The sequence below is a fragment of the Acanthochromis polyacanthus genome, chromosome 14 (assembly GCF_021347895.1).
Source record: "Acanthochromis polyacanthus isolate Apoly-LR-REF ecotype Palm Island chromosome 14, KAUST_Apoly_ChrSc, whole genome shotgun sequence".
Taxonomy (NCBI): domain Eukaryota; kingdom Metazoa; phylum Chordata; class Actinopteri; family Pomacentridae; genus Acanthochromis; species Acanthochromis polyacanthus.
Genome location: NC_067126.1, coordinates 20,398,737 through 20,520,757, shown reverse-complemented (window position 1 = coordinate 20,520,757; position 122,021 = coordinate 20,398,737). Strand labels below are relative to the sequence as shown.

The 122,021-nt window shown below is 39.7% G+C and overlaps 1 protein-coding gene across 2 annotated transcripts; it reads left to right on the top strand.

Annotated features, from left to right (window-relative positions):
• Window positions 1-17,558: 17,558 nt before the first annotated feature.
• pcbp3 (poly(rC) binding protein 3) lies at window positions 17,559-108,992 on the top strand. 2 transcript variants are annotated; one of them, XM_051958619.1, is made up of 17 exons: window positions 17,559-17,887; window positions 56,106-56,167; window positions 56,806-56,872; window positions 57,887-57,992; window positions 58,351-58,472; window positions 79,524-79,680; window positions 86,814-86,837; window positions 86,941-86,972; window positions 87,237-87,351; window positions 88,053-88,184; window positions 90,406-90,534; window positions 93,046-93,120; window positions 95,809-95,850; window positions 96,836-96,911; window positions 99,147-99,199; window positions 99,758-99,927; window positions 105,575-108,992. In XM_051958619.1, exons 6-17 carry the CDS (start codon window positions 79,606-79,608, stop codon window positions 105,609-105,611), a joined length of 960 nt encoding a protein of 319 aa, XP_051814579.1. In that variant the 5' UTR covers window positions 17,559-17,887; window positions 56,106-56,167; window positions 56,806-56,872; window positions 57,887-57,992; window positions 58,351-58,472; window positions 79,524-79,605; the 3' UTR covers window positions 105,612-108,992. The 2 variants fall into 2 exon arrangements, with proteins under 2 accessions (XP_051814579.1, XP_022047534.2); XM_022191842.2 differs by having other exon boundaries at window positions 87,235-87,351; window positions 100,887-108,992.
• The last annotated feature ends 13,029 nt before the right edge of the window (window positions 108,993-122,021 follow it).

The window sequence follows — 122,021 nt, the reverse complement described above, 5'->3', positions numbered from 1 at the left end:
GCCACCTGCCGCAGGTGCTGAGTCGCGGTGCTGCGTCACGCCGTCCGCTCCGAGTGAGACGAAGCACCCCTAGCAGACAATGTGGGAACTGCAGTTTGACCAAACAAAGGCAGTCATAATTTTTTGAATATTTTTTGATATTGTAGATGCATTCCCCGGGCCGGGTCGGACCCCCTGGCGGTCTGGTACCGGTCCGCAGATTTTTCTAATATACTTGTTCTCCTTTACACTAAAACGCCGGAAAAACTTATTGTTACTTCTCGGTAATTATGCTACATGTTTACTGGTCCAGTAGCCTAGCCGCGCTAGACAACCCACGGCAACGAATTTAATTCTCTGCCAGGGTGGGTCTAGTTACCCTCCATAAGGCTCGAGGCTGGATTCTCCTAAAACTGGCCGGACCAATCACCATGAAGTGTAGAGTCAGAAGGCGGGCATAACTAAGTGACGACAGAGGCGCGACGATTCTGACAGAAACAACCGGAAACAACTAGCTTAGCCGTGCTAGACAACCTACGGCAACGAATTTAATTCTCTGCCAGGGTCGACAACAAAAACGACAACAGTCGTTGAGCTCCATTAGCACCGACTCTGAATAATCTTTCTGTTAACATGTCTGTAATATACTTGAGCTTCACCCATTGACTGTATAAATAAGGCTTCACCGAACTACCGCATCCTCTAATTTCCGGCGCTCTAGGAGCCTATTCGTTGCTTTGATTGGTTGTATACCTACCCAATTGCTGCAGAGTGATTTGATAGACAACCTTTTAGCCCGCCTCCCTCCCTGTCGAGCGTGTCTAGACCCTTGTGCCGTCAGAAACATGGGTGTAGCGTGGCTAGGCTACTGGTCCGGCCCCTTTGAGATCAAATTAGGCTGTATGCGGCCCCTGGACCAAAATGAGTTTGACACCCCTGATTTACACCTTACAATTTCCAGCTTACAGAGTGTCTACGAAGGAAGAAAAATTTAGTCATCTTGAACTGAACGATATAGTATTTTACTTTATCAAAATGATAAAAGTCAGATAAACAAAGACAAAAAAAACAACAAAAAAGACAAAATATTACAAAAAAGGACTCAATGGCAAAAATGAGACAAAAACCATATTGTTAAAGAAATTGCATGAAATTTTTAGTTTTACAAATTTACTATTTGCAATTAATTTCTTCTATGTAATTTTTACACATTGAGGGCCGGATTGGAACCTCTGGAGGGCCGGTTTTGGCCCACGGGCCACATGTTTAACAGCCCTGATCTACAGTGTGGGGGTGTTTAAGACTGAGACCAGCACTACAAACTGGAAACAACTGATCATACTGCTGCAAAAGCTCTTGAGGTGAAAGTACAGAACTTTATCCAGACTGCAGCAACAGAAGCAACGTCCTGTCTGCTGTTTGTCTCCGGTAGGGATGTAAGTAATTAATCAGAAATAACAATTAACAGATTGAAAATGTATTAACTGACAAGGTAGAAGACGAGCGACATGCATGTGAGAACATTTATTGTACATTCTCTGTAACACCTGTTTGTGACACCAGGCTTTTACCGTTTAATGAGATGGAGGGGTGTTTGCTGAATGCCTGTAATAACTGTCTAAAATGACCACACACCTCTTCTTTTATGGTTACCGCAAGAACAGATACTTCAGTATATGATTCCAAAAGCATGCCAGGGCATGCTGTCATATGTACCTAACCTGCAGCACAGAACAGCAGCAGGATCCATATGAGTTCATCTAAAGCAGAACAGTTGCACACATTTTCTCACTTGGCGCCAACAGCACGAACTTTGTCATTTACTTAAAATGAATTATCACCGACATGGAGACAACATCGATCAGCCTCTACCAGTAAATGACACTGGGTACTTTTTTTCCACCTCAGACAGGTGAGCTGTCACACACAGTCACAGTTTGTCAGCTGCTGTTAAATCGTTGGGTACACAGCCCTTGACTGAGCTTCATCACAGCTGTCGGGACATTTCTATTCTGTCAGTAAAATTCAGAGCTGTTAACTAAAGCACAAAAATATTTTTGGCAGATTTTTCTATTTCTCAGTCACACAGCAGGATATTTGCAATCGCGACATTATTGTGTAAATGGATAATGACAGAAATCACTAAATGATGACTAAAATATGACAACAAGTAGCTTCATTACAGTGATAACATATTTTAGGACTCCATAAATTAATGAAAAGAATAGAAAATTTTCAGCGACATGGTCGGCAGGTTTGCCTGATTGTCAGTTATTTATATTAAGTATTATTTAGAGCTTTCCTGGACTTGATCTGCGAGGTTTCACATCACAGCCTCTTTTGTGCTGGCCTATTTAAAGTGGAACACAAATTATTATTATATTTATTATAAAATTAAATTACTATTAGCAATTAAAAATTCTATCTATCAACGATCACCATCTTATATTCTAAGTGTATATGACATAATAGCTAAATTTGTATGATAATAAAGTAATACGGTTCGTGTATATTTTGGCAATTGGATTTTCCGTTCAGAAATGGGTATTGAAAAACAAAGAACGAGTGGTTATTTGATTTTAAAATACAATTCCTGTTCATGATCAAAACGGGATAGGCTATACGAAATTTTAAAAATGGTTTGATTTTCATTTTATATTTAGACAAAAAGGGAAAAAAAGTCAATTTTTTTCATTTTCTGAAACCGGAAGTGGTCTTTGGCAAGTGTGGAGCCAAACAACAAGATTCTCAGAGAGCCAGAGAGCAGTGATTGGTCACACCATAGATATATAGAGAAGACAGAGCGCTAGGTTTCTAGTCTTCCATATGGATCTATGGTCATCATGTCTGGTCTGGCTGCTGTTGACCTTGTTTTTGGAGTAAAACATGGTAAGAAGATAAATACTTCTAAGCAGTAGCGTTGTTTTCTTGTACGTTAAGTCAGCGATTTGTGAAGAGTTGTGTTTTGTCGCTTTTGTGCAGTTGGTCCGGACGCGTTAGCTAAGCAGGCTAATTAGCAACCTTCTCAACCTCTCTCTGCCGTGTATTTTAGCTTTTAAGTTATTTTACTTTCAGGTTACCTGACACCAGTTAGGCTGCACTGAAGTTTAACATTCAGCTGGTTTGAATTAAACCGTGCTTAACTTAACATTGCACAACATTACCTCTCTGAATCTCCATGATTTCATTAAATTCCTTCTCCCTTCCACTGCTCAAATTCAATCCAGTATATAAAGTGACATTAATAGTGAATAAACTAACAACCAGCCATTGTATTTATTTATTATTGCATGTATTTGTAGTAAAACATGACTTGAAACTTCCTACTTTTGGATCTAGAACTGCACAAGCCGTTTATTTTCAGTCACCTGACGAGTTAAACTTCCCTTTTTATGTGAGGTTTAAGCAGAAAGTCTGAGTTAACAAAGAAAGTTGTTTATAATTTGCGATACCTGTTATCTCTGATTGAGGCTTTAGTTTTTGTTGAGCCGATTTACACGTAGAACCTTTGTTCAAGAAGATTTCTCAGTAGCTCAGAGGACAGGCTGCTTTTTACACAACCTTGTAAGAGAATGTCTGTCAAAGCTTTCAGCAGAATTTAGAAACAACACTTCTTACAAAGATGTTTTGAGGCTGTGAGGTTGAACGTTTGAGAGTATATCAGTGTGTTTGTTTGTGGTCTTTCTGTTTCTAGGTGGAAGCTGAATTAGTGAGGATGACTGCTGCTCCTGCCATCTCTAAGCTCCTCACACATCTTTACCAGCACGAGGAAAATCACTCCTGTAGAATGCAGGTATCCATCCATCCTCCATACACCGCTTTATCCTCACGAGGGTCGCGGGGGGTGCTGGAGCCTATCCCAGCTGACTTGGGCGAAGGCAGGGGACACCCTGGACAGGTCGCCGGTCTGTCGCAGGGCTACATATAGAGACAAACAATCACACTCGCATCCACACCTACGGGCAATTTAGAGTACTCAATTAACCTCAGCATATTTTTGGACTGTGGGAGGAAGCCGGAGTGCCCGGAGAAAACCCACGCATGCTCAGGGAGAACGTACAAACTCCATGCAGAATGATCCCAGGCCCACCCCGGGATTCGAACCAGGGATCTTCTTGCTGCAAGGCAAAAGTGCTAACCACTATTCCACTGAGCAGCCCGAATGCAGGTATGTTTGTCATTATTATAAAAAGATCATCTCGGAGTAGTTGCCATGTGACCTGCCAGAAACCCATTATACAGAGTCAACCAAAATAATGTTGACACACATTAGGAAAAGAAAAACTTGCATAAATATTTCAATACCAAATTTATTTCGACATCATGAGATTACTAGAAGTTATCTTTGGCCTCGACATTACAAGAGGTGCTCAAAGTGGAGGCCGCTGGCTTCCAGACATTTCTGTTCTATTGTAGACGTCATCTGTTGATGCTCCATTCATGAGGGTAATGCCATCTGTTGGGAAAACATCGTACAACAGGACACAGAGTTATCGTGATTTGATCAAACTTTTAAAGAGGTATCTATATGTATAGAAGTACTTATACAAATGAAATATTTATAAAAGGTTTTCTTTTCCTGATGTGTGTGTACATTATTTTGGCTGACTCTGACTCTGTGAACTTAATGAGAACTAAACTGTCATTTTAATTGTTGCTCTGAAAGCTTTTTTAGTGAAAACTGGCTGATTTTCTGCTTTGAAACAAACTGCTGTTGAGGTCTGTGTTTTTAGGTTTAACCCCACAGTTTCTGAATGAACTGATAGTTTTGTTTGTTTTCTCTGATCAATGTGGGTGTTATAATTGATGGTAGTATTTACTGATCATATAATCAGCATGACAATATAATATGGAATAAATTTCCTATCATAATTCAAGAGCATTTAAAATTGATTTGAGGGCAGCATTTATCGATTTCATTCTCAGATTTCGTGATATTGTCTCTCAGAACTCTGCTCTCGCGCTCAAATTTGCTCTGCGCGTGCTCAAACTGTGTCCTCGCACTTGGTTACGATCGGTCAGGGGCCAAAAGTATAATCTGTTTTTCTGACCAAACCAACAAATGAAAAAGGGAAAAACGGCTCAAGTTTTGTTTTTTTGTTTTCAACCAAAAACGAAAAAACGTTTTCTTTTCTTTCTCAATTCAAAACCAAAAACGAAACCAACACAAGCAAATTATGGCCGAATTTCGTTTTTTGGATTTCAATTTTCCGTTTTTTCGTTTCAGGTCTCAAAACGAAAAAACGGAAGCACATGACCTCTGACCGTCACGGGTCAAATGGACTCCTTACCAAAATAAAAGCCTTACTGATAAATGGGTAATAAAAGATAAATTACGTTAAATAGCGTTTTTATTTTTGCACAGTATTTATTATATAAACTACTAGGCTTGTGATAATGTTAGAAAATAATAATAATAATAATTATTATTATTATTAACAACAATACTACTACTACTATAATAATAATAATAATAATAATAATAACAATAATAATAATAATAATTACAGGTCTGCTGCATGGCCTGGATACATCTAATGGACGGACGCGAGATCGTTAAGTGTTCACCTTTGCGATAAGTGTGACATCAACCGGCACTCCGGTTGATGCTATGTCTGTTGATCATAAAATACGGGTCATTTTAACTTTGTGACATGTCAGCTGCATGGCGTTTGATGATGAGAAACTCGGTCGTCCAGGGGCCTGTTTCACAAGCAGGTTCAAGAAACTCTGAGTTTCATCCTCAACTCTGAGTTGATCTACTCTGAGATAGAAAACTCTGAGTTTTCGGTTTCACAACGGCTAATTTGAGTTGGTTTAATCAACTCGGAGTAGTTTCACTCGGAGTTAAGCGCGTGCACCGCAACTCTGAAAAGACAGCATCAATGGAACCCCGATTCGACGAGTCACCATGGAAACGGGGAAGCGAAAGGCTGCATTTTTGAACTGGAAGTTTTTAACGCCCTCATATGGCGAGTTTGAACACGTTTTTAGAAAGAAGTGCAACACCGCTGCAGCTGCAAAAGAGAGAGAGACGGCGTGGAGAACACTGCTGCCCGGATCAATGCGTAAGTTTAAATGTAGTCCTTTGTAATCGTAATAATATTACAGGGAATAACAGTCTGAATGGTAGCCTAGTAAGTTATTTCATTTAGGTGAAATCTCGCGGGAGAGAAGCGCACGGGGCAGCAGCTTAAGATGAAATATAAAAACATTGTTCAAACAGGTCAGACCTCGGCATTATCTCATGGAGGTACTTCATGTTGATCATGTTTTACATTGTAAAGTAGCCTAAATATTAAGTGTGTATTAACTGTTTGACTGTGCAGTTGTTTTATCCACACATAGCCTAAATGTCTGCATCCATATCATGTCCTGTTAAAAATAATTAAGCCTATTTAAACTAACACAGACTTCTGCTCAGCCAACAGAAAGAAAGCAGATGCCTGTAAAACGGTGGTATAAAAGGTCATGGATGCATATATATATATATATATATATATATATATATATATATATATATATATATATAAATATACAGTGCCTTGTGAAAGTATTCGGCCCCTTTGAACTTTTTTCTCAAAAAGCAAAATATTAAAATATTTCGGTACCATGATTTTCAAGAAAAACACATGGTAAAATATGGAGATGATAAAGGCACCTTTACAAAATGGCTGACAGGTAGGAAAAATCAGATCTCTGAGCTATACAGTGCCTTGTGAAAGTATTCGGCCCCCTTGAACTTTTCAACCTTTCGCCACATTTCAGGCTTCAAACATAAAGATATAAAATTTTAATTTTTTGTCAAGAATCAACAACAAGTGGGACACAATCGTGAAGTGGATCGAAATTTATTGGATATTTTATACTCTTTTAACAAATAAAAAACTGAAAAGTGGGGTGTGCAATATTATTCGGCCCCTTTACTTTCAGTGCAGCAAACTCACTCCAGAAGTTCAGTGAGGATCTCTGAATGATCCAATGTTGTCCTAAATGACTGATGATGATAAATAGAATCCACCTGTGTGTAATCAAGCCTCCGTATAAATGCACCTGCTCTGTGATAGTCTCAGGGTTCTGTTTAAAGTGCAGAGAGCATCATGAAGACCAAGGAACACACCAGGCAGGTCCGAGATACTGTTGTGGAGAAGTTTAAAGCCGGATTTGGATACAAAAAGATTTCCCAAGCTTTAAACATCTCAAGGAGCACTGTGCAAGCAATCATATTGAAATGGAAGGAGTATCAGACCACTGCAAATCTACCAAGACCCGGCCGTCCCTCTAAACTTTCACCTCCAACAAGGAGAAGACTGATCAGAGATGCAGCCAAGAGGCCCATGATCACTCTGGATGAACTGCAGAGATCTACAGCTGAGGTGGGAGAGTCTGTCCATAGGACAACAATTAGTCGTACACTGCACAAATCTGGCCTTTATGGAAGAGTGGCAAGAAGAAAGCCATTTCTCAAAGATATCCATAAAAAGTCTCCTTTGAAGTTTGCCACAAACCACCTGGGAGACACACCAGACGTGGAAGAAGGTGCTCTGGTCAGATGAAACCAAAATCCCACTTTTTGGCCACAATGCAAAACGATATGTTTGGCGTAAAAGCAACACAGCTCATCACCCTGAACACACACGAATACTTTCACAAGGCACTGTATGTGTATATGTTTATGTGATCACATGATGAGATGAGCCGATAAGTGCTGATGTGGGCCGAAGGCGGAGGGAAGACAGTAACGCGGCATATTCTTTCCGCCCGGTAACATCCAACGGGGGGGGGGGGGTTGTGAATATTCGGATACCAAATTAATATCCGGATAGTGCCGTAGCGAACGAATATCCGGATATTCGGGATATTTGGGTACAGCCCTACTAAATGTATGACATTACAGTAACACAACACACTTCAGCTGTTTACATGAAACTCAACACAAACATCGTTAGCCTACTGCTACGTTAGCTTTAATCAGGCCATGACTGAGCAGCTAGCTCGGTTAGCAGCGCTAACATTAAAGCTAATATTTACTGGATGCTAACTCTCTTCTCTGGTCAACACACACAGATATAAACTTCACCAACATCTGGAGTGCACAGCAGACATTACATCTGACACTACAGCTGCATATAAAATGCATTAAAAGCGGCACCGATCAGAAAATAAACACTTACCAAACTATCAGAGTCATTTTAGTGTCTGCTGGTAGAATCAGCCGAAGGCAGAAAACTGGTTAAAACAAGCCAACAGGCTGAAAAACTGTCTGTGGAAAATGTTCTGCTGCTCCACCGATTAATAAACTAACAGTGATTGTATCAGAGTTAATCCAAACGTGAAGAGCAGAGTCCAGACTGCCTCCTCCAGATGACCTGTTAATCATTCCATACATGTCTATTAGGTTCTCAGTCATCCAGGTCATCTTAAAGTGAAGGGTTTAGTTCAGGCAACTAGCCTTATTCTTGTGATCTTGAAGACGTTTCGCCTGTCATCCGAGCGGCTTCTTCAGTTCTAAAAGTAGTTTGGAGAGTCCCGGGTATTTAACCACTAGAGTTGATGGTGGGGCTAAGGCTGATGGTATCTACTATAAGCAAGGTGATAAAAGACTAAAGAAAATCTTTAGACTAAATTCTTTAGTCTTTACAACTATAACTTTACTCTTTTAAATTTTAACGCTCTATAAAAATTCAATATTGATTTATTTTAAGATCGGTCACCTGATCTCTCATTTTGATCATAAAAACTAAGGAAAAAATATTACATGCAGTCTATGCATCGTACTCTGATTGGCTCCACACTTGCTGATGACCACTTCCGGTCTAAGAATATGGAAAAAACTGACCTTTTTCGTTTCTGTCTGTGACTGATTTTATTCTTTTGTTATTCTGAATATAAAATGAAAATCAAAGCACTTTTAAAGACAGTAGCATTGCTTGTAAAAACACCACCTGATCAAACACGCCCTTACATTACTACAGGTGTCACTAAGTTTGATTGTAGATCTTCTTCACAGACCTGTATTAACAATCATTTTAATGTTCTCGGTACTCAGTCTGTCCAGCTTATTATTCGCCATTTATCATAAGAGGAATTTTCAAAAACATGAAACATTATTTACAACAAGGTTCTTACAGTCTCCACATTATTATTGTCTGTTTTTTTTTCATTTTGTGTATTAGTGTATAGTAAATAAGCCAGTACTTGAATACATAGGACTTTAATACAGGGTAAAAACTTTGGTGTCAGTTTCATTCAAGTTTCACATTTTAAAAAACTCACGCAGAAGTTGGGATTAAATACTCAGAGCCTGAAGGCATCATCTTTAGTGGCATGTCATTTAAGAATCAAGGCCTAAATTTATCCATTCGCCTACCAAATAATAAAATGCGGGATACCTTATAAATAATCAGTAAATACAGTCGCTTCCCACTCAGTTTCATCAAATCTGTCTCTTAAGCATCTCAGCCTTGCGAGAGCTACGCGGCTTATACTAATGGACTGGGGTGGGGGGCTCAGCGTAGCAGCAGTGTCCCTGATTGAAAGAAAATTAAACTAACATCGTAAGTCCTGACCAATTCCTCAATGCCCTTGATGGCATAAATCTTCAGGAAAAAAAAACAGAACTCACTGAGTGGCATATTATCTATTTAAGTCTTCTTGACTGAGTGAGGTTGGAGTGGGTGGGGGGTGGGGGTAGTGGTGGTTGGGATGTGATAACCCACAGCTGCAAAGAGCTATCACACTAACTGCCTGGGGATAGCTATATTTAGTGGGTGCTAAGTAATAACTAAGTACAGTGAAATGATCCAGCGACGGTAATGATACAACAAGGTGACAACCAGATATTGGGGGACTTAATTACATTCAGGGCGGAAGCGAGCAGCCACAGTTGTCAGATCTCTGGGCTCTGTTTATTCATCGGTGGTGACTCACAGCCACTTTAACCCAAATCTAACAATATCTTACCAGTGTTGTTACACAGACGCTGTGCTTTGCAATCTTCTAATGTTTTGTATCTGAGGGAAGAGGTGCCTTACTTTAGTGTGACACCAACATTAGCTCGTATGCTGGAAAATAAGTGAGTATAGAAAAATTACTCACCATAAATGATTTGTAAATGGATTCAAGTGTGGCTTTTATTGTGTAAATTTGAATGCATTCTGCCTCCGACTAGATCAACTTATTTCTCATTAAATTAAAGGGTAATAAGGAGTCCTAAAGCAACATTTGTGTAGTGTCTGAAGTACTTACGGCCTTATGCGAGGCTTTCACATTTCACTGACATTTAGATAGGTAATGAGTAACACTCTCCCTGTCTTTAAATCCCCTTGTGAATCTTCTGGCATTTAAGTCTATTTTTTTCTCTCCTGTCTTTAAATATTTGATGAGGAGGATGTTATCGAGAGTGGATATTCCTGGCATTGTGAAGATATGCTTTGACCACTTCATCATACCTGCGCTCTCTTTCGCATTGACCCAGGTATGTTGCTCTGATGCCTTTTGTCACTTTTACATTTCAAAAGTAACTGGGAGGTCTGATTCGCCATCAAAAGTAAAGCCCATCAAACAGTCTTCAGGGCCAGGGTGTTTTCCTACAGAAGTGAAAAGGCTTACCATGCTGCCCAATCCTGACTTTTTATTACTGCTTTTTTCCTGAGTTCATGCTATTTAATTAATGCAATCTGTGCCTGTGCATTTGGTTTAATGCATTTTTTATGCTTCTTTTTTCCTCCTCTGGATGAAAATGTCACTCAGTGGCAATAAGGAAACATAATTCTTCAGCTCTTGCCAAAACTCTGAACAAAAATGCAGCAGCTTGTTAGTAATATGATAATGATAATAATAGCTAAAGTCTTTGTTTTTGTTCAGGAAATGCTAAGTGTTTCTCAGCCATTTCATACTAAACTTCGAATTAACCACTACAATCAAATCTGTTTATAGTCACCACGCTTCCATTTTCACATTTTCCTGCTGACAAGACCTCTGTGATCATTTAGAATTCACCCAGGTCAGATCTGCAGTGCTGTGTTCACAGTTACCACACCAACCTTACACAGCTCACTACCCGTGGTCATCAGTGCAGCTGGTTACATATTCGATGTGACATCTCCTTCCATCTTCTAATGAATTTTTTATGTCTCTTCCTCTCTCACTCACACACAGATGGGCCTTGTATCAACCCTGCTCTGTAAAACTGTGCTACTGTAAATGGCACTGTTGCTTTTGGAATCTGTGACCCTTCAGCTCTGTTCATGTTGTAAATGGCTATGCTATAGGTTCCATACTGACTGGATCTGTCCACACACACTGTCAAGAGCTTTAGGGCTGCATTCATAAGCCTATTTACAATCACTAGCAAATGGAAGAATGCATGAAAAAAGTGTCAACAGAATAAATACCCATGAAATTATTTCTGTGATAAGCAATAATACATGTATGTCCAATCTAAGATAGCACTCCACAAGCAACAATCCAAGTATGAATCATTTTCGCAACTGACAATAATAATCAGGTTTCCCCTATCTGGTGACATCTGTGTCAGACGAAGACAAACTTACTGATTTTACTGTATGTAAACTTGGCAGTTTGATGCCACACTTGCTGTGCATATCCGACCAAGTTATAATGCACCAAGGCATCGACAGCCGCATTGATTTCCAGTACTCCTCCAAACCATCATTCAACAGGGAGTGACGTGAAGATCTGCAGGCCCCAGACATTTTACAGTTTCACCTAAATGGATCACCTTATCTGCAGTTTACTCTAAATTCATTACAGAGCTTCTGATGATTTAAAAAAAAGCATAAAACTTATAACTTAAATATGCTGCTATTATCAATATCGCTACTGAAAATTTGGCAACAACAAAAACAGAGACATTGTATTAGATTAAAACTAATGACAGAATTTTAACACTGACTTCCACAGGTTAGATTACTAGATTCTGTGCTGCTGCACCTAATTGAAAAAGTCAGGCACACCAGTGTAGTCAATGAAAAAAAAATTAGTCTGGAGCCCTGATATTGATTCTAAAGATAGAGGTAAAGTTCTGTGTGTGAATGGTGGTTAACGGTTGAAAAATAAGGCCTCAGGTCATTTTAGAATAATAGTAGTACTCACTAGTACTTTGGATAGGCAAATAAAAGATAGAGCTGTCAGGCCACGGTAACAGCAGACATGTTGGGCGGAGATCAGCAACTTCTTTTCAGGAGAAGAACCTCACATGGTGGTAGAAATGTGGTTTAAGGATACCTCACTCAATCTTCAGGCACTGTATCCAAAAAAAAAAAAATTGATCAAATACATCAAAAAAGCAGACAACTTCCATGTACATATTTTAGATAACAGATATATAGTAAACTCAACAGCTTTATATGACAAGCTATTTTAATTTCATAGCCTGACCAACCTTTATGGGTAGATATAAATAATAGATACAAATAATTTTATAACAAAAGAAAAATTGTTAGTTTTAGTGCTTCACTTAATCAGGGTTTTATCCATCATTCGCTATATTAAATACTTTTAAAACCTTTTAAAATGTTAAATATGATCTAATAATGCATTCTTCATGAATAATTAAAAAATATCACTGGGGACAATAAGGCCTGACAAAAAGCAGATGTTGGCAAATGTTTTGCTAGCAGTTAGGTAGCTGGCTTTCACTGCAGCATCGCTGACCTCACGGCTCCGGGTGAAAACAAACTGCCGTTTCCTCAAACCCGCCAACAATTCATTTATGTTCTGTCTTCTCAGTTGTCCTTGCAAGCTGTTGTATTTTTCGCCATGCCGAGTCTCATAGTGGCGCCGAAGATTAAATTCCTTGCTTGGATACACACCAAGCACACAGGTTTGTCATTCACCTCAGTGAACGAATAGGAAGTGGTCTATTTGTCTTGGAAGATCCTACACTCGATGTCCACTTTTTTCTTTGTTGACAAAGACGTCTTGCTGATGAGCGTGTCAGGGCCATCAGAAAAGCAGGTGAAACTCCAATAGACAAAACGCCACCTACAGACCCGGATCCCGTATTGCTGCCACCTGCCGCGAGCGCCGAGTCACGGTGCTGGGTCACGCCGTCTGCTCCGAATAAGACGGAGCGCCCCTAGCAGACAATGTGGGAGCCGCAGTTTGATCAAACAAGGCAGTAGTAATGTAGGTCATAATTTTTTGAATATTTTTTGATATTGTAGATGTATTCCCCGGGCTGGGCCGGACCCCCTGGCGGTCCGGTACCGGTCCGCGGACCGTACGTGTGACCCCTCCGCACACAGTATACATTACAAGTAATCTTCTCAACCTGTGTACTTTAGGTGTAAGTGAATGGGAAACATTAAAGCACCGACACGAGTGTGATTTTGTTTGTCTGTTTGTTAGCCCTGTGGCATGCTGCCAGTCTGTCCAGGGTGTGCTCTAACCTCTTGTTCAATGCATGCTGGGATAGGCTCTTGCCTCCCAGAGCAGCAGTTTAGAAAATGGAAGGATCATTTTCTTTGGGGACCATTTCCTTTCCCTGTTAAATCAGGTTATTGTTAAAGCTTGTGAACATCAGGAAGAAAACCCTCCCTTTCATAGCAGTATATCAAAATCCTGCACTCCCCACAGCTGGCGGCCCCTGAGAATTCCCTCCATCCCTCTGAAAATCTACCTTTCAGCAATTCCCCGAACTGTGTTTGCTGACAAAAAGAACAACTGCTTCTATTTTTGCGCTATTTTTGATGCAACATTATAACTGGTGTTTCCTTCACTTCTCTGTGCAGAATGAAGAGCAGAACGGTGATGTGCCTTTCCTTCCTCGATCTGACAGTTCACCATTGATCACTGATTATGCTGGGTGCTTGCCAGAGCCATCGATTGAGAGAGAGGAAATAAAAAAAGACTGTGGAAGTGAAGCATGCTTCTTAGTGCACATATGAGCAAAGGTGCTGATGAAATTTCACACTCGGTTCTTAATAGAGGTGCGACGGGACATGCATTCATCCAAAACCGTTAGGTACAATATGAAATTTCCTCAGTTTGGTACACCATATGAGACACTTACTTTGAGAAATGGTCTTTTAATCTACATGCTCGCATTCACAGAGCAGAAATTCCTGAATTTAAGGTTCCCAAAAATGTTTTAGCAGTTCCAGTTGGTCGGCTCCAGCAAGTACAAAGAAGGGTTTGTCATGTAGCATCCCTACCACAGCTGTCAGAATCCCAAACTTAAAAATGGAGTCAGCGATTCCAGAGGAAGACTGATGATATTTAACTAACTAACATAGTCAGTATGTACTGTACCAGATTTACCATTTCATTCCCTCGCTTTCAAATCGACCTGTACACATACTCGAACATGCACAGGACACAGTGGAAGAGTGCTGAATGGATCAGTCCAAGCCACTTTGTTTGTTTCCTATTTACAGAATCAGGGTTGTGCATGAACACAGGATTTTTTTTTAGCAGACCAGGAGGAAATATTTCACTAATAACCATCTGATCTACTTCAAACTTGGCAGGTATGTTGTTGCTGGAGATCGAAGGAAGCGCAGTGTCGAGCTTGAAGTTTGGACGAGCAGTTCTTAAGAAACTTGAAAAGATGAGCATTAAACAATAGCTGCTGACTAAGGTAGAGCTGTGGCAACTCCGTGACATCAAGAACAAGAAAAGCACTCAGAAAGAGCAGTACAAGGCTGAAAATATTGAACGTTCAGGCAAATATAAACAAGGCTGATCAGTCGTCATATAATTTCCGGCAGATAAAATCTTTTAAAAAATTTGTGGTTCGCAGCAGTCGATTTGTAGGAGGAATCATGTGATCATCAGCCGGCAGCTGACGTAGTGTCCACTTGTAGTCATAGTTACAGTGATGCCGTGCCACTATCTTGCAATGATATAGAAATCTTTAACAAATCCATCACTTGGTCCTTGTGTCATTTCTGTTCTCCCAGAAAATTTCATCCAACTCTGTTTGTCCATATTTAGTAATGTTGCTAACAAACAGACAAACAGATATACTAATGGCGATCATGACATAACTCTGCCACGGGCCTTGGCAGACTGATAATGAAAACAACCCATTTCAAAAATGAGTGCCTGATCAAAGCATAGACTCTTCATAGAACAATCTGCAGCAAAAACAACTCTTACACGATCATATAAAGTGTGGAAGCATTTTAGACAGAAAGCAACGTGGTGTTGTGTAAGGACTGTAGACTGGAAATGGCTGATCACAACAAGACATCTGTGCCTTATTACTTGAAGTAAAAGCATCCTCGAGCATTTTGTCTAGACATCAACTACAGACAGTTTACTTGTTGTTCCCAGCCAAGCTTGTTTAAAGACTAGGATTAGGGATACAACTTTTGTACCATTAACAACAAGAATTAACAAGAATTCGAAGAACAGATAAAGTGAACACCAGGTAACACAAGAAAGTAAACAAAATTTCAACACGAAGCTGTAACATTGTTAATCTCTTCACTGCATTTTAAGATTAGAAAAATTCTTATACCTGACCTACATGATGGAGTGACTTGTTTGTAGAGTCCATAAATACTGTCAAACCAACTTCAACGATCCAGGAAATCTGTCAGTATTTACTGTCACCTCCAAAATGCATTTACACTTAGAGCAGAATGTCACTGAAACACTAATCACGGTCCTACTTCTCCTGAATGTTAACAACATTAACAGCTACAACATGAGCCTCAGGTAGGCAGCTGAACAGGACAGGTAACACCTTTGCACGTTTTAACTTGTTAAGCACTTTGTGCTACTTTATGTATGAAAAGTGCTATAGAAATAAACTTTGATTGATTGATTTCATGGAGTTCATCAACACGACTGCCAAAGTTAGCAATAGAAGTGTGGGGAAGTGCACTAGTACAAAAGAACCGAACACATACCCTTACAGGTATTCAGCAAACACACCTGTAACTCTCAAGAAGTAACACAAAGCTCCACCTGGTGGTCCACTCAGGTACTACAGCAAGTCTACAATATTTATTTTTGCAGTGAAACAACATGTCTTGTCTTCAGCCTTATCAGTTAACATACTTTTATTCAGTTCAGAGAATAACACATTTGATTACCATGTTATACGTTATGTTGCAATTTTTTGTTTTCCATTTACTTTAATAGCTATGTATGAGTAAGAAAATGGGTAAAGCTAACATGACAGACTGTTGTTCCAGCCTGAAAATCATTTCAGTTATTTTCTTGCCCCGCACCGATCCCAAATACATTTGCTTGTGACTAGCTTAACTGCTGAATCCATGTTCTTAACATTTTAAGTGTCAAGACAAGTACTTCAGTAAAAATAGTGATTTGATCTTATCAGGCATGTGACAAATGTGGTCTAATATTATTAATATCATTCTAAAATAAAAAATAGAGAATGATAATTTGATGATTGTATGAAAAACTGAAACATTCATGACACAAATTTTTGATATTTATAAAGTAATTCAAATTATAATGGTCATTCCATTAACTGTCAATCTGAAAAAAAGAACAATCATCAGTTTAATCAATAAAAATGTTGTTAAGTGCAGCCCTAGACTACATAATACTCAGGGCCATTTAGCCATGTGGAAACACTTAGAATATGTTAAATAATTTACAGCAGCATCACCCTTACATGTCAATCAGCAGTACAAGACAGGCAGCCTCTCCCTGTGGGTTTGGGGCACACCAAAGCAATAGCTGATGCTATGCAAACACATTTCTACTGTAAAAAATGTTGGATTTCGAAACATGGTATACATACATATCTAGTATATAAACAAGCATGAGCAGCGCTTGTGAGCAGGAATTATCAAGTGTACCAGTAGTTGCACTAACCACCAGTGAATGGACTTTTAGAGCTATAGAGCTAATAACCAGCTCTATATCATTCTCAGTCAGAGCCACACGCTGATGACCTACTGACATTTGTATAGTTTATTATCAATATGTCAGCATTTGAGTAGCTTGTTTGGATCAAACGATAATGGTGACGAAGACATTTTGTGTGCATATTTTTTTACAGTTAAGTAATAAATAAAAAAAATACCTTAATATCAAAACATCTCCCGCTTATTGAGAGCTCACTGTAGAAGAATGCTGGATGTGAAGGTACGATAGAAAGCCCAAGAAAAGTGATTATATGAGTGTGTGAGAGAATGTGCATGCAAATACATGGCTGCATATATCTAATGTGTTCCTGCCATAATGCATGCCTTGCTTTTTTGACTTTGCATGAGTAATTCTCAAACTCCAGCTGACTGAAACCTGTCTGGCAGCAGTGCTCTTGTGCCTGGTTGAGTGGCCCAAAATCTAATCACTCTAATGTCTGTAGCAGCCCTAAATCACACTCACTGGCAGGAGTGTAATGCTTGGTCTGTCCTTCAGAAGGGAAGCTTTTCATGACTCCTTCCATATTGTAATTATTCCAACTGGATATGAGCTATTGCACTTATTGGCTGGGGTAAGGCACCGGCTGCGTCCGCGTTCATTGGCTGGCTGGACACCTCTCTGCCACCTCTCATTGGCTGCCCGGAGGATAGTGGGAGGGGAGCTCAGCCCGTCCTCCCCCTGTGGCAGAGCGTGTTAATGTAAAGACTCTTTCTCTGTCTATTATCTGAGTGACTCGGGGTTTTGGTGTCTGCCTCCGAGCGTGTGTCAGAGTGCGCGCGTGTGTGTGTATGTCGGAGGAGGAAAAGAGATAAAGAGAGAGAGAAAGGGAGGGAGAGGCAAGCGGCGTTTATTCTCCCCCCTTTAGCCTCCCCGTCTCCCTGCTCCCTGTCACTCCATCCTTCCTCCCCTCTCCTGGACCACCCTCCAGCCCCGCTTCGAGCCGAACCGAGACCCCCTACCACCCAGACCACCCCGGGACCCTTTGACTCTCCTCACTTCTCCGCCCCAACCACCAACCACAACCTCTGAGCAGGTAAGAATCTGCTTTTCTCAGCCTGCACTGAGGCGAAAAAAGTACTTGCTGCACTCTCCTCTCCTCTCCTTCTTCTCCACTCACTTAAAATGCCTCTAAAACTGCTGCTCTTTTGCTTTTCTTTCCTCTCACATGTCTCTGCTGTTTGCTCTTTCCCATGTGCATATTTCAAGTTTTCCCCGCAGCTCTTCTGTCCCTCTCAGAAAAGTGACAGAGTTGGTAGAGATGCTATCAGTGAGGTCACTGTGTTTTTGTTCCTCCTCTGATATTCCACCTTGATACAAACTTCCTCCTCCCTCTCAACCCCACAATCTCTGCATCTCCTCTGTTCTGGTCTTTTGCAATCTCATACCCTCCAGCTTTCAGCGCATGCAAATTCAGTGGCAAGACTTTGATTTTCAAGTCTGCACCCGAGCAGAAATTGGCCAGGACAGCATGTTGTATTTTGGTTATGGAAAATGCATCTCTAATTGATTTCTGAAAGAAAGTGTTTACCTTAGTTGGTGATATTTATAGGTGCTGACGTGCCCAGTGCACATGCTTTCGCTAGGCCACTTCCCTAATGCCGGGACAAAACACAGAACTGCCCACTGGCTCCAGAACACATGACATTGCACAAAGTGTAATGACTTTACAAGGCAGTGGCTTGCTTGATTGAATCAAGCAATCTTTCCAGCAGGAGAACTCCAATATTAACATGGCCCATAAAGCATTCCTGGCAACAGCCGAGAGGAGAAAAACTGCTTAGTTCTTCAGTCGCACATCCTGTACTTCACCAGGAAGGGGAAGTGTAGTGTGTATCTGTGTATCTGTGTATGTGTGTGTGTGTATTCCTTGTTATGTGTGTACTTGTGACGGAGACAGAGATACTGCTAAAGTGCTTTAGACATCAATACTGCCAGCCTAGAGATTTTAAAGCCACTCTATCATTTCTGAAAACCGGACCTTACAACAATGCCAACAACTGAGGAAATGCCTCTCCTGGTGTGGTGTGTTTTTTGTTTTGAGGGTGTGTTTGAGGAGTTTGACGATTGTAGACTGTTAAAATATATTTAAAGTGAAAAGTTAGTTTACGCTCATGCATTATTATTTCATTATAGTTACATTTGTAGTCAACCAAAACCACTAAATCTGCAAATTTATAGGTTTTAATTTTACTGTATTTCAATTGCAGCTGCAACTAAAGATTATTTCATTAGTAGTGGGCCTGCTGAATATGTATGCAGTTAATTGTTTTGAGTATAATTCTCTTGATTCTTGGAGGAGAAGGTTACGTGTTTAATCGCATTGTTTTGTTTGACCAACATTCCAAAACCCACCCAAAGAGATTCAGTTTACACTCATGTGTGACTGAGAAAAGCTTGAAATCCTCATATCTGAGACATGAGGAACACACAATGTAATTTGAATCTTTTTACTCCGTTGAAAGATTTTCATAATGCAATCATATTTAGTCTGCCTGTGACTTTTAACTGAGGAAAAAACACTGCCTCCTCCAGCAAACAGTTTGACCTTTCTTTCTGTGATAATCATTTTCTAATTTAGACAAAAAGAGCATCTGTGACAAAGCCTTTTGGGAATGTCGATCGTCCCAGTAGGCCGATCTCAGGGGAGAGCGGCATCGTTAGTGTTCAACAACAGAACGAAAACACTGTAATCCTTGACACTTCAAGTCTAACTGTGAGCATCACTTTGATTTTGCAGATTTACGATGTTTGTGGCCATCAGCATGTCAATGTTGAGAGTATTTATGATGCTGCTGACTGCATTCTCATATTCATTCCTTCAGGTGTCGCACTGTTAGTTTATTAGGAAGTGTAAATTAAAATGGAGAAACACGTGGGCGTTTGTCTGCACCATCCCACAACAGACGCTTAGTTGGCTGTAGGCCAAATGCTAAAACAAGTCACAACTGCTCTTCTTCTTTATATTAATGCAAACACATTGATTTTTATTCATTCAGTAACATGTGACAAAGCAGCAGAAGTAATCAGGTTCATGCCCACTAGCAGCTGTAATTTTCTAATGGTACAGCTGTACTTGAATCTTTAGCTAAAATTGATCTTTTTATTTAAATTATCAAAGATAAGAGTCCACATTTTGACAATGATTCTCAGTATTCTTCATACGCCTCAGTGTAGATGGTACACCTAAGAGGACAACACATTTAAGAAATAAAATGGCCTTGTTCTTCCTCATAGCTGTCACTTCTTACAATAGACACAGCTCTCACATCGGCCCGGCAGTTCCTGTGCGGCTATATTTAATGCACTTACTGCACCCTTTCAGTGTAAGCTCTCATAAGAATGCATACGGAAAATCCCTTGTAGAATGAGATATTTATGAGCCTCTGTGATGTGTTTGCACACCCCTGCTTGTGCACTTGCATGGCTTCATAAGCCACGACTTTAAGCCTAAGTTGAGCTGCATGTAGTTAATGCAGACAATGAGTTTGGCTCACCATGTCAGAGCAGTTTTACACTTTGACGTCACACACTGCCACAGATGTCAATTGAGGGCACGAGGTGTTGTGAAGGTTTGGGAATTGATCTGAGCCAATCACAAAAATGAGGTGTTGAAAGGGCAGCAAGTGAAATGTGAATAGACAGGCTTTGGTTTGTCAAACAGTGTCATTGAGAAAAGATGGATGTAAACTGAGGAGAGCGTTTGACTGGCATGCTGCTCATAATCATTTAAGTGAATCCTGAGTAATTATATAAAAATAAATCTACCACTGTAAAACTTCTTAAAAATGTGTTTTCGGTGCTCTTTCGTTTTCACTAATTTTCCATGTCTAATAGCTGCACTATAAAAAGATGGATCTCATGCATCCAGTGCATTCAGTAAGCCCTTCTTCCTACGATGTAAAGCCAATGCTCTGCAAGCAGCTGGCCCTTTGTGCCTTGGCCCTTTCGAGCCGTTCCGGATCTCCCGCTGGCCTGGCTCAGGGCACAGAGTGTGCCGGGAGTTGCCTGGGTAGGGACTGGCTCAATGTGAAAAAGGGCTGTGACACTGACTGGCTGCTGTCTTGGTAGCCGTAGCACAGTGATGGAGGGCAAATGAACACAGACAAAAGAGGTGCTGAGGAATTACTGTCTTTAGTCAGTTGGGTTCTTATTTTTGAGTTAATAAATAGAAGCTTAACTGTAGACTGGAGTTATCATTAGAAAAACAAGTGCTGGATTAAAGCTTCATGCTTTTTGTTAATGTAAACAGTTAAAACCAAAATTAAAAAAACACGTAAATATAAATTGTTTTGTTTTTATATTATATAATAATAAGGCAAAACTTGCAAATGACTACATTTTTTGTACTAAAACAACATTTAAAGTGGAATAAAATTTAGTTTTTTTTCTACATCCATTACTGGACCTTTTGATAAATATTTTTAGTTTTTAATCATGTATTTATCATTTCCAAAGCCTGCCTTTTTGGAGTAATTTCTCAAAGAAATTCTGATAACTCATAACTACTTACACTGTAGCTGCTGTGAGGTGCTCACATTTATCTATTCTTTTTTTTTTTTAGCCCTTTTAGTTCTTTCAGTAAGAAAGCTATTATAAGAGAAGGCAACTATTTTTTTTTGTTTGCACAGCTTAAGACACTTAAAAAAATTGACGTAAGAATCTGTACCATTCCTTAAAGTGCATGTTTAGATTGGTACAGAGATAATATGATCAGTCTGACTTGTATACCATACTGTTTTGTCGTGCGAAGTGTGATGACCTGATTAATTATATAGACCGCCTGACTCGAGGCACAGCACATAAGGACCATTTAGTTTATAACAAAAAAAAATTAAAATATGCTTCACTAGCTGCAGTAATGGCAGGATGAAGAACCCCTGTGGTGGACCCTGAGGTTTTAAAATGATAGACGTCCTCACTCATCCACCGATGACAAACACATGCTCAGACAGAATCACACGCTGCCAGTCTGTAACGAACCTTCAGTGTCGTCACAAACGTTCAAGGCCAGCTCCTGCCTGGTGACTGAAAACTGCATTAATGCATCTCTCAGTCACTTCAAACACCCATTCACAAAATGAGCGTGACAGAAGCTTATTATCACATGACTTCATTGAAGAAAATTATTTAATCCTGAAGTGCATTCAACACGCTGTTACTTGTTACATTATTGCAGCAAAGGGTAAGCTACAGCAGTTTGTGTCCTTTATTTTTCTAGTTTTGGAAAGCTGTATCATCAGATCTTAAGTCTAAAAACCACTTCCCTGGCCATCTTTGCTAATGTGGCTAGTTCTCTCAGTCCACTTAACTTTGTCGTGACTTACTAGCCCTCTGTTTGGTATCACTGAAGCTGTTGGTAATTTCCTGCTTTCGCTGGCATTGATGTCCATTCTCTTACAGCTGGTCTGTCTGAAATAGAGTAGGCCAGTTGGATGTGCTGTTGATGATTACTCCCAAATCAAGAAAACAATCACAGCTCTGAGGGTTCAGTGCTGAAAGAGTACAGTTTATAACTTGGGTGTTTTCATTGGTATGCATAAGTCCCCAGCAATTAGAATTCATCCTCTAATTAAATGTGGGGTCTGACCGCAGAGAAAGACTGTTGATATTTAGCTAGTTACATATTTTATGTGCCACATTTACTGTCCCTCTTCCTCCCACTGTGCCCTTTCTCCAGCTCCCATCCCCCTCCTTCTCTCTCTGTCCTGTGCATGGAATACATGGAGTTTATGGATCGGCCCGAGCCACTTTGTTTTCATCTACAGAGCCAGGGTTATGTAGGACCATCAGGTGTTTTTTTCAATACACTCAGAACAGACAGATAGCAAACCATCAGAAGATATTCAAAGAGTTTGACAACAAGTGTATTGGATTAGAATCGCTGACTCTACATTCAAAATCAATTTTTTGCTTTTTGTTTGCATATATAGAGTATGACTGCATGCCATAGAGCAAGTTAGGCATGTTAAGTCAAATATGAAAGCCTGTGCATAGCACTGCCTAACATGGCCTACTGCAGAACCATGTTTTTGCATGCATATTATAGTACATCCGAGATGAACAGTACATAAAGCTGTTGCCTCTGTGATAACGATCAGTATTTTTTCATTTTTTAGAATTCTGTCTGGTGGAATTCTGACATAAAATCAGCATGAGGCTTAAACTGGCCAACGCTTAAAAAAATAATTTGACCCGAGTTCAACAAAATCGTCTGATGGCACTTTTATAACAAGCCAACAACATTTGTTTTTCTGCAGTTTCTTTTTTTTTTATTGTGTATTATACATATTTACAGTGAGTTTTATCTTTACATCATATACAGACAGTTCATTCTGATATTTTCAGACTTTTGCTACAATATAACATTGAAATAAAGAACGAGAGAAAAAAATAAAATAAACAAAACTAAGAGAATTCTGACAATTACATGACATTCAAAAAGGCATTTAACAGAGGCATCTCTTTAACAAAACAGTTCTTCGTAAATATTCCATACTTCTATTGATTTTTTGTTAGGTATTTCAATGACTGAAAGTAATGATTTATTTCAGCGAGTAATGATCTGGATAATGGTTTGGAATTTGAGAATTTTGTTTTGTGGATGTAATACTTCCCAAAAAGAATAAATATATTCACGATTTTCTCTATTTTCCTGTTTGTATGATTATACACTGTTATAATATGATCTATGTTTATCTTGACTGTGGTTGAAAATTTCTGACTAAGATGGGATTCTACATGTTTTTCTGCAGTTTCTAGGTGTGACAAAAGGTTGCAATGACATAGCAGTTTTTGTGTTTTCTTTTAATATGTCATGTTCTGCATAATATAATAATAAATGTCAGATTTTATTAGAAAATATAAAAAGGAGGCCGCATAGCTGGGTCACATAAAGATCAAGTCCAAGCCGTATTTGGCATCACTTGTCTCTAATGATTATCTACAAACTTAAACATACCACAACCAATGGATACATTGATCTTCTACGCGCTGTTTGCGTCGTCACAACTGGATTTACTGGAGCAGTTTAACACCTCTGCCAAAGAAACATATTCTTGTTTACAGTAATTCAAATCATAAAATGACTATCAGGCAATGCATTTCACAGTTACAGTAAGCTAGGCCAGTGTAGTGAATTCTGAAACAAACACAGAGCAGCGTTTTTGATTTCTGGACAGTAGTGGCTCCATGTTGGGCACATGTGACTGAACATGTTCAGGGATGCATGTGTGAGCTTACGTTGCTTTCTCAAAGTACCAACAGCAATCTTCGACCACAGGTGAAAGATTTTTTTAAATTCTAGTTCAAGTCAAAGACTGATGACTCTCCTCGTTTCAGCAGGCAATGTGCAGTTATGTGGAAACCAAACTCAGAGTAGCTGATCAGACACTGACATAGCAAACTGTGCAAACAATCCACTGGGCACTCCTGCGGCCACTGGCTGCTTTTTGCCTCTCACTCGCTCCTTCACACTCAGTTGATTGGTAAGCAGTTCTCTGTCACTGAGCTGGGCTGTAAACTTAAAAAACAATCTATCCTCTGTCATAATTCATAACAGAATGCAAGAGCCGGGGGTGTGAGGCATTGCCAGAGGCTGAAATTGAACATGGCACCTTTTAAAAGTTGAAGCTATCGAAGAGAATTATGATCTGTGAAACCTGAGGGCCTTTTTGTCTCTGTGCAAAGCCACTGGCTGATGTAATTTAAGCTGGTGAAGGTTTGCGAGATCAATCAGAAAGGATGAGGAGATGGGAGGGGGGGAAATGGAAGAGGCTGAGGGTTAAGAAGCAAAAGGTGGTGCAGGAACAGAGCTTTAGCCTTCCCTGCTGCTTTCCTAGCATCACTATGGGTGGTGAAGTATGGTGATAAATAGGCAGCCCCTCTGCCCCCTGTGCTATTTTTATACTCAGTAATAAGCGGGGGTGGGGGGCAGCTCAAGTGGTGAAGTGACAAGAAAATATTATTGTTGGCTTGGAGTTAAGAGAGCTGTAGTGATTAAAGAGCTATGCACATTGCCATGGTGGAGCGTTGTGGCAGAATTAGACTGGTGTTATTTTTTAATTAGATTACAGCTCCTCTGTGCTCATTTATGACTCTGTCTGGAATTTACTCTGACACAGTAAAATATTTTAAGATACAGCTGAGCTAAATCAAAGGTCAAGTTCTCGTCCATTGTACTACGAAAAGAAAGAACACACAGAAAACACGCACATCCATGTTGAGACTTCTGCATATTCGTCAAAAAAAAATTTGTGAGTCATCACTCAGAAAAATGCAGTGCACACAAACACACCTCATAATGTGATGCGTGACGTTTTCAGTCTGAAGACCAGTATTAATTCATTAGAGGAGATTTAATTTCCTACGACTTTGAACGTAGCATGCGCATGCGCACATACAACCTCTCCCTCACCCCCCTCTAACCTCCCCCGTCTTAACATTTACGAAGAAACGCCCCCCTCCAGAAACTTGTGTAGCACTTGTGAAGTTGTCTTTTACGGCTGGGTCCCCCTGGATCTTTATCTGCCATTATGTAAAAAAAGATGAGCAAAACAAGTCGCCAGCTAACTACGAAGCTATACCATAGACTGTATATATAGTGGACGTAGCATCTGGCTCCAGAATTGAAGCCAACCCGGAAGTGTCAAAAACTTGCAATATCACGCCGTCCGCTAGGGTTGGCTCCAAAAAGCTTTTTCTCCATAGACCCCAATTCATTTTTGGAAAAAATAAAATTTGATAGACTGATTTTCTACAGCTCAGGATTTTTTTTCCCGTTAGTTTTCATGGTCAAAATGAGAGATCAGGTGGCCGATCTTAAAATAAATCAATACTGAATTTTAAATAAATCGTTAAAGTTGGCGGAGCCAGGGGGCGTGGCTATACTTGATAGACAGCAACAGAAGCCTCTGCGGTAAAACGTGGGCGGGATAAGAGAGTCCTCAGCCAATCCTGCCCCTAGTTGCTCTCCGGTCCAGTCTGTTTGATGACGCTTTTTACGTCACTGGCTCCAAAAAATCCAAAACGGCGACCAGGAAGTAGCAAAATCCGGGCTTCATTTTCTCAGCGTTGAAACCAACGGGTGATGTCACGGTTAGTTCACGCCTGAGCTATACCAAAGCAACACATACAGAAAACACGTAAGTCCAAGGCGTACGTAATCTACGTAACTAGGCCTGAGCCAGAAGATTTTTGATTGACAGGAAAGGGAGCAAACCAAACGCCTCGGTCCGAGCGCGTTGATTGGCTGATGTTTTTCAGGTCCTGCAATGTCCACAGTTATTTATTTATTTTTATTCTTTTAGAGACCATACATACAAGTCCACTAAAGGTCAGTATATTCATTTTATGTGAATCAGACAAATTAAACAAAAAAAAAAACATCCTCCATAATGCCTTTAATGCTTGAAATGTCACCATTATGCAGTAATTTAAAAAAGGTGTAATAATGGCATTGACAAAGGATCTTTACTAGTGTCTGGACTTTATTTTTCCAGTCTGCATTACTACTCATGTTTAACAGTCTGTATGTTGCTGTCTGATCCAAAATTTAGTTTATGTTTTTACATATGAGCACAGCTGAGTTTACAGCTTTGAATATGAGTGTAGTTACATGTCTTATGTACAGCACTGTACAATAGTGTTTCTATTAGTAAGAAGAACTTTGTATAGTGTGTAATGTTTCATTGGTGATTCGCCCCAGGAAAGCTGTGACTGTTTCCTACAAATTTTATGCAAACAGAACACTGCTTGAAATCAATATGAACATGGAACAGTGATATTAAGAGATAACTTGCAAGAGTAAGAACTGAATGAAAGATGCATCACAAGAATCGGGCAATATCTGACATTTGATAAGCACAATGGAAAGAAAGGTAGATGGCGTTTGGGTAGAGCTCAAACGGATATGGAATATCAGCCTTGACCTCTTCATGGATTCAGTTTTCAATCCATTCCATTGTCCGTCAGTTGGGCTCAATGCTTCAACACTGACAATGTTTTTTTCCCTAAAAATAAATACATACATACTTAAACCCTGTGTGTGATGGAGAGGCATTTTGCACACTTTATTTATGTCTCTGACATGTAACATAATTAATTATTCAGAGGTCTGCATGGGATTGTCTTTTTAAATCCACACACCCACTGGCTCGGAATTTCCAACCACTCCTGCCCGATCCTGCAGAGACTTAATCAAGTCTGTGAAAATAGCCCCAATTGGCCCCAATAGATGCTTTTATTTCTGAAGGTTTCACCTCTAAATCCATGGCAGTGGTGCTAGTATGTCACATGAATGCAAGTTATTACATTATTACTATTGTTCTTTTGAAGAGGCCTAAATAGACTCGAGTGAATGATGAATGGGAATCTTTTGACCGTGAGTCAACAATAGGGTTTCACTTACTGTTAGTATCTCACTGCCCTTCAGGTGTGTGAAGGAGAGTTGTCTTTGTAGTCCAGATGTTTTTTTGTTTTTTTCCTGTTATGATCACTTGTAATTATGCAAATAATCTGTCTTTTGAGCAGCCTAACAGGTATTTAAAAATGCTCTCCGTATTCACAATCTTAATTTAGTGTGTTAGCATATATTTAGTAAAGCTGAGGTTGGAAGGGATGCAATTAATTCAGGGTTTATTTATTAGGACCGAGCTTTTCAACAGCACTTTCAAGAAAACTTTTGAATGGAAGAAAGTGTAATAACAAATCGTTGGCTGATGAAATTGTAGGCAGTTTCCGTGAATGAAAAAAAACGTTTTACCCTTTATTTTCACCAAATTAAGGTAGAAATAAGGTTGACATATTAGTTCATAATCAGACTGTTACAGTTCAGCAGTGAACTGCTGCTGATAACAGGGTCTCATAGAGTGCAGTGGGTCATGACAAGAACTACAGGCTGGATGCTACAAAACAATATCATTTACAGCTTCCTTCACATTGAAGGTGGAATCTATTTGAAGAGTGTTCACAGAATTGTTATATTATGAGGCTGTTACACTAAATGTGATGATTCACATGAAATAAAGGAGTGGAGAAAATTGACAGTGTCTTCTTTACAGAAGAAAAAGCAGACGTGTCTGCAGCTTACAGTGAAAATTCACGTCTGGTAATGTCAGGAGAAAGTGTAACAGATATTCTAAAGCTCATCTCTTAGCTTGGGCTGTTGGCACTCTCCGCTGCCTCTCAGCGTTTTTGCTTGATTAAAAAGCGCCCAGGAGTTAGTAAGCGCGTGGTAGGTGCGAGCGCACACCCTGACAGCTTAACATACTGATTATTCAAGCCTCTTAGGCTAAGCCACGGCACTCGAGTGATGAACGTCAACTCCCCTCTCTCCCTCACACAGTCTCGATTTCTCCTCTCTTTTATTCTTTATTTGAAAGAGTGGAAAGCCAGTGACAGCTTGCAGAAGGCAAACCTGTTGTCTAGGAAGCAGAGGGGATCAGTGACACAGTGATTCATACACTGCCGAGGCTTTATTTAGACATAATCCACCCAAAGTTGGGTCCGCTTGCTACTTTTGGTATAGAACTGGCCAGCAGTAGCCATGCTGTCTATTGTCCTACGTCAGTCCACTGGGAATGCCCCTCCAGTGAGGTTAACACATTATAAACAGTGGTCTGATACATTTGTGTTCCCTAGGGAGGTCAAACATTACAAATACAGAGCAGTACCATTTTCAAAAACAACAAAAGCTAGTTATATTTCTTGGTGTGATTCATGAATGCGGAAGGAATTTGCCATCTAAAGGAGGTCTTTCAGTATCCCTTTTCTGTCGTTGTGCAGCTACTTTATGTACTGTGTTGGCAGTGCATTGCAGTTTCCGCATCACCGTCCCTGTTCATTTGCTGCAATGAGAAAGGTTATTCTGATTTCTGTCAACTCAGACTCAAGACCGTTTGTGTTTCAATTTAAATGCCCATCAAGAAGGATAGAGACATTTCCATTTGTGTAACAATGAATTGCCATGAGAATACTTTGTAGCTATCTGTAGTATATTATGAATTGTGCTGCAGCGTAAGCTGTTCCTTTCTGTATCTGGGCTGTGTGCACTCTCAGCTTGATGGCGAGGCCATGGCTGCTACCACCGAGCCACACCTGACCAACAGATTGGCCCCAGCTGGAGGCTGAGGCTGGAACAGACACTTTGGATGCTAACCTAGTGATTCAGCTAATACTGTGGTTATGTACAATGGAAGCATGTGTAAAATACAACCTCGACCACCATGCACAGACCTCAGACTGTTTAATGGTTTAAAATCCACTTTAAAGGATAAGGCTTATGATTTCCTGTATTTTTATATTTTCAACAAATACATTGAACAGACCAAAAACAACGATAAAATTCATCTCTCAGTATCTGGGGAACTATGTACAGTATATTCAGTCATGGATTTGATGCACTAATGAGTACATACGTCATCTAAGAGAAAATGTGGGATTAGCCTGTGCTTATTGCAACAAGGAAACATCTCACCTTGTGTAATCATTTGGCTTTCTTATGACATTGTCACAATCCCAAAACTATCAATACAGTACCGGACTAAGTATTTTGTTACTACAATGATACCACAACAAAAACATAAAACATTATGAAAAACTGTTTAATAATAGATGATAGAGCACAGATCTTTGTTGTTGTTTTTTCATTGTGTAACAAAAACTGGAAATATTTTGACAATGTCAGTGAAAGGCTGTGGAGGACGTGAGAAGGGGCCATAAAACAACTGAAGTCATTTACTGTAACATAGCGTATTCATCCATTCATCCATCCAGTAGCCAAAGCCCTTTATGATGGAGAAGGTTGTGGGGGAGCTGATGCCTATCTCAGATTATACTGGGTGAGAGGTGAGGTACACCCTGAACAAACTGGACCTGGTCCATCACAGTTCTATGATGTAGTCAAACATTTTCATATCCAACTACAAATAGACTAATTATTCATTAGGAGCAGCTTTATAACGTTTACGTCTCTCCGCAGTCACATGACATCCTGCTGCTAATAGAAAGATACATCCTTGCAGAGACAAGTGCAGGAGTACTTTTGCACACATTTTAATTTCATATGTTCACTACGTTCACTACTACCAATGCCGTGTTAGCATATGAAGATGTTCGCTAAAAAGATACAAACACATTCAACAGTTATTATTTCCCTTAACTGCTCTGTTGAACTCTGATGGTGATAAAAAGTTTGCTTGTCACAAAATGAATCACTTATTTGACTTGAGGACTTGAGAGAACACTCATGATATAATTATCTATCATTGACTAAGCTGCTGGAATTTGAATCCCCTGAGCAAACAGTCATTTCTTTTGGCGGGATACTTTGCCAATATAGTCGTGTTGACTGCCATTGTCAAGGTATAAGACATATTTTACAGACAAGCTTTGTGAGCTCTGTGGGTTCAGCTGTTAATGAGATAAGGTCAATATTTTGTTTTATTCATCTACTTTGTAGACAATGTGCGGACGGTCGGCAAGAGTGCACTTGTATTTGCAGTCATGCCTCTTGTCATGTCACCATGAAAGCTGTAGCGTGCTTACAAGAGAAGAAAAAAAGCGGTTGTCACGTTCAGTATGAGGGAGTGGATACAGAGCGCTGCACACTGTCGCACAGAGACGCAGGTCAGAGGAATACAGCTTCTCTTAAAACACTGCCATTATTTACGTACTGATACCAATTAAGGGGACCGTTACTGGTTTTAAAAGAAGGGTACTGTGTGCCTTTCTAGTATTGGTACACTGTGCAACATGTGCGAGGACAATAGCAGAGCGCAGTGGAATGAGATAATGACATAGGAACAGGGAGGAAAAAATTGTTGATCACTTCTTTGCTGTTTTAGGTCTTTTGTGGAATTCTACAAAAAAATCCTGTAGTATTATGGGCTACATACTCAACTTAAAAAGTGCCCACTTCATCATCATTATTTTTTTTTCTGCTCAACAGTTGAGAATGTATGCGCATCGCAAACATTATAAAATAATACAATACAGAATAATACTTGCATAATGTAAAATGTTACTACAGTTTATCCTAGCGGCAATAAAACACAATTTTGTTGTCAATTACATTTTGAAGAAGAACATCTAGCCAAAGCACATTACAGAAGAGTATTATTGACAAAAGCAAAACAAAAAGTTAGATATTGTTCAATACAGCATTCAATTCAGCCCATTACTAAATTAAGATATGGATTTCTTATATTCTATTATCACATTATCAAGCTAGGGCTTTCCTAAATGGGTAAGATGTTACTAAAATTAACTCTTTTATAAACTTTTAAGTATGGCCTTTCATATTTCTTGCTCAGTCGTTGTTCTCCATCTCATCCCTCGGTTTTAAGGGAGAAATAATGGCACAGCAGTGCTTTCTGTTTCACTGACACACTTTTCCTCAATGCTGTCTTTATTTTTTAAATTTTTATATGTATTTTTTGTGCAGCTCCAGAAACATCCGCAGAAGAGGCTGCTAAGTCAGCGAGAATACAGCCAAGTGAGCTTAAGCAGATGTAAAAAAAGGAAGCAAAAAAAAAAAAGAAAAGAAAAAGGAGGCGAGAGCTTCAGGAGCTTGAGAAAACACTTCATTGGGTTGCTGCCGTTGGCGTGTACTCAGCGTCTTCTTAGGTAGTGGGTTTGATGGGGAGAGCAGCCATGATGAAATAAGAGCAGGTCTGAAAAAGAGGAGCTTAAAATCCCATTAGCCCAGGGTGCGCTATTCCACCTCTCTATATGTACAGCCTAATTCATTAATCACTAAAAATTGGAGAGATCCCCCAGGGGGACACATTTAGGAATTTCATCATGCATTATTAGGAGTAACATTTGGATGCTTGGATGCACCAAAATAATGCTGAAGTGTACAGTAACTGTTAAACTAAGGACCAAAAGAATGCCAGTTTACAAACATGTCACGCTGAAAACGCTTTCCCTCCTGTCCTCTGATTCTTTCCATATTAAGAAAGAAGAAATGCTCCTAACCCTCCTGTCTTCCCCTAGTCTTACATTAATGGAATACTGTAACTGTGTCAGTGCAACTACTCGTACACCGAATCAGATGTGGTGTGTAACAATGCTCCTTGCCTTGTTCCCCTTGCTTTCTTGTTTGTACACTCTTTTGCCCTTTTATCTCCTCTTTGTCGTGTACCATCATCTCGTGACATTAAAAACATGACATCTGCACGCCTATCTGTGACGCACAGGATCCATCAGACGAACGCTAAACAATAGCAGCAATAATTGAGATGGCGAAAGCCAAACATTTTCCTGTTGCTGAAAGCAGACGACTGTACCACAATATGTGTCCACTGTGTATTTACATTGCCACACCAAATGAGGCATAATAGCTGCATGAACATGCTTGTGATTTTTTTTTTAGGCATTTTGCACAGCTTGTCGTGAGTTAAGCCGTTTCCCTGCAGGCAAATCAGAAGTTGAAGCAGATTATTTAACCAGCATGGTGGTTACCACGCACCCAGATTTGCTAAAACTTGATCCATCAACTAATTTTGTTTTTGTAATTCTGTGTGAGTGAGGTGTATGACATTATGGATACCCCAATCAGTAATGTCACCACACACAATCAAAATGTTCCCGTCAGCTGCAAACCTCCAATTGTTGGGTGATTTTTTTTCAAAAGCAAAACGGATCTCTGTAAAGTCCGTTGAATCATCCACGGGATAAATCACAGATACATGAATGCTGACTTAGAAAAGCAAAAACGATGCATCTCAAATATGTGTGTGTACTTGTGTGTGTGTTTGCAATCTGCAGAGTGGAAAACTATGAAAAAGACATTCAAATGTAGGAGGTTCTTAATTCCACAACCCCCACCCCCTTCTTTGGGATTAAGTGGTTAAAGACTGGAACATCAAACAGTTTCAGTGTCATCTCCATGTTTGGGAAAGGCTCTATGCTGAAGGTGTGAAGATGTCAAATGCTGCTTAACGACACAAGATATTAGGCTTTCCCTGATACACACACACACACACACACACACACACACACACACACACACACACACACACACACACACACACACACACACACACACACACACACACACATCCATACACATTTTGAGTTCAAACATTGAGACTATATATCATACATCACTGTGCCTTTCAGTGGTACATAATTGGTATACACTGAGCTGTAAAGACATTGTTCATAAACATGCAGGCACATCACACACACAAATGTTCTACGATCAAGTTACCACAGTGTTTGCAAATGAGTCCATTAACCCTTTTAATATCAGTTCACTGGAGTGATGAACAGCAAGGAATTCAGACGATTTTTATCTCTGATGTGTGGCTCCATTCATTTGGATGTACATCAGAGCGCTAGTGCTATCAAAAGGTCTGCTTAGCCACTGACCTCATTAATGTGGTTAGATCAAACAGTCTTTTATCAGATTCTAGCTACCATTTAGCAACAGGGTTGTCAACTGAAGGGTCAGATCACCACAGGGGGATCGAAAGACATTTTTTGGTGGGTTGGGTCCTAATTTAAGGGGTCACCAAAAGTGCTTAGCCTTTTTCTCTTTTTGTCAAAGCGCAGAAAAAAAATGAACGACAACCTGAAATGGTGAATCTCATTATCTGCGGTTCGTGTGGTGTTGCTGGTGGCAGCTACGTGTCATGGATAAAAGATTTAAAATGTTTTTAAAGGTCAAAAATGTTTCATGAGGAAGGAAATGCATTCAGTACACAGAACAGTGGTTTGGTGAAAAGCAAAATAACTTTTGTGTGTTCTAGAGGGCAGCTTTAAGTGGTTCAATGCATGCTGAAGACATGACGAATACTTTTCAAATAGTGTCTCCATTCAGCCCGATCTCACGAGGATTCGTGAAACTGTCACGTAAATTTTTGTTTCGGTTTCGTGCGCACCAACACGATTTCGTCATGTTTTTCGTGCCGCTCACCACGAAATGCACACCAATGTATTTTAAACGGCGGACTTTTCGTGCCACTCAGAACGTATTTCAAAAGAATGTGTATATTATATTTTTAAAGTAAAACCGCGGCGAATCCAACGCTATATTTTGCATGACATCGTCCCTAAACATAACCCTAACCATAATCCTAACCATAACCTAGCCATAACCTAACCATAAGCCGGTGGTACACTTACCAATTTGCATAGGAATTTCAAGAATGTCCGGCGGCCGGCGGCCGCAAACGCGATCACACAAGCAGTATACGCCGATGGACAGCTTAGATCGTCATGAAATCCGCCGTATAAACCACTTTCAGATGTGATTACCACAGCGAAAAACATTTCGTGGTGAGCGGCACGAAAAACATGACGAAATCGTGTTGGTGCGCACGAAACCGAACTAAAACTTACGTGACAGTTTCACGAATCCCGTGAGACCGGGTTGCTCCATTACTTGGTTGCTTCACAACAGAAACACTGACAAGTCCTGCACACGACATGGTCACGATTCCGTGAAAAATGTATTTAAAATAGGTCAATGGTTTTTAAACTTTCAAACATCAAACATGGGCCCTTAAAATCCACTATGCTCAGGATGTTTGCTGTACCTTGGAAGCGAGGCCAATTCAGGCATTTGTTTTTTGTTTTTCCCAGTTGTTGAAAAGGTAACATTTTGGAGATACAAGGTTTTTAAGGGACATGTATGTATTATATGCATCTTAGGATGATGGACCCCATGTAGGAATGGCTTTGGTTATTAGAGATAAGCAGATTTCTGTATCCATTATACCAATAAGTCATGCTCTAAGTATGATTGAAGGAAGGACATACATCTAAAATCATAGTTAATACGGTATAACAGCTAAAATAATAGCTCTGGTGTTTGCATGTGGTCTGTGCGTTTGGGAAAGATGACGCAAATAAAACCGTTACTGAACGTCTGGCTTCGTACTGAACAATTCACTTGAGAGAAGAAAGCTGAGTTTGTTCAGCATTATTAAATCTGTAATTTACCACCTTGGGGAGCAATCAAGCTCAATTTGCAATATGTCTTGATGGAAGGAAAGAAAATCAGGTAGCACACTGTCAGAAAAATGACTGGTCAACAGTTTGCAACTGGTAATTTATCAGATTTATTAAAGCTGGCATTTTTCATCTGCGTAAAAAAAAATTGTACTAGTAAGGGGAAAAACAGCTGTGCAATTTCCATGCACGAGAGGGGGCATGTCTCATGATGGCATGAAACATATTTGGCTGACTGTGTATTTATATATGAACTGGGATACATTGGGCAGCTTAAAAAGGCACATTATAGAATTCTGTCTAATCAGAAGTGTATAAAACTAAGGTACAATGCCTTGAGCTAAATGTAAGTAGAGCAATAAGGAGGTTACCTTCTCTATTTTTTGGAGTTGTGTGTAGGATTAACAATGCTAATATGCTCTACTCCCAAAAAGCACAGAGTAATCAGCAAAATCAGAATTTGAGTGATCAAAGGGGTAATACATTGATCATTTAAGGATTAGCATGAATTTGTGCCATAGTCCTCATTGGAGACTCTCTTATTTGAGCCATATGCTTTCAGTTTCTTGGATGGAAGAGCAAACAATAATATGTGCAGTATCAGTATTCAGAAACAGATGGCATGAGATGTACAGAAATCACAAATGACAAAAAATAGATCAAATGAAAACTAATTTCAGTTAGAAATCCGTTCACACACAAAGCACTGTGCTTGCAAGAATTATATCCTGCCAGACTGAAAACAGATTTGAGACAAAATTAAAGAAATGTTCATAAAATCCATCTATCAGGTCCTGATCAAGAAACTTCATGTTGATGAGACGTATTTGCTGAACAAGTGCATGTCGCAGCTGCTAAGACCAAATTCCAGAGTGCAGCTTGGAAAGAATAAAAAAGCTTTGGGTGACCCCTAACTGTTGGCTGGAGACTTTACACTCACTTCCAAAGCAGGGTTTTGCAGGAATGGAAAATATAATAACAGGAGCTTGTACTGCTAATCAACTTCAGCATGCTCAGGGATTTTTTTTTTTTTTTTTTTTTTGTCATCTGGCTTCAGTAAACTTAACAATCGAAGTCAGGTTGAGCGTTCACATGAAGCTGGCTATTAATTCCTAGGTCAGGGTTTCTAAACAATTCCCATAAAAGATGCGGTTGTAGTGCTGGATGACTAATCACAAACACGGACAGAAGTATTACATTTCTCAGAAGAACAAACTATAATCCTTAGCAAATATGAGGAGTTAAAAATATAATACGGGGTAAAAGCAACAGCTGCCAGGAACCAGGAAGGAAAGCTAGTGATGTACCACAGACTGCAAATGTGTAATCCAGAGGCTTACAAATACAGCTATCCTTTGTTTATGTCATCATTATCATCATGCATTACAAGAGTGTATTATGAAATTACAGATGTGGTACCTTGATAACTACTTAAAAAAATATGAAACATTAAAAATAACTAATAAAACAAAACTATTTTCATGGTGATGTCGAAGAGGAATTCAGTAAACTCACATCCAATCTAGTTTCAGCCTTTTTATTTCATTTGCAACTTTGGCGGCGATAAAATGTTTTGGGAGCAAAAAAAAAGGACAAATAGAGAAACTATTTACCTCAAATCTTAAAGTCAACTAGTAGGCTGTAAGGCTTTAGTGTTCAGTGTTTAGTCAGTTTCTGTTTAGGATAATGATGCTCTACAAAGGCATATGGAACAATGAAATGGCTTTGAAATTGCTTGCAGTTCAAAAAACTCTATCCTTCCCCTCTTTTGATCTGTGCACCAAGACCCCTGGAATCTTCCATGAATGGTGATACTATTTTCCAAGATAACTTGGTCAGTAGGTGGTGTTTTAATATGCTTTGGTCCATTACTTCAAACATAACCTGCTCTGGAGTAGGTTAGGTGTCCAGCATAAGTTACCATGGTGATGTACCCTAGTAAGAAGTGAACCACTACGGCAGCCCTAAAAGTTAATCCTGACCTTAATTGATATTCTCAAATCCTGCTTCATAGTACAGGCGTCTGGTTTAACTCAGCTTTTTAAAGACTGATCTGAACACTGTTGTACAGATGTGTCAGAATGCGGGAGGAATACAAACAATGTCACAACGGATGTTTTTAAGAAATGTGTAATTACTATTCAAAGCTTATACAGGGGTTCTCGACTTAAATCAGAGTTCCTTTCCGAATTATCTACGTAAATGGATTTTCACCATAAGTCGGAACACCGACAAAAATGTAAACAAAGTCATTATGTGCATCACTATATCGATCAGTTCTTCAGAAAAGTCATGACTGCCAATGACTTTCTTGCATGTCGGAGTCCTTTTACAAGAAGATAACACAATATTGTAATGGACTGATGCTGCTGTTGATGATGAGGTTTCAATGTTTATTGTTCAGATAGAAATTTACCGAATGTCAGTGAACATGTCATATTTAGTTGGCTCACCTCTGATTGGCTGAGAGTCAGTAGTAGTGTGCGTGTGTTGCAACTTGTTTGATGTTCGTAGGTGCTTCGCCCTGTTTCGAGCGTTTTACTGTATCTAATTTCACTTCCATGGAGATGGCTTTCCTTTTCTTTGAAGCACTGCCATCAAAAGAGTCTGACTTACGTAGGGCTGCACGATTATGGCCAAAATGATAATCACGATTATTTTGATCAATATTGTAATCACGATTATTAATCATGGTTGTTCATCATGTTACAGAAAATATCTATTTTTATTGCACTACTTTTAAGCGAACAATACATGAAGCGTTTTCAGTGCAAAATGAAAGAATAAATGATAAATAATAGCAAAATAAATTTGCAAAGTGCAACTCAATGGAAACAATTACACTTTGGAGAAATAATTGTGCGAGGGAATCACATATTTTTTGTCCTGTGTTTTGACTATTTATCTGAAGCCCTCATTGCTCACTGTATTTATTGGACATGTCTTTGTCCAAATAAAACAATGTTGCATCCGTTATCTGTGTGTCTTTGGGAGGTAGCTGGATACAGTGTTGCCCGATGCAGGGTCGCTGTAATGGTTGTCTGGGTTGCCGCTGGACACGGACGGGGATTTTGTGAATCAACGTTGGCTTTAGCCTTCATGCTTTCCTCGTATTTGCGTTTGTGATGTTTTTTCAGATGGTTAAACAGATTAGTTGTGTTACTGTGCGGGGCAGACACAACTCTGCTACACTCTTTACATATGACTTATTCTTGTTTAACGTGACTTGTCCTGAATCCGAAACAAGTCCAGACGATGGATGCTGATCCGTTTCGAGGCACTAGCTCCTCACCATGATGCTCCTAATCTCCAATTGCTGCTGTATTTTCTTCTCTCGACATGACTCGCTCTCATCAGCCCAGTCCACTGAGTGATTTGAGGCTGCCGCTGCAGGGTGCACTCGCTTGTTATTTAGGCAGCTTAATGAAGCCTTAACCATGTGTTCGCCACCTGGTGGTTGGCTGACTACTGGTTGACAAGGCGCTTGATAAGATATGCACCAGAGCCCACATTTTAAATGTAAATATCGCCAACGATCAGGTTAATTTAATTGTGGCAGCCAAAATCGTGATCGCGATCAAAATTTGATTAATTGTGCAGCCCCAGACTTACGCTTGGGAGCCATAATGAAATGCAAAAAGTTAACTAATATAGCACAATCCAAAGTGGCGTACAACCAGCAAATGTAAACAAAGCTGTCTTATTGCACTGCGTGACAAGGTATCCGTTCGCTCCACTTGTCAACTAGTTCCACGTAACCACTTCCAGCATAACGATGAAATGTTGTAGGCCGACGACGTCGTAAACAGAGGACCCCTGTAATCTAAATGCTCATTCACACTGACATCACAAAGGATGAACTGATTTGAGTAACCACTGTGAAATGTAATTCATCAGACACAAAAACTTAACAGTCCACAACATTATCCTGGCAGGTGTCAGTTTGCCTCTGTATTCATCTCTGGATTTGTTCTTTGGGCAATTTGAATTAATTGAAAATTATGTTACATTTTCACATCTCTCTGGGTTCAGCATCCAGATCGATCTTATTATACTTTATATAGATCTGTAATGACAGGAAACATGTTTTGCAAATTAATTGTGAAACTAGAAATAATGCCTTGCAGCTGTAGACCTCCTCAGTCCAGTCAAGGTGCATTTTTTACATCCATCTCTGTCCAGACCTAACCTTTGACCTTTTCCATATAAAATGTCAACATCTGATCCTTTTATCCTTGGAGACATTTGTGTGAAATTCTGCTGTAATTAATGTACGGATGTTTGAGTTATGGGCATAAAAGCATTTTACACACAGTGACCTTTGACAGTGTCCAAGGTAAAATTTGTGCTAAACTCAAAGAAATTGCCTCCAGACCTTTAAAAGATCTCATTCATGACAATGGCACAGACGTATGTACAGATAGCTCAACAGACACCCCGAAAATCTAATGCCTCTGGACAGACGCATAAAAAATGTAGAAATTAAAAAATATATGACACGATGAGATATAGTTTTACAGTTACTATATATCATATATAGTAGAGGGAAACCACGGAAAACATGGATGGATAATGTTCTGGAGGACCTTCATTCGTGTAACCTTACAGTCGATATGGCCAAGGACAGGGATGAATGGCGACAGCAAGTTCAGGCTACCACCTGACCGTCCAACCCCCTCCCTAGGGGAAGAATGGACTCTAAACGCATGATGATGTTGATGATTATTTAACCCTCGAAGAAGAGTGGAAAAATAAAGGCAATAAAAACCTAAATAATGAATTCAGCTTTGAAGGAGTTCAGTAAAGTTTCATGTGTTGTCGTACTGGGTTTTCCTCAGTTTTCTAGTTTTCTCTCAAATAATTTAATGCTTTTATGGCAATCTATTGTTTTGCCTCTCAATTAAAATGCACCGTACAGTTGCAAAGACAAGGTAATCAAAAGTGCTTAGTGAATAAAACATTGTGTAATAAAGAGAGGTACATCAGCTTTAAACAGTGACAGATTTGCATCGTGTGTGTGTGTGTGTGTCTTGTTGAAGTGAGAATTTTTCATGTCTGGCATTTCTCCCAGCAAATATTGTTTTATTGGTGTTGCCTCTTGTTGTTGCCAGATTTCTCTAAGTGCACCAGTCTCAGTGGCCATGTTGTGGCTTTATATTTTATTTAGCATTTTCTTAACTTCACTTTCGGTTTTTGGAGATATTATTAAGTGGTTGTTTGTTTTTTCTATTTCTGTATTTTTGTGGATTGATCTTCTTTTCTCGTCACAAAGCTTTGTAAAGATTTAAGCTGGGTAAGCTTGTTTCAAGGTGTTCATGTATGTTTTATTCCTCTATTTCTGACTTTAATATGAAATTCAACTTACTCCAAATAGGCTCAGTATACATTGCTAGATGTGTCTGAGTGAGAAGAGGTTCTTCTGTATGTCGGTTTTCAATTTTGTTGATTAGTATAGTTTGTCATGGTGCACCACACTTCACTTGATAATATAATGAAACTGAATTATTAAAATAGTTAAGGTATAATAATCTTAGCTGCATTTCAACAGAAATAGGTCTTCATACTGACATGTAGTGTATGTGAATTTTTACTTGCAAATTTTATGCATTTTTCCAATCAGATAGCTTCAAACATTTACAAACAATAGCCAATAAAGCATTAATAAGTTATAGAATGCATTTTTTCCCCCTCAGTTTAACTTTTCGATAAACTATTTAGCAGCAGATTACTTAGGTGCAACAGTTTTACTAAGAATACTCACAAAACACAAATAAGGCTTTGTGCAAATGACAAATAACACCGTCAAACAAAACTATTGCAAATGCTGCACATTTACTGCCATTATCAGACCAACAGGGCAGAGCAATCCAAACACATTTTTAAATTAAACATAAAATGCTGTATAAAAAAAAAAAAAACACAGGCTACTCTTAAGGTCACCACAGCATATTTAAGACCTACTGATTGTTATTTAGGAAGATGGGTATACATTGACAGGAGAGACTCGTGGGAGCAGTCTCTTCACTCCAAGTCCAACTCCATAATACACCATCTCTGGCATGCATGTTGCTAGGATCTAATATTGCCTGGCCAGCTGAGCAGTCCCAGGAATCTATCAGTGTTCGGTTTCCACCAGTTAACAGGGTTTACGTCCAGGGGAGCGGCGTTGTAGCCATGGAAAAGTGGATTGGTCTGCTCTGTTGGTCTGTTTCAGAACTGTGGGATCCATTTGAGAAGTACTTTTTCTCAAGCAGTAGAGCCATGCCTGTAACAGCATTTCCTACCAGTTGTGTCATGGCTTTCTTTTCAATAGAGATCGTTATTCCTCGGGCTTCATCTTGGCTGGTCCTATCGTGATTTAGTTCATCATCATCAGTGGTCTAACAGCTTGGTGTTGGCTTGTATTCTTTCTGGAGTAAGATGTTTGTGGTGAAGGTCTAACACTGATTCAGCCAGCACTGGTGATGGAGCACAGAGACTGAACTGAGAGGTGAGAATTGATCAGACTGAAGGTGATCTGGTCAGTGTTGGTAATTGAGGCCTCTTTTTTTTTTTGCAGACACAAGTAGTACACTTGAACGCTACCAAGACTGGTGCTATGTCCTCCATAAGTTGCCAGTATTCATCAGTCACATCCAGAAGCCTGGAATCTCAGAGTTTGGTCGCTGTGTGATCAGACCACACAGTAGTCACTGCCCAGCGCTGCATCAGCCGTCTTACAAACATCTTGTGGATCAGCTCCATCTTGTTTTGCACGATTGTATTAGCTGGTGAGCTGGAAGTTTTATTTTTGCTGTATGCTCTCCATTTCATTGGTAGCAACTGTGTTATAATTTAAGCTTACCAGGTCCAACAATGACCTGGTCCAAATAGTCAGAAAATCAGTCATTAGAGGCAAAGCATATACGGTAAGTAAAAGGCGGTTAGGATGGATGGAATCCTTTGCTTCCAATATATTTTGTGCGTTGTCCACACAGCGCTGCACAGTGAACTAGTGGTTAGCACTTTCGCCTTGCAGCAAGAAGATCACCGGTTCAAATCCCGGCCTGGGATCTTTCTGCATGGAGGTTGCATGTTCTCCCTGTGCATGTGTGGGTTTTCTCCGGGCACTCCGGCTTCCTCCCACAGTCCAAAAATATGCTGAGGATAATTGGTTACTCTAAATTGCCCGTAGGTGTGAATGCGAGTGTGATTGTTTGTCTGTATATGTAGCAATGCGACAGACTGGCGACCTGTCCGGGGTGTCCCCTGCCGTCGCCCGAGTCAGCTGGGATAGGCTCCAGCACCCCCGCGACCCTAGTGAGGATAAAGCGGTGTATAGAGAATGGATGAATGGATGGATGTCCACACAGCCTCTTCAAAGTTTTCTACTAGGCTGCCAGTGTGTTTGATTGGTATGGCAGTAACATAGTCTAAGAGACAATCTGAGAAATGGTACAAAAAACAGAATACATTATCCGTTAATACACTTAAATGGAGAAATTATTCACAGCAACTAATTAATTAAACATGAGTCATTAACCTTCATAATTTGTATTACTCACTCACTCAGAACCTATTTGTTGTTAGTTTCTGTGAATTCTCTTAATTGCATTGAATGTACATTTCTGACCCACTGGTCATTAACACTCATACATAACATGAAAATGAAAAAAGCGTTAACTATATACAGCATACAGTATGCACGTGCAGTCTGTCTAGTCTTATCTACACGTGCACATGAAGCCAGCAGAAACCACGCACACAGTTCACCACCAGACAGTTGCTGTGATGAGCAGGCAGAAAGGCAAACCTCTCTGGGCATAAATATGTCCAGCCTTAAGATATACAACTGGCAATTCCATCTCCAGCTGAAGCTTCACCGATTGCTTTTTGCCCCTTCCCTACAATTCATGCAGGCGTGCAGTACACAAGACAAAAACATGGCCTTGCACACATGCAGCACACTCACATGATGCACAGAATGACAGGGGGAAAAGGAAGGATATCTAACAAAACGAAAACAAACTCTCAGTTACCATGGAGATTATGCAAACATATCCATCAATTGTACATTGAAGTGCTCTGCAGTGAAGCAGCAACCTACAACCAAGGAAGCAGTCCTATTCCTTATAACTAGCAATGCTTAAAGTGAATCAAGCAAATCAAATGCTTTGTTGCACATGATGTAATATTCATAAATTTGTCCCTTTACATCAAATGTGTTACATTTTAATTCAGAGAACAGACTGAGAGTCAACATGATTGTTGAAGATGATTACAGATTATAGCCTTGTCACAGTACTGGAATTCAGCTATGATACTATTGTGACAATACTGAAATTTCTAACTTAAACAAATTACCTTGAAAATACCTATAATCGGCTCTACTTTCAATACACAGTGACAAACTGTCACAACACTGAGTAGGGGTGTGCGCAGTTACCCATTCAACAATAAATGCTGCTTCCTAGACATGTGGGTACCAGAGATACAAATCAGTTAAAGTAACTATTCATTTTTTATTAAGCATAACTGCTAAAAGCAATCGCACTATTGTTATTTTTAAATGTTGTGTTAAATTGGGTTTTACATGTTGTCATCATGTTTTACAGGAAAATGTGCAATGTTCATATGCACAGTGCTACAAATTCAAAAACTAAATTGCTTGTGAATAGAATTTGGTTAATGAAGGATGGAAAAGTTGCACTAGGCTACTTTAAATCTGAAATGTCGTTGAATCAACTGGAAATGAGTTCATTCATTCAAACCTTTATTCTCCAAAGGACATTGAGATTTCCCTCATTTCCAATGCCGACGAGATTACAGATACATTAAAATCACAGCACAATAAAACAAGTACAGAATAATCACTGTGAACAATAATCTCATCGGCGACAGGGTAGATAAATTAAAATCAGGTGGAACAGTTGCAATACTGAGGGCGTAAAATTTTCTCTTGTTTAAAGCCTCAAGACAATGTGATTGTCATACATCTGAAGAACAATAAAGTGCAAACAATATAGTGTGAACAACAAAACGGCACCTTTTTATGTATTTCCAAGTACAAAAAATTATCTCTGACTATTTTAAGGCCCACCCTATGTGAGCAGTCCATAAGCCGTAAGGCACTAAAGTAAACCTAATGCATTTTCAAGTAACAAATGCATCTGAAAAATAGTAGCTGGTATCTGTGTATCAATACTTCAAAAAAAAAAGAGCACTGAAAACATTTCAAATGTTCAGAATCAGTATGTATTGAAAAATCTATATTTTGACAATACTAATAAACTAGTTGCGACAGACTGGCGACCTGTCCAGGGTGTGCCCTGCCTTCGGCCGAGTCAGCTGAGATAGACTCCAGCACCCCCGCGACCCTAGTGAGGATAAAGCGGTGTATAGAGGATGAATGGATGGATAATAAACTAGTCCAGGACGGATGTATAACGGATGGGAGGGTTAATCACAATTATTGGATTAAATGAAAAGTAGGTTCTCATGTATCTAGGTATCTTTACATTTGATTCTACTTTAATCCAAAGTTTTTTGATTCAGTATAAGGACACATATTCAACCGTTAACCCTAACCTATGTCCTTAAAGCATTTAACAGCAAATACCAAAAGATTCAGTTATATGCTGGTTAGTGAATGCATGTAGATTTAGCAGCATTTGTGATTGTTTTAACATGCATACAGATAGTTTGTTGTGTTGGGATCTTAAAATGAATTTAATGCAACATTGTACATAATGTAACACACTACGTGTTTTGGTCATTTATTTAAAATAGGATAAGATATGATGGAATACGAAAATATGGAATGCTCTATTTACATAAGCAGACTGTCTGAAGACTGAACTTGATTGGAGTCTACCTTTGCCTAACTCAACTCATTTGACAGGCACAAACCTGTCTATATAAGGCCTCACATTTGGAGTAAAAATCAGGGCATGAGTTAAACAGAACTGTCTGTAGACCTCCCAGACAGGAGTATGTCAAGGCACATACTAGGGAGGAAATGCAAATGATGATTTTAAAAAAAAAGTTAAATAACATTTTTTGTCATCATTTACATTTCTTTTATTTTCTCTGCAGTACTGAAAACATACTGAAATTTTCTGCATCAATTCACCCCTGAGAATTTGTGAAGCACTGAATGGTTTAAGGCTGCAGGGCATTCCAGTGGATATTGTAAACACATCACTTTATCAGGCAGGTAAATCTAAGTTCTGTGTAATGGTAAATTAATGCACAACATTATTGTCAACAGCTTTAATAAAGCATACACATTGCCTAAATTGCAGCATATTCCATAATAATGCAAATAACTATTACAATAGATAAAATATAGGCATCATAGTTGTTATGTGTGGTTCTCTGATGAAGGAAATAGCTCAACTCTGACAGAACTGTTGCAATGAATGTGCATTCATTGAATCTCAAACTTTAAAATACTGTCACGCACAAATGACTGTGCAATTATACACTCAAGTAACATCTTCCTGGAAAAACAAACACTTTAAATAGGAGCCCATATTTTACTTCTGTCCCACAGCCTTGTTTCTTGGCGTATAACTTCTGGGAGAGCAGAACTCTGAACTTGTAGATGTCACACAGCAAGCGCACATGGAAGTTCAGCAAACTTTATGCTCGATAAAGCTACAATACAAATTTACAATTGTGTAATAATGCAGAGTTGGTGAGATACTGAAGGTTTTATATGTTGGGTTCATGCAGTGTCAGTGTTTGGAAAAATAAAACACCTCTGAAGGAAAAACCCTTAAATGCAGCAGTCAAGAAAGCTGATGCATGCTCTCCAATAAACATAGCATGACTAATCCCTCCTCACAAATGACAACTCCTAGTCATCTTACACACAATGACTTCAAAGCAAAGCAGTTGCCACAACTCAGACATGAGTGATGGAACTGCATTTCTTTCAGTAGCACACAGGGTTAACTAAACAAGCAATTTCAGTGCAGCAGCATTTACTAAAAAGCTTGATGGAGCCAGCTAAGCTCCTGTGATTGGCCTTTGTGTGTGAAAGTGACCACTTAAGTGCTGTGCAGCCCCTCCTGAGTGTGTTTGTAGGCATAAGCATTTCCTCTGACTTTTTGCCTGCTTGCACTGTGTGTTTGTGTGTGTCCTTGAGAATGTATTGGTGTGTGCGCACATGCTCACTGGTGCATTTGGGGTTGTTTTGCTGTGTGTGCATGTGGGTGAGAGACTACGTCTGTGTTTTTACCCTGCTTCGTTGTGCTGCTGTGTAGTGTGTTTACATTATTTTAAACAAGACGTCAATGCCTCATAAAAAACTGCAGTAAAACAAGGTAATATAGTCACAATTGTAATCCTAAATATTGTCCACAGAAAAATTATTAGTCATAGGGGTTGACCATTTTTGGATTTTTTTCAATGCCAAACACAATACCTGTTATTATTAATCATGGAGACCAATGATTGATTTTTGGAACCAATATAGATTTTCAGTAAATTTGAAACCTTGGCATCAAAATATAGAATTACACAAAATCCAGCAAAAAAAAATCAATAAGGGCCCTATTATGTACTACATGTGTTTAAAGAGTATATATGAGAGTTATTATAATTATACTGAAGCAACAAGCAAGTATTTTCTGTGTAAACATATGTACACTCAACGCAACACTTTTGTTTTTGTTCCCATTTTTTATGAGATGAACTCAAAGATCTAAAACTTTTTCCACATACACAATATCACCATTTCTCTCAAATATTGTTCACAAATCTGTCTAAATCTGTGATAGTGAGCACTTCTCCTTTGCTGAGATAATCCATCCCACCTCACAGGTGTGCCATATCAAGATGCTGATTAGACACCATGATTAGTGCACAGGTGTGCCTTAGACTGCCCACAATAAAAGGCCACTCTGAAAGGTGCAGTTTTGTTTTATTGGGGGGTGGGGGGTGTCCACTCCTCTTCAATGGCTGTGTGAAGTTGCTGGATATTGGCGGGAACTGGTACACACTGTCATATACGCCAATCCAGAGCATCCCAAACATGCTCAATGGGTGGCATGTCCAGTGAGTATGCTGGCCATGCAAGAACTGGGACGTTTTCAGCTTCCAAGAATTGTGTACAGATCCTTGCAACATGGGGCCGTGCATTATCCTGCTGCAACATGAGGTGATGTTCTTGGATGTATGGCACAACAATGGGTCACGGTATCTCTGTGCATTCAAAATGCCATCAATAAAATGCACCTGTGTTCTTTGTCCATAACAGACGCCTGCCCATACCTTAACCCCACCGCCACCATGGGCCACTCCATCCACAACATTGACATCAGAAAACCGCTCACCCACACGGGCAGTCTAAGGCACACCTGTGCACTAATCATGGTGTCTAATCAGCATCTTGATATGGCACAGCTGTGAGGTGGGATGGATTATCTCAGCAAAGGAAAAGTGCTCACTATCACAGATTTAGACAGATTTGTGAACAATATTTGAGAGAAATGGTGATATTGTGTATGTGGAAAAAGTTTTAGATCTTTGAGTTCATCTCATAAAAAATGGGAACAAAAACAGAAGTTTTGCGTTTATATTTTTGTTGAGTGTATAATATCGTGAGGTAACACTTTCCTTAGCAAAAAATTAAATCACACTCCCTCTACATGTGTTGTAATCCAAACTTCTCGGTTCTATTTTTTGGTAGCAGGTCCTGCTTTGCATACACGTTGTTGCATGAGTCCCTCCCTTTGAAACTGTTGGCCCTTCCTGCATTTATGAACATAATCACAGCGACTTTCCACATCGCTTTGTAAACAGAAGGTGCTAATGCAGATGGCAGTGAATTCCAAATTTTTAAACAAATTCCCCAGTAATCAAAAAATAAAATAATCTGAAAAAATATTTTAGATCATTACAATGGGAGTCCCGGTTAGGGCAGCACCCTGATAAAACATGCCTTGCATCTGTCTGCGACAACTTCTGATCATTACTAATAAAACACCTGGTTTTGCAGAAAGAGTAACCGCAAACTGCTCTGCTAAGTGTTATGATGGAGACAACTAATAAAATGAGAATAGGAAAAAGGAAAATGATAAAGCAAGCAAACCTAACTAACTTCTGCACTAGCAGTGTAGCCAAGACAGCTAAGAATGAAATGGAAGAGGTAGGTGGAGAAGGAGCAGAAATTGACACCATACTGAAGGCAATTTCCATAAACTTCATGGAACAATGAGGGTCATTACTGAAATGAGGGCTGCAGAATGATTCGGTTGTTGGCACCGTTGTCTCACAGCTAGAAAATGCCTGGTTACTAGTACTCGATTCAAAAACATGCTTCCTGTGTCTTTTTTATTGCTGGAGCCAATCCCAGCTGACTTGGTTCGAAGGCCGGTGACACCCTGGACAGGTGGATACCAAATCACGTGACCTAAATATGTAGGGGGCGGCAGGAATTGACAGGACTTTGAAACACCCCACAATTTAATCAAGCTTGTATCATTTCCAACGGATAAGTTCTGGTGGATTTGTAGTAGGATCGCAATCGTGTGATCTTCAGCAGGCAGTAGACGCAGCATTCACTTGTTGTCATCGTTAAAGTGATGCTGCGCTGCTATCTCACAATGATACAGAAATTTTTAACAAATCCGTGGATCCAGACTATAAGCCGCATCACTGCCAAAATGTAATGACTTGGTCCTTGTGTCATTTCTGATCTTCCCTGGAAATTTCATCCAAAACCGTTAGTCCGTTTTTGAGTAATGTTGTGCACGGACTGATGTCGCGTACACCAGTCGTCACGTAACTTGGTGGACTAATAGCAACAGTAGCTAGCCCTGAATGAAACCAAGATGGACCTGCACAAAAATGATAGGAAGAGAAGAGCATGGACAAGGAAAGGAAGGCCACGTGATCCAAAGTAGACTTTATCATCTATCAAATATGGTGGAAGCAATGTAATGGTAAGGGCATGCATGGCTGCCTGTGGAACTTGATCAGTGGTGTTTAATGAAAACGTAGCTGCTTATAGAAACAGCTGGATGATCGAATTCAGTTAAATGTGGGGAACTTGATAGGACTTCACAGTACAGGCCATGGCCCATAACATAACACAAAGGCAACCTACGAGCCTCTTAGGGCAAACAAATGGATTGTTCCTAAATGGTCATCTTACCTCAACCAAGTTGAACATGTTTTTTTACTTTATGAAGACAAAATTGAAGGACGAGGACCCGCAAACAAGCAGCAACTGAAAGCATCTGCAGTAAAGGCCCGGCCAAGCCTCTCAAGAGAGGAAACTCTAAACTTACTGTTGTCCATGGGTTCCAGATTTCATGCAGCAATCTTATGTCTATATGTTGTATATGTTTACAATTATGTTAGTTTGTCCAAATAGCCTGTGAAAATGGTGGGACTATGCAAAAAACGGTGGTAATTCCTAAACATTTGACGCAGCATTGTTGTTAAACCTGATCTGAACTGAAACTGAAAGCCTACACTTCTATCACATCTTGATTAAGCTGAAATCTATTGTGGTTGTGTAGAGATACAAAACTATGAACACTGCATCACTGCCCAAAAGGATCTGACTGATTTTAAAACAGTTGTATTTTGCAGCATCGTACTCCATGGGTCCAGCCCTTTCTACTTCTATTTCTCTCTGCTTTTGCAATAAACAAAAACTGGACAAAACACCTGTCTTGGTTTGATAGTAGTTTGAAACCTGTAGTTTCAAATGAACTGTTGTCCCCCTTGTAGAAAGAAGGCATAGTTATACAATAAATATAGAAAGACCTTGTTGTACTTTTTTTTTTTTTGAAAAATTACCATTTTTTTGGCCCCCTTTGAATCCTGTATAGATATTCAAAGACACAAAGGTGTTTGTGTTCGCTGGATGTAAACAATTTTGTGTGCGCACAACATTAATATTTCCCACATTTTCCAATATATGGTCTTCTGCTGCCTTCCGTCTAACAGTGCTTAAATGCTGTATTAATAGCATTAATCTCTTGTGTGTGAGAGAAAGTGACAATGAGAGAGAGATGGTGAGGGGAAGAAAGAGAGGGAAAGAGAAAGAGAGAGAAGGGTGAGTCCTTCAGCAGAAGGGGTCAGTGCTCTAATCTGAGAAGGTGATGACATTGTGAGGATATTTAATGAGAGGATAAGAGCAAAACCAAGGGGCGGGGGAATTAGCCTTTTTAGATATCATTAAACATTAATACTGTCACGGGACAGGGGCACACTGGGGTCCTTTTCATTGACTTTCATGCTGTGTGCTAATAGAGTTTCACCTCTGGGGACGTCCGCACACCCCACCCTCAACCCTCGGTGCAAAGCTAAAATGAAGATCAGATTGCCACCCTGCTTCTGAGGATGATATTAGTTTATGTGTGTTTATGGGAGTATGTGTGAGTGTGTGTGTGCCTGTGTGTGCTAATTGTAGATTATCTGAGGTTAGGCGATCTCTCTTGCTCTCTTCCTGTCTTATGTTCATGAGTATGAGATATGCAAAATCAAATTATTTCAACCTTTTATCCCCAAATTTATTTATTAACTTTTTCAATTTTACAACAAACAAAACAGTGACAATCACAGTCAATTATTATGAAAATTACTTAAATTATCACTTGACTTACATACAATACAAACAAACAAAAAACAAAAAAACACATTCAAAAACAACACGCAAGAGCAGCATAAAATGTAGTGCTTAAACCAATACCACAGTCCACATATTGTAGATTAAATTATCACCAAATTCACAAAAAAGTATAGGGGTACGTTATAATTTCAATTTATCTAAAATTGGTTTCCATACACACGTGGACAAAATTGTTGGTACCCCTCAGTTAAAGAAGGAAAAACCCACAATTCTCACTGAAATCACTTGAAACTCACAAAAGTAACAATAAATAAAAATTTATTGAAAATTAAATAATCAAAAACAGCCATTACTTTTGAATTGTTGATTAACATAATTATTTAAAAAAACAAACTAATGAAACAGGCCTGGACAAAAATGATGGTACCTCTATAAAAGATTGAAAACTATTTGACCAGAGTGACATGATTAACTCAGGTGTGTCATTTAATTGACATCACAGGTGTTTCCAAACTCATAATCAGTCAGTCTGCCTATTTAAAGGGAGACAAGTAGTCACCCTGCTGTTTGGTGAAAAGGTGTGTACCACACTGAACATGGACAACAGAAAGCGAAGGAGAGAATTGTCCCAGGACATCCGAAAAAAATTATAGACAAACATCTTAAAGGTAAAGGCTATAAGACCATCTCTAAACAGCTTGAAGTTCCTGTGACAACAGTGGCTCATATTATTCAGAAGTTCAAGACCCACGGGACAGTAGCCAACCTCCCTGGACGTGGCCGCAAGAGGAAAATTGATGACAAATTGAAGAGACGGATCGTTGGAATTGTATCCAAAGAGCCCAGAGCAACCTCCAAAGAAATTAAAGGTGAACTCCAAGGCCAAGGTACATCAGTGTCAGATCGCACCATTCGTCGTTGTTTGAGCCAAAGTGGACTTCATGGGAGACGACCAAGGAGGACACCACTGCTGAAAAAAACTCATAAAAAAGCCAGACTGGAATTTGCAAAAATGCATGTTGACAAGCCACAAAGCTTCTGGGAGAATGTCCTTTGGACAGATGAGACCAAACTGGAGCTTTTTGGTAAGGCACATCAACTCTATGTTCATAGACTCAAAAACCAAGCATACGAAGAAAAGAACACTGTCCCTACGGTGAAACATGGAGGAGGCTCAGTAATGTTTTGGGGCTGCTTTGCTGCATCTGGCACAGGGTGTCTTGAAAGTGTGCAAGGTACGATGAAATCTGAAGACTATCAAGGCATTCTGGAGAGAAATGTGCTGCCTAGTGTCAGAAAGCTTGGTCTCAGTCGCAGGTCATGGGTCTTCCAACAGGACAACGATCCAAAACACACAGCCAAAAACACCCAAGAATGGCTGAGAGAAAAGCGTTGGACTATTCTAAAGTGGCCTTCTATGAGCCCAGATCTGAATCCCATTGAACATATGTGGAAGGAGCTGAAACATGCCATTTGGAGAAGACACCCATCAAACCTGAGACAACTGGAGCTGTTTGCTCATGAGGAGTGGGCCAAAATACCTGTTGACAGCTGCAGAACGCTCATTGACAAATACAGAAATCGTTTAATTGCAGTGATTGCCTCAAAAGGTTGTGCAACAAAATATTAAGTTATGGGTACCATCATTTTTGTCCAGCCCTATTTCATTAGTTTGTTTTTTTAAATAATTATGTTAATCAACAATTCAAAAGTGATGGCTGATTTTGATTATTTAATTTTCAATAAATTTTTATTTATTGTTACTTTTGTGAGTTTCAAGTGATTTCAGTGAGAATTGTGGGTTTTTCCTTCTTTAACTGAGGGGTACCAACAATTTTGTCCACGTGTGTACATCATAAAATTTTTGGGGATTACCCGATATTTCAAATCTCAATTTTTCAATGTGCCGCACTCTGACAAATTCTCTAAGTCAGGCTTCAAATTGAGGTGGGACATCTGCCTTCCATAGTCTCAGGATGCACCTTTTAGCTATGACCATACCCTATGCAATCAGTAAAGTCACATCGTGACCCAGTGATTGCAGTACTTCTGAGAAGCCCAAAAGAGCCGTTTCAGGGTCAGGGTTAATAGTGATTTTAAGCGCTTGGGAGAACCATTCAAATATTGCGACCCAAAAATCCCGAATCCTTGGGCAAAGCCAAAATTGATGTGCCAATGTACTGTCCATAATCTTACACCTTTGACATAAAGGTGATGTTTGTGGAAAAAACTTATGCAGCTTCACTTTTGAGTAGTGCAACCTGAAAACTACTTTATACTGAATGGTCTGAAGTCTTGAGTTCACAGAACCATGATGAATGTCGCTCAACGCTCTCTGCCAGATATCATCCCTGATTGAGATATTTAGATCGTCCTCCCATTTCTGTTTAATTGTCAGTGTAGGAAAAGAATATTTTTTTAAAAAGAATTTTGCTAGTGAAGAAATCAAATTTTTGGACTCTGGAGGCCCCAATAATATTTTAAAGAGATCATTTTCCATAGGAAGGGAGTCAAAGGTTGGAATATTTTGCCTAACATAGTTTCTTAACTGTAAAAACCTAAAAAAAAAAAAAAAGACTTTTAGGCAAATTGTATTTTTTTTGTAATTGCTCAAATGAGCTAATTTTTTTGTTAATATACACATTTTTAATTGTCTCAATACCCTTCTGACTCCATTCCCTGAAAACAGCATCTGTAAATGAGGGGGGAAAAGCATGATTGTGCCATACCGGAGTGTATACAGCCGTATTTGGGAGTTCACAAAATTTTCGGATCTGCAACCATATTTTTTGAGAGTGCAATATAGTAAAATGTTCTGCCCTCTGAGAGGCCAATGGCCTAGGTGATGAGAAAAGAATTGCATGGAGAGAAGTCTTTGAAACCAAAATATGTTCTATTGTCAGCCAAGAGGGGATATTATCTAATGATGAAGATTCTTGATTTATTTGCCAATGTACCATGACTCTGACATTGGCGGCCCAACAATAATGCAAGAAACAAGGTAGGCCTAGGCCACCATATTCCCTGGGTTGTTGCAGGTGTTGTTTTGATATTCTATGCGCCTTGTAGTCCCATATGAAAGGTAGGATAATCGAGTCAATCAGCTTAAAATAGGATTTTGGGATATATACCGGGATATTCTGAAACAAATAAAGAAATCTAGGGAGGGAAACCATCTTAATAGTATTTATTCTACCAATCAATGATAGTGGTAACGTTCTCCACTTTTCAACATTTTCTTTAAGAGAGATTAATCTTTGAGTGAAATTTAGTTTGAATAGAGAATTTGGATTCTTTGTGACTGTAATTCCCAAATATTTAACAGTATCTGAAATTTTGAACTGAATTGAAGCTACGAATGCAGGATCCAAGTCTGTTGTAAGTACCATAAGATCACTCTTTTGCCAGTTTATGGTATAACCGGATACCATCCCAAAACCATTAATCAATTTTAACAAAATGGGAATAGAATGCTCGGGGTCTGATATGAAAATGGCGACATCATCAGCATAGAGTGTTACTTTGTGTTCAACTCTTCTGATTGTTATAGGTTTGATAAGTGGGTTAGCTCTGATGCTAATAGCCAGGGGCTCAATCGCCAGAGCAAATAACAATGGTGATAGTGGGCACCCCTGGCAAGTGCCTCTCTCCAGTGGAAATGGATGTGATCTGTCTTGATTAGTAACAACTGAAGCAGATGGTTGTGCATAAACTGAACGGACCCAGGACACAAATGATTCTCCCAGACCATATTTTTCTAGCACCTTGAACAGATATCCCCACTCAACCTGATCAAATGCCTTTTCGGCGTCCAGATATAAAATTACTTGTTTAGAGCCTACTGGGAATTTGTAGTATGTGATATTTAGCACCCTTCTCGTATTGAAAAAAGAGTACCTGTTAGGGATGAACCCAGTCTGATCCCCATGCACAATAGACTCAATACATAAATTTAATCTAGTAGCAAGTATTTTAGTGAATATTTTACAGTCAAGATTTAGCATGGAGATTGGACGGTAAGATGCAGGATTGGACTCCTCCCTACCAGGCTTTAGTAGTAGAGGTATGTTTGCTTCATATAACGTAGGAGGGAGGACTTTAGTTTCTATTGAATGTGTGAGCATTCTAAGTAGGAGTGGGGATATCTGTACTGCAAATTTCTTTTAAAATTCAGCCCCATACCCGTCAGAACCTGGGGCTTTCCCCGAAGAAAATTATTTAATGGAGTTCAAAACCTCTTTTATCTACAAAGGTTGGTTCAATGTGTCACGTGAGGAATCATCCAATCTTGGAATGGGGATCTCCTTGAGCCAGGAATCTACATCTCCTTGTGCTTTTGACCTGTACAGCTCTTTATAAAAATTGGCAAAACATTCATTTATGGACTTTGGCAGAGTAATGTTGTCTCCAGTATTGGATTTAATTCAATGTATAGCCCTACTATTTTGTTGACCTCTAAGTTGTCTAGCCAGAAGAGTGTGAGGCTTATCTCCAAGTTCAAAATAACGTACACGCAGACGTGACATTTGGGAGCTTACTTGTTTTGTTAAAATTGTATTGTATTCATATTTAAGATTAGTAATTTCTTGTAGAATAAGATTGCAATTATTTTGTCTATAACTTGTTTCTAATTCTGATATTTTATCATCAATATCCTTTAGTCGAGTATCCATCATTTTTTTCTGAGAGGCCTCATATGAAATTATATGTCCTCTCAGGACCACCTTAAATGTCTCCCATAAAACAGAGTCCTATGTGTCCATTGTGTCATTAGTCTGTAAAAATTCCTCAATTTTCTGTGACAGATGTTTACAAAAGTTAGTCATTCAGTAAATATGGTTGTAATCTCCAGGTTGAACTTTGTTTTGGTATATTAAATATGAGATATGCAAAATCTAATTATTTCAACCTTTTATAAAGGAGGGCTTGCATACTTTTAACAAATCCTAAGAAGCATATAAAACCTACAGGATGCTATTCTTATAGCATTATTCTTATGTAGTTTTTCTCAAAGTAACTCTCACAGTATCAAGTAAATTTCTTTCATATGGTTCTGTTCTGTATTAGTACATGATATGCTAATTCACTTTAGTGTGAATTGGTCAGTGTTTATGTATACAACACAAGCATGTTCTGGTGCCACAACAGTTTTAATCTTTAGCAAGGTTTAAGTAACATTTAGCTCTGTCATAAGTTAATCTCCTGTTCATTTTCTCATAATACATTTGTTTGAGCTTCAGTGTTGAAAAAATGAAAACTCAGACTTTGAACTTTACTAGTACTAGTGAAAAACACAACTATGGGAGAAGTGTTGATCCTGGTACTATTCTGCCGCTCAAGTTATTTAACTCAAGTGTCCTCTAACTGTATGGTGCTGGCCACAAGAAACACCAGCAGAGGGCAGTAATTCCCTTCTAAAGAAAAAGGATTGGTTGTACCCACAAAGTCCTGTTATTGTTTGTGTGTGCGTGTGTGCGTGTGTGTGTGTGTGTGTGTGTGTGTGTGTGTGTGTGTGTGTGTGTGTGTGTGCGCGCGTGCATGTGTATGTGTGTATGTGTGTGTACTTGTTGTTCATTTGGGTGTGGCTGCAAATGAATGAGCCTGGGTGATCACTCTACTCAGTGGGATGTGGGCAGATGGTGATAGAGGGAGCCATTACTGTACAAAAGTAACTGTGCAAGTTATATTGAAATACAAATTAATTAGTAAATCTTTTTCCCAGGGATTCCTGTCCTGTCTCCTCCTCTCCCGGAGTGCTGTCTGTGAACATCTCGACTGTGCAAAGTAAGAAACATTATCACAACACGCAAGAATTAATTATTTAGTTATTGTTCCCATTTTAAAACTAAAAACTGAAGGTTGACAGTTCATCAGGTGTGACAACTAAAAATTATTTTTAACAATATGTAGATGTTTTAGTAGTCTTGCATTTTTTGTTAGCCTTTATTTTTATTTAGTTCTGACTTTTTCTTTATTATTTTCATTCAGTTTTATTTAGTTGTTAAAACGCTTATCTAAGACACAGTTATATTAAGAATAATTCAAAATAGGACTCTTCAGCTTTCTCCAGAATTTTGCCACCATTATACTGACTTTGATAGATTGGCATTAAGACATAACATGCTTGCCATCTGCTGGTGTAAAACTGACACAGCTAAAAAAAAAAAAAAAGGGAAGTGAAATAAATTGGCAAATATGTAAACAGACACTACAGACACTGTCTCTATAATGTTAGTTTATCTAGATCTAGGTTAGTTCTCATTTCTTATCAAGTGTCATATTTATGTCAGACCATTTTTTCTCACTGAGTTTTGGTTATTTTGGTAGTTTTTATTTATAATGTCAGTCTTGATGTGAAGTGAACTATGTGGTTTGAAATATTCAGGACTGTCCTCGAGGCTTTATTTTTCTTTCTCTAACAGGTCCACTCAATCCAGTTACAACAATTAATCTGATCTGAATCTGCTTCGGCTGACCAGGCGCAGCAAAGTAAGTGGATGCACATGTACTTAATTTGATTTATCTAAACATAGAAATTTTATAAATTACTTTTAGGCTCTCTTGTAATGATTGGTTTTTAATGGTGGAAATCCAACAGAGAAGCTGCCCTTGAAATGAACTTTTTGAGATGTAAATGCAGGCACAATGAATTACCACATACATGTATCTCTTCCATACAAGTTAAATATGACTGAGTCACAGGTTTCCAAGGGTTAATAAATTTAAAATTAACTGTACAGAGTGATATGTGTCACATAAGCATACAGTACAATTGTCCTGTTCAACGTATACCAAAAAGGGTTTTATGAAAAATATGATTTTATATATCAGTTGTAATCAGAAGTGAACCTTTACATTTATAATCTAAGTTACTCAAGTATTTCTACTTTATGTCTTGACTCAACTACCACTGATGAAACTACTCAAGTTTTTGTATTTATCTATACGTCACAATATTGTAATAACAAATTTGTTCATTTAAACTAAACGATAGGAGGGTGACAACTTTTATTTCAAGACTGGACAGTGCTCTAAACTGTGTTTACTAATGTTAGCTTGAAGATTATTTAGCACACATTTCACTTTTAACAGTGGTGAGAGTTGTGGTTGTGACAGTAGCTGCAGCATTAAAATATGAGTAGTTGGGTTAGGCAATAAAATGACCTCAGCAACTATAATGTGGAAACATCCCACAATAATGATGACAAAGTGATGGGGATTGCCCTGCCCTAATTTGCATATATATGTATATATATATATATATATATATATATATATATATATATATATATATATATATATATATATAATTGAGCAACATTGTGTAAGGAGTCTGCACCTTACATCTCACTTAAAAGATTCATTTTTATATTTAGGAATCCCATGATTGGCTCAAACTGTCAGTTAGATCCCATAATGGACTCAAGACCCAATTATGAATAGACAAACTAACCACACACCACAGCTTGCTCTTAGTTCATGTTTTAACTCTGGTCTGTTTAGATCTATCGGCTAGACGTCCAGTCACCCCATTCTGCTGGAAGGCTGATAGCCACAGGTCACATGACCTGGAAGAAAAAGCCAAGGAGACTTTTGGGATCCCTCTTTGGTCAGAAACACCGTCTCATTGTTATTGCATGCACACACTATGAGTAACATGACTGATGGACTGCTCTATTCTGATTAAAAGTGGGTGGTAGGAGAGGCTTGATGAGCTTCAAAATGAATTTATCTTGTGCAGAAACACAGAATTCACTAAGAAAATCAACCCATGTACTGATAATGTATACTTCTGTGCAGTTTTGAAGCAATTTGAAGTGCCACGCCATTCTGAAATGCAAAACAATAAAGCTATCTAAAAAGGAGATAGTCACAATAGATATGATGTTTTGTGCACAGTGATGGAACAATTTCTTATTCTCTGCTGCAACCTCACTTTATGTCTATTTTTCCTGGCCTGGCTTCAGCATGGGCTGTATATCAACCTGAAGGGAAGTCCAAAGGCTGATGAACTGACCTGTGTCCGTGTGAGACCACATTGTTTTGGTGTCCTATATGCCCTGGGAACACAACACCCAGCGCAAATCTGGTGAGTAACAAAACTTTTTTTTTTTTCCTTTATTCACATTTAATAACATGTAAGCATTGTGCAACGAACAAACAAAACAAACAAACAAAAAACAGACAACAGGGGTACATAATTGAAACATACAATAGGTTGTGAGTATTGTGTGTGTGCGGGAGTGTAGGGGTGAGCGTGTACATGTGCTAGTTTGTGGTACTTTCTTGGTGGTTGTTTAGCTGGTTATAACAATAAAAGTAACATCAGAGATCATGAGGAGGGCTTAAGCAGAGGCAGTGTTTTAAACAGTAATTTCATAATAATAAATCACAAAAAAAAGAAAATAAAAGAATAGGAAAAGAAACATGGCAAACAGACAACAAAAGGAAGTAGACACACATTATAGTATGATAATGCTAAATTGAGGGGGAGATGAGGGAGCAAAAGAAAGGAGAAGACAAAAAAACAAGGATCAAGGAAATGTAACAAAATATATTTGAAGGGAAAATTAATTAAATTTAGTCAGAGTAGCAGTAATGGCAATAATAGTTGAAAAGAACTGTAGGAAGGAACTGTCCAAAGAAAACTAAACTTCAAGCAACACATTGATTCCCAACAAAACTTCTACCATCCGCCAATGTTAAATTGATGGAATTTATTCTTTTATGAAGATGCCCAAGCAGGCATGTGTGACTACCAGAGAACTAAGATTGAACTGTAAAGATTAAGATATCACAATATAAGAATATTCTCATCCTCTAGTAATTACTAGGTATACTAGACCTATTGCTTCTTGAGTTTTGTGTACAGTCATGCACAAGCCACTTGACTGACCCATCTCCAGCAGCCTCTTTAATGTCAGTAAATGGAATAAGAAGTTTCTCCCAGTCATCAACGTAGACCACAGAAACGGCTCCCTGCTGCTACAGTTCCTCTAATACACCAGGGACATAATTATCCCTTCTTGGAAAGGCATGCTTGCCTTCTGCATGAAAGTTAACTTGAGACTGAAGTGAGTAGCTCCAATGTAGCATGCAGTCCATCTATTCAGTTAGGTTGCAAGTTGGCATCTGTCCTGCAGGAATGATTTTTTTTTTTTTTTTTTTGAATGATTTTGGCTCCTCCATCAAAATATCCCGGGTAATATGGTGACATTAGTCATATAGACAAATTCTATGGAAAGGCCTTCAGATTCATCACAATTTCACAATGTCAATTTGACTTCTATCAACAGATTATGCTGCTGTTTGTTCAGTGAAACTCCTCTTTAACAGTTTAAACTGTGGAGTGTGTGAAGGAATTCCTTCAGGCAGATTTTAGCCTCTGACATTGTAACACCTTCTGCCATCTTACCACCGTCAGGGGCTACACCAAGGAAAGGCAAAACTGGCAGATTTGAAAATACCACATCAACAGTCTTAAAAAATATACACAAAGCAATGGGGAAAAACAAAATAAACAGATGCACGTCCAGAAGCACATTTGAACACCTATTCTGTACAAGTGTTAGGAGTGTTTAGACTGTTACAATGAATGTGTTCATCCAACTAGATGAATCAACATTTGTAATGCTGTCAGGTACAAATACAGACAAATGGACTAAAGGCCAGTTGCCTTAACCTGCACCTTTTCTCTAAATGAGACAGTCTGGATTTGCACTGACTGAAACTGAAAAAGCAGCTGTGCTGTTCTGGTCACCCAGTGAAGTCAAATATTTTTAATGTAGGTACTTTCACTGAAATATCCACAGTATAAAAACCAAATATGCAATTTCAGTGTGAATAACAGTGATTATTTCAGCACGATGGACAAATGATGGACAAATAATGCACAAATAGTAAAATGCAATATATCATTGAAGTTATCTTTATAGCTCATTACATCACCCTGGAAGTGGCTTTTTGTTGGGCTAGCTTATGCCGTACTCCCAACTTCCATAGTTGATGATAAAGCCTGAATGCACCATTAAGCAAAAAAAAAACAATGCACTATATATTGAAGGATTTCATGAGCCGTCAAAGATATACCTGTTGTATCACCATGGTTGGGCAAAAAAAAGCAATATATTTCAGCAATAATTGGTGAAGCCACTGGGACAAAAGGGCCTCGTTGGCTGTAATGGCATATTCAGCCTTGAAATGTAGACTATGAATGAGGCAGTCCTTGAACTGGAACTGTTTTTTAAAATATTTTTTACAGTATCTTCTCTAAGAGACTTACCCATGTGACTCAAATGTTAAGTCAATTAACTCTGCAGGGATCAAAGGCCCAGCAACAATAACTAGAGAGACCCACTTAGTGTCAGTAATAGTGGTGTGCAGACGCAAAAGTGTATGGCAGTGTACAGAGCAGAAAACCTCCTATTCCCAAACAGTTCTTACTGCAGTCCCAACATATAACTCAAGTTTTCTATTCTATCAGCAAACTTTCAACTTCAAACTCCCCTGTTGTGTTTTCAGCGACTGTACATTATCACCTCTTGCAATTCTAGACATTCCTAATACTACAGAATAGTGCCTTCAAGGGAAAGAAGGACTATAAACAGATTTACAGTATATATATACCCATACAGTAGAGATATTGAGCATTGCTCCCACTAGAACAATCCTGATCAGGGTTCCTACTCAGCTGATTTTCTAATACACAGTCGACCTGCAACGTAACAAATTGAATTTAATGACAAATATAAACTGTGCCCAGCCACCGACTAAACACAGCAGACTATAATATCCCAGTCAGACGGCCACACACTGCAGTGGAACTCGTGTGTGCTGTGACTGATACTACCCAGCTTCAGCTCTCTTAAAAGTGAGAAGGAAGAATGGAATAAAAGTGCACAAGTTTGCTTTCAGGTTTTTCTATATTGGTCTGTCTCTGTGCCTGTTTGTATTCAAATCCTTTGAGCAAGTTGTACGTGCCTGTGCATACACATGTATGCGTGTTTTGACAATTTAATACTTGGAGCAAAGCTTTATAGATTCATGCTCAGAAAAAAAAATGTATCTAAGCTGGCTCTCTGTACAGAGTCCTGTTTTGGACTGATAGGACTAAGTCAGCAGATACTGGCTTCCTTTCATAACCCTATAGGGGAGGAACACTATGCCTCTGCTACCTCTGACCATATTATGGAGTCTGAGCATACACGATGCAGAGATTAACAAGGAACAAATACATTAGAGATTTCATGCACACTTATGTATGTGGTTCAGGAAACTACCTTTTATCAATGTACAGTGGGGCAAAAAAGTATTTAGTCAGCCACCAAGTTCTCCCACTTAAAATGATGACAGAGGTCTGTAGTTTTCATCATAGGTACACTACTGTGAGATACAGAATATGGAAAAAAAATCCAGGAAATCACATTTTAGGATTTTTAAAGAATTTATTTGTAAATTATGGTGGAAAATAAGTATTTGGTCACCTACAAACAAGCAAGATCTCTGGCTCTCACAGACCTGTAACAACTTCTTTAAGAAGCTCTTCTGTCCTCCACTCGTTCCCTGTATTGATGGCACCTGTTTGAACTCGTTATCTGTATAAAAGACACCTGTCCAGGAAATCACATTGTAGGCTAAAACTTAGAGTTATCTGTTGAGTGAAGCATGTAAAAACTTTAGACTCGATGCTTACACCCTTGCTCAATAATTTCATGCTTCATTTTTGCAGACTCTAGATGTATATCAGTGTCACCATTTTACTGCTCAGTGCAGTTGTTGTGGTCACTGAACAGTTCTAAAAATGGCAGCTAGACTAAGGTACAATGGGAGGTTTTTTTTGGACTAGAGCATAAAATCAGCCTTTGATCCTACAGATTTTCATTATTCATAAGAAAAGTGCAGTCCTAGAGTATATAAAAAAGACTAATAGTGTAGGAAGTGTTCAACAAGATTTATCAAGTGTGTGCACTAACACAGAGACCTCACCAGTGCTACCTCTACAGTAGAAGGTATGATTCTCAAGCAGCTGTTTTTAGCTCTAAAATATCAGTAGCAGTTCTGCCCTCATTATTTTGCTATTAGTGTGGCTCTCTCTGGCACTATCCCTGAACTAGCCAAGGAGGAGCATTAAAAGCTGCTTTGTAGGAATGTAATTAAATCAAATATTAATGAGCTGATCTTGAAGACTTAATATTAACTGTCCAATGTTGCGGGGGAGTTTCCACGTGGCAGGTGCCAGTTAAATAGCCTGTCTTGCCTGTCTGTCTGGTTAGTTCTGAAGCTGCGTTTCAAATTTAAGAGTGTGCCATAGTGTTGGTTTTATCAACTTACATGGTTGTGTGGTTTTTCACAGGTCATACTTTATTTAAGTGTGAGTTCATTGTCTGTCTCAACCAAGGACAGAAAGATACAGAGAAGCCACCGTTTTATGGCTTTGGGAGTGAGGCCGTGGGGGACAATTGCATACACAATGTGACTTTCGAACACATGTAAGAATATGTGCTGTGTTCCTTTGAAGACGACCATTATTTGAACATTAAGCAAGCTTGGCATAAATGTTGTATTGGTTTAAGTACCACCTTGGGATGGCAACCTTGATAACTGGGGGCATTACATGGTGTTAACTTACACCTGTCATCTCTGGTCCCCTCAGTAATGAACCTCAGTAATTGCCTCTGTTTAAAACATCTGGGACTCCTGTAAATTCTTCATCATAAAATCCCCTGCTCATAGGTTTATCATCAAAATAACTTTTTATATTGCAAAGGTCTTTAGCATCAGTCATTGAGTTCACAAGACAAATCGACTACAACTATACTTGAAGTGAATGAAAATAAGAACCTAGTAGTACCTAATCCGAAGATTTCAATTACATATAACAGCTGTTACAGAGAACTCAGGTACCATGAGGTACTTTAAGTCACAAGCAAACTTTGTTGTTGCTATTAAAATAAATACAGTGCAATCAAACGAACATCCCACTATTAATAATTCCAACACGTTAAAAAGGCAAAAGTTATTCACTTGGACTATGATGCTTGTTAACTTAGGAATTATGTAAATGGGAATCTGTGTATTTCCAATTAAATCCAAAAGTGATGTCTACTCAGAGGCCACTTTTGTGTTTCACAGACTACTTTTAGCTCACATAAGCCGCTGGTGCATCATTAAATAGTGAGCATAGCCAAGACTGAATGTGTTTCAAAAGCAAAAGTATTGAAGGTGTAGCAGCTGGGCTGTGATAATTTGGGAGCTAATGGGGGGGAAAAAAACGTTTTTCTTGACAGTTGACATCAAGACGCTGCCAGTGGTGGCGTACAGAGATAACCAGTGATATGGATGTTGTGATGGACATCAAACACTGGTGTTTATTGTCCTTGATTTTTGGCAAAATATATAGCAAGGGGAGCCATCAGGACAGTGGACCATGGCCTTTATGGCATGGCATCAGTACACATATTGTGGATTTAGTTGGATGTATTTGTGTTCGTGCTGCATAACTATCTCTTATGTAGTATTTTTTAAACTATAATCATTTGTGTCTCTGTAGCTGGAAACATCTAAATTGGACTTCAGATCAGATAATGCAGCTGTAGACTTCGTGCCGTGGCCTGTTTTAATTAAACAACAAGCCAGAGTGCAGCTGGTATCACTTCACTTTTTTTCCTGACTACAGCTTCACAGCTGCATGAAATGGCTACATTTGATTGCTTGATACTAACAGTGTTTTAATGAAAGGATGCCATCCCTAACACACAGGCTATTGAGACTCACCCATAATCATGCAATTACCAAAATTAAATCCTGGTACCTTGGTATACATGCCTGCCCAAAGTGATGAACTAAAATAAATGTTAAAAAACCCAAACTTATCAGCCACCAGATAATACTTTCCCTTCGTTCTTGCATTTAATTTCCTTGGATATAAAGCCTTGCAGGCCAGTCAGATTTGCAACTCTAATGTTACATATGTTGGAGTTGCCAACATAACTTGTTTTAATCTAGATATTGAAAAAGGGGAGAGGCTGTCATTTGATTGGTTATTTTCGTAAACTAATAGCATTTTTTTCCCCATTGCATCACTAGAAAGTCTCAGGTTCTGATTTGTTGATCAGAGAAAACAGTTAAAGGTGCAGCTGAGGTGTGGAAGAAACATCTATGGAAACAGTAATGGTAGTACCAGCAGCTCTGACTTTATTCATGTTTAAGAAAAGAGACCAGAAGGAGCAACAATGTTGCATTAGGTTAATATTATTCCCAGTACTGTTCTCTGATAAACTTCAGCTAATGTTAGTGTAAGTCTTTATCACAACAAGTATTTTAACTTATCATGGCATGAAATAATAACTAGATGAGCCCTCAGTAGAGGGCAGAACCACGCCCTCTACTGGCGAAAACCCTGTCCTCCCTATACAACTGATGCAATATGTATCAATTTAGATCATTGTACGTATCTCCCTCCCTACTTGATCTGCTGACCTGTAACTCCACAACTGAGCAGGGGACCTTAGACTGATCTTCAGTGCCAAGTTTGATTATCCTGACTTCAGCGGTTGCAGAGATATCGGACATACATACATACATACATACATACATACATACATACATACATACATACATACATACATACATACATACATACTTACCCAGCCAGATACCGCACCGAATGCAATAACCCCGCCGACGTACCCGTCGGGCGTGGTTAATGATGGAACATCGCAGAGGAAACCGCTGCTCTCCCAAAATTAAATCAATAATAATAAAATACCTGCATGATTGTCCATGATACTGCCAGGAAAATGTTTGTCGAGTGAACAAAACAAATGTTAAAGTGTTGTTAAGTTGTCTGGGAAGAACACACAATACTACCTAAGGAAATAATCATACCAACTAGGTAACAGTTTATCTTCATTTATTTTAGAGTGTAAATGTATGTGTGTTCTTCATTGTTGTGTTGACATAAAAATTATTACTTGTCTGCCTTGATAAAAACTGGCAAAAAGTACAAAAAACAATGGGCGAATTCAAACTAAAACATATTTTCTTATTTTCTCTATTTTCAATAGGTCTTTAAAATGATCAATAATTGTTGAAACTGACTGACATTAAACATTGTATCAAGATATATTTATAGCTATGTCATCAGCCCTAATGATATATCGTAATAATTTGGCTGAGCCAAAGCAAGAAGAATGACATGAAATTCTTTCTGTCTGTTGCACAGATCTAGCTGTCTGACATGCCTGTCTGCAGTCATCACAATTATTAGAACCCAGGTCTACATAAATATTTTTTCCCCAATCAGCACCAGAAATGTTTAATAAGGAGAAATTAAGACTCAGAAGATTAGAATTGTTTGTGTGTTGTCAGCTTACGCACAGTGTGTTTTTTAGATGAAGATCAAATCTAATTTCACCTTAAGCAGAAAACAAAGTAATGCCAAAGGGTCATAATTTTTCTTGTCATTGTATATGATGCCTACTACACAAGAAAACTAAATTATCTGTAAAGGTTTTGATGCAACGTTTAATAGGTATGTGGTTTGTGGTGGCGGGATGTGATTAGTGAGTTCAGCCAAAGCTGGGGGCATCTGAACTGAAGAAAAAAAAGCTGGAGCTCTTGGACAAGTCATTTTGTTTTGTGCTCAACATGTGAGCAGTGTGTTTGTTTTTGTCCTTATTGCTGGTATTATCTATCATTGTAAAGCTCAACCATTTGATTTCTGCAATTCATCTTTGAAAATGCAGTCATGAAGAAAAATGTTACTCTGAAAACGAAATTAGATTCCATGCCAAGTCATTTGTTATCCACTGAAAGTATACCGCCTGTTGAGTCAATTGTCCCACTTAATTGTAAAGCTGCGTTACATCCGATAAAAAGTACTTCTGTTTTGTTTTTAAAGGATTTTAATGTTCCTTTTCTACAAATACAGCTATGGAGGTGGATGACCGAGAAGACTAATGGTGTATTTTGTGTAGAATTGATACAAGCCATACTTTAGAGACACGGAGTAAAGAAAAAATAAGCTTATGTCCAGGAGAAAATGATGTATTTAAGATGAAGCTGACCTCTTGCTGCCCTCCCTTTTGTTACTCTACTCTTCACACTGGCTTTCAGAAGAATGACTATTTAAGATGGATGATTTCTGTGTGTGGAAAAAGATCCCTGGACATATCTAACTGTGATTATTACCTCACTTGACCCTTTCAACCTTTCTGAGACGGTCAATGTTCAGTTGGATACAATATTAACCCTCTAAGAAAAGACAATAACTTGAACCCAGGACGTCTTTGGAGACACAACCATGTAACTTACAATCGAGAATCATGAAGCAGAAACACTTCCAGGGTTATATACTGCTTTCAAAATATTAAACTAGTAATTAATATAAGTTTTTCTACTCACAGTATCATGAGAAAATTGTTCAATATTGACATCCAAACCACGAGGCTGCAGGGAGCTCTTGTATATAATGAAGTCATTGGGACTGTAGTCAGAATGATGACATATGAAACCTGCACCAGTCAGCCACAACATTATGACCACTGACAGGTGAAGTGAATAACACTGATCATATTGGTACTATGTGATGGTCTGCTGGAAAACCTTGGATTTTGGCATCTGTGTTGATGAGACTTAGACACCTGAATAAACGTTGTCCCAGAACAAGCACAGTCCTTCATGCAAATTACAATCCTAGATGTCACTGGCCTACCCCTACAGGAAAATGCACCTTACCACATTGCAAAAACATCAAACAAATCAGGAACATCTTGAGGAATATGACCATCGACCATTGATTTGACCTCCAAACTTCGAAGACCCCATTCTGATCAAGCATCAACAGGATGCAGAGGAACAAGTGCCCCAGTGCACAACCCACAGTACCCAAAGGATCCACTGGTGCCAGACCCAATAGGACACTCTGAGAGGTCCTCTTTTCCATGCCCAGTGGTTCAGAGCTTTTTTTTGACCACATAAGGGGTACCAACACAATATTAGGCAGGTGGTCATCATGTTGTGCATGATCGGTGTATTTTTGAGATTGTGAGTCGTATGGTCGAATTCATGTGGGCTAGCATGAGTATCGCTAAGCTATTGAAGCCAGCACAGGTAATTACCGTGATGGCCTTTGTGGTTGAAGTAGTACTTTTACCGCTTCACTTATTCAGTCAATTTCTCAGATACAATCAGTTTTTAGCAGAGGAAAGTGATCTATAGCTATCCATCTATTATCTTTACCACTTAACCCTCATTAGGTTTGTAGAGGGGTTGGAGTCTATCCCAGCTGACTTCGGGCAAAGGCAGAGGACACCCTGGACAGTTCACCAGTCTATCGCAGGGCTGATCTATAGCTAATTTTAAAAAAAAAAAGAAAGAAAGAAGAAAGAGAGGACAACACTGGTGGAGAAATCCTGCCTCAGTCAGAGCTGATAAGTGATGGCGCCGGCAGTGAGATGGCGACTGACCCAGTGAAGAAGAAAAACTACTACATTCACAATTTTCACAATATGCAAATTTCTATTAGTCTTAATTATCACTGTTAACAGCATTCAAAAAGCAAAATGTGGACTATAGGTATACTAGTTAATGAACAAAACAACAGAAAAAAAGAAATCACAGTGTAATTGCAAATTTAAACAGATTTAAAGTGCACAAGAACATATTTATCTGTAAGTACACAAGGAAACACCTGATTCCTGTGGTGCCTGAGATGGATTAGATTCTGGTAATGCTGTTATTTCATGGTTTTAACTTGACAATATAGGGTAGAAAAACTCACATAAACACATGCAAAAAATCCGCTATCCCACACTTGGAATCCATTTTGCATGCAGTGTCTCTATCAGGATGGTTACAGCACAAGACATATCGATGACTTACAGAGACTGAAAGGACCAAGAGCCTTCAGAATGGGCAGAAATTAATAAAAACAAACATCAGAGCAGCATGATAAGATAAGGGCTACATTTGCAAGTGTCATTACTGACCTGGATAGTAATTGCATGTGTGTTATCAGTCAATCAAAAAATATTCCAGCACAGAGTCCTTATGCAGAGAAACTAAATCATTCAATTTCAGAGTTTATTAGTACTCATTTTGTTTGCTTGTATCAACACAGTAGCATAAAATCACAACAGCATGGATATTTTTCTGTAGCCAGAGTCAAAAAACACTGTTGTAGTAAGTCTCTGTGCTATTGTATTGAACATTGGTACAGTGGTCTGATGCTGGACTTACACTCAATGTGTGGAAACAGATAATTTGCTCAAATGGAACTTAATCATTTTATGCCATGTCCGAATTGCAGGGTACAATACACAAAATCAAAGGGAAGTGCAAATGTTGATTTTAGCAACAAGACAACAATAGCATTTAGCAACAACATTCGATGGCTTCGCTGACATGTCACGTAGAATATCCAGGCACCCATCTCGATTGTTTGCCACCTCCAACCTCCCCCCAGACCCCGAGGGGTACCCTAATCTGGGGCACTCGTCAAATCTTCTGCCCATATAAGGGACAACACTTGCTCATGCAATGGTCAAAGCACGGCGACGTGACTATCGGCTTCAGCACTCGTTCAATTCGGGGCGTATTTTCGGGTTATACGCCACAATGTGACATCACAGGTTATGATTCATCGCCCACGTGACTCCATGTCTCCATGTCTTGGCCAATGGTTTGCCAGCTTCGCATCTTGTCCTAGTGGCAGGAGGCATAAAATTTCAATGCCATTTTACAAACCTTTTGTTAAGAGCTGGGGTGGTGGTCATCCGTTTGGATCTGCACAAAGGTAAATTCTTTCTAAATTATTATAGCTGACAAAACAGATGTATTTACAATTTTTCTGTGACCAAGAATTATGATTCCCTAAATGTAACTGTATATCATTGCGGGCCCCTTATGCTTCCTGATTATTTGTTGTGACATCTTTGGGAGGGGGATAAAAATAATCAGATTGGACACAAATTTTAAATTTTCCTCTCAGTCACTCCAAATGAGTGACATGCTATGTCTTACCATGTTAATTTCTCTTATAGTCATCGAACTATGGGGGCATGATTAATAACAGATATCATTGGCTTTGTTGTCCTCTAGGGAATCTCTTTGTTCCTGAATGGATAATGTGTAATCTTGTCTGCTACTTTGCTGTTATGAAGTCAGTTTAGTAAAAAAAAAACACATTAGTTGCTTACATTACTTGTAATATAGTGGCAACGATGCATGTTGAGTTTTCAAGTATCTCCAGCGTGGCACATTTAGTTTAGATTTGTTTGAATTACAGCCCTTTTCAGATGAAATATGAATTTCAGTTCAGAAAAAGATGATTAAAATCTTACTATTTATAGAAAAACGTTGGAGACAGTTTACATTTAGCAGTGTATCATTATCTAATAATTGACACAAGTGATCTATGTTCTCCATTAGCGATTACCAACAGCACGCAGAAAACAAGCCTTGTCTTTTAATTGTATTTTCTGGTCAGACAGAAGAAAGGGGGACAACTATCAGCGAGCATAGCTTATTAGCAGACACGCACCAATAAACTGTTTTAGCCCTCCAAGCTAATGCTCGGTGGCAGAGGAACAATGAAAGGGGCTGTCGGCTTGTGACTGTTATTTTTGCTGAGATGTTAACCAGGCCGAGTGATTGAAAATGACAGGTTATAGCCCGCTTTTGGGGCAAAAGGGAGGGTCTGGCAGGATGGCAGCTTACAGAGATGAAGCAACAAAACAATTCTCGGTACATGCAACTGCGAATTTATTCTTTTCTATGTGCTCTTCTACAACTCCTATTCCCAAATGCATCAAAGCTGTTAGTGGCCGAGAAACCATTTTGAAATCTTAGAAAGTACATCGTTGCAGAGGGATGGTGCTAATAGGCCACAGCAGCGAGCATAAGATGTTTAGCCCGAACAATGGCAATTCTTGTTCAAGCTTATCATCTAAAGATATGTTCTCTGGAAGCAAAATGCATTTAATTGGTTAAGTGCTATTTTTAAAAAAACTCAGCATACTCTGGTGATCTGAGCTACAAGAGGCAGAAAAGCCGAGGGCTTTCTATAGTATTTTGTGTGTCAGTTTGAGTGTTGTTTTCTGAAAAAACAGTTAACTTCTAATAGGCAAATCTTACAATTTTCACATCCCAAAAAATTTAAACACTCGTCTAACACACTTCATAAAGGATTGAGATCAAAATTGCATGGATAAGGTACAGGGTTGATAATGAAAGATGTCCGAAAAATATGAATGTTGCGCACATATGGTAAATTTAAGCTGGATACTGTGACATTAGGACCTGACAGGGATAATGTCACTTGCGTATATGCAATAACATTATTGAGAGAGTGCAAAGGTTTTTAACAGCTTGTATATCTACAGGAGTAAAAAAATAGCTGTTTTATAGTTAACTGTAGTATCTGACATTTCCTGTGATTTTGTTTTGTAATATAACAAAAACTAAGCAACCAAAAATGCATGGAATGAATGTATACAGCAGACATTGCATCACCACTAAAGCAACAATCACATGCACCTCAGTCCATTCAGATTTGTGTAATGGAGTCATTTGAACAATATTGTACCTTTGTTGTATTTCCTTTGTCATTTTGCGTTATCTTTATTGCCATGCTTGTCTGACCTCACTGTATAAGTTTCATGTTGCCGCTGCTGCACTGTCATTATATGTCGAAGGATAATGGAATCCCTAAAGCACCGACTGTCCTTGGGAACACATTAAATGGACACTGGGAATGATGAGCAGGGCATTCAATGCATACTCTCAATTATCAGCAAAGACAGCTATCATTATTTTAATAAAAAGACTTTTCGAAGATAATCACAGTAATTCAGAGATGCTTTATGATGGAGATTGTCTATAAAAACGAGGGTTTACAGTTTCAGGAAGAAGTAGCATAAAATACAGCAAATTTGAAGGAACAGACAAAGGTTATGTGATTAGCTTTAGTACCAAGAAAAAATATATAAATTTGACTCTCTTTTCCTGACCTCTACCATTGACACATCGACTATTTATTCTATGTATGGTTATTCCTCTGAATAATTATTTTATTAACTATAAATTGCCTTGGCTTGACTCATGTACTTCTACTTGAGGAGGAAAAACTGAAACAGGATTCCACTGAAAAAAAAAGTAATGTTTTTGTCCACAGTTTCAGGAGTATCTTGTTATATGTCAAATTCATCAAATCAGAAAACTCTACAACAGAAAAGAAAAATAAAACTAAAAAACAATAAAAAAAACTTGTGGCTTGTTAGTTCCACAGTGTTGCCTTTTACATCAACATCACAAATTATAAGCTCACTTTTTATTAGAAATTGTGATTAGTGAACCTGTTTAATGATAAAAGCTTCCTAATTCAAATAAGCTGTTATTCAGAACACAGTCTGGAATGTATTTTGGCTCTTATAAACCTGATCCTAACTGTCCCTGCCCTTTATTGGAGACAATTATAGAATTATGTACAACATGCAGAGCAAAAGAAATTTAAGACTTCTTGTGTAAGCAATGCTCTTTCTTCGTTACTTGATTTACCGTTTACCTCAACTCAAGGAGCCAGACCTTAACTTAGCACCCAACAATGCCTCATTCATATTCCTGGCAAATCTTTGTGATGGATCTATTTAGTGTGTTGGTCTTGGTTTTGACCTAGACCTGATGTACCAGCCCAGACTTGTTTGGAAGTGTCTAGATGACCTTTTCCGTGACTCAGGAGTTGTGTGGTGCTGAGTCCATGACAGCGAACACAATGTCTACAACGGCAAAGTTGCAAGATAGATTGGACCCCCTGTGGCCCTCTTACAGCAGATATTTTCTTGTACATCACTTCCAGAATATGTCTGGCCCACATACTTTACAACAAAATTTCAAGCTTTTAGCTGTCTAAGTCAAAAACAGGAGCTTCACATTATCTGGGGTGTGACTGTACGGATTTAGAAATGCTTTGCTGTCTACAAATCTACAGCTTTAATTTTAGCTGTGCATTAGTTATTGCATTAAAACAACTCAGTGAATTCATGGCAGGTTCTAATCTTGAGTTTTGAACTTGGTTGGTTTTACACTATGGCTTTCAAAAAACCAATAAGTTAGGCCTCAGGAGTTTTCCTCAGAATGTCATGCCAGCATGTCTCTTAGCAGAATTAGTTTCACTCATTTCTTCCATCTTGTTCTTTAAATCATTTCTATCTCTTTTTTACATTCAGTAGCTTTCTGTCAATGACAAAGTAGCAATAGACCAGATAAATGGAATGGTTTAAATAGCATCACAAGACAAGTATTTCAGGCCCACTTCAGGCTCATGATTACCTATGAATTTTGTGGTGTTTCGTTTGCCTAAGTACTAATTTTTATATCATTTGTCCTTCTGCTGAACATGAACATGTTCTGTCCTGTGAAAGCAGCTTCTACAGTCTTCCTGCTCTAGCTTCACCACAAAGAGTGCTTTTCTGGATGATGGCTTCATTTTACTCACTGTATTTATTCAAATAAATTTTTATTTGTATTGCACAGTTATATACAAAAGCAGTTCAAGGTATGTACTTCTCATAATAAATAAATAAAGCTTTATGACGATAACAACCAACATAAGCACTTCCACACATGCCTTTATTTAGTCATTCATAGATGATAAATGCTATGTGACAATACCTTTAGTGTGACCAGACTATACAAAGCAGAGCAACCTTGTAACTTGTGTGGGCTCTGGGTATGTAGTCTGAGATCATGTCTAATATGTACTGTTAAGCCTGACTATTAAGTAGTTACATACCTAAAGGAAAATCTGAAATTGTACTCTGAAAGCAGTGGATTCCCAGTTGAGCTTACAGACAACTGGAGCATGGGAATTCGACTTTAATTTTTTATCGCCCTTGTTAGAACCTGTGGAGTTGAATTTTGAATGTGAGTAGTTGTAGTCAGAAGGCCCTTATGAAGGGCATTAAAAAGGTCCAGTCTGGTCAGAAGAAATGCATGCATTTTCCCAGACTAAAACTCATAAAGTGTACATCTGATCTTGGAAATATTTCTTTGTTGGTGAAAAGGGAACCTTAGTGACGCCATTAACATGATTTTGGAAGATTACCATCCATAATAGACCCAGTGTTTGTAAAGATATGGACTATAAGTGCTCACAGACAAGTTGACTCTGACCTGTCGCACCAACCACAGGGATTACAGTTCTTCTCCTTGCCCCTGTCCTAAAATTCAGCTAAAATTAGCGTCTAAGAGCTAGGTTATACTACAACGTAAGTGGACTGTACAACGTGTTGTCCAACTAACCCAGCTGTTTTCATAAAGATGATCTGGGATTGAAAATTAGTAAATTGCTCCTATTCTTACATTATACAAAAACGTCAATTTTAGTGTCATTTCTGACCCCTCATTGCTTCGATATTTCACTGCCTAGCGCTGAAATGTTGCGTAGAGGGGGGCAGCACCTGTCATGGCACGTGATGTGCTCTTTTAACATTTCAGTTCAGAATGTAAATTTTTTTGTTCAACGAGAAAACCTCTGTTTCCAGTCATGCTTTCCAATTAATACAATGTATAATGTTGGTTGTTTTATTTTCCGTAATTTTTTTCCATGTTAAGAATTTGCTTGTGGTAGTGACAGGCATGGTGTGAGTGATGTGCATGCAAAGATTCATACAGTTTATTGAGGGTGAATGTAACTCAGGTAGTTTCCTGAAGCTATAATTTATGAATTGTCCCCTTCATGTTTCACATATAGACTACTAGTAAATGCTTAAATTTCCTGATGTTCCCTAGACGCCTCATATGGGTTAGCAGACGCTATCTAGGCAATGAGCCAGAGAGAAGCCTCTAGTCCCCATTCAGTTCAGTTACTCCATCACACATGGACAGGTGTTTGACCAAAAAACTGTTTGAAATGAGTGAAGTACAATTTTCTAATGTCAGATTTACCTAATTTGAAAGTGAGTACTTTCATCTACCAAATGGCTGCCCCAAGAGTAGCACAAAGACAGGCCTGCCCAGTGAATGAAAACATTTAATTGCACTTGTCAGATCTTTGTTTGCATGTGCGTAATTAATTTACATAAACAGTAACTATGTACATGCACAGTGATATATCCAAATTGTCTACTGCAGTTGGTGGCTGTTGTCTTAATTGTATCACAACCAATTACACTTTTGCATACTTCAGGTGGAATAGGAAAGTTCAGGTAGTGCTGTGATGTATCTAATGATGTGACCCTATGGCAAATTAAGACCATTTAACCATTTAATTAACAAGATGATCAGATCCTCAACCCCTCCCTTAAAATGTCTCAGCCACAAGCAACACATGTCAAATGTTATGTTGTTGGAAGCCAGACCACATGAATCTCTAAGTACCTCCAGCTTGTACGGAACTGGTAGCTAAAACAATACGTGTGGTTGTGGTACAAAGGTGACACTGTGTTGTGTGTGTGCTGTTGACAATATTCTCCATTGCAAGCAACTCTGAAGTTGCTACCATGTCGGCAATGACAGTAAGAAACATAAAACTTTTCATGACCCAAAGCACTACGTATGAACTAAGCATGAAACGGTCATCAAGTTCATCACTATGCAAGGTCATTAATACTGTACCAAAAAATCATTTACCAAATCATTTGTGGGTGCAATCAAATGAGGATGTTGGTATTTACATTTAAACTTAGGTTTGCATGTTATGAGAAGGTACAAGGAAATCCATTTCAAAAAACAATCATAAAGGCACAAACACTGTTACTTTGGTTTAGTGCATCACTCGGGGCAATATGAAGATAATGACACAAAATAAATATATAGAAAATTAAAATAGTACCTTAAGATTGAGTACTCAATACTCAGGATATGATGCCAGCTTCCCCGCTCCACAATCTAATGGGCGGGGGGCTGGCACACAATGCTTTCAAAAAAGACCAGCACTCATATCTGAACAGAGCCACGTGAGGACCAAGTGTACATGGGTACCTGACACATGAGCTTGTTAACACCTTTGGTTGCGACACACATCCTGCTGTCTGCCGCCTTTTAGCAATCTCACCATGATCATTAGACCTGGAGCAAGTTGGACACATTTATATAAGCAGTTTTTTTTTCCTTTCAACCCTTCCATAAGTCGGCACATTAAGGTGTTCACTGTTCTCTAGGTGTTGCTAATTGGCTTGACAAAATGTGTCACTAAGGGGTGCAAAAAGCGCAGCCGAACACAATGTTTTGTTTGTATGTAATTTGTTTTGACAGCACACATTCATCATTTTGCGATAACCAAATTAATTTGAAAAATGTAAGACACAGAAAACACTTTCTTTTTTTGTCTTAACCTCCTGTCATACACTGAGTAATTTTTTTAACAGTATTATGTGCCAGTCAATTCAGTCACTTGCAATAATTTGATTTCTATCCAAAACTCTGCTATGCCTGTCCAGGTTTTTGAAGAGTGTCTAGAAATTAGAAAAGCACATCCACCAATTCTACGAGAATCACACGGTAGATCATGAGAGAAGCTTTCGGTATAGAGCAGCCTTATATCAATCACAGAAGAGTTCAGTATTCTCTTCTGCAAAATATAGCATCCATCCTGTAATATTCATTTAAATAGAATTCAAAGTTTATCTTCAGATCAGATCAGTGTTACCAGTGCACTTATCATGGCACTGACTTACACACCTCACAGATATTCTTGCCAAAGAAACTAGTTAGCAGCATTCTGATTACTATGCTAAGCCAACTACACATTTCACCACAACTCAAACCAAGCAGCAACTAGACAGTACAGAAGATGTGCAAACCTTCTGCACCAATAATAAAACACACACATTGAAAAGGTGGGTCTCATCCAGTGTGTTTAGGGAGGAGAGTATGTGTTTGAAAGCTTTTTTTAAGAATCACATTGACAGCTTCAGCATCCAAACTGCCCCCTATAAGGTCTAGACCTGAATTATCAAGTAATACACAAAACCAGCGTGGCCCATTTAAGCATAAAAAGGCAGTCGATAAGAAATGAAGAGAGACTTACTTTACTCACCTGCTGAGATGAAGGTGATTCTCTGGGACATCATGGAGGCAAGCTAGTTAACATCCAGGTCAGCTCAGGTATCCCGCTGAAGTTGTTGCTGAATAGTTTAGAGAGGTTGTGTCTTCCCAGGTGTCCAACTTGGTCCTAAAAGGTTACTGGTTTCACTTTGCTCTTGTACACTTCCCTCGGCCTGTTTGCAGTTTCATTGTCATATTTTATTCGTAATAAGTAAATAGTTCATGGAGGCCACGTTAATACTTTGAGAACTAGCGCTACTTGTCGCATGCTTTAGGTCGGTGGCACAACCCCACGCTCTCTGTATTTATATAGTCCTCTATATGTGTAAGGAAAGTCATGAAATGCTTTCAAAAGCTATATGTTAACATGTTTTAGCTCAACATTTGATGTATGATCCCTTGCCTTTAAAACCACCTGTTCTCACCCATTTAGTGACATTCACAGGTAAGAGACTCAGCAGTTTGTTCCACTGTTATAGGTCTTTGGCCAGGAAATTTGAAGCACTCATGATTTTCTCCATTAATTTCCCAATTTGTGCCATGGCCGCATCAGTTTACAGTGGAAATGTCTTTACCTGTGCAAAAGAAAACATAAAATTCAGGCACTGGGTGACAAGTCCAAATATAATGGAATTGATAATGATCTAATAACATTTTCCACAGTAAAATTCAGTGGTTGTATGAGCTCACAGTTCCAGCCCTATTTAAGGCCTTTCCCGGATTCCACAACACATTCTTTTTCTTTTATGTACATACTATTGCTGTTGCATAGAACAAACTGCTGCATACAGTATGCATACAGCTTTATCATAGTGTTGTACCTTGAGCTTTGATGTCTGTCCAAATCACCTGTTTGTGCGCTGTTAAGTTTGGGGCACGGTTAGCTATGGGACATTTTTTTATTCCACTGCACAGAGAATTGTGAGTCAAAAATATGTTGTTTTGCATACTGCAAGATTAGACTAGATGGAGCAGGACATCCTGGTATTTTTTGACACGTTGCATATGATATACAATGTACTGGACATACTAAATCTTTTTCTGACATACTTTATTGGTTGATTGTGTAGTTTTTGGCAAACAGCCCCTGTTGCATCTATCAGTTACATCAATCGTTTGCTTTTTCTTGCTTTCATTGGGGGAAGTACTGAGGGGGACGTATCCCCTGTGTTGTCATGGATCTGTGGGGGCTCTGCACATGGTTCTTCATGACCGTGGCTCTATGTGGGGCTGTTGTCATGCTGCAGAATGAATTTAGGGCCAATCCTATGCCTTCCTGATGGTGTTGTGTGATGTATAAGACTCCACATCTCAAGTGCCTAAACCATTTCCACAGTATTTTATAAGTGAAGTTTTGGAGATCACCCAGCAGCACCCACCCCTTACCCACTCAATATCTGATTGAAGATTTCACCCTGGCTTCAGAACTGATAACAAGATTTCATTTTCCCCCTTTATCCCTTCTTTCACTACCTATACCAACTTTACCTCGTTATCCAAAGGGGGGCTGTTACACTGATTTATACAGCCTCTCTTCATCTTTGTTTTTCACTGGATTTTTTTTCCAGTTTTTATATGAGCACAAGAATAACAGTAGCCTAGGGTTGTGTCTGGCTCAAAATTAGAACCCGTAGCCAAACAAGCCACAAAAAAATTAATAGCAGAAAATAGAGGTTGGGGAGAATACCCTTGGGATGTTTGATATCTCCAGAAAAATTAAATAGTAAACTTGCAGGTAATGATAACAGCAGAAATTCAACAGGGTGGGTGATTACATCGGGCAGTGTACTGTATCGGATGTTGACTTGAAATTAACATTTGAATCCTGTTGTCTGTGTGAAATGACAATAGCCAAAGGTGTACAGAGCAACACTTGTGGCAGAGAGAAAGCTATTCAAGCAACTGGGAATTCTGGAAAAGAGAAAATAAAGTCTGTTTATCATATAACACAGGAGATATTGAAATTCACATAAACAGAGGTCAGTCCTAACTTGGCAAATATGCAGAAGCTCTTTCTTTATTTAGTCTTTTCGCTGTACAGTAATATGCTTTTATATAATATAGACTTAACAGGACAGAACACAAAGTCCTTTCTTATAACTTATTTTACACAAAAAAGTAGCTTTGACTTTTTGGCACAGTCCTCCACGCATACAGACTGGCCTGTTTGCCTTTGCCTTAATAGCAAAGGCAGAGGAGAGCAAAGTAATTTGAGTAACTGTAATGAGGGCACAGGAGGAAGACTTTAATGTCTGACTCAGAGCAAAGAGCCTTTTACCAGTGAAGACTTTGCCACTAAGGATTCTGCAAGTCATCGTGCTGCACCTTCAAGTGAACATTATTACAAAGAGATATTCATGTTCAGGAGTTTAGTGGACGTATTCATTATCATTTAGTCTCCACAGTACGGTCCTCTGTGACAAATGATTTGAATAATTTTGTTACTGTAGTGGTCAGTATCATAATTTGGAACGTGTCTCTGAAGTATTCTTACATTGCCCATCTAAGAGGTTACCAGCATCCTTCTCTCTTCTAATGTGGTCTCCAATTAGGAACATAGCAAGGAGTGATTTTGTTTTTTTTCTTGATCAATTTTGAGAGAGAGAGAGAGAGAGAGAGAAAACAAAACACCCACACGGGTTTGTATATGATTTGGTTACCTCTGAATCCTCTCACCACAGTTATGTGTCATTCATGGAGCAAACACTGTGTAGGGATATAAAGTGATGTTTAGCTGTCTTGCATTTGCAAACACTCTAGTGTTTTATTTTTAGCCTAAAGTCTTCGCTGTTTTTTCTTTTTTGGAATTTAAGCGTTCTGCATAATAAACCCCAAGAAACGGACCTAAATGATTCTATATTGCAGACATGAGAAATACACACTGCCACAAACTAATGAAGCATTAAAAATACATCAGTTAAAGATTCAGCACTGGAATTCCTTAGAAACCTCATGTGGCGTTAAAGTAACATGTGGCTTTAGGTGCAAACCATTCTGTGCATCGTACGGCTTGAATATGACTGTAAGGTTCAGTTCACACATTAGCATTAACATATGATTAACGTGTATGTTTGTGTTATGTTGGGTTTGGCAGGTGACCGGCTGGCTGGAATACCACCATACTCCTTCTCCTTCTGAGGACATCCTACATCAGGACCAGTCTCGCCTCCCCCAGCATGGAACCCACCAAAGTCCAGTCAGAGGGTGGCCTCAATGTCACCCTCACCATCCGCCTTCTCATGCATGGAAAAGTAAGCAGGCACAGAGTGGCTGTGTAGACGACACAGAGGGGGTTCATTTCTTCATTGTGGGGGCCTGTAAATCATTGATGATCTTTTCATCAGCCATTCATACTTGGAGCAATACTTGTTTAATTGAGTTTCCTTTATACAAGTCATGCACACATATTACTCCACTCATTTTGCTGATTTTTATTCCAGTTTACTAATTATATGAAGAGTAGGACTCAGTCTGGGAATTCATATGTATAAACAGATCCATTAGTATTTGGACAATGACAGTTTTTGTAATTTTTCCTCTGTACACCAGAACAGTGGATTTCAAATGAATCAATCAAGGTTTGATTGAACCGCAGACTTTCAGCTTTAACTCAAGGGGATAACAAAAATATCGCATTAATTGTTTCATAATTGCAGCCATTTTTTACATAGTCCCTTCTGTTTCGCGGCTCTCTAAAGCAATTGGATAAACTGACATAATTATAAATATGAGGATTATTTTTAATACTTGGATGCAAATCCTTTGCAGTCAATGACTGCCTGAAGTCTGGAACCCATGGATGTCACCAAATGCTGAGTTTCCTCTCTTGACGTGCTTTGTCAGGCCCCTGCTGCCTTCAGTTGCTGCTTGTTTGCAGATCTTTCTGCCTTCTTTTTTTTTGTTTAAACTTTACAGTGCATTTCTTTAATTTTTTAAAAACATTTTGCCATTGCAATTTCATTTTTACAGCCTAATCACAGTCTCCTTCACTTGCATCAGTGCCACTTTGTGACACATTGTCAGACTTCCCCTGAACAGCACTTTTCTTGTAGACTTTCTATCTTCTGAATTTTGGGGCCACACCTGAAACTATGCACTCATGAAACTATGTATCATTCAATTGACAATAGCTTTAAGGGACTAAAGTATGTCAAAAATGACTGTAATTCCTGAACAATTATTGCAGTACTTTAGTTAAACCTCTTGAATTAAAGCTGAAAGTTTATTCTTCAATCACATCTTGATTGCTTAATGTAAAATCCACTGTGGTGGCATACAAAAGCAAAACTGTGAAACTTTTATTACTGTCCAACAACTTATTTAGCAGGCTGTAATATTATCATCTGTCAGGGTTTCTCGTTGGCCTATGGGTTGAGGCAGTGACTATGAACAGCAAATGTTTGAGTCCAGATAGTGATCTCTGTTGCAAATAACTCCCAGTCGCTCTCCTCCCTCATTTCCTTTCATCCCTCCACTGTCTAACGAAGGCATAAGATTCCTGACAAATAAGCTGCATGCATGGAGATTGAAGGATGTTTGCATTTAAGCATCTAATAACATATGCAATTGGTTGCCTTGTTGGAAAAGCTGGATCCAGCATCTTTTTGGAGTTTGGCCCACAGTCGGGCCTAATAGCAGCCTATCCAATTTTCATTATTCAGGAAATGCACTACCAAATCCCTGAAGGGCCTTTCTTAAGTCGCACTAATCTCAGCCTCACTCAGAATTAATTTAAAATCACTGCACAACATTAGCTTTGCTTTTCTATAAAAAAAAAATGAAAAAGTCAAGATTGTCAAACAGAAAAGCCCATATTCATGTTTGTTGTATCTGACTTGCACATTGAAAGATCAACAAAATAATACAGTCATCTCATCTTATCTCTCTGGTTTGATGCTGGCCCCTCTGGCCCAATCTCACCATAGCAACAGGTTCCACCTAAACTGCACCATCCATTTGGGGATAAAACATGAAAAAGGTGCTGGTTCTGCAGCTCCCATGGTAGTTTGCAGCTTCTTAATCCCTTACGCAGTATAATGGCATTGAAAGAGAGGTGGGACACTGTCTCCTTTTACTCTTCCACCTATTGCTGTTTCTTGGTGGAAGAACATTTCTGTGCTCGCTAAGTGGCAGCAGATGTATTTATCTTTCCATTACCACAGTACTGCTCTGCTCTAGTTTTGCTTAACTTTATTGCGTGGTTATACAAACCAGTTTCACTGGGGTTCACAGGCTTTCACAAGTAGAGACTCCACTTTGAAGCTTTTATGAGTGATCGACTTCTGCTGTGGTGTTTCTTACAGGTAAAAGCCAGAAAATTAGAATATTTTCATAAACTTGATTTATTTCCGTAATTGCGAACAAAAGGTATAACTTTTACATTATATGTAATCATTGCACGCAGACTGATGCACTTCAAATGTTTATTTATTTAATTTTGATGATCATAGGTGGCAACAAATGAAAATCCGACATTCCGTGGGTCAGAAAATTAGAATATTACCTGAGGCCAATACAAAAACAGGATTTGTAGAAATGTTGGCCAACTGAAAAGTATGAACGTGAAAAATATGAGCATGTACAGTACTCAATACTTGGTTGGAGCTCCTTTTGCCTCAATGACTGCATTAATGCGGCGTGGCATGGAGTCGATCAGTTTCTGGCACTACTCAGGTGTTATGAGAGCCCAGGTTGCTTTGATAGTGGCCTTCAGCTCTTCTGCATTTTTGGGTCTGGCATTCTGCATCTTCCTCTTAACAATACCCCACAGATTTTCGATGGGGCTAAGGTCGGGCGAGTTGGCTGGCCAATTGAGTACAGAAATATCATGGTCCTTAAACCAGGCACTGGTAGATTTGGCACTGTGTGCAGGCGCCAAGTCCTGTTGGAACATAAAATCCCCACCTCCATAAAGCAGGTCAGCAGCAGGAAGCATGAAGTGCTCTAAAACTTGCTGGTAGACGGCTGCGTTGACCTTGGATCTCAGGAAACAGAGTGGACCGACACCAGCAGATGACATGGCACCCCAAACCATCACTGATGGTGGAAACTTCACACTACTTCAGGCAACGTGGATCCTGTGCCTCTCCTGTCCTCCTCCAGACTCTGGGACCTCGATTTCCAAAGGCAATGCAAAATTTGCTTTCATCAGAAAACATAACTTTGGACCACTCAGCTGCAGTCCAGCTCTTTTTTTCCTTAGCCCAGGTGAGACGCTTTGCGCGCTGTTTCTTGTTCAAAAGAGGCTTGACACGAGGTATGCGGCAGTTGAAACCCATGTCTTTCATGCGTCTCTTGGTGGTGGATTTTGAAGCACTGACTCCTGCAGCAGTCCAGTCCTTGTGAATCTCCCCCACATTTTTGAATGGGTTTTTTTTCACAATCTTCACCAGGGCGCGGTGATCCCTGTCGCTTGTACACTTTTTCCTACCACAGTTTTTCCTACCCTTTGCCTCTCCATTAATGTGTTTGGACACAGAGCTTTGAGAACAGCCAACCTTTTCAGCAATAACCTTTTGAGTCTTGCCCTCCTTGTGCAATGTGTCAATGGTTGCCTTTTGGACAGCTGTCAAATCTGAAGTCTTCCCCATGTTTGTGTAAGCTTCAGAACTGGACTGAGAGACCATTTAAAGCCCTTTGCAGGTGTTTTGAGTTAATCAGCTGGTTAGTGGGTGGCACCAGGTGTCTTCAAACTTGACCCATTTCACAATATTCTAATTTTCTGACCCACGGAATGTCGGATTTTCATTTGTTGCCACCTATGATCATCAAAATTAAATAAATAAACATTTGAAGTGCATCAGTCTGCGTGCAATGATTACATATAATGTAAAAGTTATACCTTTTGTTCGCAATTACGGAAATAAATCAAGTTTATGAAAATATTCTAATTTTCTGGCTTTTACCTGTATCTGTCGACTTTGCGCAGTGTGTTCTTGTCTGTCCATAGTGTTTCCACAACCCATAAATGGGCACCAGCATCTTGTCAATTTTTTTCAGGCACTTATGTGTAGGATCCTCTCTGCTTTCTTCTCTTTAAGAGCTGACCAGAGTAGGTATGTGTGCTTAAACTTCTGTAAGATCAATCTCTGCTTTCCTGCCCTCACTGAATATGATCCATGATTATCTGACACTTAATGGCCGCAGACACCTAGACTTACATTTTTAAGTCTGTAGATTTTGTTTAAGCGCAAATATGGGCAGAACAGAAAGAGTGTTCGGCAGCAGTAGCTCAGTTTCAGTACTTACTTGCATTAGGGAGGCCTGATGGCAGCTGGGCAGCTGGAAAAGCTACACTACACATCTCTGTGGAGCTGCCATGTTGGTGGATTGTGCGACACAAAGATTGGAGCCAATATCTTCCTTTTGTCTCGTGTGCCAAACAGTCCATGAGTAGCTGAGCAGCTCACCTGCTGCAAGGCTGCTCATGTAGGTGTTTCAGAACCCAGTGACCTGGAAATTGTTTGTATAACCCTGCAGCCAGGCAGAGCCATAGCCACGACTGCCACAGAGGAGAAATTTGGCAGTATGACCCACATCCCTTTTCCACAGCAGAGTAAGGGCCTATCCCTCAAACTGAGCAACTACTGAGTTGGATCAGGTATTGGAAGACTTTCAGCATGGTCTGTTGGGTGTACTCACCTCTTCAACACCTGATCCCATGGGCTGCAGATATTTCTTGGCCAGGCTTGCCCAACGTGCCTCTCAGAGACACGTACTCTCCCCTTTTTATGTCAGTATTTGGAAGAGTTTGTAGTGGAGGTAGAGTATATTGTGGCAGGTGGCCCACTGGACTTCATAGGAAAAGAACTGGTTAGCCCGGAAATGTGTTTACTACAAGTGATACTTTAGTTGTCTAGTTGTTGTCTAGTTTGGGCACAAGATTCCCATTATGCTTGCAACATAACTTCAGCATTAAAAATCGAATTGGATTTTATGGGCTTAGTGTTAGGCCAACTGTCTGACATGAGTGATGCGTTGTTTGCCTGTCTTATTTATCGATCCCTGAAGTGAAAATCTTTCTTCTTTTACATTGGTAACATGTACATGCAGTGTTTTGTCTTGCTAAAAGACACATCGTCATCATCGAAATAAGCAGAGAGCACGTCCACGCCTGAGCATTTCCACCTTGAAACTGAAGTATATTAATGACAATCTCAAAAACAAAGATTCAGACTTTGAGGCGTTCGTATGTCATAAACTTTGGCAACCAATCTTATGCACTTGTGGAGTGTGGCTTTTTGTCATTATTCTTCCACAGAATCAGCTGAAACAAGTGTGGCTGAATTACCCCAATATTAAGACTTCACGTTGTGTAGTGTAAAGTAGTTTTACACTGTTTACGCAGAGCTGAATGTGAGCTGGTGTGCTTGAGCTGCCTTGACTGGAGAGAAAGGCAGGGATCGATCCCTTCATAGATCCGTGCATTATAGAGGGCGCTATGGTGTAGTGTTACATCTAAGCCATTTCTAAGCAGAAAGTCATTATTTTTTTGATCTCATATGCATCTTTTGAGTAGAACTGAAGGATGTGGTGTATTACCCCAAGAATGTGGGGCTGTTACATATAAATCAGTGTCCATTACGTTGCCCTTGCCAACCGAGTTCACACAATGCTGATTAAGTTCCTGGCAAATCTCTCTACATTCTGCAGCATATCAGAGTTTAAAATCTGGTTTCTATGGCGACATTTTTGTTGCTGGTGCATCAGTAGTGATGCATTTTACATCGGCCTGCATTGATTGATTTGACAAGCTGACGATGGTAGCAGTCACAGATGAAATAGGCAACAGCAAATAGGATTATGGCTGAAAAAACAAAAGCATCCAAGAAAAATTTCCGAGGTATAAAAGGAACTCGTTCAAAGGAAGGATTATAGTCTGAAAACTAAAGCAATCGACAGTGATGACATATTTCATAAGCATATGTCTTTGTGTTGGTGAACACAACATTCAGTTCCACTGTTATGTGGATGACACCCAGCTCTACTTATCCAGCAACCCCAACTCCACGCTCCAACCCTCCTCCCTCACCAACAGCCTTTCTGAAATAAAACTAAACAGTGACAAAACAAAGATTCTTCTCATCGGCACAAAATCTACACTATCCAAAATTGACAGTTTTTCCCTCTTGATTGACAGCTCTTCAGTTTCTCTCTCCCTTCAGGTTAAGAGTCTGGGTGTCATCCTTGATTCCTCACTTTCGTTCTGAGCTCATATCAATAACATCACCCGGTCTGTATATTTCCACCTCTGCTTCATCAATCATCTCTGCCCCTCCCTTCACCCCCCATACTACCACTATCCTTGCCCACAGCGTCGTACTTCCTGCGTCAATTACTGTAACTTTCTCCTCTTTGGTCTCACTCACAAATCCCTCCATAACCTTCAACTGGTCCAGAACTCAACCGCTTGCATCATTTCCAAAAACACCTAATTTCATCACATCACCCCTGTCCTACAGCAACTCCACTGGCTCACTGTGAAATCCAGAACTGAATTCAAAATCCTTCTGTATACATTCAAGGCCATCCACAACCTCGCCCCTCCATGTTTGTCTGATCTCCTTCACATCACCTCCTCTACCCACTCTCTCAGATCCTCTTCCTCCTCCTGTGAGGTGTCACAGTGCCCTCTGCCCGCCTCAGCACCATAGGGAGCAGGGCTTTCAGCCACTCTACTCCAAAAATCTGGAACTCACTCCCACCGGACATCTGTAAGATCGACTTTCTGCCGCTCTTCAAATCCAGACTCAAACCTCACCTGTTCAAGACTCTTTTTTTTTCTCTGTAATTGCCTCTTTCTTGTAGGTATAGTTTTATCTGTTCTGTTGTATTTGTTTTTCTTCTAAAGCATCCTTGGGTATCAAGAAAGACACTTACAAATAAAATGTTTTGTTATCATTATTATTGGTGTAATTAGTCTTATTGCCAGAAAGGGGAGACAAAAGCATTGCGCTATAAGAAAGGTAGTAGCTGGAACTTCTCGTGAAGTAAACGTGTTGACGTCAAAGTGGAATTTTGCATGGTGCCTGATAAATATGAATGAAAGCCAAAGGACGAACCTGACACTGTGAAGCCTGCAGCTTTAACGTCACAGTGGATGTAACCCTCACATTCACCGAGGAGAGGTCAGGGAGTGTTGACGCTTGGAGCCAGCACTGCCTCTCTGCCCTTTCCCACTGTGCCACGCTAAGCACATGAGGAGTGATTACAGGCATACGGAAAGTGTGGCCCTCAACACTGCCATGCAGCTGTGTTTACCCTCTGCATGCCCCTGCACAGTTTGCACCTTGTCCAGTCCAAACAGTAGCCAGCAGTTATAGTGCTCTACTCTCTAATAAATTCTATTTCTTTTTTGTCTTCGTCTCCTTTCGTTTTATTGCAGGAGGTTGGAAGTATAATTGGAAAGGTATGTATATAGATTTTTTTAGATCATTCACAGTCACACTTGTTGATTCCAAACATACATTATTTTCACAGTTGTGATTATTGTTTTGCTTTTTTTTTTCCAGAAAGGAGAAACAGTGAAAAAATGCGAGAAGAGGTGGGTCTCGGGTTTGAAAAGCTTCATCTACATTATTAAATAGTATTAATGTGTGCATTTTCCCCCACAAAGTCACAAAAAGTCAGCAACCAATGCAAATAGCTCCTAATGAATTCCAGACGAATGTAATGTCATTTTAGCATAGCATCCGGTTCAGTATTGGGGAAGAGATTATTCAAACTTGGTAAAAATCCATTCCAAGATTAGGGTCTCACATCACCTTATTGACTCCATCAACAATATGTGTGTGCTGGTTTTTCAGAGTGGAGCACGTATCAATATTTCTGAGGGCAATTGTCCGGAGAGGATTGTCACCATTACTGGACCAACAGACACCATCTTTAAGGCTTTTGCTATGATTGCCTACAAATTTGAGGAGGTATGACAGTTGGTAGAAGGATTATTTTTGTATCATGTCAAACTTCTTTCACTGTGTATTTGTTTTAACAGTCATTGTATTCTTATTTTTGCCTGCATAGATGGATATTTCAATTTGAAACAGCACACACCAAGAGCAGTCTATTACCATTCCACAATCTGGTTATTTTTTATATTTTTACGTTTTACATATGCAAAGGCGATGTCCTGTGCTTGTAGTACATAAAAAATGGAGCAGATTTATCTGATAGAGCACATACAGTATATACAATAAATGTGTATAAGCACATGTATCACTTGACTTTAATAGGGGAATTTTGGCAGTCTCCTTTGAGCTATCTCTTCCTCTGATCTTGTCTTTGATGTCACTCATCAAACTGATGCTGTTTAAGTACTGTGACTGGAACTTATAAGAGGAGACTGACTGCTGTGTCCTCACTGATCTGTGCAAAATGTGCAGGACCAAAAGGCTTGTTATTTTCAGACTAACGAACGGAGCTCATTCAGCGAGCAGAGAAGATGAAAATGCAGAGAGAATGACTGAAACAAATGTGTTTTAGCATATCATTTATACCAACTTTTAAGTTCAGAAATTGATTTCTATGAATAGTCATTACTAATGCAATTAACACTGTGAATGCTTGCGGTCACATTGAGGAAATGTAACGTGTGCAAAATGAAATATTTGTTGTTGTTTTCCAGGACATAATCAATTCCATGAGCAACAGCCCAGCAACCAGCAAGCCCCCTGTCACCTTAAGGCTTGTCGTGCCAGCCAGCCAGTGTGGCTCCCTCATAGGGAAAGGAGGCTCCAAAATAAAAGAAATGAGAGAGGTATACGAGACATTTTTATGGATAACCAATAGATTGCGATTGAGATGGAAGAGTTTGTCTTTTCAATTTTTTACCGTGTTTTTCTCAATGCTAGACAAACAGAAGATGCAGTGGAACCAAACACTGCGTCTCACCCTTTGTGTTCATTACGTTTTCTGAACTGACATTCATTGCGAATAATCTAATATCGGACATATATGAAAGTTGAATCAGTTTTTAATTAAATTATTGTATTTCTAACTAATCAGATGTGATGTTTATTTGCAACAACTTATCAGGTTTTCCTGTTCAACCTTTTACATGACTGTTAAGCCCAATAAGATGGACGCACAAGCAGTAGTCATATTTTGTATAAAAGCTTTAAATGCTTGTTTTAAGCTAACTTCTAGCTATTGCTGCATCAGTGACATTATTGGTGTCAAGGTGACATGCACTCAAACAGAGGTAGTTAGGCTATATTGTGTAATATTGGTAATGTAGCCTACAGGCTTAAGGAGACATCGGCAGATGATTATCCCTGGTGTGAGAGGCTTCATGACCGAGTAGCAAAAAACATGCTGGGAGTCCATGCATAGATAAGGATGCCCTCATATGTAGATTATAATCAAGACGCTCTGTGGGGCTACAGGATTGTGCTTTGACCTAAATGCTAATGTCATCATGCTGACATTCATCATTAAAAAAATAAGGATATCAGTCTCATCATTCTACTTTCCCAGTCATCTGGAGATGAGCAGTGATGTAGGGCAGCAATAAAGCACAGTACTACATCACATATGGGTGTCATACCACACCTAGTTGTAATCGTGATTGTGATCAGGGATTTAAGAAACTGTGAACATCTTTGAACTTTCAGAGTCAGCTATGTATTCGCCCTATGGACACTGTGGATATCAGTATTCATTTTAAAGCAAGCCTGCAAGCCTGTTTCCTATAAATTATGTTCCTGTACAACTAAACTGCATTCTTGCTTATGTTTTAAAAGACACTCATTTTCTCCTCAAAATATCAGATTTGATTGATACTTTCACAACTATAGTTACATGTTAGATGTCATAAGCATCAAAATGACTCTGCTAGGTTTAGGAAAATGTCAAGCTTTGGATTAAAATCCATTTTTTCTCCATTTTATGAGTTGCCAGGATGATAAGTCCCACTCCAGCTAATATGTGATTGGTTGCCTGAAAAGAAGTGATAGGAAGGAAATAAAATAAATAGCAAAGATATGTGGATTCAAAGGGTATTTTTGAAACATCATAACCAAATGTAATCTGGCACAAAATTACATACCTCTGAACATAACTGAGAATCCAGTTTAGGTGTAAAGGAATGCAATTTTTGACAGGGCCAGGAAGAGAGGGGATAGGACATGCAACAAAGATCCAGCCAGCCAAAAGTCACACTGTGATGTTGCAGTTGTTTGGTAATGTGCTTTAAGAATAAGGCTACCCTGGCATCCTATCTGTACTAAGTTTGTAGCGATCCATCCAACAGTTCAGAGCCCTGTCTCTGAACAACAGGAATGGCGACCTCTTGGTGGGGCGAGAGGCAGTGACAGGGGATCAACAAAGTCTGTATGATTCATCTTCCAGGAGCCATTAATGTTTGTTGAAAATTTGATGCAAGGCAGTCCCTAAACTGCTATTTCAAACTGCATCAAAGTGGTGGAACCACCATTCAACTCTGCAATCCCTAGAGCCACACTGCCAGTGTGACTAAAATAATCAACAAGACTTTAAAGAGGCTAAGTGACAGCACAGGGTAGCCAGTGACATTTGTTATCATCTAATAGTTACTGTGAACATACTGTGTTTAAAAGCTCCTATCTGGGACGTGGGGGAGTGCTTTGACGCTGCCTTCAGGTTGATGTCACCAAATGGGAGCAGAAAAATAATGTAAAAGAAGAAGGAGAGCCAAAAGCATTGTCCTAAAAGCAACATGCTATGTCTCCAGACGGGTATGTCACAGTCGATGCTAATATCAGACAAGAGGCCGAGATATCCATCTTAAATATCAAAGTGGTCACACAAGGGTAGGATGTGTTATACAGCCTGCACATGGAAGAGTTGTCTGACAAGCCTGATAAATTCTTTTCAGCTTCAATTTCCTTGCAGAAGTGAGAGCCTGTTCTCTTGAGAGCACAGCCCAGCCTGTATGTGTGTGTACGCCAATTGAATCCTGTCAACATGCAAGTCCCTCAAAGTCCCTTACTCTACTCCAGTCCACAGGGGCCCAGGTTCAGGTGGCGGGGGACATGCTGCCCAACTCCACAGAACGTGCGGTGACAATCTCTGGGACCCCTGAAGCCATCATCCAGTGTGTCAAACAAATCTGTGTGGTCATGCTGGAGGTAAAGTATGTGGCGTGTTTAATTTTAGTGCTAAATTTAATACTGTTTTTATAGGAGCCCTGAGAAAACTGTATTAAACAGATGCAGCCTTTCTGGGTCACATTCCATTTCAGGCATGAACTGTGTCTCCTTAAGCACAATACTTATAGTCAGCGCTTGTGGTTGTAGAATACATTTTCTTAGGAATTGATTTTTGAATGGTCAAAATCACCTGGCAATTGTTGTCTATGAATATCAACTTCACAAGCAATCTGCCTGTTTTAATGAGGCACTGTAAAGGCAATTTGGGCTTCTACACTTTCCATTCTGTTGCAGCTTCATTACAAAGTAACTCAGGAATTATTTGTAGTTGAGTACTTTAGAAATTGCAATTTAAATCGTCCTAATGTAATTTAGAAGAAACAATCTGCAACTGCCACATCATTTTTGTACATAAGAATCTAACTAAACTGTTATCATTACTGTCAGTAACATGAAGAACACCTTGCTATGTTTGGAGATTGTACTAGATGCTGTATTAGGACATACACCTAAGTGGATACTCCTCCCACTACAGCACAGCAGCTACAGAGGAAATTTGATTAAGCTTTCTCGACTGTCTTGAATAGCCTTGTTGCTGCAGCGCAGAATGAATCAATAACTCTTTGCTCAAAAACTGGAACTCCCTTGTCCTCTCATTGAAACCACCTCCCTGCTGGCTAAAGCATTTGTAAGAGGCAGACAAGTGGAGATGCGTTTTGTTTGAACACACATGCTAAGTCTGTGTCTTTATCTCCATGAATAGAGACTGCTAAAATCTTTGAGCTTTGTGACTCTTTTCATGAACAACATATTCTAGTTGTTTTCACAACCTGTCGGCAAATTATAGCATTTCTCACAGTAAGACACAATATTGCCTCAGAAAGATTTTTCTGCTGTTAGTGTGGTACAGCTTTATGGAGTATGGCACTTTGAGAAATGTGATTACAGAGAGTATGAATATGTGAATTGCCAGCTGAATCAACGAATACCCTAAAGATTACTGGACATGTGTTTTACGATCAGTGTTCTGCTTCATATGCAATCTGTTACAGACAATAATGCAACTCATGTGAAAACAGGGTGTATGTATTTCAGAAATAGTTTGACATTATTGGAAATAGATTATTTTGCTCTTTTGTGGAAACAAAAATATAAACATAAAAGAACATATAGACCCTCACATCTGTCCATTATGAAGCAAAGCTGGACATACAGGACATAAAGCCTGAAAATTGGTGAAAGCAGCTTTGCTGGCTCTGTGAGGAAGCAACAAAGTCTACCTAACAGTACCTCCAAAGTTCACAAATCAGCACTGTATGTCTTTTTTGTTTGATCGATGAAAATATGTTGAAATAATGATCTTTGGTTTTACTGGACATTACATGCTAGACTACTTTTTGGGCTTCTTAATTTGTAAAATGTAAAGGACAATATACAAATATGAGACTTTCATAAATCAATCACCCTATATTTGGCATATATTTGGACAGACCTTTGGGGCTGGCATTCATGTGCATGTTACTTTGATATGTACCACAGAGCAAAACATTTTTGCAGACTAGGCCCATCATCTTGGCTGTACCTGACTCCAGCTTATTTCCAGCTTATCTGAAAATTAGCAATAAGGTGGAGCATTAGTGGAGCTAAGTTGGGCAAAGTTGACCCATGCTGACATGAGCCTTTTCAGGACCCTCCTGGCATTCAAAGCTGCTGCCACTCTAATTATGCATATGAAGAGTTAATTTGCAAAAACAGGTAACTCCGTTTTCATAAAACTCATTTTTTTTATTGTTTACTTGAGATGATAACACTAATAATTTATTTTTTCTCTATTTTGTCATGTATTTTTCTACTGAGACAAATCCACTCAACTTCAGTTTGATTGATATTATCTCAAGTAAACAATAAAAAAAGAGTTTTCTGAAAATTTATCAAAACTGAGTTATCTGTTTTTGCAAATGAACTCTTCATATTTCTTGGCATGAATACAGTTAAACAGATGAATTATATGAACTGCAACCCTTGCAAAGTTGTGACAAATATATAAATTGACCATTGACACCAAAACAGTTTTTGGTACCAGTCTATAAATATGTTTATTTCTCCTGTAAAGTTGAGCATCTTAACATGGGGTCTATTGGGATTCTTGCTTTTGGAGTCAACTTCAAGTGGCCAGTTGAGGAACTGCAGTTTTTGGCACTTTGGCTCTTCAGTACTCTGGCCCAGAGGTTGCTGCTTGACTGTAACTCACCAAAGAGTCTGCTGGCAACGTCCAGGTGCCAGACACTACAGGACACACCCACAGGTCCTGTGTCAAAACCTTGATCGATCAGAGCTGTTTTGGCTGCACGAGGGGCACCTACACAGTATTGATCAAGTGATATTAATATGATAACTGATGAGAGTGGTGTCTTAAATGAGCTTTTGTTTTTCAGATAAAGCAGTTTGCTTTAGACTGACTCTGCCTCGTCTCTCTCGCCTTTCTTCTAGTCCCCACCAAAAGGTGCCACTATCCCTTATCGTCCAAAGCCCGCCTCCACCCCAGTCATTTTTTCTGGTGGCCAGGTAAGTGCTGAGCTAGCTTTATCTCATTAGTTTGTGCCTGCAGCAGCTTGTGTCTTTGTTAATGTAGCACCAGCTACTGCCTCTTAGTGGAAGCCTTTTTAGCTTTCACATTCACACTTGTGCACTTTTCCATCCTGTCGCCAAGAAACTACTTTTTCACGTAGCTAAATTGTTTCCCTAATGTCATTTAGGTGCAACACAGTTAATTTGTATAGGATTGGATAATGTGTCTTTTTTTGATTCAGTGACTAAAGTGCCACATTATGAAATTGGCAGATGGACAGATGAGCAATGAACAAAGCATTCAACTCTTAGACCTGTATATATAGGTTAAGTTCGCCAACTTCAACAAAGTGCTGCCTTTGTCTGGCTAATAAAGAATTCAAAATTGGTCCTGCGTGTGAGCGTGAGCTCGCATGGTTGCCTGTGACTCGAATTTGTGTTAATCGTATGATGAACTGGCAATCTGTTCTGGGTGGAACCTGCCTTTCACAGAATGTCAACAGGTCCAGCCTCCAGCTCCTGCCGACCCTCTGGAGGAAAAAGAGCTAATGGATAAATGGAATCATGTTGTATCTCATGTCACAGTGATCTTAAACAAGACCACAAACGTTCCCCAACTTCAACTAAGTGCTTAATTTGCCTCACCAGAACCATGAAAATGATTGTACCACTGTAATCATTACACGCTACAATGAAATTGCAATACGGGATATTTTGGTAGAAAAAGTACACTGTCTGCAATCATGTTACCGATATGTTAAGTATCAATGTAACTGCCACTTGCCTAATGTATGTAGTGAAGATAGAAGACAGAATTTGGTTAGAACTGTGTTTCCTCTAAAGCATATTCGCTGTTGTCTGTTAATTACTTGACATAATTTGTTTGGACAGAAGATTGAGATTAAAGAGATTCCAGCATTAGTTGTGTGTCTAAGCTTTGGAAGGACTTTATGTGTGACCTCATGCAGTCGTGCAACTGATTACTGTTCACTGTCAGCTGCAGTGGCAGAAATAATGCAATTTATTGCCACTAAGATGTCTTTGGGAGGTCAACTATAGTTTGTTTAATTTGTGTTTCATTGTCTCTGACCAACAGTTCTTGTTGGCCGAGTGGATTGTGTGCACACAGGAAAGAGAGGGAGGGAGCTGCACCATAATGTTTGATTCAGCAACAATGACATTTATGTCAGCAAGGATGCTGGGTGAATACTAATGTCTGTTCAGCTAATGCAGATGATTTAGAGGCAGATTTTGGCTAAAATCTGTTGAATGCATTTGAAAATGTTGCAAACAAAAGAGTTAGATTTGAGAAACACAGTACACTTGTAATGACTCAGATTTGGGAGCTTTTCTTTTGTCTGAAAATCATACCCACTGTGCAATCAATGAAACACAATCAGAGCCTTTAGACAACATACTGCAAAAGTCTGTTTTGGAAATTTTATGAGTAAACAACACAGGATTGGGAGGAACAGACAAACACCTGAGCAATATCAACCTTGTAGCACCAAAAACTTGGATCCTTTACAGCTAAGCTCTATTCTCAATCGCGTTTTGAACGAAACATTCTTTCTGGTAAGATAACAGTACGACAAAGCAGGAAATGTTTCCAGTTACAAAAATCCACAAACTTGATGTTAGAAGGTTGGGGGGGTGGTGACAGGACTTGCACCAAGGAGACTGGGATTGTTTTCCCACAGGAATAATCACCAAAAATACCTTGTTAGGATTTTTGAAAATATCATGGTTTGGATTAAAATATAACCCGGCATAACATGTTTGAAACCTCTCCTCTATTTTCTGGATTGCCAGGGTGCTAAGTCCTGACCTATGTAATATATGATCAGTTGGCAATGTAATAATTAACAAAAATGTGTTGATTAGAAATGTATTTATGGTTTGTCACAAAAATATATATATGTACTGGGAGAACACACATGTCCATTAAAATGTAACTGAGAATGTAGTTTGGTTGTTGGAAGCACCATTTTTAGGAGAAAGGGCTCACAACATGTCACTCTCCAGTACAAAAGCGTTGCATATGTTGTCCAAGGCTTTTATACAACATCAATTACAGTTTTTGCAAAATGCAGTTTTTGATATTTGTCACTGTGGATTATCTGTGTTATTGTGTCCATGCCAGATATTTGGAATTTAAATATGATGCATGGTCATAAATTGTATTCAACATAAATTTTCACATTCAACTCTACAAGCAAAAACGCTGGCAAAGTCTCAGGTGACTATGCTGGCCTTTTTGTTTGTAGAGTTGAATTTATGATCTTAAGATGAAACTTTATGCACTGATAGAGTGTGGAACATGAAGTAGGCCAACATTTCTTGCCTGTCATTAAAAGGGTTCTTTTTGTATTTCTAAGACTCTCTACAAGGTCTCATTGGACTTCATGTTCATCTACATATGACATGCTCTTTCAGTTACTGCTTTGAATATGCTGGTGATGCATATGATTAAGTGTATCATTCACTGTAATATCACTTAATGCCACTATCGCTGCTGAAAATCATAATGAATTTCCAATCAGCATATTTAAATAGTCATTTGAGCTAAATGTGCACAGAGTTTGTGTAGAACTTAAACTGCCAAAGCTGATTTGTTCTTCATTTGATTTGTTTTTCCTCTTGATGGTAAAATCTGTTCCTTCTCATTTTTTCCCCTCTTTTTAGGCCTACACAATTCAGGGACAGTACGCCATACCACACCCAGATGTGAGTTCTTAGTCTCCTTTTCATTCAACAGATAGCTACACTTGTCTCTGAGTTATATTTACAGCAGATATTGTATTGTCTGCTGCTTTAAGTGATTTAGAAGGAAGTCATACAGTACTAGCACTTCCAAAATCACTGTCTGTCTATAGTTAAAGGTCATACTGCAGCTCAACCACCGGAATGATCTGGTCGATAACAAACGGTGACCCCTGGTGCTAATGATAAAGGCAAAGACAGTAATGGCAGGTTTTGATGTAGACACCCCTTTAATTCCAGTGGACCATATAGTCTCCATTAATAATCTGCCTTCATCTGTCCTTGTCGTAAGAGCATCTCAAGAGCTACCTCATGTCAGATCCACTAATTCAAAGTTGGGCAGTGATTGATGCCAGTGGAGGTGGTGGTTGACGGTACAATCACTCAAGTACAGACTTGACACCCTCTTCCACCCTCATTAAAACTCCTCTTAAAAGGAGAAGGCGCCTTTAAAGCATCCGTCTTCCCTCATTCCTGATGGAAATGATATACAGCAAGGGATGGACACCCTGTGACCACGTTGGGGGGAGAGCGGCAGCTCTGACAGGCATGTAAAACCAAAGGTTCACCGAGTGTGAGTCGTAAGTGCCAGCCAGGGAGGCATGTGGTAATTGAGAGGCCAAATTAGATGATTTCCTGCATTTAGTGTCGATGTGCTCACCAGTGGAGCCATTCTTTGAAAATTACATTGAAGTGTGTGAAATTTAAAAGGAGACAGGTAGAGAAAAAAAAGAAAATGAAAGTAATTATGTAGCAGTTCACCTCCATGACAGACAGTCACCCTCTCTCTGTATCTCTTTTTCTCCTACTTTTTGTCCTCCACCACCCTGTGTCATGGCCTCCTTCTCCTCACCGTTTCTTCACTCTAGTTTTGGTTGGCTTCATTTCTTGGTGTGTCCTGTGTAACAGTAACCTCTTAGTTCTACTTTCCCTCCTAACCCTTCAGCAGTTGACCAAGCTCCACCAGTTGGCTATGCAGCAAACCCCCTTTACCCCTCTCGGACAGACCACCCCTGCTTTCCCTGGTACGTACCCACAAGGCCCTATAGATACTTCCTCCTCTTTGCATCCAGAGAAACATTTTTCTCTTTCCCTACCTTGCACCTTATCTCTCTTTTGGCACAGCATGTCTTGGCCCCTGTGGTTTCTATCCTTTGATTTTTTTCCATGTATATATTTTTCTCTTGGCTCTGTCTGATACTATGCCAGCGAAAGGGGGAAAAAATGACACTGGGCTAACTTTGAAACGATGTATTCAAACGTGCATTATCGCTTGGAAACAGGATACATTCTTCCTCTAACAAATTTTTTGGGCTGTTTAACTTTCCAATAAAGATGAAAACGTCCAGGGGAATAGCTTGGCCACATTGTAGTATTATTATCAACAAATGAATCTCCATATTTGAACTGAGCTGTTTCACACAGACCTTGGTACATGTATTAGCCTGCCTGTATAGTGTCCTGCATATGTACTTGCAGCAAATAAAATGGAGGTCTCATAAGTAAACTTTTATCCAAAAGGATGTGGAAATTACCGTCAAACATAGAATGAGTCATTGAATCAACAGGGTTCCTAAATAAATGGCCCCTTTAATTTTTTTTATTTTTTTTTGCTGTTTTTTCTTCCATCCTACGAAATCTTATACATATGATTTTAAAAGAACAAATAGGACATTTAAGTTTAAGATAATGAGAAATAAGCTTCCATTCATAAAGGAACAATTTCATACTTTGGGAAATATGCTTTCAATCTATTAATTCCAGCCTCACTTTCTTTAAACAAGAAAATTCTGATCAGCCTGTAGATACAGTATTAGCAACAGTTAGCTTAGCTTTGCAGAAACAATGGATGCTGCCGGAAACAGCTATCCTGACTAGCCTAACAACAGCTGTAAAGTGGTGAGTTAGCTGAGAGTATTGTACCACCCTCATTACAACAATCTCACATTAAATTTTGTAATAGCTACATTGATCCCACAAAAACAAATTAGCTTCACATTAGAGACAGTCAAACTGTGGGAGGCATATGTTTTTTTGACTTACTATGTACTATTGTCCTGCATCCACATCATGTGACCTGTGAGGGACTGAGATAACATACAGTCCAGGGACTTGTAGTTGTTATTATTATGCTCCATTCTGTTCCATTGAGAGGACATTCCAAAAATGCACAAATTAATGAATTCAGAGCATGCACGCTGTTGCACAAATCTTAAAGTATGGATGCAAAAGTGTAACACTGGCCTCACATTTTCTGCATAAAATTTGTGGCCATGAAGCCTGAGTCCTGTGTGGGACATTGTTTTGTGGCATTTCAAGTCACTGCTTTTAGTTGTATTTAGTTGCTGCTTTTCTTTTAACTGTCACTCCAAAATTACTATTTTGTAACCTTTAGGCACTGATATTGGTTAGTTAGGTGTAGGAAAAGAAAAAAGATTGTGGTCTAAGTTGTAATGCATCCCTGCAAACAGTAAACACAAAGATTTGTAAGTTGATCAGGTGACAAGTCCTGCTGCACGACTGCAATATACACTACCGTTGAAAAGTTTGGGCTCACTCAGGCAATTTCATGTTTTCCATAAAAACTCACGCTTTTATTAATGTGCCAACATAATTGCACAAGGGTTTTTGAATCATCAAAGAGCGTTTAAAGATGATTAGCTGAGAAAACAATAGTGATGGTTGCTGGAAATGGGCCTATCGTACCCCTATGTAGATATTCCATTAAAAACTCAGCTAGAATAGTCATTCACCACATAAGCAATGTCTAGACTGTATTTCTGATTATTTCAGTGTTGTCTTCATTGAAAAATAACTGCTTTTCTTTTAAAAATACGGGCATTTCTAAGTAACCCCAAACTTTTCAACAGTAGTGCATGGACCTTCGTAGCGTTTACACATTTTTTTGTGAGACTGGCCTGCTCATTAATTGGCGGATGGAACCAAGATAGCTAGCTTCTCTTAGCTTAGTTTAGCCCTGCTGTCTTGCTGGTAGGTGTACTATATTACACCTACCACATAAGTATTACCTCCTAGGCAGAGTCAGGGTAGTGGCACCATTTCCAGTCTTTGTGCTAACCTAGTCTAAATGTCTACTGGTCTTACATCAGATGAAGATCCTCATCGAAGTCAAGCCCCACAAGTGAATCAGCATGTTTATTTCAAAATAACAAAATCTTTCTTTACAAGGTTTCAACTCTGCTAAAATGACCATATCTAAATTCGAATATTGTTTCTTATACTGTTGCTCCCCAACTCAGGTCTGGATGCCAGTCCACCAGCCAGTACCCATGAACTCACCATTCCTAATGATGTGAGTAATGCTGGAGAGGTTGAAATAAGGATGCTTTCAATATATCTATTTATATAACTATATATAAAGAGAGAGACAGAGAGAGAGAGAGAGAGAGACAAAGGTACAGATGTTATGCTGTATGACAGTGTAATAAAGAAACGGATTCAGACTGTTGTCAGAGACCACACTGATCTAATTAATTAATTAATTTTTAGTAGGAAAGATGAAAACCTTTACCGTTAATTAACTGATAAGGGAAACATTTGCACATAATAAAGTGCAGCTTTTCAAGCCTACTACTGTTATATGAATAAATGATTGACTTTACCTACAATGATCCTGCAAACTTTAGTTCTTACTGTTGACACAGCAGAATACCCTTCATAAGCTGATTTACTGACCATGCCATCATTATTCAAACTTAATTTCCTGCATTTAAATTAAACTCAGATCATTTCATAACCCATTAGGTTTCCTTTTCTACGTTAAATGTATTAGGTGTTAAATATAAATGCTTTAAGACAGTGCAGAGATTTCCTTGCTTTAGGTTCAAAGACTTCTGTTGTTTTTCTGCAGCTAATAGGGTGCATTATTGGACGCCAGGGAACCAAAATAAATGAGATTCGACAGATGTCTGGGGCGCAGATCAAAATTGCGAATGCCATGGAGGGCTCGTCGGAGCGCCAGATCACCATCACAGGGACCCCTGCTAACATCAGCCTGGCCCAGTATCTCATCAATGCCAGGTAACCTTTTAACTCTAACTGCTGGGCTCCAGCACAATCTAAAAGATAAAAGCAACATCTGAATGGCCACGCTCATAGTGAAGATCCAAGAACACTGCTATCTGTGATTGTGCTATTTGAAGAGGGAAGAAATATCTTCCTACTTTGACACTCATGACACTGATACTTTGATGAGTTGCCAGAAAATGCGCAATATCTGTCAAGTTTAGACAAGAGACTGATAAGCCTATGAATAATGTGGCTATTGAAGTTTTTTCCTTGGTTGTTCTTTTCCACTTTTGTTCCTTATTTCCACCCAAGTGTAGACATTAAAATGCATTAAGTTTCTGCAAGAACACTCTTTGCAAGTAAGTGGCTCATGGGAGCAATGCCAACTACTGAGACAAGTAAGCTGTGTCTTTGAACCAAACCTGCAGATTAGTAAATTGGATGATCAATAAATGAATCATCAAATATTCAATACCCACCTCAGTTTGAAAAATTTGCCAATTTGTTCTTAATGAATCTATAAAATAACACAATTTAAAGCATGCCTAATATACCACACATAAGACAGTGTTTTGCACATAAGCCATCAGTGTAATTGAATGAAAAGCAAATGACTCCTAGACAGAATCTGTTAAATCTCAAGGCAATATAAACCAGGGCTGGATGGAAAGGTACGCACATGCCAGTTTTTCTTGCTATGCTCCACTACCTCTTTTTCCCTGTATCCACTGAAACCGCTAATTCATTATCAACAGTGAAAATAAATGTAAAATCCACAGCTCTGAGAAAACTGAGCGTCACTGATGTCCACAGGCTACCTACACCTCAAAGTCCAGTGTTATCAGCATTAGCGCAGGGGAACCCATGTGCTCAACAAACAGGACTTTATGTTTTTGACTTCTGAAGGGGATTTCAGAGAAGAGTCCGCAAAGAAACTAATGGCTGCTGCTTTCCCACAATTCCAATGGCAGGTTCAGGGACGTGGCTGCCATGTGGAATGACCCCTCATCCATGACAACATCCTGAAGTCACCCCCAATCTGGTTCTGTTTTCAGAAGCTGACAGCAAAACCACAGCTTCACAATTAACCTCTACATGTTATCCTGTGGGACTTTCACTATACTCAATTGGTTGTGCATAACACTTAAGCATTAGCCTGTGGGAGACCTGTAACAAACCTGGGATTTGTTCAAAATCGATGTAGCCAATGTATTGACAAAAGAATAGTTTGACATTTTACAGAGAGGCTGATTAGAAGATCGTATGACTTTCTGTCCCTTAAATATGAAGCTACATGATGGGAACGGATTAGATTAGCATAAGTGCTGGAAACAGCCAGTCAGGCTCTTTCATTAAGAAACAAAATCCACCCAACAGCACCTCTAATGCTTACTAATTAGCGTGCTGATTGCCTAGAAACTTCACAACAGCTGTGTTTCTGTAATGTATTTTTTTGTGCATTAGAAAAAGATTTGAAAGAAATCCCCTAATGCTGATAAAGAGTTAAGGCACATAATGAGAGATGGAAACACATTTTTTAAATAAGTTGTGATGTTTCATCTTCTTTTGTTGTCTTTGTATCCGACCAGCATTAAACATGGTCAATACCAGCTGACAACTTTCTTGATTAAAAACAAATTCTGGAGACTTTAATCCATTTTTCTCTCACAGATGATCAAAGTTTTGTTTATTGCTTCTTCTTCTTCTTCTTCAAGGTTTTTTAGAGGTTGGCAAACAACTTGTTTGTTTCCAGCTTCTTCTACCATCCAATTCAGATGTTATCAGCTCATTAACTGGCCTGTTATCAGTGCATATCATTGCCATATGTATGGGTGAACAGGGACCTCCTCCACCTTCTAGTAAACAGAAAGTGACCCTAATAACAGCCTGTCCTCAAACAAAAAACGACCACATAGGTCGTCTGTACATGCCCGTATTACGACCCAGTGTTACGTTTTGACGTATGCGACCTCTAGCGGTTCAGTAAATATCGACACTCTGGAGTCGCAGGTAAAACGTCACCATGAACAAAGTTTTATCTAACACTATCCCTGTCCTTATCCCTAACCCTAACCTTAACCATAACCCTAAACCCGTGTTGGGAAAGTGAGGAAAAAGCCGTTTTGCGACGGAAAAGCCATTTCGTGAATTAAATCCCGTAATGCGTTTCTTTTCCTTGTAGGAGCGCTAACGTAAATACGCTCTCACGGGTCATATTCCGGTGCACGGTGCATACGACCGATGCGGCCGTATGAATTTGAGGACTTGTTGCAGCGACCTCTTGCAGTTGTGTGAATAAACGCATGTACACACGTGGACAAAATTGTTGGTACCCCTCAGTTAAAGAAGGAAAAACCCACAATTCTCACTGAAATCACTTGAAACTCACAAAAGTAACAATAAATAAAAATTTATTGAAAATTAAATAATCAAAATCAGCCATCACTTTTGAATTGTTGATTAACATAATTATTTAAAAAAACAAACTAATGAAATAGGGCTGGACAAAAATGATGGTACCCATAACTTAATATTTTGTTGCACAACCTTTTGAGGCAATCACTGCAATTAAACGATTTCTGTATTTGTCAATGAGCGTTCTGCAGCTGTCAACAGGTATTTTGGCCCACTCCTCATGAGCAAACAGCTCCAGTTGTCTCAGGTTTGATGGGTGTCTTCTCCAAATGGCATGTTTCAGCTCCTTCCACATATGTTCAATGGGATTCAGATCTGGGCTCATAGAAGGCCACTTTAGAATAGTCCAACGCTTTTCTCTCAGCCATTCTTGGGTGTTTTTGGCTGTGTGTTTTGGATGGTTGTCCTGTTGGAAGACCCATGACCTGCGACTGAGACCAAGCTTTCTGACACTAGGCAGCACATTTCTCTCCAGAATGCCTTGATAGTCTTCAGATTTCATCGTACCTTGCACACTTTCAAGACACCCTGTGCCAGATGCAGCAAAGCAGCCCCAAAACATTACTGAGCCTCCTCCATGTTTCACCGTAGGGACAGTGTTCTTTTCTTCGTATGCTTGGTTTTTGAGTCTATGAGCATAGAGTTGATGTGCCTTACCAAAAAGCTCCAGTTTGGTCTCATCTGTCCAAAGGACATTCTCCCAGAAGCTTTGTGGCTTGTCAACATGCATTTTTGCAAATTCCAGTCTGGCTTTTTTATGAGTTTTTTTCAGCAGTGGTGTCCTCCTTGGTCGTCTCCCATGAAGTCCACTTTGGCTCAAACAACGACGAATGGTGCGATCTGACACTGATGTACCTTGGCCTTGGAGTTCACCTTTAATTTCTTTGGAGGTTGCTCTGGGCTCTTTGGATACAATTCTAACGATCCGTCTCTTCAATTTGTCATCAATTTTCCTGTTGCGGCCACGTCCAGGGAGGTTGGCTACTGTCCCGTGGGTCTTGAACTTCTGAATAATATGAGCCACTGTTGTCACAGGAACTTCAAGCTGTTTAGAGATGGTCTTATAGCCTTTACCTTTAAGATGTTTGTCTATAATTTTTTTTCGGATGTCCTGGGACAATTCTCTCCTTCGCTTTCTGTTGTCCATGTTCAGTGTGGTACACACCTTTTCACCAAACAGCAGGGTGACTACTTGTCTCCCTTTAAATAGGCAGACTGACTGATTATGAGTTTGGAAACACCTGTGATGTCAATTAAATGACACACCTGAGTTAATCATGTCACTCTGGTCAAATAGTTTTCAATCTTTTATAGAGGTACCATCATTTTTGTCCAGGCCTGTTTCATTAGTTTGTTTTTTTAAATAATTATGTTAATCAACAATTCAAAAGTAATGGCTGTTTTTGATTATTTAATTTTCAATAAATTTTTATTTATTGTTACTTTTGTGAGTTTCAAGTGATTTCAGTGAGAATTGTGGGTTTTTCCTTCTTTAACTGAGGGGTACCAACAATTTTGTCCACGTGTGTACATTCTGAAGAGGAGTCATCATCCTGGAAATTGACAAAATGGAGCTTTGTAACATGTAAATGTCTTGACAGGGTTTGCTTTACCTCAAATCATGCTTTCCTAACCCTAATCAAGTAGGTTTGATACCTTAACCAAACTCTGAGTGAAAGACAGTTACTAAAGCAAAAATCAAAACACAAAATGGTCAGAGATGAGACTCAAAATCAAGTCCCCTGGGTGAAAGTCCACTGACATGCAAAGGCTCCATCACCTCCAGTCTCCAAAGGTGGAGTAGAAGGAATAATATGTACTGATTGGACTATTTAATGGGGTGATAAACTCTGGGGCAGGTGCTTCTTCTTGTTTTATTATAGCCATATGTACACTACCATTCAAAAGTTTGGGGTCACTTAAAATATCTATATTTTTGAAAGATAAGCATTTTTTTTTCAATGAAGATAACATTAAATTAATCAAAAATACAGTCTAGACATTGTTAATGTGATAAATGACTATTCTAGCTGGATTTGAATGGGATATCTCCATAGGGATACAGAGGAACATTTCCAGCAACCATCACTCCTGTGTTCTAATGCTACATTGTGTTTGCTAATGGTGTTGAAAAGCTAACTCATGATTAGAAAACTCTTGTGCAATTATGTTAGCACATGAATAAAAGTGTGAGTATTCGTGGAAAACATAAAATTGCCTGGGTGACCCCAAACTTTTCAACGGCAATGTAATGGAGCATGCACCATGACCTACTGAGAACACAAGAAACAGTTCATGGAAAAAACAGACTAATTCGCATTCTGCTTTTAGAATTTTTTGCAACATTTATAAAATGTTTTCTACAAGACACCAAAATATCTGCAACAGAGCAAGTTGAGCACACAACCCCTGCAAAACCATTGTTGCTTGCTCAGACTTCAATCTTACACTGACTGAGCAAACAAACTCTGTCACGTTATGAGTGAGGTTTAAAAGTGCAATTGGGCAGATATTGTTGCCCCCTGACAGAGCCAGGTAAGCTGTTTCCTCCTGTTGTTCAGTATTCATGCTAAACTGAGCTAATAGCCTTTTTGCTCCAGCTTCATATTTAATGGACCGGCATGACAGTAGTATCTTACTTCCTTCAGAAGAGCGGATAAGTGCATTTTCCAAAAAATGTCAAACGATTCCTTTTACTATTTATTTAGCATGCCTCATTCCAAGAATAATATTGTATTTCTTTTTGTCATTACTATATTAGATGAATTTGCCTATTAAGTCCTATTGTGTCATTGTCTGCAAAGAGTAAAATTAATAAAAAATGGAAAATTTAAAAAAAGCAAAGAAAAAAAAAAGACAGAACACATGACTGCCACTGAGCAATGCTGTTAGAAAGAAGAGTGATGTGATGCCTCCGTCAGGGAATACAGCAGTTGGATATTTCATGACACCATCATTTTTTTTTTTTCAGTCCACTGCATGGCTTCATGAGGGGGTTAGCACTGCATGGTTATGTTGCCATATCTGTAGGAATGCTTTATGTGCGAAGGGTGCGATGAAAATCCGCTGTCAAGTCTCTGTGAACAAAATGTGCCAGGAAATTCAAGCACAAAGCCAGCCATCGCAGCACAACTTTCACTTCCAAGCGAAAGTTCTTCTTTCACAGTTGTCTTATTTTCTGTCTACCACCCCTCACTCCTTCCCCCTCCCTTCCCTCCCCTATCTCCCCCCTCAACTGTTTTAGGCTGACGTCTGAAGTCACTGGAATGGGCACACTCTAATTTCTACCCATCTTTCCTCAGTGCATCACATGACCCTTGAGCAAACGGCATTGCAACCTAGTTCATTGATTTTCTCTGTATTTGACCGTCCTGTTATTTTAGTGACTTAAACTTTGATGATTTCGAGTATTTCACTGTAAACCTGTGTATCTGCACCGTTACTACTGATTCCTCACGCCTATCTCAAGCCCTGCTGTTTCTGTTTCTGAAAGGTCGCTTTACTTTTTTGGCACTCTAGTACCTTTCATGGCATCTCACGCACCGCACCCTTTGTTTCGCCTCATGTTTTAACACGTCACTGTAAGTTTCTTCTGTTTGTACTGCGGGCATCTGACAGTAAATGCAAAGTAAACCTACAGATTGGTACAGTATAAACCAAGGTTGTCCCTCCTCCGTCTTTATACAGTGACCCATTTTTTTTAGTCTACTCGCTGTGACACTGCATCACTCAACACTAATGTTTTTTCCAGCTGATTTCACACTGATTTCATGAGTGATGAGACAAGTGTTCTCCTGCGTGCCTGTAGACATTTTCCTGTTTGTCTTAGTGTTGTATGCACACTATAGAATGATCTGCATGACGCACAAAACCTAGCGCATTTCAAATTCAATTAAAAATCAAACAAGCGGAAGCAAAGACTGAATGGCGAAATGGACTCCAGTTTGAAATGACCCACGGTGTAGGCCCATAAACATCCGCACTAATGCACAGATCAGTCTTTCTGAGTTTCATGCGAGACCTGACATAAAGGTGGGATGGAAAAGTGACAAATAAAATGGCTGCAGCGAAGTGTGAAATTCAAATGCATGCCATTAACACACCCCATTTTATTCCCCTATACTCCGCAACCATGTAATCATGTTATTCATGCTGCCATCTCATAGCAACTATGTATAGGAGGCACGGGTCACATGGAAAGGTTTAGTGTGCGTTTGCACTCACATGTCGCTCATATAAGAGTTTATTGTGCGTCAGAAGGGCCGAACAGCGCCTGCACAGAAGACTTTCATGGTCATCATGTCTGTCTTTCAGCTCCACCCTCACAGAAGCTTATTATAGTTTGAAAGGAGACAAGCCATTTGAGATAGACTACACAAAATGTGTTTCTGGTTAGCATGCAGAAACACTGGCTTATATACAAACTGGAAATGTGTTTTTAATGTATGCATTGACGCATACATCAATTATTAGTCTTTCTTACATACATGTATGGCTCTCTGCAGGTGCCATCTACTGTATCTACTGTGTATCTGTTCTAGCTGTTTGCCCATCTAATTTACAAGTGAGCAGACACCTAGCTTGTGGCTCTATTTGATCTAAAGCTGAATGTATTTGAAATGTGTTTTAACTGCAAAAATCTACATGTCGTGCTAGATTACAACACCTGTGCTGGTGTGTTTTTAATCAGGTGCATCAAAGCCGAATGATGTGTACAATAAAATACAGGTGATCAGAGTGACTGGGAGGGTTACTCTCAAACTGGAAGCTGTTATTTAAAATTGTAATTAAAATTTATCGCACTAGATACATACAGTGTTATATTATCAGATTATTTTGTGTTTTCTTGAATATGAAATGTAAACTGAAACCAAGACATTCTTCAATTTTCTGCAAAAACATTAACGGATCACCTCATTTCAGATTGTTGGCTGGAAGATGAAAACTTTATATCTTTATTGTTACAGTGAAATATTTAATATCTGCAAAAAAAAAAAAAGAGAGATATGAAGACAGGGAGCAGTAAAGGTCTATCCTACTGAGAGTCATTTGTTGGTGTACTCCCTCACCACTCAGCAATCAGGTGGACCCAACACTCTTAACTATTTATATTTTGTTCTGTCTGACTGATGTTGTTACTGCTTTTAGAGTTCAGATTTCATAAAACAATGAGACATTTTTCTCCTAAAGCCTAAATATGCTTTAGTCAAATCATAACTGCATAACTGTGTTTGTGGAAAATGATTTGAGTCATTACAGCTTAGACTCATGTCATTTAGTTAGAATTGATTATTTTTTACACGCCCAGTCAAGTTTGGGGTCACTTAGGATTTTTTTTTTTTTTTTCAATGAAGATAACATTGAGTAAATCAGAAATACAGTCTGGTATGTTGTGTTAGCTAATGGTGTTGAAAGACTAAATGATGATTAGAACACCCTTGTGCAATTATGTTAGCACATGAATAAAAGTGTGAATTTTCATGGAAAACATGAAATTGCCTGGGTGGCCCCAAAATTATGAATGGTAGTGTAGGTTATGATGAGTTAGTGCTATCTTGTTCATATAACAAATTTTATGAACTTTCTTTTTGATATTGTACATGCACAATTGCTGCACACATACATTTCCAATGTAAATCCATACATTAACACTCATCTGGATGCAACCAGATGAACAAACGGAGGACTGGCTGTTTGAGGGCCCACAGATTTTTAATGTCACGTTCACAGCATATTGTTCAAACTGTGCCGAGAGGGAAACGCTGTTCGCATCTGTCAGAAATTTTGAACTTCTGTTCTGTGAAATGTCCCTCTTGGTGAAAATAACTATAGACACGTCAACAAACTGTTGGCAGAATGGTTGCTAATGCACAGCTGCTGGCAGTTACATCAAAATAAATTCCATTATTAGCACTAATACAACCAATTCATCCAACCATGTGAGGATTATACACTGTATCTGGTTTTACTTAGCAGCCAACTGCTTTAAATGCTCAACACAACAAAGAGTAGCTAATTCAGGCTATTTATCAGGTGCACGGGGGCTCACTACCTTGGAATAATGCATGAACGACATTAAGTCAGTATATGGGGTGTTTTCCATGCTTTTCCATTCTGCTGGCATGTCATGAATGCAGCATTATGTGTCATTCAAAAACTATCCACCGGAACCTGATCTTTAAAGCAGTTTAATACCTTATGTGAAGTGAACACTAATGGTTTGTAGGTTCAGAGAGTCTGCTGGTTGAGTGCAGGCAGACCAGCCAAGACGCAGTGTGACCAACTTACAAACATCTCAGTTGCCTTTTTTATTGCCATATTTCTGTCTTTCATATTCACTCCATCGCTTATGTTCTCATCACTGTACAGTACTGTGCGAGTCCAACACATCTTGTTGTGTTGCTTTTGTCATTTTACTGATTCGTAACCGTGTTTATTGTTTCTGTGCTAGAGCAGCAAAAAATTAAAGGTAGCAGCAAAAATTGAAAGGTTAACACTGAGGTGACAGATGATATATTATGCTGTTTGAGGAAAGGTGTCAGATCATGTTTACGTTTGATCATTTGCACCATGAAGGTCTGTCTTGGATTTATTATTTACTGAGAGTGATTCTGAAATGTTTTGTAAAAAGGAGATAATAAAGTTTGTGTTTTTTCCCTTGACCATGACCTCATTTTTTGGAGCCTTGTCATTTTCTGAATTGTTTTGGAGACATGACATTATTACAAAAGCTAGATTAAAAATAATAAAAATAATGATTTACCCTCCAATTACGCATTAAATGTTTTGGAGAATTCAATTTTGACAGAAACTTTAGAATAATAACTTAATTTACATTGCACACTTCTTAAAGCAAGAGCGACTCAGTGCATTATATCCAAAAGAGAATAAACAAAAATAAATATAAGACCAATAAAACAATAAAATACACACTAAAGTCCATAATAAAACATAAATATGTCTAATGCCAGTAAAATACATGAAACTGCGTAAATGCAAGTCTATCAGCTCTAAACTCCTCTGGATGAGTCAGAGTTACCCTTTTTTTAACCATTTTTTTAGCCTTTTTAATTTTTTAAAGTAAATTAAACATAATTTTTTATTAAAATTTTTCTCCCATTACATTACATTTGAATTTTGATGACAAATTTCTTTTAAAGCTTTGATTATTTTTTTGAAGTCCTCTTTCCATTCCTGGTCCCATTTTATTTTTTAACAGCAAGTCACTTTATACCAGAAAAGAAATAAACATCAAGCCGATGACCTGTGCCAGTCACATCATCCTACTAGAATTATGATATTTCGTCCCCTAATCGAACCTCCTCTGGAAGGCTGTTCCAGAGGTGAAGGCAGGTGATGACACTGAATGTAGCATCTTCAGATACTGTTATGGCCACCAGTATTGGTAAGGTGATTTTATTGTTTAATATTGTATTTTTGATTATATTATTTGGTTGTGGGTAATCGGCTTGAGGTGGGAGGTGGATTTGTGTACAAACCTGGGGTTTGAATTTTAAGGGGAAGGGTGTTACGGCCACCAGTATTGGTGTGCTGTCTGGTTTTGGGTGGTTTTCTGTTGGGCCTTTTTCTAGGGAGATTGCATGTGTGGATTCAGCTGCGGCTGTTTGAGTCTCTCCAGCACCCCAGCTGCCAGCCATTCCCACTGACGACTCTGGAGTTAATAACCTACACTGCAGCCCTGTTCTCACCGCCTCCCGACCTTCCTGATTGGATCACCTTCCAGCTCCCCTCCACCTCTGACCAACCAGACACGGCCACTGCCACACCTTCAGGCTGTATACCTGCAACCATGCTGTTAGTTGGGGCAGCTGGTATTTGTGACCAGTCCACCCTGGTGCCTCTGTGTGCAATCATTTCTTTGTACTTTGATGTGTTTTGGTCTGTGGGTACATGTGGTTGGGTTGGTGAGTACCGCAGACCACTTCGGTCTGTTGACACTCGTGGTTAGTGCTACAGACACCATGGGCTTAGTGAAGAAGCCATTCGAGTTTTGAGTCTTCGTTACCTGTGTAGTCAATGTGTGAGTGTGAGGCACCAGTTTTGTTGAGTTTGTTTTTGCATGCTTTGTATTAGTTTCTGTTACTGGTGGTGGGTGTTGCTGTTGTACTTATATTTGGCTAGGGAGTTTAGTTGCTTTGTTTTGGGTTTAGATAAGTTTGGGAAACTGTTAGCCTTCCTTTTGTTATATTATGTTCTTTGATTTAGCAACACTCACCAGTCTTGTGTTCATTGTTATCACTTTTATGTTCCTTTGTCACTAAGCAATAAATCCCTTCACCTAAACCAACAACATTCTGGTTATTTTTGTTACATCCAGCCACCCCTTAGAGGTTGGATCGTAACAGATGCCTTCGTCCTTCTCTGAGAAAGATTCAGAAAAACAAAGTGAAGGATCTAGAAGAGACATAGCCTGCCAACAAATCATGTAAATAGTCAGGAGCAAATCTACGATCAGATTTAAAACCCAAACCTTTCAAAGGTGAGAAAGCAGACAATTGCAATAATCAAGTCATGCAGAAATAAAAACATGACAAAATCTTTGAATGTCTTCCTTAACCAGGAAATTTTGTACATAACCAGTATTTCCGAGATGGTAAAATGTGTATTTTTTCTCTACGAGGATTTAAAAGACCGATGACAATCCATGACACCTTTATGCTTTATACTCTTTGTTCAAAGGCAGCTTTTCCAAACGAGCACTAAGGAGTCTACCTTAAACTAGCCCCAATGATGAGTACCTCTATTTGTTAAATGTAGAACTGTAGAAAATTGCGTGACATCCACAAATTATGTTAGTGAGGCAGCACCATAGTTTGTGACAGCACAGTCACGGTGCAGCATGCACGGATCAAACACTGTGGGTCCTTGAGTGGGCACCCTGAGGGACACCACAGTATTGCTTTTGTATTGCTCTTTCTGCCTTTAAAGGGCATGAAGTGTCAGTTTCAGTTTGTTTAAGGTCCAGTATACCCCAAGGGGTATAGTAGACACACTCATGGAGTAGAATTCTATTGCAGTTAGATAGTTAAACAATGCAATGATAAATATCACTGGGTATTAACCCAGCAAAAGAAAGTAGGAACAGTCACAGTACGGTGAGAAAAAAGACTGAATTCAACCAAGAGATGTAAAAAACGTTCCTAAGTTGAGCCTCTGAATTTGCAGCATTTAAAAACCAGCTCAAAAGGTTGTGCTAAAAGTCATGGGAAGTCAAGTATGTGGAGCCAAAGCATTTAAGGCAGAGGGACCATGGGCTTTAGTTCATATTAGTGGCTAATCCAAAGGCATGAGTGCAAGTGAAAACTGGTGACGCTTCTTTGCTGAAGACAAGAAAAGCACAGTTTTAAAGGCAAAGTGAGATGTAGATGAAAAAAGACATCTTTGACATCATTCATATGTGACTTAAAGGTGGGACTGGATCACAAAGTCTACCCCAAATCTTAGCTGAGCAGCATTTAAATAATGTAATGATTTGTGATCCATTCAGATGGTAGCTTCTCTTCTGACCCCGCCACAGGCTGAGTCACATTCAACAGCAGAGCGATGCATTCGAGGAGGGTCGGCTACAGCAGGGCAGCATCACATGGGCAGTGTGCACCTGCATCTCCCAAATGAGCACAGCTGAATACTCTGTCAGGCTAATTCCAATTAAGGATGAGATCACCCTGCGTGAGATCAGTTAGTTAATACTAATGCACACCTTGATGACCATTAAGTGGAAGCAAAAGCAACTGCAAATCTCTCAAATGCAAACTGCAGACAAGGTTTATGACAATTAGGAAGGTAACAGGCATTTGCCTTATTTTCCTCAAATAATCTGTGACTGATTTGTGCAAGGCTGAGGTTTCCCGCTGTGCTGAATATGCACATCCATCCTCACAATGAACAGTGGTTTAAAAAAAAGAAACTGATGGGAAAAATGGTTTACTTTTAATCTCATTAAACTTTTTTCCAGTTATTGGCAGGCCTCTAAAGGTGTGTGCTGTGTTTTGACTGAAAGCTGTCCGGATCTGTTTTTGTGTCAGACTGTCAGAATGTATGACAGTATACAGGAACTTGTAGGTGGTGGGAAAAATACCAGGAACACCTTGCAATATGATGTAATCAACAGCAATATCCCCAGAAAAGTTGTGAAATTAATAATGCTCCTTATGCCATGAGTGTGTCGATTCAGCTCTATAATTTTTTTTTGTGCCATGCAAGCACACACAAATCTTACCTGCTATTCTCTTCCCAGAGAAAAACTATTTAACAATTAATACTTCTGCTATTAAGAGTTGCCTTAAACACCACCACATGATTATCAGATTTCTCTGTTTTCCACACAAGACACAACAGGTTCAATATTCTCATCAGAACTTACTGTTTCATATTAGCAACTTCACATTGCAAGCTCCAGTTGGAGTTATTGTTCAGATCAGATTTTTCTATTTGGTTGTTCACATCATTTTTTAAACGTGGCAAATATCAGGTCCCATTGTGAACTGGTCACGGCCCTGAACTGCCCAACAGGCAAAAAAGAAAAATAACAAAGACATCAGACAGCACAATGTTTTTTAGGGGTAGAAATGGAAGCCACTGAAGTCATTTATGAGTGGATGTGTCGTGGAAACCAATGAATTCGTGAGCAGGTGTTAATGAGGATGAGGAGAAAGAGAGCCAAATTTTTAATTATGGCTTTTAGTAGAGTGATGACTGCTACTTCTGTGCTGAGGTGTGTGTGGATGCAGAGTTGGAGGCAGGAATTGTGGAAGCGTGACATGAATGGCTTCACTGAAACTGGCTATATCTGAAATTTCAGAACTTTTAAACTATACTGCAAAACAAGGCAGCATGTAGAGTTATGAAAGTCTCTTCTTTTCAACATGTATTGTTCCATTACATGGCATCTTTGCAATCAAATGATTATCATGAAGAAAACAAGTACGACCATATTGGAAATGATAATTGGCAGATAGAGAGAGGGGTTTACTGGGGTCTGGGGGACTAGAAATCACAAGTTAGTAATAAGTCACACATTTACGATACTGATGTTGGTTCTGCTTGTGGAATGAATGAATTTCTGAAGGAATCTATAAAGTTGATGGACATTTTGAGGCACAGGATCATGCTGTTAAACACGTCCATCCAGAGCTTTGTGGGACAGATTGTCTATCATGCTTTCTTACATGACAGATGCTGAAGTTGAGACCATTAAAGTGTCTGATTATGCACCTATTTGGCATACCAATAGCCTAGTCTCATCATTCTCATGTCGTATCTGGCATCTTATTATTTGAATAAAGCTGCATAAAAATGTAGCCTTTTACCGTCACAAGTCAAAGAAGTGTCTGGTCACACTATCTGATAGTTCTTCAAAAGCACACCTGACCAGGGTGTGGAATAACTCAGTGGTCAATAATTTCTCCCCAGTTCCACAGTTCAAAACATTTTTTTCATGTAAAATTGGTTAAACTTTGCCTCTTTTTAACCAGAACAATAAAATAAGACTTAGGTCTTTTTCTGTAAGTCAGAGCAGAAGACCATTTGCATGCTGCATTTATTTTTTTATTCCGTGTACATCGGAGAGCACCTCTCCACAGGACTCTTGTAGCAAGACAAACAATTCAGGTGTCCCATCTCCCTGAGAAAATGCTTAGCAGTGGAAATGTATTGCCTGGAAACAAAGGCAGGCTGCAAGATGTCTAACCTGTTTTGCATTGCAAAGTCCTCCATTTGCTTGATTGACCGATTCAATTCCAGTCCGGCCCCTACACCCTTGCACTCCATCATGGAGTGTAACTCCATGTGGAGTCACACTCTCTGCTATGAAGGGTCTCTTAATTAAAGAGTAGCCTACAAACATCCTGTCAAGCTATGTGAACCCCTCTTCTTTCATCGACAGAAACAAGGACTTCCACTTAGCGTCTGTGGGGATTCACTCTACTGCCAGATGAATGTATTAGAAACAAGTGCTAAAGTGCTTTTCTGTTTCAGTTTCATTCATGCGTTTACAACATAAACAAAAAAAAACCATCCATCTATTTTCTTCCGCTTATCCGGGGCCGGGTCGTGGAGGCAGCAGACAAAGCAGGTTGTTCCAGACGTCCCTCCCCCCAGCAATGCTTTCCAGCTCTTCCTGGGGGATCCTGAGGCGTTCCCAGGCCAGACGAGATATATAATCCCTCCAGGGAGTTCTGGGTCTACCCCGGGGTCTCCTCCCAGATGGACGTGCTCGGAAAACCTCCAAAGGAAGTCTCCCTGGAGGCATCCGAATCAGATGGCCAAACCACCTCAGCTGGCTCCTTTCAATGTGAAGGAACAGCGGCTCTACTCCGAGCTCCTTCCGGATGTCTGAGCTCCTCACCCTATCACTAAGGCTGAGTCCAGCCACCCTACGGAGGAAGCTCATTTCGGCCACTTGTATCCGCAATCTTGTTCTTTCGGTCACTACCCAAAACTCATGACCATAGGTGAGGGTTGGAATGTAGATGGACTGGTAAATCGAGAGCTTTGATTTACGGGTCAGCTCCCTCTTCACCACGACGGTTCGGTACAACACCCGCATTACTGCTGATGCCGCACCAATCCGCCTGTTCATCTCTCGCTCCATTTTCCCATCACTCGTGAACAAGATCCCGAAATACTTGAACTCCCCCCCAACCCAGAGGGAGCAATCCACAGGTTTCTGGCAGAGAACCATGGCATTGGACTTGGAGGGGCTGATCCGCAACCCTGCCACTTCACACTCTGCTACAAACTGCTCCAGTGCATGCTGGAGGTCACGGTCTGAGGACGCCAACAAAACCACATCATCCACAAAAAGCAGAGATGCAATCCTGAGGCCCCCAAACCGAAAACCCTCCCCACCACGACTGCGCCTTGAAATCCTGTCCATGAAAACCACAAGCAGGATTTGAGACAAGGGGCAGCCCTGGCGGAGTCCAACACCCACTGGAAACGTGTCTGACTTAGTGCCGAGTATGCGGACACAGCTCTCACTTTGGTCGTACAGGGACCGAATGGCTTGTAGCAACGAGCCCGGGACCCCATACTCCCACAGTGCCCCCCACAAAGCCCCTCAGGGGAAACGGTCTTAGGCCTTCTCCAGATCCACAAAACACATGTAGACTGGCAGGTCACACTCTCATGACCCCCTCAGCAGCTCCGCAAGGGTAAAGAGCTGATCCGCTGTTCCACGACGGAATCCGCATTGCTCCTCCTGAATCCGAGGTTCGACTATCGGTCGGAGCTTCCCTTCCAGCACCCTAGAGTAAACTTTCCTGGGGAGGCTGAGAAGTGTGATGCCCCGGTAGTTGGCACACACTCTTTGGTCCCCCTTTTTGGTACTGTACCCGATGCCCACGTGACATTGTATAGGCATGTCAACCAAGACAGTCCAACAATGTCCAGAGCCTTCAGCATCTCAGGGCAAATCTCGTCCACAACTGGCGCCTTGCCACCGAAGAGCTTCTTAACTACCTCGGCGACCTCTGCCACGGATATGGACGAAGATACCCCCGAGTCTTCGGGCTCTGCCTTCTCCATAGAGGACATGTTTACTGGGTTCAAGAGTTCCTCGAAGTGCTCTTTCCACCACTCGACGATATCCCCAGTGCAGGTCAGCAGCTCTCCACCCTCACTGTACACAGCCTGAGTGAAGCCCTGCCTCCCCTTCCTGAGGTGTCGAACGGTTTGCCAGAACTTCCCTGAGGCCGACCGAAAGTCCTTCTGCATTGCCTCCCCAAACTCCTCCCACACCCGAGTTTTAGCTTCCACAACTGCCACAGCTGCCGCCCTTTTGGCCAGCCGATAACTGTCAGCTGCTTTGGGAGACCCCCGAGCCAACCAGGCTCAAAAAGCCTCCTTTTTCAGCCTGATGGCCTCCCTCACCGCTGGTGTCCACCAGCGGGTCTTTGAATTGCCGCCGCGACAGGCACCAGTGACTTTCAGACCACAGCTCCTAGCAGCTGCTTCTGCAATGGAGGCTTTGAACATGGACCACTCAGAATCCATGTCCCCAACCTCCCCCAGGATGCAGGAGAAAGTCTTCCGGAGGTGGGAGTTAAAAACCCTACGGACAGGGCTACCGCCAGATGTTCCCAGTTCACCCGCACTACATGTTTGGGTTTACCAGGTCTGTCCGGCAGTCTTTCTCTCCTTCGGATCCAACTCACCACCAGGTGGTGATCGGTTGACAGCTCTGCACCTCTCTTCACCCGAGTGTCCAAAACATAGGGCCGCAGGTCTGACGATACGACTATAAAGTCGATCATCGACCTTTGGCCTAAGGTGCTCTGATACCAAGTACACTTATGTAGTAAGACATCCACTTTAAGTGACCAGAACATTCCACAGCAGATTCCCTCCTTAGATAACAACGAAACTCTCTCTCCCAAAGACCTAAGTAAACAGCCAAAGTGCTTTTTTTTATGACCAGAGAGAGACCTGCATCATTTCAGAGACATCTGTACCAAACCTCTGACATTGCTTAAGAGACTCCTTTTTGCAGGCTATCACTATTCCTGTATTGAATTGGGACATGTATGCTTTCATGTATTTCTAACTTCACATACAGACCTTTTTTTTCAGAGTACTGTTAACACCTTTAAATTTGATTACCATTCAAATGTTTGTGGTCCACACCGACAGAACTGCTTTGATGAACTAAGTGTCCTCGCAGCTGGACCTCTGCTGCTCTCCCGGTCTGCCATCAGATAAGCAGGGTCATAAATATTCTAATGACCTGCTTCTCACCTCTGCAAAAAGACACTCAGCCTGTTTGTTGCTCAGAAGGACACTCTTTCTAAAATCCTGCTTCTGACGTTTATTTTGCGATTTTGAAGATATTAAAGTTGAAATAATAAGTTGTTATACATGTTAGTCCAACTCCGACGTCTCTAGCATGTTTCTGTCCTGAGATATTAATTCTGGAAAGTTTATTGTCTGCCTGACCCATCTCTTCCACAGTTCAACATTGCCCCCTATTGACGTCGGAATGCTATGACCTTATCAAGGTTTTCACGGTATTAACTATAAAAACTTTGCTTTATCCAGGTTTCAAAGAAGTGAAAACTGTTTTATTCTGCCTTGTATGAATGTATGTTACCATGTCTTCACTGTGATACATATAACAACCATTAGAATGCACACGAACATATAAATAGAAACTAGAACTCACATATTCTTAGACTAGCTTGTATAATCAGTTTATTTTATCTTTGATCGGTTAAAATATATTGTAAGGATCATGGAGGAGTAAACAGATCGTTCTTTTTGCGCGTTTTAATATTTTTAATCATTATTTGATCCGGTCTCATCTCTCCCCTCTGAGCCCAAGGAGGTTCCTCCTTCAGATTCAAAGGAATGCGCGCCTCAGCCGACACTTCCACGCCCCTTCTCAGAGAAAACCCTTAAAACCAGCCATTTTACGTTGCTCACTCTCTTACCCTCTTTACACCTCTTTAGCTCTCACGCCTTTGGCTCTTCTTCCTAACTAGCTTACCGAAACTCCGTCCGAGCGACTCTTTTGTTTTCTTTGGCGCCTTTCACTATCTTTTGTCCTCTTTATTCTAAGATTATCCTGGTAGCAGAGCTGGCCTTTGCTAACCACGACTCTTAATCATTTTTCTTTTAAATCAAAGAATAGATATCTTCGCTCACTATTTAAACAAATGAAGTCCATTTTTATTTGACGACAATTATTTTTAATTAAGAACTAATTTGATTCCGTTTTCACGGCTCCGACAGTTTTTTTTTTAGCGGCTCTTTATTCATCTGTTCTCCAGCCAAAACTGCTGACCGAGACAAAACAAGAGCCTGCGGTTTTATTTTGTTATCAAGCTATTTTTCGGTCAAGTCAACCCCAGAGAAGGACGAACGTTCCTGCGTTCTCCCCACCATCGGCTGAGATCCACCCAGCTGGCCCGAACCGAACCAGAGGCGCTCCACAACTCCCAAGACGGCAGGACGCTAAGACGTTGCCATAGCGACAGACTTCATGACTCGGGGATCCGCCGAGGATTGAAGTTCCGTTCAAGACGCAACGTGGTCCCAGCCGGAACGAATTCTGAGCGACCCGTTCTTCAACAAAGTAAGCCAGCAAACGCATTGGTGTGATCTGAATTATTGGGTTGACGTCTCAAAAATAACTTGAAATCTTACTTAAATAGCTTCCAAAATCTTCCTTTTAATAACTCCGTTTAGTCACCTATCAGTCGTTCATTTTTCCAAATTATTAATCATCTCGTCATACCTTCAGTGGTCTGATTACTCAGTCCATAATCCTAGTAAGAAATGCAAATCTGAATAATTAACACACGCACACACACACACACACCCATCTATCATCACCTACACCCACACACACACACACACACACACACACACACACACCCATTATACTTATTACTGTATTAATCACTGTTTTGTTATTAGTTTTAGTCAATAAATATCTTTCATTTAAACCACAATTACAGTCTCTTTTGCGTTTATATGTGTTGACTGGGGTCAATGTTTTTCGAGGATTCTCGACATTCAGATATTAGACTGATTAACTAATCAAAATATTCAATCCATTAATAATATTTCTATTAAGATTGATTAATAATTTCCCAGTAAATAGACTGGGTGGTGCCCCGATTAATAAACTATCAACGAGTGCAGACTTATTAAATTAACGTTTAATAAGGCAATATCGCTACACTTATGAGCAACCTTATGCTCAAACATGGTGTTTGTTATGGACAATCTATAACTAGCACAGAAGTCCAATAACAAAACACCACTCGGGTTCAGATTGGGCAGGCCGTTCCTCCCAATCACCCCCCTCCAGGTTTCTCCATCATTGCCCACGTAAGCGTTGAAGTCTCCCAGGAGAACTATGGAATCCCCGGGCGGTACCCCTTCCAGGACACCACCCAGAAACTCTAAGAAGGCCGAATACTCTGAACTGCTGTTCGGGGCATAAGCACAGACAACAGTCAGAGTTTTCCCCTCTGCAACACGAAGTCGCAGAGAGGCGACCCTCTCATTCTCCGGGGAGAACTCCAACAAAGCTCAGTCGGGAGCTTGTGAGTATCCCCACACCCGCCCGGCGCCTCTCACTTTGGGCAACTCTGGAGTAGGAGAGAGTCCAGCCCCTCTCCAGGATTCTGGTTCCAGAACCCTTACTGTGCATGGAGGTGAGCCCAACTATATCTAGCCGTTATCGCTCCACCTCCCGCACCAGCTCAGGTTCCTTCCCCGCCAGTGAGGTGGCGTTCCACGTCCCCAGAGCTAGTCTATGCCACCATGGGGCCACACGCCCAGGCGCCCGCTCCTGCCTACTGCCCGGTGGACATAGCACCCGACCCCGACTTCCTGCCCTGTAAGTAGTGGGCCGACTGGGCGGTGGCCCCGTGTTTCTTCTTCAGGCTGTGCCTGACCAAGCCCTACGGGACCCCAAGGCTCAGCCACCAGACGCTCTTCTACGAGCTCCCCCCCAGGCCTGGCTCCAGGTGAAGGCCCCGGTCTCCCTAACCCGGGCGAGGTAGTAGCTTCACCATTTTCTGTTCTCATCAGGGTTTTCTGAATCGCTCTTAGTCTGGTCTCTCACCCAGGACCAGTTTGCCTTGGGAGAGCCTACCAGGGGCTTATGCCCCGGACAACATAGCTCCCAGGATCACCGAGACACTCAAACCCCTCCACCGCAATAAGGTGGCGATTTGATGAGGGGTAAACAAAAAAATTCTTCCAGAATTCTTCCACTTGTCTTTTTCTTTGTCTAGTTTCCATTTTGTATGAATACCCAATTCTTTCTTTGTTTATTATCATAAACATTTTTATTTGGTTAACTGATCTGTCTCTCTTTGATGTCAGTTTCTTCTTGTTTTTTTTTTTTTCTTCTTGTTCTTAATGAGAAATCATGAAGAATGAGATACACTCACTGGCCACTTGATTAGGTACACGTGTTCAATTGCTTGTTCCCACAAATAGCTAATCAGCCAACCACAAGGCCACAATTCAATGCATTTAGGCATGTAGACGTGGTCAAGACAACTTGCTGTAGTTAAAACTGAGCATCAGAATGGGGTAGAAAGGGATTTAAGTGACTTTGAATGTAGAATGGTTGTTGGTGCCAGATGAGCTGAGTATTTCAGAAATTGCTGATCTACTGAAATTTTCACACACAACCATCTCTAGAGTTTACAGAGAATGGTCCAAAAAAGAGAAAATATCTAGTGAGCGGCACTTGTGTGGACAAAAATGCCTTGTTGATGTGAGAGGTTGAAGGAGAATGGGCAGACTGGTTGGAGATAATAGAAATAACTCAAATAACAACTGGTTACAACCAAGGAATGCAGAAAACCATCTCTGAACACACATGTCCAGCCTTGAAGAATATAGGCTACAGCAGCAGGAGACCACAATGGGTGCCACTCCTGTCAGGTAAGAACAGGAAACTGAGGCAACAATTCACACAGGCTCACCAGTATTGGACAACAGAAGACTGGAAAAAGTTTGCCTGGTCAGATGAGTCTTGATTTCAGCTGTGACATTCAGATGGTTCAGTAGGGTCAGAATTTGGTCTAATCAACATGAAACATGGATCCATCCTTCCTTGTATCAATGGTTCAGTCTGATGTTGGTGGTGTAATGGTGTGGGGGATATTGTCACATTTTGGCCTCCTTAGCACCAACTGAGCATTATTTAAATGCCACAGCCTACCTGAGTATTGTTGCTAACCATGGCCATCCCTTTATGACCACAGTGGACCATCTTCTGATGGCTACTTCCAACGGGATAACGCATCATGTCACAAAGCTCAAATCTTCTCAAACTGGTTTCTCGAACATGACAATGAATGGACTTGCTCTTATTTAGCGCTTTACTACTCATCAGAGTACTCAAAGCACTTATACAACAATTGCTTCCATTCAACCATACGCTCACACATTCTCACTCTGGGGCGGACAGAAGCGTGGCTGCCAATCCGCGCCTACGGCCCCTCCGACCACCACCAGCATTCACATGTATTCATACACCAGTGAAGAGCACTGGAGGCAAGGTGGGTTAAGTGTCTTGCCCAAGGACACAACAGCACATGACTAGGCAAGAGCGGGAATCGAACCGCCGACCCTTCGATCATTGGATGACCCGCTCTACCACCTGAGCCACGGCCGCCCGGGATTTATGTGGCTCCTGGAATAGCCAATACATACTTCTTCATGGTGCAGGCTCAAGGCATCATGTTGAGGGACAATGTGAGGACCATTGGCCAGATGATCAGATTGTACACTAACAAAAACAGTACCCTCAATGGGACAGACTATCCTGTTCACTGTACAATGAGTTCACTGTACTCCAGTCATCTCCACAGTCACCAGATCTCAATCCAACAGAGCACCTTTGGGATGTAGTGGAACTGGAGATTCTCATCATGGATGTGCAGCCAACAAATCTGCAGCAACTGCATGATGCTATCATGTCAACATAGACCAAAACCTCTGAGGAATGTTTCCAACACCTTGATGAAAGTAGGCCATGAAGAATTAAGGCAGTTCTGAATGAAAAAGAAGGTCCAACCTTTTACTAGCAAGGTGTGCCTAATAAAGTGGCCAGTGAGTGTATATGTTGGAGGTAACTGGCAGCATTTTGGAACACAGATCGCAGCCTCCATCGGCTGCGTCCTACCATCAACTCTGTCTTG

What these genes read in the sequence shown, in the direction of transcription:
- pcbp3 (XM_051958619.1), top strand. Translation starts at nt 79,606, where the DNA reads ATGGAACCCACCAAAGTCCAGTCAGAGGGTGGCCTCAATGTCACCCTC. An exon ending in TCTGTGTGGTCATGCTGGAG is followed by an intron (nt 90,535 to 93,045) that starts GTAAAGTATGTG and finishes CCTTTCTTCTAG; the next exon opens with TCCCCACCAAAAGGTGCCAC. An exon ending in ACGCCATACCACACCCAGAT is followed by an intron (nt 95,851 to 96,835) that starts GTGAGTTCTTAG and finishes ACCCTTCAGCAG; the next exon opens with TTGACCAAGCTCCACCAGTT.